Here is a 144,179-nt window from a genome sequence, read left to right on the forward strand (position 1 = left end):
TAAGGTAAGTGAGCCCCATTGCTTATCAAAAGTCTAAAGGCTTATTTGCATATACAGCAAATAAAGGGAGATGAAAGTTTTTTTTTTTTTTTTTTAATTTGACGACATTGTAAAACTGTTCTATAACAATTTGCTTTCTATCACCTACATGCAAAGCACTCTTGTACAAATTTTAATTACATCACCCATGATTGAATTGGATGAGTTTTACAAAATACACTATTGTCTCCTAATTTCATGATTACATAGACGGGCTTTAATTTTGTTACTATATTAGTTACTGAACCTCCTTATACAAAATTAAAAAATAGGTTGTTTTTATTACACTGTTACGATAGTATTTGAAAGTTAAAGAACATATTAATGTCGATTCATAGTCGGAAACAAGAAATATTAAATCAGAAATAATTATGTAATTATAACGTCAAAAGAAAAGCTATTGTCCAGGAACTGTTATATATAAAACAATTCTTCTCAGAGTATAAACACCTCATCCAATTCCTTGCCAGGTGGTAAAGTGCCAAGGACCGACGAGACGTTACCACGTTGCACATAGGGCCAAAGTATCGAGTTACGACGCCAAAAATAAAAAAGTTGATTTTATTGGATATCCTGCTCAGAAATCCTCATGAGACGACTACGCCTATATGAATATATGCGGAATATGATTAAATTTTATTGTCTTATTGCAGAGAACGATTATTAGCTGCAATTGCAATATTTGTGTTTGTACTTCGTCATACTCTGATTTCGCATTGTGAACCGTTTCCTTTTTTTTATCTTAGAGGCAATTGGTCTGCACTACTTTGTCGATGATGGAGTCATGTTCTTCCAAAATATTGTTGTGTTCTTACAATTAGATTGACACGCGTACAATGGCACAATGGTACATAAAAGTATGTTGGAATCCACGTATTAGGAATTATTCGCGAAAGTTTGTTTATGTATGCTGTGGCCAACGCTACCATCTAAGCCCCATTTTTAATAAATATCGATAATATTACAGTCCTTCGAAATGTTCTGCAGTATCACATCACTCTGTACTTGTACTAAACGCAGTGTAGTATGATTGAGCTCATTTTGCAGTGGGACCACAGCCTCGTTTTCAGCTATCGTAATATTTGCAGATAACACTTCTTTGTCTCTGCTAGCACATGATATGAGGGATAAATATCTGCTCCTCTTTCTTTTGCTCCAAGTCTTATCCTTTTATAATCTTCCTTTGTCAAGCTAAGATCCACTAGAAGGCCTAAAGCTTCGTCAGGGCTGCACGGTCATATAGTAGCAGATGATGTATCATGGATCGCTTTCATATTTTTCAATCTCTTAGGCGAAGACTGGATCGCTAATTTCACAACTTCGGCTGCAGTACTCTTGCCAGATTTCACTAAACTTGATTCTACATACAAGCACAGCTTTTCGGAATTGGTATTCTTTACAATTTCCTTCACATATCTTTTCTTACTTCGTTGCGAACCCTCTTCGAACACTTTTCTTGATCTTCCTCTTTCCATTTGCTCCGAAAGCCGTGATGTTGTTGAGGGACGCTGTGATGGTTGTAACACCGGAAGTGTTACGTCTTGATCAAGTCACTCCATATGCTTATTTCCCACTCGTACATGTAATTACATGCCCGCCATTTTGCCAAAACCTTTGACACAAATACTTTCACTACAGTTTTCAGTTTATTTCCACGTTGTTCAGCAACTTCACTGATACCACACTTGTTTAACGTATATTGTAATAATTGTTCATTACATTTTAATGAAGACCTATTGTAAAAATGCTCTTCAAATAACATTATAAACAGTTCTCTTCTCTTAGTTTTCATGTTCTTCACAGATCGTTGCCACAACTGTGTGTAAGCAATACGCTCCAATCAGGAAAGGGGGACAAGTGGGGACGTGTGTATTCCTGTTCTATGTTCGATGTAAGATATATTGTCGAATTGTCCAAGAATAGTCGCGGTACTCTTTGGAACTTTTTTTATAACTCTATGTATAGTAAATATTTCTTCCTTGTTTCGATACCGCACTAGTCCATCATATTACTTGTACTGTATTTACAATAGGCTCGCTTGTTAGGTTCACAGTCATTTCAGATGTACACTATATATATCTAACTCTTCATATTCGTATTGAAATCTTGTTACTGTCACTTTGGGAAAATTTAGCACGAGCTGTTTCTCCGTCAGCAACTCAGGCACAACTAACTGCAGTTGGCCGTTCGAAATAAACTCCAACATTGCGCACATACGCTGGCTACTGTGTTGCGTACACAAAACAAATTCTTACGGTACATCGTGGACTGGTATATAAGGACTATTTTGAAGGAATTTCTGATTAGTTTCATCACAATTTTTTTTCTATTTTTGGCGCCGTAATTTCGTTTTTCGGCCTTATGTGCGTTGGATAGAAACGGATATGCGCTGTATTAGATAAGATGTGGAGCGAACTTCTCCGGAAACACAAGAAATGCGTCTTCCTACCTCCCCAATGAATTCAAGACTTCTTGCACCCCAAGCACCACTGGTTTCAATAGCGATTGGAGTGAAAACAAACTTTTCGAGAAAGTTGTTGTATTTTCTTTGCTTTTCAGCTTCTCTGCGATTAGCAACAGCTCCAGCGTTCACTACTGACAGAGGGAGACTCCTTATTGTATGCAATATTTCATTATTCCATATATGGATTTTAAAGATGCTGAATCAAATTTATTATGAACGATTTGTTAACAAATTATCCTTTACTACCACAGCTAATTTATTTTAACTAGCGGTACCACTTGAAGCTCGTAATTCATGAACCACAATTACTACCACAATTACGCATCAGTTTTCATTATGCGTAAAATGTACGGGACAAATACACTATTTCAATTTCACATCTTTCAAGTTTGAAATAAATGTAAAATTTTATGTGCTAAATTCGAGTAAAATCAACCTAATACATGAACCAAACAACAATAGTTTTGACCTTAAATATCTATTACCACAGAGATTTAAAATTAATAAGATCAATACTTAAATAGTAACTAATAACATGTCTTTGAGGTTGTCTTTGCACAATTTCTTCTACATCATGAAGGTCTACATTTAAATAGTTCCCTTATCGGTGCACTTTCCCTATACGGATCCATAGATTGTAAAATGTACAGAAATTGTTTTGCAAGTCTTTAAATTTTCCATTTCATGTCGAGAACAGAACCCACCCAATCAATGCGGGGCTTCTATTCCGTGCCTCCTCCTCCCCCTACTACTACTACTTATACTATGGATTCGTACAGTAAAACTGCACCCCGTTATCTCTTCGCCCATTCTCATTTTATTTCAGTCAATGTCTGTTAACATTCTTATTCATATCATGGCGATGATAGTGAAGTGAATGCTTTGATAGAGGTTTGGGAGGGGTAAAATCGATATTGCATAGAAAGAATTCAAATTTACAATTGGTAAACTTGAGCTATCAGTTTCAGAATTACTTCCTCCATAGCTATATTGCTATCCTTCTCTTCAGCGTTTATAAAATTATACATTATTTCACACTATTTATACCAAGGAAAGGCATATGTCGTCTGCAGACATACCTATGACGTGGAAAAATATGTTTTTTCTTTTGCGGAAAATTCAAACGATATTTACCTCTGATATTTCCAAAGGTTGAAAAGTGTTTGAAGAAATATTTTAAGAAACATTTTATACCAATATTTTACAAATATTTTACATTACATTTTATTTAAATGTATTTGAGTTGAAATCTCCATTAGTTACGCATGAAAGTTTTATACTTCAAAGCGTGAAAGATTACGGATAGTACACTGTCCCATAGCTCCGAAAACAGAACAACTCTCTATGCACTGTGGTTATATAGTTGTTCCTATCTATTTCCATTCAATTGATGGATCTAGCTTATAGAAAAAGGTATCTTAATGGATCTTTCGTTCATAGCCTCAATTGAGGTTTTATTCTTTCAGGCACAGCCCTAGGTCCTAGTTATTGATAAATCATTTTGTATCGCAGTAATTTCAACCAAAAATTGATGAAAATGATGGCGGATATTTTAACAGATAAAATAAAACGTTGTCCCTTGATGACTTACCTTTGTCTTTTCTCCATTTCCTTCCCCGCCATTCTGATGCTCTAAGAAGGATTCTATTGGATAGTTCAAACAGAAGCCACAGTCATTTAGATAGATATGACGAACACATGTTTACAGTTCATGATAATAGTTCACTGGCCATTATGGGCACTAGCAAGAGACTTAAAGACATTACATTTTATATTAATAATATAATATTTTTGAAAACGTATAAATATAAATGGTAATGGGAATGGTATGAAACAGTAATGGATTATCAATTTCATTAAATACTCAAGCATATTATAAAAATATCTTTTTATTCGTTTATAACTTTCTTAATATAGTATGACAATTATCTTACACGTCTTTTACAGTTAACTACAATTTCTTTTATTCCATAAGCATATTCAACTCGAAGGAATGGGAATAAATCTGTATATTACAACAGCTTGTGCAGTGAGTAGTGTCACCTCGTAAAAAGGATACTTTATACTTTTTCTTCTATAAGAGTAAGTGCGCAAAATAAATAATAATGCTCACTTTTGAGCAAACATTGTATTGCAAAAATTAGCTTATTCTCTTTTTCCTATAGCACTATACATTTCATTTAAAACAGACAAACAAGATTATTCATACTATTCAGTCATACAAACTGAGAAAAACAGAACATCACACTTTACATGCATACAATATTTAATGTATTTGAACAAATACTTAAGATCACACATTTCAACCCTGTTTGTAGTGGAAGTCATCATATTCATATTCATCATCATCACCTCTTTCTTGGAATCTTGCCGACGGACTTTGTTGATAAACTACGCCAGTTCTTTGACTCGTGGGTGCTGGCCGTCGGTGCTGCAATGGAATATTCACTTCTTCTGGAGAGTGAAATACTTGGTTTGGTTGCTGTCGGAAAGAAGCTCCACTACTCACCTGCTGTGCCCTTTGGTTGGACACTAAGATGGGTCTCCCTCTTTGATGAGGAGCGGCTGTAACGACAAACTGTGGTCTCGCTGCTGGTTGATCATTCTGCGCTTGTTCAGCATTTGCTACTTGAATAGGGACAATATTTCCATAAGTTTCTGGGAAATACCGATCAGCATACTTAAGCGTTACATTTGGTCTAGTTTGAGCTTCTTCAACGTTGATTGGCCTGTACAAGAAGTCATTGACGAAATGGTATTGTTGAGATTTGGAACAAATGTTGTCGCTGCTTGGTGGCATACAGATAAGGTGAACTTGGTGGAAGGTGAAGCCATTGGGGCAGATCCAGGAATGTCTCACGTTGTCTTGGCAATAGTGGAAAACTTCACAATCGAGGGCTTGGTCAGCATAGTAACCTGTGTTCTTTCCTGAACAATCGAATTTGGATTGCTGAAGAAGAATGGAAAGACGATCAGGTTCCTCCTCTTCCTTTTCCTCCTCCTCAGCTTCTTCTGGCAGTTGTCCCTGTGAAAGACAATAATAAAATATATTAATACCTTAGTTTGATCATATAGACATCAATAATACAGTTCAAATATATGTGAACATGAACAATATTGCATGTGAGAAAAAGAAGCATATAACAAACATATTAATTTCTATAGATGAAGAATGAATAATTCTCAAGTAAAGGATCTTCTAAAGAAATACAGCAGTCAAAAAGTGTATACACACTTTGACGAAAGAAGACTCTATATTGTGTGTTGAACTTAACCAATGTTGTATTTCACAAATTGTGTACCTATTACAATAAAGCACAATATCGTTTCCTGCAACTATACAATTACTGAAGGTGATTAAACTTTCCTAAAAAAATTATAGCTCAAGAAGTAGGACTTATAGCTGTACGGGATCTTCAGCATCGTCCTTTGTGCTCATCACAAATTGCATCTGAAATTTGCCAAAAGCCATGTACCTAATTCTCGAGCGTGTAGAAACTTTAAGGTTCTCTTTCAAATTCAAAGCCTCCACTGATGTGGATCTTCAGCTACATTTCCAAACTTGAAATCCCATTATAAAAAAATGTACTTCTATACTTAATATGTCAAGTGTGACCGCACCATTTTATGTCAATTTCATATGACACGTATCTCATGTAACAGTAACAAAAACATCGATATATGTTGAGGAAACACCATACTGCATATTATAATGATAATTCACATTGAAAACAAAAACACGTAGATACCATCTATTAAATCGTGTATGTAGTTTTCTTGAGGGACTATCTATAATATTTAAACGAATTGCATTTGGTTTATAGGGTTGATCTCTGCTCATGCATAGTTTAGAACAAAATCTGTACTTAAATTAGAAATAGGTAAATAAAAACCACTTACGTGTCTTTTACACGATCAGATTTGTGGAAAAATAAAATCAAGTTTATCAGACCTACAGAGGTTGATATACTAATATTGAGCGGAAGTCAGCTCCTCCAAACTACGACAGTCCCAATCAAAACTGATTCTTAATTGTTGTCAAAGGAACTAGTCAACAAGATGGAACTGTACAAACGAAAACTCTAAAACAATTTCATTTTTAAAATCAATTTTCTAAGAAAACTTTTAAGTTTTTAAATTTTATTTTTTAAGTAACTATCTTACATATGGTTTTATTCAGTGTCAGACTATTACTGTATAAACAATAATCTTCTGATGGAAAACTTAGTACGTCAACAGACGAGTTTGGCTTTGTCCGCACCATTTTTATTTTGAAGTACAAACTTCAAATTGTGTTTTCTGCATAAAACAATTTCAAGTGACGTGGTCGAAAAAGTCTCAGTGCAGCGACTGTAGTAAGTATTTACCCATTTAACTTACAGAAGAGAGAAAAGAATAGAACAGAGTTCCTTTTATTTGTTTGTAATTATGATTTATATTTTCAGTATTTCAGCCTTACTGAATACGCAATAAAAGTTTTACTGGTGAGATAGTAAGTGTAGACAAGTTAGCTGTTTTTTTATGGTATAATAGACCACAAAATAGTTCCTAACTTAATCTAAATAATGTGAAACCTAACCTTCACGGTCAGTATGTCTAGATACTACTAGCAATATAGAAATATCCTGTAACTAATCATATTTCGTTTATATTTTTCGTTTCTACATTCCTCCAATGATGTAAACTAAAATGAATCTTAATATTATTTCACAGGAGTTGAAATATTCATGATAGTATAAAATGTAAAATTTAGATCAGGTTCGGGTATGTTATTTTGGTTATTTCTCTAATTGCATGGGCATTTATTCCGAAGTTGCTCGTTCGCCTAGTTTTTGGCTAAAAGCGTAATAATTGGTTCCTTTCTATACCAAAGTTTAATATTTAATTCACACAGTATTGCCGAGCGAGCGTTAGCGACTGAAGGTGGGTTAGAGCCCCACAAGACACGTTATTTTCTCTCTTCATTACAACTAAATGAGAACGGAGACCTGTGTTCTAGAATCTTGCCGCCATGTTCGTTATGTTACTTTACCGTTACATTGAAAAGTATAACTTTCTCCACGTTTCTTTACAATTATTTGCTAATTACATTTTCTACAATTTATTTTGGAGTATGTTTAGTACAAGGGGTCCAGAAGCACGTAAAAAACACAAAATTTACAGGAGAAATGAATGATGCAAGTACTTAAACGTAACATAACGTAACCAAATCTAACCTAACCTAAGCTAACCTGAACTAATCTAAACTTACCCAATATTATACAAATAAGCGAAATTGTATCATTTTTGGGAAAATTATGGGGGATTTCTACACTAATTTAACACAAACTAACCTAACCTAACCTAAACTAAACTAACCTAAGCTAGCCTAAACTAACCTAACCTACTCTAAACTAACCGAATGTGAACAGAAATTATCAAAATTGTAACATTTTTTAGACAAATGAGCTGGACCCCTTCTGCTAAACATAGGCCTTTATTTTTACTATTTAAGGCCATGACTTATACGTACTTTTGGGTTAAGTTCCACAATTGGGCGTCCGTTTCCAGCGAAATTTTTAAAATTTACAGGATAGATATGGATAATTAGATCGTTTGTGTGCTTGATAATATATAAGGGTCTCGAAAAATCTGTTTGTTTGTTATATATATGCGGTTATAAACATGGGACTATACCGCCAGCGGAGGGAACTATTTGGCGCAAGCTAACTAAACAGTTGCATTGTGGGAAAGTAACGAGCATTTATGTTATCAACATGGCGAATGTACAAGAGCAATGAAGTAACAGTTTGAACATTTGTGAAGCAATACGTTGATAACGAGCCAAATCTTTTAAAAGTTTGTGAAAGCACGGATTAATGAACCTAATAACAAATTGCAGAAAATGTGGAAACGAGATGACAGCGAAAAAACGTGGCGAAAGCGGACGCCCAACTTTGGAATAAATGCCGTACTTTTAATAGATTTTCCCGTTTATCACCTTATTGTTTCACAAACTGCAATAATGTTACCTCATATCCATTACTGTGTGTCTGTATACCTGCAGCAACATTTACAAAACAAATGCTCATTACATTCCCACAATTCTACCAGACCCGAAACCAGCCACAGGAATTTGGAGGGACCATGAATGAGTTAGGGGGACCAAGTTATTAAAAATTATCTTACAAATATCTAAATTGTGGTTTTTTGGTATTAATAATAGCATTTTGTGTGGAGGTCTGGAGGGGCTACGAAAAGTTTAGGGGGGCCAAGCCTCCCTAGCTCCCCTTTAATTGCAGGTTTGAATCCTACCATGCAGTAACATTGTGTCAAGTAGTTCCCTCCGCTTGCTAAATAGGCCCATGTTTAGAACCGCTTATATAAGAAAATAAACACAACTTTCGCTCTCTTTATACATTATCAAGCACACAAACAAGCAAATTATTAATTTCTTCCCGGTAAATTTTCAAAATTTTGCTAGAAATGGACGACCAACTTTGGAACTTAACCCATTGCATGAAATGACAACTTGATTAGGTTAGGTTAGATTGTTTCTGAACCTCTCCTTCGAACTTGACCCTTAAACTATTTGAATAAAATGTCCTACGCGTACGTGTAAGTGAAATTTTGAGTTTTTTTTGAGAATGTACTAAGGAAATAAGGGCACTTTACTGATTAAAATATATCATTATATTCCTAGTTATAATAGAAAATAAAACAGTAATTTATAATCATAAATTAAATTGGATTTACATTACATACTCCAGTTCGTCTTAGTCAGCATCAAGAAATAGAACTGGTTTGGAATCCAGGAACCTATAATAGTGGTCAAGCTAAAGTCCATTCTAAACAAGAAGCAAATTGACAACTCAAAAACACGTGCAAGTTTGTTTTAAGAAAGGAGTCTACGTCACACAGTTATTGCGGTCACTCAGCGAGGGTCGAATCATAAACGCCCTTTTACCAACAGTGGGTGGAGGGTTTCCTTGGCAACAGACCTTAACATTCCAATGTTGCCGCTAGTAAACACGTGTTTTCAGAAAGAAAGAAGATATTTTTAGTGTTTCGTTTCCTTGTGTGTGGGAGTGATTTCTAGATTATTCTTGTGCATTCGAGTTTTATCTTTGTGTACAATTCTGTAAATATATTTGTATATGTGAGATATTTTGTTGTATATATCGTGTGGTGTTGTGTGTTTGTGTATATATATTTATATTTGTGTATATAACGAATATATAGGCTATTTTAAATAATGTCCAGTGAAATGGAGGACATTCTCCCTGCAAAACGGCCGAGAACACATTCTTCTGAAAGAAAGAACGTTTTAGGGAAAGGTATTCCTATTAAAGGACAATCAAGGGAAATTATTTGCTCGGTTCGGGACTATTTCGAACAGGAAAGGGACAATGGAGGACCGATTATCCCTGTAAATAAGGTGCTTGACAGGACTGCCGCTGCTGTAAAAGTAAATAAATGTACCATCGTGAAAATTGGCAAGGAGAAGTTCGAAAATGAAGAAAATCAATCCGGGTCTTCAAAATTAGAAACTCCAGGCAAGAAGAGAAAAGTAAGTAAACGTGTGACGAATTTGGATACTTTCCAAAAAGATGCTATACGGCGACATATTTATTCTTATTATCAAAAGAAGGAGCACCCCACTCTCCTGAAATTACACGCGTCACTCCAAGAAGCCGAACTTTTTCAAGGAAGCAAAACATCCTTGTATAGTATTATTAAAAAGTTGGGGTTTTCGTATAAGAAAATAAATGGAAGGAGACTTTTAATGGAGAAGCCGGACGTTTCTGCGTGGCGATGTAGATTTCTTTGGGAAATATTAAAACATAATTTTGATAATATAGTGTGGCTTGATGAAACCTGGGTGAACGTGAACTACAGCGTTAGTAAAGGATGGACCGACGACACGCTTCAGGGCACAATGGGATTGCCGTTAGGTAGAGGGGGAAGGATTATACTTCTTCATGCCGGTACGTCTTCTGGGTTCCTCCCAAACTGTTCCCTTCTCTTCACATCGAAGAAAACAGGAGATTATCATGAGGAAATGAACCAAACGAAATTTCTTCAGTGCTTTCAGGAATCTCTTCTTCCCGAACTCCACACGCCATCCATTATTGTTATGGATAACGCAAAATACCATTCAGTTATTGCTGACAAAGCTCCTACTATGGCCACTAGAAAAGAGGACATTGTTCGTTGGTTAATTCAACGAAACGTGGAGGTTCGAGATGATTTGAGAAAAGCAGAATTAATGCAACTCGTGCAAAGATACAAACCCCAATTCCCCACATACGTCATTGACAAAATCGCTACTCAACATGGACATAAAGTAGTGAGACTTCCCCCTTACCATTGTCACTTCAATGCCATAGAACTTATTTGGGCACAAATTAAAGGGTACGTTGGCCGTAAAAATAAAAGTTTCACCATGTCGTCTGTTGTAAAATTAACAGAAGAAGCCATAGCCTCAATTACGCCAGAAAACTGGAGAGATGCAGTTAACCATACGTATAAAGTTATTCAAGATGCATGGAAAAATGAAGGTGTGCTTGAAGAAAGTGTAGAACAATTAATAATAAGTGTTGGTGGTTCCAGTGATTCATCTGGTGAAGAGGAGCTTAGTAGCAGTGACATCAGTAGTAATGATGATGATGACTTGAGTGGAGTCTATCCACTGGAATAAGTTACATTTCAGGTATGTCTGATTCTAAATTATGCTTGCATTTACCTTTCTAGGCCTATACTGAAATAAAATGAAAATAGTAGTTCTTTCAGAAAATGTGTTCCGGGGGGAGGACACATGTAGTATTCTGGGGGCACTGCTGGTACTATTTTATTTATTATTATATGATAAGACGTATTATTTTGATCTCGTCCCGGGGCACTCTCAGAGCTCCGGGGGGACAGTGCCACCCCAAAAACATGTCTGGAAGAAACCCTGAATGACAAAAGCAAACTTTTTTTTTTTTTTTGGACAGCACAATATATATAATATGTTCCAGTGACAAAAAATTGAAAAAGCAAAATCGTCGCGGGAAAACCAAAAATTGTTTACTGATCTCATTGCAGAAATACTTGTTTCTTACGTTTAGTCAGTATAGTACCGTAGAACGGGGTGAAACAGATCACTAGCACACACCTACATTGAAAGAGTGCTGTCACCTATCGTTTCAAATTGAGTGTAGGAAATATATCATGAAAAGAAGGGTGATTAGACACGAGATCTGTGAGCATAGAAAGTTAGAGTATGATGCATGCAGATTGTGTGTATAGTGCAAATTTGCTTAATGGTAAAAACGTAATTATTGCAGAACCCTGTTTCCGTTATATTGGTGTGACTACAGTACGCAGTTATAGCTTTTAGCATCTGCTAGAGAAACAACATAGAAAACTAAAAAACTAAAGTTCATTTATTTGTAAATATTTGTTCACAAATTTCTAACAAATGCATATTTCTACCAGCCCCAAATTTCAGATGAATCCGGACATTCAGAAGTGTTTTGTAAGTTCTTTTTATCCTCATGATTTGTTTATATTTTTCATTTATTTTTTCCTCATAAGCATTTAAAAGATGTTCTACTGTTAAAAAAACACATTTAAAAAGAATACTTTCTTTACAATCACAAGCAAGATTTCATTTCTCTCTCTCTCTCTCTCTCTCTCTCTCTCTCTCTCTCTCTCTGTCAAATAAACACACACACACACAGCCCTCCCCCTTCCCAACATGCAGAAACTGGGACGACAAACATATCTTTTCATCCATCCAAACAAATCAATATTTAGAGATTTCCTTTTTCGTTGACTCACAAGACAGTTCTAGCCCGAGAACTAACCGGGATGCGCACGAAGTGGCAACAGCGTACCACGTGCTTCTCCAAACGTCAATTTGCTTCTAGTTTAGAATGGACTATAGTATTGCATTTAATCCGCTTCAGAGCAAGGCGTAGTAGGAAACAGGCGCGTTAGCGAAGTTTAATAAGCGAATAAATGAATATATAGGCCTATATATTTTTAATTTGACATTTGCTACTATGACTGTTCGCTCTCATGGTTCAAAATAGTGCCATTGTTCGTGTTTCCGTATTTATATCAACTGGAGCGGGCAACGTGAAATACCTTAACCATTAATTATTATTAGGAAATTTTCAACTTCCTTTACGGCTTGTTTATTTACATTTTTTGTTCTACTTCTACGTATCGAGTGAAATAGTTACAGTTTTCACCTCTGGTAGAAGATATACGGGTTCAATACTTGCTTGGATCTTACGAAGCTCGGATTCTACGTTAAACTGTAGATCCACATATCACATGACATTGGCTCTGAAAATGGAAATTAATTTCTTAATCGATAAATTTTGATTCCAAAGTCACTCTCATAGTGGTGAAATCATTCCCATCACAACCCACTGAATAAGTTAACACCTTTTGCTAATTCTTTCTCTATCGATATATTTTTTTTTTCCTTGAAAAATGTTATTATCTACTAGGAAAAGTTCAATTTTACGCACTTTCCTTCGTGGTGACATACATTCTGCGCATTAAATTTTTATGTTTGAAACACCTGTTTGTCTTAGTGCAGCTTTATTCACTTCAACCAACATTCGTTCTTTGTCCTCATCTAGTAATGGATTACTTTCAGGGTCTAAAAACGGGTTATCCAACCCATCAAACACTTGAACTGGTGCTTGTACACCTCTTTGGTTACAGCAGATCATCTTTGTCAATTTGTTCTGTACTTACGTTAGTACAAATACCAACACAAAATTCCTTTGTAAGTATAAATAAAACAAAAATTAGAAAACGAATAATTGGAAGAGGGAATATGTGACTAACGTTAAGGTTCCTTCTATTTTCACATATAATTCGACTTAGTTCTAGCTCTGTTGAGGTAAATCTGTTCAAGGCAGAAAAAGGAAATCATTTTCACTCTTGCTGAATGTTCGTTTCAATTTACCTGTATTACTATATTTTCAAGAACTGGAAATAACGAAAATAGTAGCAACCTATTGTAGAATACGTGTAAATTCTCAGTAGTGTTAGTAACAGCAGTGGCAAAGCGTAATCCCACAAGTAGGGTAGGCCCGACAAAGTAATAACACAAATAACATTTAATGTATTATAAAATGTTTAAAATTACACTCATAATTCTATTTGCCTTAATGAGTTAAACAAAAAAAAAAAAAAAATACCAAATATATTTATTTTAAAGAATTTTCTTGGCTGTATTTCTAACACTGTTTAGAGTTGAATTTATGTGCATGTACACATAGTAGTTTTTTGTTGTTTAATTTAACAAGAAAGAATGTATATGCAAGCAAAAATAGACGGAAAGTAGTCTATTATTATTATTATTATTATTATTATTATTATTATTATTATTATTATTATTATTATTATTATTATTATTATTATTATTATTATTATTATTATTATTCAACAAATATTTACAAGAGGAAAACACGCAATATGTATTAATGGAATATTCCCATTTAGCTCCCTAAAAATATTTCGAAGTGCAGTTCATATTTTTTTTCTGTCTGGGATTTACAGGGTTATGAGGGGAATTTCCTTGTCATTTTTGTTTTCATTTCCTGCATATTTGAAAATGGAGAGAGAGAGAAAAAAGAAAGTATATTCTTACAATTAGCTGTTAAATTTCTTGTATAAGCGTTACTTGCATCTTTCATTTTAAAGTACGTCGTAAGTACAATACTGCATTTAAATAATGCATCACGTGATAATGACTTCACTCGAAATGTTAATACTCAGAAGGAACTTTATTTCAATCAGTGCAAGATATTTAATTTGTATTCTATGGAGTGGCATATTTAAGGGGATGGCTTCCGAGCTTAATCATTCACCGAAATTTTATCGCAAGTTTTTATTGTTTTATACATATTAAAGAATTTTCACATTTCCAGGAACAAAGTTAGCAAAGCCCCTCCCGAAACAAAATGGTAAATTCTCCACTGATTCTATGAAATGGAAAACTCAACTAAAATTACACACAAATATAATTATTTTATCCTGTACGGTAGCGTTTGTAAATTTATGCATATGTTTAATGTATCAGATTTACATTCTATATGCTATTATGGACCAGGCCCCATGTAGAAAAAAAACAGCTACTCTGAATAACTCCTGAGTAGTGCTCTCAAACGGGTCGGGTCACTGAGGTCAGCTCGGGTCGGGTTATCGGGTCAGACTACTCGGGTCGGGTTGTTGGGTCGGGTCAATCGGGTCAGCTCGGGTTGGGTTGTCGGGTCGGGTCAATCGGGTCAGCTCGGGTCGGGTCGGGTTATCGGGTCAGTTCACTTTGTTCAACTGAGTTTAGGTTGAGCTTAAATTCGGCTGGAGTCGAATGCTGCTGTTTTTCACTAGCTGCCTAATTAAAAATAGCAATTTTCAATTGATTTTATAGAAGCCATAAATCTATTTTCAACACTTGCAGCTAGTGTTTTTATGGTAAATGCTTATTTTTGTACTTGTGTGTACCTTAATTTGTAAATGTGGAAAATTGATTTTACCAATTGACTGTAATATTAATATCTACGCCAATATGGAGTCTGGATTTAGAACAAAACTAGAAGTTGTTTAAGCAAGGCCAAAAGAAAGATTGGATATGGACGACCAAGCCCAAGCAGGGCTGCGCTGGCTCAGTGGTAGAGAATTCATCTCTGGTGTATGGTGTCCATGGTTCGATACCAGCTTGTGCTAAGTAGGCTTTGTGGTGGAGAAACGACGTGTAGTGGGTTTTCTCGGGGTTCTCCTGTTTCCTCTCACTTTCTTCATTCCACCATTTCATTCATTTCTCATGGTCACCGTATCCCTTAGCCTCGGTGCAGAATCGAGGGACCTTAAACTGAATATTTCATTTTATTTCACCAAGCCCAAGGACATCGATACAAGAACAAGATAAAGATTGAATATGCAAAACGAATTGCATAGTAATCTTGCCCTTGGCCTTGTTTTGGTGATCACGAAATAGCGATGAGCATATTTTCTTGCTTTCTGTATAATATGAAAGACCATAATCAAAATCACACTTGGTCTTCATTTGTACCGATGAGGCGAGCATCTTGGCTCTTGTATAGCATGAAAGTCCACCAAGACTACGAAATGCAGGACCAAGACTTGACTGCAAGACAAAGAATAAGACGCAGTATTGATGACCAAGACCCAGGGAGTGAATTGTTTGAATTTCATTTGTTGCTGAAAGTGATGAAATAAAATTAGTACTTTATAATTAAATATCGTACTGTATTTTTAAATTTTAAATTACAAAATTAATATTATGTATCTTCTTACGTGCAACTATGTACACTGTAAAATACGTTTTAATTACCGAGAAAGAAAAATCAAAGTGGCACGGGTCCCGGAATCATAAGAACCTATTTTGGAATGAAAGTTGAAGGGTTGGAAAAAATCATAGGTGTTCTCCTGTTTCCCCAAACCCTTATCATTGTAGTTAAACGATTTCCTTTTGTCTCCGCCAAGAGACTCTTGCTACTGCCTTCCGAGAAGACCCCCTGCCGTCCAAGCAGGTGAGAACCTTGAATAAAAATTTCGTCACATAGAACTAAAGCAAGAAAAAAAATTCTCCTACGTCGGACATTGGTATCAGTTATAAAAAGAAATAACCAAACCTCAAAAGTGCCAAATATTCATTAAGATGTATATACAAATCTCCCGCTTGATCTAGCTAGTGGTTAACGTGTAAGACTTCGGTACACGTGGTCCGGGTTTAATTCCCAATGGGAGTGCATTTTGGCGTTCACCCAGTGTCGTGACCATAGACCTCTCAAACGGATCGGGTCGGGTCGGGTCAACTCGGGTCGAGTTGTCGAGTCAGGCTACTCGGGTCGGGTCAGTCGGGTCAACTCGGGTCGGGTTGTCGGGTCGGGTCAATCGGGTCATCTCGGGTCGGGTCAACCGGGTCAGCTTGGGTCGGGTTTTCGGGTCAGGTCAATCAGGTCGGATCACGGTTCGGGTCGGGTCGGGTCAGTCGATTCGGGTCACGGGTCGGCCTTCAACCCGACCCGACCCGACCCGTTGAGAGCACTACTCCTGAGAGTACATACCTAAATTAAACAAATTATCATTAACAGAAATTCATAATTCTACACAGAAACTTCTTACTCTGTGTTAAGAAAATCGTTTTATAACATATTAGCATTGAAAGATACCTTCAACGTTAAAACTAAACTCCCAGAGGCGAGCCTTCTCAACTTCCTAACAATGCGTGTAGTCCCAAGTGAAAATAGCTTCTCTTCTCGAGCAGCATAGCCCGTAAACCTATCTAACGAGCTGGTGAGGCTCAGACGGAAGGGACTCCGAGTGTTATAACTTACTATTTTGTTACCAGAAATACCAAAATGTTGAAGTATTGACTTTAATTTATAAAAAAGACCAAAGATAAAGAAAATATACGGTAGAAAACAGGGTAGGCCCGACCTCAGAGCCTCATAGTACGCTTCGCCACTGAGTAGCAGTAGTAGTAGTAATAGAGTATAGACTTGTGTTTACAACTTCCTTTTCTTGTTTTTTGCTTCAAGAAAGAGAGTACGAAAGAACATAATGATTGGTCTTCTTTCATTTTCATTCTTCAAACTTCCAGAAACTCACTTGGTTAATGGTGTTGTTATCATATTATTGGTCATCATATCATAAATGGTTATATATCGAAATCCCTTAAGATTGGAGAAATGTTAGGGATATTAAACATAGTACATAAACTCTTTATTCAAAACAAGTGGGAATATGTCACAGCGTTCCCGAAAATTCCGCTTTTAACGAGAGAAAAGGAACAATGTCTAATTTTTTCTTCATATAAAAAAAATGACTTCGAGATTGTAAGTCTCATCGCGAACCATTTGAATTTAAGTGGAACATAGTTTGCACTTAGACTGTCATGGGTTTTTATCATTTCACCTTGATTCAAATGGGTACTCTAAAGAAGACCATAAACACACACACTTGCATGAAAGATTTGTTTTATCATATAAGATTTTTTGAATTTTTGAAGTTGGAAGAATTTTTTGCTCACATACGCACCAACTTGCTGTCCAACTTTCTAGAAGAGGCATACGGAGGAAAGAGTCACGTGATTTCTTCCACTGTCGTGATTAGCGGACCTAAATGTAAAACAACCAACTTGCATTAACGAGCACATACACAATAAACATGCATGAAGAATGACAAAACCATCATGCAAGTTTACAAAGGATTTTGAAAACTTTCAATATGCATGAACGAGGCCATACACAATTAACTTGCCTACGGTTTTATCGTTTTTCATGCAAGTTGGACGGTTTCTTCATGCATGTGTGTGTGCTTGTATGGACCCCTTAAGGGGGTAAGGGGTTTAATTTTTGTCGAAGAATAATGCCATAAACATATTCTTGCATGCGAAAGACGGAAGCAAAGGCTGAAATACGATGCGAGGCCGTAGACAGAGCAAATTTGGAGTTATTAGGGCAAAATCTCCAGCTGGCCGAAGACTAGTAAACAATAAGAACTAATACAAATTCCCAGTGTCATTTACTAGATATTTATGATATTCTTGGAAGACAATGTGCATGCTTAAAATTGCAGTATAGGTGAATCTATCTGATGCACAGAATTTTGAGGCGACTGTGTTACCTTTTCTAGGTTCTTGTTCTGAGCAAATGGAAGGATTGGCTAATGGCTTGCGTTCACCATGCTGCCTGGAGTGTTACTAATATTAATATTAGTATCTCTTGCTGACTAATCACTGACGACTGAGTGATCAGTGACTAATCACTAATCACTGGTTAATTATTGACGAGTAGTAATATTAGTAGTCAATGGCTTGCGTTCACTGTGCTGCCTGGAGTATTACTAACAACACATGATGTATATGTATGTAAAGACTACCGTGGTGCTGTTCCTATTTCCACATTCTTTCGTTCATTCACCTAGTTTTGTAACACCGCCGCGGTGTTAATTTCACACCACTCAACACCGTTTGTGTGTCAAACTGGTAACATCAGGCCTGTGTTAACGGCAACACCGAAACCTTGGTTTTGAATTACCACGCTGAAGTGGTCGTCATGCTAGTTGTAGTAATGACATCATTTTTGGATCAAAAGATCCAATATATTTCAATCACAAATTTTCTTGTAGGCCTTATATAAAGGTAACCAAGAAAGTTCTGTCGCTTTTTGTGGAGGTCTGTGTTTCATTAGTCTTCACACCATGAGTTGAATGCGAATGGTGATAAGGCGAAGGTTAGTTGTTGATGTGTGTCCAACATACTATCTGGTTGTGGTAGTTCAGTTACACCGTGAACTTGCGTAACGACAGAGTAAACATGGGACCTCTACAGAACTTCATAAGGGCGTGTATGTTGTACGAGTTCAAACTGGGGTCAAAAACCTCTGCAGCGGGGCGGAAGATATCCCAGGCCTTTGGTGAAGGTGTCATGACTACGCAGACAGTGCAGCGGTAGTTTAACAAGTTTAAGGGTCGGAAGACCAACGCTTGTACAAAATTAAGATCTTCAGGCAGCAACTGAGGCGAACAGTAGCCAGACACGTGAGGAACTAGGACTACAATTCAGTGTGAGTGGAAAAAACATACAACAGTACCTCCATCAACTTGGGAAGCATCAAGTTGGGCCAATGGGTCCCACATGATTTGACTCCGGGCCAGAAGGCAACGCGAGCAGACCCATGTGTTTCTTAGCTGTCTCGTCTGAGGAAGGAGCCATTTCTGGATAGGGTGTTGACATGTGATGAAAAGTAGGTCCTGTACGAAGCTCCACGGCTTCGTCATCATTGGTTAGCATCCCATGAACCAGTTCCAAAACAGTCGAAACCAGCACTGCACCGAAAGAAGGTCTGTGTGTTTGGTGGACCACTCGCGGTATCGTGCATCGAGACTGCTACCAGCTGGTCAGAACATCAATGCAACTGTGTATTGTCAACAGTTGAGTCGTGTTCAAGAAAAACACAAAACTCTGGAGCCAGCAAATCTGAATAGCAAAGGGATCCTCCTGTTACAAGACAACGTTAAGTCCCACGTGGCTAGGATGACCCGGGACACCTTCTACGCCTTGGATAGAAAACACTATTGCATCCGCCATATTCCTCGGACGTTACACCGTCCGATTATATACTATTTCATTCGTTGGACAATCATCTTAAAGGACGCCAGTTTAAATTCCTAATAGAGGGGCAAAATGCACCTGATACCTTCTTCACTGCGCGGTCCACCAAGTTTTAACGCGATGGAATCCACGGCCTTCCAGAACGTTGGCAGAAGGTCGTCGATGCTGATGGGGACTATTTTGATCTTCCAGGTAGGTCTTAGGTGACATATCGATGTTCGAAGGTGGTGGGTGAAAAAGCGATGAAGTTTCTCGGTTACTTTTATATCTGGAGAACTAAATATAATGTAGTTGAATCCAAACTATTACATAACAGACCCGCAACCAGAATGGGGCTAGGGGGCCTGGTCCCTCCAGACTTTAACACAAAATGCTATTATTAATACATAAAACACAATTTAGCTATTTGTAAGAGAATTTTTAATTACTTGGCCCCCCAAACCTCTGTGGCTGGTTGCGGGCCTGTTACTTAACTCAATATGATGTGTTTATTCCTTAAAAAATACGAAAACTCAATTTAGGGACCGTTCAAAAGTTTTGTGGCCCCTGATCCAAAAACCAATTATTATCCAAGATCACAATCTTTTGATTCTTTTTTGTTTGTTTGTTTTCCTAAAATTCTTGTTTGCTGTGTATATTGACGCAATTATTATCGATTTCTTAAAAGTCTAAAGTTATCTTCTATAATGAAAGCTATCTTCTATAACGATGCTATTAATAGAACTTTAGCACCAAATATTAAAATTAGGTATCTCAAATCAGGTAATGAAAATGATTGGGAAATAGACATTCGAATACTCGCTAATAGAGAGGAAAGTATAAACATCTAGAAAAATATATGAATTTCAACTTACTATTCACAACATTAGTAAGTAAATTACTTTATTACGGTAAAGTTAGTTAGTTATTATTTTAAAATGTATTGCCTATAACAAGAAATATCAATTGTACGAAAGAAGTTTAAACCTAAGACTGAAATTCTATCATGAAGTAGATAAACATTTAATGATGCTACATAAATCAATTTACGAAAACAGACTATTTGCGTACGTTGCTTTGATAATTCATCATTGCCGCAAAATCTTCAAAGTCCACTTTACCGTCACCGTTTTTATCGGCTGCTACAATCATTTCTTCTGCTTCGTAAGCTGATATGCGTTCTCCAAGATTTTCTAACACTTCCTTTAATTCTTGAGCACTAATAAAGCCTGAGCCGCTTGTATTGAACACCTTAAATGCAGCCATTAAATCCTGATCTGAAGGTGCAGTAAATGTATCGTACATCATGTAACAGAACTCACCGAAATCTATTGTACCGCTTTTATCAAGATCAACTTCGTCTATCACGTCTTGAAGTTCAGCTTCTGTAAGACTATGACCTAAAGACTTCAGAGCCTCTCCTAGGTCCTCCGTTGATATCCATCCCTGTCCTTTAATATCGAAGATAGCGAATGTTTCTCTCAGTTCTTCTAGCTGCTCTTCGCTAAGTCCTGGCGGAAGTGGCGTGTCTTCGTTAGACATTTTGGTATTCTGGTACCAGTGAGGTAAATCGATAATAGACAAATTTAGTTTTAATTGAAGATATCTAGCGACCCATCTCAAACGAATAACTAACTATGCGATTTTAAAATACGTACACTAGGTGTTGCTATCGATACCATAATTAATTTGTTGCTTAGTATTAAAATGAATTGTTTAATTGTTCTTTCTTTGTTGACTTGTATTAACAAATTTGGAAATTCATCGAAAGCCAGGGACAACCAAATTCAATAAAGTATAAATAACAGAGCTAAATTAAATAGTTAAAGGATGCAGGTGAACTAGACACGGCTTCCACCTAGAGGAGAAGAAAAAGAAATATTTGTAAAAATGAAATCTTTGAGTTTTACGTCCCACGGTTATGCCGGTTAGGCTAAAGGAGATGGTGATTATGAGAAATGAATGAAATGGTGGAATGAGGAAAGTGGGAGGAAACGGGAGAACCCCGAGAAAACCCACGCACACGGTGTTTGTCCACCACAAAGTTCACTTGGCGGGAGCAAAGAAATATTTGTGTTCAATATAGTTCTTGTACGTATCTGGGTTAGTGCTAACATATTCAAACACACCCACTCTCAGAGAGAGAGAAAAAAATGATTTTTAGGCTAGAACAGTGATCACCAAACCGTCGATCGCGAGCTACTATTTAGTAACTCATGAGAACATTTTCAGTAGTTCGCGTTAGATAGATAAATATATTCTCTGGTGTCTCTAGGTGACCGCTTCGTATTTATACTTTTTTCTGCAATACCCCTAGGTGAGCAGTGTTGTACTTTGTATTTATATTTTTTCTCCAATACGCCTAGGTGAGTGGCATTATACTTCGTATTTATATTTTTCTCCGGTATCTCTAGATGACCGCTTGTAATTTTTATTTATATTTATTTCTCCGGTATTTATAGGTGACCGGCATTTTACTTCGTATTTATATATTTTTCCGGTATAGCTAGGTGAGCGGTGTTACTTCGTATTTATAGTTTTTCTCTAGTGCCCACAAGTGAGCGGTATTATGCTTCGTATTTCTAGTTTTCTAGTTTTCCTCTGGTATCTCTAGGCGAGTTGTGTTGTACTTTGAATTATATATATATGCGGAACATTTAGGTGAGCAGCGTAATACTTCGTACTTTTAATTTTGTTTTTCTAATGACAAATTTTCAAATTAGAGGCGGAAAGATTTACTGAATATTCTTAACGATAGTAATGTGAACGTAATACTTCAATTCTCGTAAATGCATTTGTTACTATAGTTAAAACTTTTGATAGTTATAATTCATTTTCTGCATTCTTTTTTTTTATTATTATTTTTTATTTAGTTGTACATTCAGATACAATGAATAGACTTTACGCATGGTGAATCTTTTGACAGAAAAATGCCCTACACAGTTACAAAGAAACAATTGAAGGAATTAACAGAGGTGTTTGCTCTGTTTGATTACAACGGCGATGGTATGATATCTGTTACAGAAATCGAGAAAGTGATGAGAGATATGGGAGAATTTCCTACACAGCGAGAAGTGCAAGAAATGTTAGATGAAGTAGATACAGATCAGAGCGGAGGCATTGACTTCGATGAGTTTATAAATGCAATGTCCATAAGACTTGCTGAGGAAAAGCGAAAGAAAGAAGCAGAAATCAACACTCTAGTGAAAGCATTCAAAATGTTTGACAAAGAAGGAAATGGCTTCATCTTAACTGAAGATCTGAAAATTGTGTTGACCAATCTTGGTGATAAGTTGAGACCAGAAGAAGTTGCAGAACTGATTAAAGCAGCTGACAAAACTGGTTGTGGGAAAATTTTCTATAAACGATTTGCTGCGCACCTAAGGTCATAGTTACTGTGTTTAGAGATAAGGATAATTTCTATCAATGAGATTGTTTCTAGCTCTTTTCACTTCCTGAAAATCACGCTCACAGTGTATGTTAATGTTTATGTAATGTTGCCTAAAATTATTATTATGAATTTTATCTTAATTATGTGTTTTAAAGTTTCTTGTATTATTGATCTCAACTACAATATTTTAAGTTGAACTTGTAATAAAGCTGGCTAGTTAATATTTATTTCTTCTGTTATACATTTGTAGTAAATCAAGATGTGGAAAATGTACAGGGTGATCCAAAGATCTCGTTATACCCCGTATGTATTTATGTGTTTTGCAATGAGGTGAACTTATGGATCAAAAAAATATACAACGGATGTGATAAGAGACGAAATAGTAATTTTATTCAGAATGTTTATGTGGACACCGTCATTTTTGTGCGCTTAGGTACGTTGGGAAATCCTCGAAACATTCCTCGACTGATCGTGGAAAATACATAATGAAAAGCTTCTTTCATTTCGTTAATTGTGTGGTATGGTATCGCGCACTAGCAATCTGCTGTTTGATGTAATTCCACACATTTAAAAGTCAAGACTTCGGGGAGGCCAGTCCAGAAGTACTGATAACTGTGGAAAACCATGTCCAATCTATCTGTTAGAAAACACTTCGTTCAGATATTCTCGCACGGCAACCAAAAAATGGATTGGTACGGCACCTTGCTGAAACCAAACCAGATCGATAAGTCCTTAGGCTTGCAGTTAAAGAATAAACTAGTCTTCCCCCTATCACTAGGCATGATAGGTTTGACTTGTAGTGCAGGATATCTCGTCTTGTATATGGGTGTAAAGGGACTTTTGGATCGCCCTGTACATATGTAACCTGAGATCTCAACACGTATTCTATTACCACGAGAAAGCAACCCGAGTTTCCCGCGCTACAAACAAGAACACAAAATCATTCAGCTATAAAAAGGCTCCAGAAAGGGCTGTAACAAATGTGGATTTGGGTATCGAAAATCGATATTAATAAAATATCGATACCAGGTTGATATATCGAAATATCAAAAATGTTGAATATTGAAACATCAAAAATGTCGAAAAATATCGAACCAAAATATAAAATATATATTGTAATGTAGAAAAAATATCAGAATATTGAATATCAAATTATCGAGAAATATCGAATTTGAGGTAGGGGAGACCGGGGCTATTTGAGTCAAGGGGCTATTTAGGTCAAACTTAAGAAAAAATGTCACTGCGCGCTAAATATGCGCTTCAGTGCGCTGAATTTGCATTCATTTGTGAGTTCGTTGGTAAAGGAAACTTTGTATTTGTCGTTGATCTGCTGCTTTCTTATCATTTGCTGTAAATATGAGATTATTCTAAGCAAAGTGGATTGCAATACTTCGTATTTTGGCCTGATATAAAATAATGTCTGTATAATATAAGGTGCTGAATCCGTGTAAACGCATATATTTGTAAAATTATTACCGTACGCGTAAAACAGAACGTCCGCATGTTATTACCGCTACTTTTGGCTCTCTCCTGTGTTTCATGTGAAAATAGTACGTTCCTACGTAAATATGTGCAAAACGGGGTTATTTGAGTCGAAAATATTGGGGCTATTTGAGTCAGTGAAAACTTACGTGAATATCTTTGATTTATGAATTTTAGTTTTGTATTTATGGTTCAGCCTTCTATGCGATGCACGTATGTAAAACAAAACACTTCGTTTTCTTTTTATATAGTACGAACATACAAATCAAAACATAAATACAGCAAGTGGAATAATGAAGACATGGAGAAGGCCATGCAAAGTGTAACAAAAAGTAATTTGACTTTACGTGGAGCTGTGCAATTTTTCTTTTGACACTTCGCGAAGGACAGGGTGAGACTAGCTTGGGTGATAACAATGGAACAATTTGATGTATAAAACCGAAAGTCATAGGACACTCCACAAATCTGACAGAAGTACAGAAGGAAGTTGGTGTTGCAAATTATGACTCTTACGGAAAAAGGAAAGCTGCACCATGGGACGATTCGTAAAGCTGTGCATCGATATGTAACAATAAATCAAATTCTGCAACTTTTTAGATACTAGCTAGTGAAGATTGTTTTTTAAGTTTGATAAAAAAAAGAGAACTGAATTTATCACTACGAAAGCCTGAGGGACTTTCAAGAGCTCGTGCTGAAGTCGTTAATAAGGAAGCAGGAGTCCGATTTTGAATTCTTAATATCCGTGCTTCAACGGTTGGTCTCAACACGAAAACAACAGCGTATATACAATGTGGATGAAGCAAAGTCATTGCCAAAAAGGTGGGAGAATGGGTGGTATTTACGTTGAGACAGGCGAAAATGTCACTGTGATAGTCGCTTGGAACGTAGTTGGACAATACATCCCACAATTTATTGTTTTAAAGATCAGTGTACGAAGGAAGAATTTTAAACAATCTACCACTGGCGTCTCAAGTTTTCTTATCAGATTGTAGTAACGTTAATAAAGAGTTGTTTTGTTCGCTGGATCAAGTTTTTTCAAACAAACTGGGCTGAGGGAAAATGTGTATTAATTTTGGACCGACATATTTCTCACTATTCGCTAGAAGCTCTCAAATTTTTATGAGAAACATGACAATTTACTTTTGTGATTGCTACCTCACACCACTCATGTATTACAATACTACACCACTGGATAGAGCAGTGTATTTTCATGACATCAGTTCATCAGAGCCCGGAAGTCCAAGTGATAATCGAATTTAAAAATCCAGTCTGGGAAATATAATTAAGGGTACATAGGATGTACAGCATATGATGAAGCAGAAATTTCATCATATGCTGTACAGTGATGTAAATTCTTCGCACTCTTACATAAAATGTTAAACGTATCTCCACGAAGAAGGATCAAAGTACAGGTCTACTTACTTCTCCCGGAAATTCCAACAGCTTCGCACGAAACGGAAATTATAAACGGAGGGATCTGGTAAAGCTTGCTCCAAGACGAAAAGCATCAAGAAGACAAAAATAAATAGCCCTGCACCTTCAAGTGTTACATATGTTACACGTTATGATGATAATTATTAGAACGAATCTGAGAACAATGTACCATGCGTATTCTGTAAGGTGAAATATTACTCTAAGGAATCAGTGAGCAAATAAGAATGTATCCGCTGCCAACATTATAAACAGTGGTACCATGAGATATGTGAACCTTATGGGGAAAAAACAGTTTGTGTGCAACAAATGCCTCTATTTTACACATTCCTTGATAACTTTCATTGTCTCGTACTTCAGAAGTCTGAGAAATTAGTGATTTATCATAAGTTTGTATAAAAAAATAATGTTCATGCACCTTGCTTTCCCCAGCACAGGTTTTGAATTTTATCTTACTATAAACTTAATTTTAATTGACAAGACTACTTGTTAAATTGATTTTGAACATAAATCTTACTTTGAGTTCATTTTTTATTTTAGAAGTTAAAATTTAACTATAGTTTTCATTATTGTGTATTCTTTTATTTACTGGCTCACGCCGTGTGGACTTTGTGGTGGACAAACACCGTGCTCGTGGGTTTTCTCGGGGTTCTCCCGTTTCCCACTTTCTCCATTCCACCATTTCACTCATCTCTCATCTTCACCGTCTCCTTTAGCCTAACCGGCATAACCGTGGGACGTAAAACTTAAAGATTTCATTTCATTTTTCTTTTATTTACTGAAAATTGATGTAGAAAATGTAAAACTATCCGAAGTTTATTTTATGTTATTCTGTCAGGAGTTCCTTTTTTTCTCATTTGCTTTTATAAGTGTATTTGAAAGAGAATAAGTCAAATCACTCTAAGATAAATGTATAAGTGTAAGGTACTATGTAACATATAAGAAAATTAATAATCTTGTATTATTACAACGCTGAAGAAGCTTTTGCTTATCCTGAACACCCTTTCCTAAAGAATTGCTTCACTTATTGTCTTTCACTATAAAGTATTTTTTTTTTTTTTTTTTACAAATTATATAGAAAAGGGTATAATTTAAGAATATACATGAACACTAATGTAATTAATCTAAACAATGTTGAAACAGTGAAATACCCAAATAGCCCCGTGAGAAACCCAAATAGCCCCATGATTTTTACTAGTCTCGAATTCTGCCATTTTTATTTTAAATTCGTTTCCTGAATTTCCATGATTTAACAGGTTCTTTATTCTTTAATATGTTATACTATAATCATGTACGTAGATTATGGCCTAATTATTTGAACTCTAAAGTGTGTAGTTTTTTGGAAATTTTGAGTTTTCCCTTACTATACTCAAATAGCCCCGGTCTCCCCTATCAAAATATCGAAAAATATCAAAAGTTTTGAAATATCTTTAAAATATATATATAAAGATATTAAAAATTCTTAATAAAGATATATATAAAGTATTGATCAGTAATATTTATATCGATATTTCAATATTTGAATATCGATCGATGTATCGAAATATCGCACAGGCTCTAGGCTATGAAATACGTCTTAATTCATAGTTTAAAAATAATGCAAATTAAATTAGAAATATTATCGAATGTTACGTTGTTTGCTTTCCTCTGTAGCCACGTGCCTTTGGTGCGTGTTGTCTCATATTTGATTCCCGATGATTTCAAAGATTTTTCGGCATTGATTAGAAACTATTTGAACTAAAGAAGATAGCGAAGTCCGTCTAAACGGCAGAATTAATGAAGTTAAGGGTCAATGTGCTGACCACGTATTAGTCACTTTACGTACAAGCACTGGGCATTTAGTTCTCAATCCCCTCTCAAAAAGCATTAGTTTTAGATCGGAATTCTTATGTCCGGTATATATGGAAACATGCAAACCATAAGTAGACTTTACTTTCCTTGGTGTTGCACAAGGATATACAGAGCAGCAATCACAAACCACAATGAAAACTCATCGCTGAATTAAAAGGACTAAAACAATGGTCTTCCACTTGCCAGGTGTATTCTCTACTATTGAGCTATCATCGACAGGTATGTAGTAAACAATTCATTCCTATTTGAGCTATGTATTCCTGTTTCGCCTATAACTCTGTCGGTAATTCAAATCATTATCTCTGTTGTCTTGAATGTAGGCAAAACAGGAACTCCTGTTTAGCCTGCATCCTTGCTGGCAATTCAAATCATTATTTCTGTTGTCTTGAATGTAGGCAAAACATGAATTCCTGTTTAGCCTATATCTAACTGTAAGATCTAAACCTAAATCTATACATCTCACATATTTCTGCGTTCTATTTCTTACCCAATCGAATTATTGCTGTTTCCAAGAAGTCTTTTAACCAGGGGGCGGATCCAGGGCGGACTTCTGGGAGGACTGTAATACTACTACTTAGAGCTATTTTTAAGAGCTCCAAATTCTGGGATGGGTTTTATTTGTATATAAAATATATAAAATAAGAACGTTTCCTCTTCTGGGAGGCGATCGACCCCCCTGGATCCGTCCTGCTTTTGACCATTGAAGAGTTTTACTTTTTGTTTACCTTCGATGCGGTAAAGGCAATCACAAGGCACCATAGTTTGTATTGTATTGTTGTTCTTTTTACAGTACTGATATGCATTTAAAATGTTGTGAGCCAGTAATGTAAGCACCAAAACAACACTGCTGATTTGGACAGTCGTGAAACACAGAATATCTGTTGAGAAATTGCATCACAAAGCATCGCAACCAAGTGTTGAAATTACTGAGCAAAATTATTTACACTTTCTCTTTGATTTCATTTATGAAGTTGTAACGGTCAGTATTCTATTATTACTTGCACTCGTTTTTTTAAAAAAGCAACTTCTGCAATTGTCTTTATCTTTTAAACAATTTTATTAAGAAATTCTTTTAAAATGAGAGGAAATGAAATGGGAAATTGCGAGAATTGCTTGTGACAAATCTCAATCTACATTTGACGGTGCGCAACGCTTGTTGTACTTTACTCCACCTAATTTAGTTGTTGTGCAATGCATTCTCAATAGCCAAAGAGTATAAACATGACATTGCTTCGCAAAAGTAGATTGTCAATTTAATATGTCTGACCCCAAATAGGTGTGGAGCATTGGTATTAGGCGAGACTGCCACACTTTTTGCAGACAATGAAGTCAGAAGTGAAATCCAATAGAAGTTTATCCAGGCTGGACCTAGATAGCAAGTAGTTGTTTTAGGCCTGACCGAACACTTACCAAATCATTTGTGCCAAATACAGACTGTAAGGTATTAACACGAGGTGTGAATCATTCAAAAAGTGCGATGAATCATTTTATTAGAAACAAAATAATAAACTTACATTGAATTTGATTTAATCTCCTCCAAAGTACTGTCCTTGGTTATAGCAATGCACTTATATCAATGTTGAATCCATGACTGGAAGCAATTCTGCAAGGCTTCTTTTGGAAGCACGTTCAACTACTCTGTCAGGAATGGTGTCAAAACGTTTTGCTTTAAGCTCGGTTTTAAGTTTTGGAAAGAGACAGAAGTCACATGGTACTAAATCTGGTGAGTAAGGCAGATGGGGACAAACAGGAACATTTTCCCGGCCAACAACTCGCGGATCAAAAGCAAGGTGTGGCACGGCACGTTTTCGTGGTGAAGAAAATCATTTGCCCATTTAATCGTCGGTTTCAACCAATACCTTGCCGCTTTTGAATTGTCCATACCACTTGTAAACAGTCTTCAATGCCACCGCTTCCTTGCCATACACTGATTTTGACATTTCGTGAGCTTCTTTGGCACTTTTGTTTTCAGCTTAGAACAAAACAGTGTTGGCGCGCGACAAACTAACAGGTCCTCACTCTTCTGCCTCTGGAAGCCACTAACCTGTCACAATTCGTTTAAACTCGGCATTGATTGTACCAAAGGTTTAGTCTACCGGGCTTACTAGTTGAAATGGATACAACGTCAATACCGGTAGATGGCACTGTGCAACTACATTCAGAGTACTTTCTGATCATATCTTGTATGTCTGTATTAAATATTGACTGAAGGTTCAAGGTATTCTCCAAATATTTCCGATTTAAAGTTTTTGTCCGAATAATTCTTTAATCATAATTAGTGTTGCTTACGGAACGATAAATAGTTTTCTCGTCTCATTTTCTATTTTTTTTGTTGAATTCTCGTCTCGTCTCAATTCTCAATGAGCTCTTTCTCGTCTTGTGTTGGTTTTTGGAAAGCTTTTCCAGATTCACCTCGAAAACTTTTTCCCGTCTTGTTTTTTAATTTAAATACAATCAGTTGAGAATGTTCCATTGCCAGAAGGAACTTACAATATATATATATAATTAACTTCTGCAGGCTTTATACCAATTGTTCTATGTACTTTATTATTATGCTCATTAAACAATTCTCGTAATATAGCTATCCATTTATAATTTCTTTGGGTACTAAATTTTTCCAGATGTTTTGCTTAAGAGTTCTGTTAAAACGTTCTACTATATGTTTGTTCTACGAAGACACATGGTCATAATGGAGAACCCAAAATTGAAAAATTCGAAAAATATAATCTCTTTATGGTTTACGGTTCCCGAGTTATAGCTCCTACTATCTCCCGAAATAGGACCTTTGTTTGAATATCTCTGAAACGGTAATGGGGTGTTTACACTTAGTCGATTTGCGTTCGATTCAGTTGAATTGACGTCACTTTCAACTTAATCGACCGTGTAAACGGGACTTCAACTTAATCACTTGTTGATCGAAGGCGACTAATCGACTGGCAACTGAATTGAAAGACGTTCTATTTTCTGTGGTTGAAATAATTGAACACATCCATCGATCTGATTCGGCCTAGTTGCTTCAATTTAGTGGCAAATGCAGCGAGTCGATTTAGTCATGCGACTAAATCGATTTAGTCGTGCGACTAAATCGACCAAGTGTAAACGCCCCATAAGAGTGATGCGAAAGATTACATCACTTTTTCAGATAGTTTTTGATGCTCTATCGAATGGAGGGCTCAAAATTGAGAAATTCGCAAATAACACACAAACACACACACACACACACAGACAGAGAGAGAGAGAGAGACATAGAGAATTCAGTAAGGAACTTTTTAAGTTCGTTGAAAGCTATAATAGTCTGATTTTTCTTCTTAAGTTGATTACCCTCCCAAAAAATTCAAAAATAAAACTTGATATCCCAAACAAGCCAAAACACCATGCCTCGTAAATCTTCTATATGAATATGCCATTATATAATTTTCTATATGAATATGCTATACTCAACCTTTTAACTCCATCCCTCAGAGTTATTCAATAACACCTACGTACAAATAACGACGGTATGCCGAGGGTGGGGGGAAAGGAGAACAAGTACATCCTCCCTGTGGCAACTCCTTACTCCGACTTCCTCCCAGACGAGTATTGTAATGTAGGTTAAATAATATGTATAAAGCTATCCTTTTTGGTATACGAAGGAATAGCTGTCCCCAAGATCTTTTCTGCCCTCCCGTTTATCCCTTCCCCTAGAAATTAAAGCTGGAGTCGTTACTACTACCCGGCTAGAAGTCCTTTTCCGTCTACTCCCTGTTTGGCCTAAGCTCTAAACTGCGATAAACAAAGCCACGTGAAACCAAATCTCGCTGATTTGCTATTGGCCTACCGACGCTTGTAGTTCTCCGCAAAATAGTTCATATGATTTGATTATTACTTTCACTATGAAACTCCATATAAAACTGATATATTATTATAAACGACACAAATATAATACGGATTATCTAATACTACTGCAATCGAGTGTGGTTAATGAAACAATAGAAATAAACACTAAGCATGCGCAGTAATTATGACGCCAATTCAACTGTGGAGGCGTGTTCTGCTTTTAAATCTGAAAGATGGCTGACATGAATCCCGGTTCCGTGAGTGTTGTGGTGAAATATCAACAAGGTAAACCTTTTACTCACTAAACAACAATCGTATACCAGCGAAATTAAAAAAATAATAATAATAATCTTTCGAGTTTTTTCTTTCTTTTCTGCTGCTGCTGTAAGTAGCCTATCTGGACAACACGAGACAGTATTGCCAAATGCACGTGTATAATTTACTCCTCCCTTTGGGGAGTGATACATTACTAGCCAACCGTATTTGTGACAAGCAGAAGGATACAAATATTTTGTTTATGGGAGTTTAGAGCTTACGCTGAACAGGGAGTAAATCTTGAGTATGTGGATAATAATTCTATATGTGTGGGTATCGAACAAACTCAAAATATATCAACATTCAAATTATTAAAACGACAATGTGTCTTAGAACAATTGTCATAAAATAGTCGTATTGGTAACAAATAGCTTAAATGATAAGATTAGTTAGCTGTAGTTTGTTTCCTACCTTGTTTGTTTAAAACTTTTAAGGGGGGTTAATACTGTACTTGGTAAATTCTAAGTGAAAAAGAATGTCCTATATACTAACAGCCAAGCAAATGAAAGAGTTAACAGAAATTTTTGCCATGTTTGATTATACGGGTGACGGTATGATATCTGTTGAAGAACTTGAGACAATGATGAAACGTGTAGGGCTGCAACCCACAAGACGAGAGTTACGTGAAATGCTTGAAGAAGTCGACCTAGATAGGAGCGGAGCCATTGATTTTGACGAGTTCATTGGTGTGATGGCCAATCGACTCGCTGAAGAAGCAGAAAAGAGGAAAGATGATGAACTAATAAAAGCGTTCCAGGTGTTTGATAGACAGAACAATGGCTACGTTTACATTGAAGATCTACGAATTGTGTTGACCAGTCTTGGAGATACGTTGACACCAGCAGAAATTGCAGAACTGATAAAAGAAGCGGATAAGTATGGCGATGGGAAGCTCTATTATAAAAGTTTTGCTGTGATGTTAAGGTCATAATTATGTGTTTCTGCGCATTCCAGATTATTATTTATACTTTTTTTTCTAATTAAAGTACATTTGTAGTACGTATTTATACCTGTGTAACTATCAATGAGCAGCATAGCATTGTGAATTGTGTAGTCTTTGACAATTGCTTCATAAAAGGTTGCATGCTTTGTACGTTTTATAATATTTAATGTGCTACTTACATTTGATTATTAAGTAAAAACGTGTTTTTTAAAATAATATTTTGATGTCTTTTTTCGTTCTTAGTTTGGTTTTTCCCTGAAAAATCAACGATAAGGACACTACCCCATCAGGATCCTGCCGCCTACAGTCGGACAATTTGTCCATGCCCGCCAGATGCCGCGGTCGGATTGCCGGCGCCGGACACCGGCGTCTTTCTGCGCGATTTTCGACCGCGACGAATAGTTGCCTTGCCGAGCAGTCGGCAAACAGCCGGAAATGATCATTAAATGCGTCGGCGCCGTCGTCGAAAAGAGGCCTGTATAAGCAGTTTTCAGAGGGTCGGAAAGAAACCTTTCCGACTGTTTTGCCGACTCTGACGGTCGGCAACAGTCGGCAAAGAGTTGGTAACGGGCATTTTATTTTACGATTTTCGATCGCTTGCCGCCTCGGCAAAAGATCGGCAACTTTGACTCTGTTCTTCATGGCATGGTACACCAATGCACTACTCAAATCGGTACATGACTGAAGTTCTTCCGTGATAATTTCCCGTAGTTCAGCCAAATTACGTATGCGATGTTGATACACTTTGTCCTTTAAGACACTCCATAAGAAAGAGACAAGTGAACAAATCGGGAGATCGAGCTGCCCACTCCATTGACTCACGTCTAACACTCCAACTTTTCGGGATTCTTGCACAGGTATGACATAGTGTGTCAGTGCTCCATCTTCTAAGCTCAGTGACCGTCATCTCCAATCTCAGGCTACACAGTGTTGCCATATCGAAACGTTGGGGCCAGAATTACCAATACTACAGTCAGTCAAATATTATATGCATGATTATGGGCCTTCCTGTATGTATACTGAACTCATCCAATAGAGATGAACCTTGTCAAGGAGGTAGACACTGACTTGCTATACATGCTTGTAAAATGTAATGACATGCAGGCCTTTAGTTAATAAGTTAGGGGCTATACTCACAAGCCATCAAACGATCATCTTTTAACGCCTGCAAAGTATTATTCAATGAAATATTTTAATAAGTGCAAGAGTAACCAACTGCAAGTTCCTCAGCCGCCAATACTTATTACGTTTTTCATAGTGTAGAGAAAAATTCCATGTTTGCGAGAAGGAAATCAATGTTCCTGTATCTGACACTTCCCATATTCAATAGACTTCGCTTCTTACGGATATCAGAAACTGGAGTAATTGTAAATGATTTTTTTTTTAAATCGAAAATTAAACTATCATATATATTAAAATAGAATCATACATAGATAGTAAAACAATCCTTGGAAACGGAGATATAGTATAGTATAGTATAGCTTGATATGCTAATAATTCTATTTTTCAGTTTTGAAAGCGAGGAAGTAAATAAATAAATAAAATTGGCAAAATAAATCAATAAATAAAAATTTAAAAGCAAAAACTTGTGATAATGGTTTATTTATAGGTTGAATATATATAAAAAAAGCATATTAATTTATTTTACCATAGCTAATACGCATATTCTCAAAGCACGTGGTTTCCAGTTTGAGTACATCCAGCATTGTAAAACAGCTGGAGGGGTACTTGAATTGGAGAGACTTCTAAATTCAGTATTGAAAGCCGCCCTCCGCAGTCTCAGAAATGACGCCCCTGTCTTGGTACTACCCTTAAAGGCACTTAAGAAATTAAAAGTCTCTGTAACTATAAAATATAAATATTATAAATGTTAAAGATTTTATTTTAGCACTAATTTTGTCCGATTGCAAGCTCTGTATGGTATGAAACAGAAGACAAAATGTTCTGTGTTTTTCACTGCACATAATGAAGTGGCTACACCAGAAACTGTGCTACATGTTTGGTCCAGGCTTGCAACTAGAGGGGGTCCAGGGGGCTTGGACCCCCCTAAACTTTGCATGACCACCTCCAGACCTCAAAACAAAATGCTATTATTAATACAAAAATCACAATTTAGATATTTGTAAGAGAATTTTTAATGATTTGGCCCCCCTATCTTATTCATGCCCCCCCCCCAAACTTCTGTGTCTAGTTGCGGGCCCAGTTTGGTCCATAGTGAAGAAGACATCGACCATCGGTGATTGGTTTTATGGTAGGTGTCACTAAAAAAATAGGAATAGGCCTACATGACGCCAATAGTTTCTTTCATCTCAATGGATGAAAAGTTGATAAACTTAATGCAGACTAAAGAGTGTCTGTATATATAATATGTTGTACAAAGATGTTTGTAATAAGTCACTAAAATATGAGATTTGGCAACAGTTCGGACAAGAATTAGGATTGCAGGTAATTAACAGTATTATTAATAAGATTTCTTAAACTATTTGTATATCAAAGCACAAAACATACATATTGTACGTATGGGATTCATAGACCACGGATATAAGAAAAAGAACTTTCAGTTTTGGGATCAATAGCTTAATGGTAAAGTTTTATTTCTTTTATTTCTTGTACATGGAGTCCTTGGTTCGATTTCAGCTACAACAAACACGGGTGCATGAGTTTTCTCGGGGTTTTCCCGTTTCCTTCTATTTCCTTCATTCTACCATTTCTTCCTTTATTATCATCACTGTTTCCCTTAGTCTCGGATCATTATCATGGGATGTTAAACCTTGTCGTCATTTCTTTCGTCCTTCGAGCAAAAGGAACGAATTCATCCTTTATCTCTCCCAGTGACCACTATCAGCACACTTCCATTTTCAACGTTAGAATACGAATTCTGTGGAACTTATTGTTGAACTTAAAAGAATAAATTAGTGTAACACATTGTAACTTCTTCTTTTTCAATTCTATTGTAATATTTGTTAAGTAAATTCGGCCTAATGACGATGGACGTTGCGCAGGTGAATTGTTAGGGTGCATGTGTTGGTTGCGTTTTGATTTAAGGTTGATTTCCTGTGGGAACAGACAAACCATCTTAAACAATATTTGGATTTAATGCAGAAAACCAGGAGATGATGTTAGTAATGTGGCGTTCATTAAGCATCGTGATGACAAGTGGGGATCTTAAATGAAAGAAGTCGAGAAAACTTCGCGATGCACTGACCATCTAAGTTTAAAATCTTTGACTGAACAGCTTAGTGCTATCAAGTTTTGTTTCTACTTTTAGTTCAACTAACACCGTGAAGAAATTAGAAAACTATTTAAATGAAAAGGTAACAATTTCTGGTCTAGAATGACAGAAATAATGCCATTGGGAACCTATGCTCTACGTTGAACTTGGTACTTCTTGGAACCTTGTACACCTACTACGTGGGTGCTCTGGGGCTCCAGCACCCACACAAATAATATTGTGGGTGCGGCGCACCAGACTTTTAATTTGATAGAAACAAAATTAAATATTTCTCACTAGCCATTGTCTAAAAATAAGCAACTAAAGCAGTGGGACGGAAGATAAAATTTCTAACCTGTAAAACATAGTTGTTTGTTTCAAATATTTTTGTACAAAAGCAACCAAGCAACACATTCCCCTTTCCCCTTTCTTGTATATCTCTGGCTTAGTCAGAGGTAGTTCCCACAATAAAAATTGGAACTCTATTGTGAATAGAATGGCATATTTTCGGCTTGCTTTGATGTTTCCTTACAAGTGACACACTACAATACGACTTATCCTTATAGTACTGGTATATTTTACTTTGTCACAATACAGGCCTTTATGACACTGTTCATGAAAGATTTTAGTCAAAAGGAAATCAATTGAAAAATATAAAAACTTCCCTGAAAACATGTAACATCTCCCGCCATTTATATGCACCCACATAAATTTTGAAAAGTCGGCGTCGTTGCTTGGAACTAATAGTCTTTCGTCAGTTCTAGGTTGTGAAATTGTATTATTATTATTATATCTTGTTTTAAACCGGTTTCGTCTTATTAATCTTGTTATGAGCCGCTTTACACTGCATTTCAGTTAATTCAATTTATTTGACATATATAGACTAGTATTTATGTTATTCTGTTTATTATATCAACAATGATATGACAAAAGGCTTTAAAAATCTAATCTCTATGGCAATGAAAGGGAGGTAGAAAAACAAAATTCACGTACAAAAAACAAAAATGGCAGGCAAACCAAAATTTAAACATAAATTTACAGAAGCTGAACTTGCAGATTTTAAGTTAGCATTCGACTTGTTTGATAATAGTCATGAAGGTCAGATTTCCACCAAAGATCTCAGGAGAGTAATGAAATCCTTGGGCGAAAACCCAAGTCCTAGCGAGCTGCGTCAGATGATTCGGGAGGTTGATTTGGATGGGAATGGCTTCATAGACTTTGATGAGTTTGTTTATATGATGACCAAATTGAAGAAAGACATTGAAGACGATACGGCCGAGTTAAAAAATGTATTCCACCAGTTTGATGCTGATGGTGATGGTTATATTACAGCAGAGGACCTGAAAGTTATTCTGCCTAAATTGAAGGAGGAAGCAACTGATGCAGAAATTGAGCAGATGATTCGAATTGCCGATAAAAAGGGTAAAGGCCGTGTGGATTTGAAAAATTTTCTTGAATTTATGGGGAAGAAGTAAGAATTTTCTGAAAGAAAGCATGTGTTCATTTGGTAATTGATTCACATTTTCAGAGATCTCACTATGTTCTTCAGAAAAAAAAAAAACGTATAAAATTTATTAATTTCTGCGATTCAAATTAAATCAGGAGCATCCTGTTTCATTATGTAACTATTCTGATAAGCATAATGTTTCTTTCTTACGTAAATAAAGGTCAATAAACGTAATCTGTTTATGGTGTGTCTATGTTACATGTTGCAGGCAGAAGTAAACATACATTAAATGAAGTTTCGATGCACTGAAATGCGTCATATTATATACTTTTTCTGTGTATCAAATAGTACATTAACGCTGTGAAATTAATCAAATAATTACTGGAATACTTGTTATTTGAACAATAACTCAAATATTCGTCACTTGAACATTGGAATAATGTATTCTTGGAATTTTAATGGTACAAATTTCATTTTAGTTTTGATTCTAGGGAAAATTTAATTTACACATAACAACAAATATAATAGTGAAATGTCTTAAAACGCAGAGGTGCACAGGAAAGAGTCAAAGGAGGAAATACCAGTCCAAACGTTCTGGCAACTTTCAAAATCCTATTGGACAATATTTTTATACATAACTGTTTTTCTTTGTAACTTGGAATGACTTATCCGGAGCTTTGCGCACACTTACATGCCTAATCTTTATGAGTACATTGTCTTAATATGGTTGAATTTGCATAACACTGTATATTGTAGAAGGAAGATTACTATCCGGTAACCCCCTTTGCGTACTCTACTGATTATGTGGCCTCTCAAATTTGGACAATTGAAATATCCATATTCAATTTTACGATATAAGACATATTGCGTGTACTAACATAATATGAGTACAGCAATAGAAAGCAGTAGCGGATCCAGAACGGTCGTTTGGAGGGGGTGCCACTGCCCTCCCTCTGGATCCGACACTAACAGGAACCAGTGACCGAAACAAATACAAGGTAAGTTTTAAATTTTATCTATAGGACTAACTAAGCTTCACTATCCACGCCATCTTGGTTTAGCTTTTCGTTTCCACTAAAGTAAACTTTGTAACATCCCAGTTGGATGTTCCAATCTGGAATATACATGGAGCATTTGGAATATTTAAAAAAAAAAAAATCCAACTGCTGAGAAAAAGAAGTGAGTACTGTCAAGCATGGCGCATGAGAATATGCTCATGTAATAGATATTGATTACGCAGTTGATTTTGTGTTTCTTCATATTAGCGTTTTTTTTATTATTATTATTTGTCATTTCAATATTTTGTGTGTAGAGGAAAGATAGTGTAGGATTTGTAATAGTTTATTATTTCATACAGTTTGTAGTAAGGAAATTCGTTTCAAGGATGGTACTTTTATTATTATTATTTTGTTTGCTTAGGATTTTCAAAATTACTAAGAGGGAAGTAGGAAATGGATTGAACTATGTAATAACCGAATTTATTTTAATCTTCAAAATTTCTTGTTCGGCCATATTTAATATTTTACGTTCTTCGAAAAACATATTTCTTTTCTAATTTAGGTATCCAATAATCAATTAGACTCTAAAGGGATAAAAGAAAGGTGTTTAGATTTAATTGGTTTTCAGTTACGTCATCATGAAAACAATTCTATGATTCGCTTTTAATTACCCATGGTTCTGTTGTATGACGCTTCTAGACGTTTGTATGGCGGGATGCTGTATCATAGGAGGGACCCGTATTGAATGGTTCCTGAAAAACTTTAAAGAAAACGATTAAATCCGTGATTCAACCCTCAAAATAACTAAAATTATGCTTTCAAGATGTTAGGGGAATGTCTACATTTGAATGTAAACTGATTTGTCAGTGAGGGTTGTGTAAAACAGTTCTGTCATCTGTTTGAACGTGGTGTTCGAGGTTCACGGCTTGGCGGATCCATGTTAATGTGGACAGTTGGAACAATCGCTATTGTTCATGATAACCTTGGAGTTTCTTTTGGAGAGGTAAAGTATGGCAGATTACATCCAGATAAAACATGGCTTTGGGACAGTTCAGTTGGACTTGTGATTTACCTTGTAGTAACGAAGTAACCAGGAGGCTGGATTACTGTTTTCTTGGAGTGATGAGGTGTCAGTATCCTAGTTATTCCAACTAGGACAACAAGTAAGTTTCATTTAGATTAATGCGTGTCTTGTGAACTACGGAAACTCGTCAGTGGAATCTACAAGAATTAGTGGATTGTTTATGTGGATTTTTTTTTTTTTTTTACGGAATCTTCAAAAGTGATAACCTTGACTAACTCTTATGTGCAAGAATCATAATGGCAATGATGGTGTAGTAATCTAAAGTTCCTTCGGATACCTTCTATAATATATTCCACATGTAGTTCGAAAGTATACCTTTTGGGGTTAGGGGGGAAATTTGTATCGTAACTTCAAAAATGTGATGAACATAGTTTGGCTACATTGATATAGGTAGTCTTGATTCAGAAATAATAACCTTCCAAATTAATATTTTAACAAATAATTGGCTCTTAAAATTACTATTGACGTTATTTTGTGGTATAGTGTTTCGATATTTCAGTATAAAATAAAGAAAGAAATCAGAATCTTGTACAACAATGCATTTGGGTAAAAAAAAAAAAAAAAAAATTAACGAGGTTCGATCGTCATTTGTCTGCTTCCGTCTTCAGTATGAGCTTTCGCTATATAGTATTCATTTGTTTATGATGACATTTTTCCTGAATTAAAAGAAAACTGTTTACACTGATGGATTATTCGGAATGTTGATCAAGGAGTTCGTAGAAGGAACTCAATACTTCATATTAGTTCCTATTGAGAGAAGGCTAAGTAAATTATTAAGTAGAATAAATATTTTCTCTCTGCCTGATATAAAGAATGTAACAGTTGCGTTGTATGTTTATGTGCTATTTGATCGTGTTGTTTGTGCTCGAGGCTCATATATATCGTCATAGGGTGTATATTTGGGAGAAGCGCTTGAGAACAGGGAATCTAGATTAAATTTTGTGCATAATATTTACATTGAAGGTCAGTGCCTGTAATATTTTCGTGTGTGAGTATTTATATATGTGTATTTTATAGGTGTACTTAGAATAGGTCCTGTAGTAGTAGGTTAGATTAGTTTTATTGAATAAAATAAATATTGTGTCCCTTGATAATGTTGAATGAAACGTAAGAATGCGGAAAGGGGGCCGAAAGTAGCACTGACATTTACCCTGATTCTCTATAAGCCAAGTAACCCGTACTGTATGGAGCTGTTTCAAGAGCGTAGTATTCGATCCGCAGGTTGTACAATGCAGAGCAGAGGTACTTAATATTTTAAATTCTTAATAAGCTTTGAATTCCTTCTACATTATTGGCAAGAAACTATGTAAACAATTTCAGAATTATTTCGAAAAGAGGACATTCAAAATTAAATCCTGTTTTATTTGAAGTACATGAAACTATTTGGATAAACCTGTTTTGGTAGTTGAATAATGTAGCTTTACTGTACATATTATTATTATTATTTGGAGTTTATAATAAATAATTCAGTGGAAGAAACTTTTCATTTCACAAGCAGAACTGTATTCGTATTGCTAGGTAGAGATTTGCTGGTGTTTTAATATATTTTCATTAGGAAGCGGAAGCTAGTGCAAGGGTTATTTCGAATGTAAACAAACCTCGTATTTGCGTTGTATGAGAATGGAAACCGTGCTTGGAAAACAGTTTGTGGAATCTTCTTCATGTTAGACAACATTTGGCTTCAAAATCAATATTTTATTGAATAGTTAATTTTATTTTCGAGCTTACTTTTTTTTTTTTTTTTTTCTGTGAGCGCTTGCTTAATCTGGAAAGTTGAAGTACTCGCGTTTTGTATCCATGCCTGGCAATTGATTGGGTTCTCAAATCAAAGTCAAAGGTCGGAGGTATGTATACGAGCCGTGAGGGTCAACAACCAAGATTGAGTCAAGGCCCGAGTTCGAATCCAGGCTTGTATTTGAGTCTTCCATTCCATATTGCACTGAAGTAGCATATACAAGAAGAGCTTGTTCTCTGAACGGGTGTAGGCCTAACCTAGTACAGAGGACTGACCCCTTCGGGTAACTGCTCGTCCATGGTAATGTGGAAAGGTGACATCATCATCCTTATTATCATCAAGTTGCACAATACAATAAACAAGTAGTAGTAGTAACAAAAGTCAGAGCATAGACAGCCCATAGAGAGTAGTTGGTAATTCACTTGTTTACAAACAAGTGTCGATCTAAAAAGCTATTAATAAAAACATACAATGTAAATCAGTTTTTTTTAAAATATATATATATTTTTTTTTTTGTAAGTAAAATGGCGACTCAGCCTTAGGATATGGTTTCCATGAGCACGTAACCGTTCTCATAGCAAGCAGCCTATTAGGAAGTTGTGATACAAATTACCAGAATCCCGGGGGTATTCGTAATTGTATGTGGAGTATATTTGAGATGGTAGTCTGGGAACTAAAAGTGTAGCAGAAGATTAAGAAAATGGTGCGCATACGTAGAGTTATCAAAGGTAATGGTGTAGTAGTAAACATTCAAAAGAATATTGCACTGCAATATATAGTGCCGGATGATGTTTTAGTTGTTAACAGTAGTGAAGGTTCAAGAGATGTAAATATAGTTACAATAACTGGAATTGTTTATGATAATAGAAGTGAGGAATGTAGGTTCTCTTGCAAAGATAATGCTGTGTGTCTTTCAGTGGACATCAATCAGAATGAGCGTGATAGATGTGTAAGCGAGTATGATAAGGATGGAAATTTCGCGAAACTTGTTGAATGTTTATTAAATACCAGAGGTGTGGTTTGTGAACCACCAGACAAGGACAAAAACCAAGAGGTATTTGAAAACATGTCTGTAATGTCTAGTGTTTCTAATGTAAATCATAGTATTGTAAATGACGATACATGCGAGTCTCAAGTTTGCGTAAAAGTCCTTCAGGATAATACGGAAGTATGTTACAAAGGAACTAATGATATGCTAGGTGTATTGAATTTCAACAATCGAATTTTTGACCAGCACACGAATTCAAACTGCGATAATTACAACCATGAAAGGTCACAGTTTGCCTTCGTGAATCAACCTGTAGATAATCTATCACAAACTGTGGTGGATCAACTCAGTGAGCGATCTAATATAGAATGCGCGAACATTGAAAGAATTTCGAGCGCGAAGGAATATTTTCGAACTCTTGCAGACGTTGGGGATATGAAAACTGGAATGGAGATCGATAAGTGGAATTGGTTTCGACTTGTTTCGATGCGGAATATCCTGGGACGATTTCTATTTCAGTTTGCATATCAATGATGATGTCAATGGGAACTGACACGAGAGATAACAGTCAGGAGTATTTTCGTTCATCAGTAAGTTCTAAAGGTCGGATTCTAAGTAGTAGATCAGTATTTAAGGTTGATTCAGGTTTGCTATCGTGTAGTCAGGTGGACAGCTTTTGTTATACAGAGTGTATGAAGAGTAATAGGCTGGAAAAGGAAACTGAAATGACAGGATCAAATGGTGAATTGCAAATGGGAAATGATGGTTCCATCTCTCCCGTACCTCTTAATTCGGCAGTTACAGTACAAATGAAACAGATTAGCAACAGATCAGATAACGATTTCCTACGAGAGAGAGGAAAGGGTGAGATACGTGTACCGCAGTTCAGGTCCCAACCTTCTGTGAAACAGACGAAAAGGGGAAACTCTGACATGTTCGAAGGGAAGCAATATTGTGGTTTCAGTGGCGTATACCACCTACCAATGAAATCCCGTGTGAAGATAAAGAAAACTTTAGGGTTGATAGAAAAGAGTGAAGTAAGGTGTTTTGATAAGACAGTGTGTTCAACAAATCATGAGACGGGACATCAAGTGATGTCAAACCACGAACACGATGTGAGTCATACAGGTATATCATATGTGGAACTTGATACTCGGCAGGAACAAGTAGGTTATGAAGGGTGTGATCCCTTAGTAAGAGGAAATCAAATGCAATTCAGCGGCGTAGCATGCCCTGGGGAGAGATTTCGATCTCACATGACAGAATTTTATGTGAAGCGGAGAAGTCAAAGGAATAGAGTGATGAGTTCACGAAAACGAAAGGAAAGGTGGAAAGTTAGAAATCAGTATGCATTCTCCAAGCTTCATGGTCAAAGTTTACGAGTGAAAAGACACAAGCATTTAATGCTGAACAGATGGTCAATACCAGGCAATTGGTATACCAGTGGACCACCGATGGTGACTGGAGTAATGTCATTGAAAATAAGACATGTAATTCCATCAAATCAAAGATTTTGTACACTTCTGCGGAAGAGAAAAAAAAAAAAAAAAAAGAAATTCTTCCAACTGGTATTTTCCAGTTTACAGAATTTCTCCTGTTCGACCAGGAGGATGTAACATCCCAGTTGGATGTTCCAATCTGGAATATACATGGAGCATTTGGAATATTTAAAAAAAAAAAAATCCAACTGCTGAGAAAAAGAAGTGAGTACTGTCAAGCATGGCGCATGAGAATATGCTCATGTAATAGATATTGATTACGCAGTTGATTTTGTGTTTCTTCATATTAGCGTTTTTTTTATTATTATTATTTGTCATTTCAATATTTTGTGTGTAGAGGAAAGATAGTGTAGGATTTGTAATAGTTTATTATTTCATACAGTTTGTAGTAAGGAAATTCGTTTCAAGGATGGTACTTTTATTATTATTATTTTGTTTGCTTAGGATTTTCAAAATTACTAAGAGGGAAGTAGGAAATGGATTGAACTATGTAATAACCGAATTTATTTTAATCTTCAAAATTTCTTGTTCGGCCATATTTAATATTTTACGTTCTTCGAAAAACATATTTCTTTTCTAATTTAGGTATCCAATAATCAATTAGACTCTAAAGGGATAAAAGAAAGGTGTTTAGATTTAATTGGTTTTCAGTTACGTCATCATGAAAACAATTCTATGATTCGCTTTTAATTACCCATGGTTCTGTTGTATGACGCTTCTAGACGTTTGTATGGCGGGATGCTGTATCATAGGAGGGACCCGTATTGAATGGTTCCTGAAAAACTTTAAAGAAAACGATTAAATCCGTGATTCAACCCTCAAAATAACTAAAATTATGCTTTCAAGATGTTAGGGGAATGTCTACATTTGAATGTAAACTGATTTGTCAGTGAGGGTTGTGTAAAACAGTTCTGTCATCTGTTTGAACGTGGTGTTCGAGGTTCACGGCTTGGCGGATCCATGTTAATGTGGACAGTTGGAACAATCGCTATTGTTCATGATAACCTTGGAGTTTCTTTTGGAGAGGTAAAGTATGGCAGATTACATCCAGATAAAACATGGCTTTGGGACAGTTCAGTTGGACTTGTGATTTACCTTGTAGTAACGAAGTAACCAGGAGGCTGGATTACTGTTTTCTTGGAGTGATGAGGTGTCAGTATCCTAGTTATTCCAACTAGGACAACAAGTAAGTTTCATTTAGATTAATGCGTGTCTTGTGAACTACGGAAACTCGTCAGTGGAATCTACAAGAATTAGTGGATTGTTTATGTGGATTTTTTTTTTTTTTTTACGGAATCTTCAAAAGTGATAACCTTGACTAACTCTTATGTGCAAGAATCATAATGGCAATGATGGTGTAGTAATCTAAAGTTCCTTCGGATACCTTCTATAATATATTCCACATGTAGTTCGAAAGTATACCTTTTGGGGTTAGGGGGGAAATTTGTATCGTAACTTCAAAAATGTGATGAACATAGTTTGGCTACATTGATATAGGTAGTCTTGATTCAGAAATAATAACCTTCCAAATTAATATTTTAACAAATAATTGGCTCTTAAAATTACTATTGACGTTATTTTGTGGTATAGTGTTTCGATATTTCAGTATAAAATAAAGAAAGAAATCAGAATCTTGTACAACAATGCATTTGGGTAAAAAAAAAAAAAAAAAAATTAACGAGGTTCGATCGTCATTTGTCTGCTTCCGTCTTCAGTATGAGCTTTCGCTATATAGTATTCATTTGTTTATGATGACATTTTTCCTGAATTAAAAGAAAACTGTTTACACTGATGGATTATTCGGAATGTTGATCAAGGAGTTCGTAGAAGGAACTCAATACTTCATATTAGTTCCTATTGAGAGAAGGCTAAGTAAATTATTAAGTAGAATAAATATTTTCTCTCTGCCTGATATAAAGAATGTAACAGTTGCGTTGTATGTTTATGTGCTATTTGATCGTGTTGTTTGTGCTCGAGGCTCATATATATCGTCATAGGGTGTATATTTGGGAGAAGCGCTTGAGAACAGGGAATCTAGATTAAATTTTGTGCATAATATTTACATTGAAGGTCAGTGCCTGTAATATTTTCGTGTGTGAGTATTTATATATGTGTATTTTATAGGTGTACTTAGAATAGGTCCTGTAGTAGTAGGTTAGATTAGTTTTATTGAATAAAATAAATATTGTGTCCCTTGATAATGTTGAATGAAACGTAAGAATGCGGAAAGGGGGCCGAAAGTAGCACTGACATTTACCCTGATTCTCTATAAGCCAAGTAACCCGTACTGTATGGAGCTGTTTCAAGAGCGTAGTATTCGATCCGCAGGTTGTACAATGCAGAGCAGAGGTACTTAATATTTTAAATTCTTAATAAGCTTTGAATTCCTTCTACATTATTGGCAAGAAACTATGTAAACAATTTCAGAATTATTTCGAAAAGAGGACATTCAAAATTAAATCCTGTTTTATTTGAAGTACATGAAACTATTTGGATAAACCTGTTTTGGTAGTTGAATAATGTAGCTTTACTGTACATATTATTATTATTATTTGGAGTTTATAATAAATAATTCAGTGGAAGAAACTTTTCATTTCACAAGCAGAACTGTATTCGTATTGCTAGGTAGAGATTTGCTGGTGTTTTAATATATTTTCATTAGGAAGCGGAAGCTAGTGCAAGGGTTATTTCGAATGTAAACAAACCTCGTATTTGCGTTGTATGAGAATGGAAACCGTGCTTGGAAAACAGTTTGTGGAATCTTCTTCATGTTAGACAACATTTGGCTTCAAAATCAATATTTTATTGAATAGTTAATTTTATTTTCGAGCTTACTTTTTTTTTTTTTTTTTCTGTGAGCGCTTGCTTAATCTGGAAAGTTGAAGTACTCGCGTTTTGTATCCATGCCTGGCAATTGATTGGGTTCTCAAATCAAAGTCAAAGGTCGGAGGTATGTATACGAGCCGTGAGGGTCAACAACCAAGATTGAGTCAAGGCCCGAGTTCGAATCCAGGCTTGTATTTGAGTCTTCCATTCCATATTGCACTGAAGTAGCATATACAAGAAGAGCTTGTTCTCTGAACGGGTGTAGGCCTAACCTAGTACAGAGGACTGACCCCTTCGGGTAACTGCTCGTCCATGGTAATGTGGAAAGGTGACATCATCATCCTTATTATCATCAAGTTGCACAATACAATAAACAAGTAGTAGTAGTAACAAAAGTCAGAGCATAGACAGCCCATAGAGAGTAGTTGGTAATTCACTTGTTTACAAACAAGTGTCGATCTAAAAAGCTATTAATAAAAACATACAATGTAAATCAGTTTTTTTTAAAATATATATATATTTTTTTTTTTGTAAGTAAAAACTTGACAATCAATCTTTTACCATATAAAAATTTAAACAGAGTGAATTTGAATGATTATTGATTCCTCTACGTATAAAATCCTGGAAGTAAGCAAATCAACATTTATTACAAGATAATGTTTCATACCAAAGCGAAGATCCTACACCTTTTGAAAAAGTGAGTCAACCCATAAGAACACAAATAGTAAGTGTGCTGCTGTTCATATCCGCTCTATAAACAACCGAGTCCAACTCTAGTAGCTAACAACCGAGTCCAATAAACATGCACATTAAAGGGCCATGTGAACAACTCGGTTATTCGGTAACCCAAGGAATACGTGTACAATAGAAAATTAAGACGATATTGAAACGTGTTCCATAACAAGATGAAGTAGGTGCCTTCAACACAATAGTACAACTTGTATTTAAGCACATCTTAGCTTGAAAAAAAAAAAAAAAAGTACATATATTTTTGTCATTGGCACAAGCATTAATTTGTACCCTTGTAATATTGCTTTCGGTCCATGACAAGCAGTAACTCCCACTGCTAAGTGATGAATGTATACAGATAAGTTGTTACTAAAAGGCATATCAAATTGAAGCTTATATTCGCCCACAATCCAAAAGGCAATGCTTGGCCTACTTTATTAGGTTTCATTCGTAGTCGGTTGTAGGCTATATGATCCACTTTCTCGCATTGCTTATGTTCTGACGGGACCAGAGACCGGGTCAGGAAATTGAACGAGAAAAAGGAAAACGCGCGCGCAGCTATAAGAAAGAGAAGAGGGGAAAGAACGGGACACGAACCGACATACTCCATTACGGTTCTTATTAAGAACAGAAAAATATTCCCTCCTTGTTGCAGCTCAAATCTATGTCTCTTTCCACAACAAATCACTTTCTCCGTTATGGCTGTTTGAGTTTCACGGTCAACCTACACGTGACAAGTTTACCGTTCTACTGGAACAGTCTCGGCCAGGTAGCTAGTACTTTTTCTTATATTTCTTGTTTTGATGTTTCTACGTAAGTCACTTTACTTTCTGTTATTCCTTCTCCTTTTATCACTGAAAGTTTTGTAGACATCTTACTTTCGTCAAAGGAAACACACGTCTTTCCGAAACTATTTTTCAGCCCTCAGCCCTCCTATCAGCCCTCAGCTGTATTCAGCCCTCCTATCTTCTCGTTATTACCGACAAATGGTTGCATTCAATTGACAACCATCACTCTACTACAGTACAGGTTTAAGGCAAGTAGCGAAGGCGCTGTGTACTTTGGAAGGGGGGAAGAGGGGAGAATGATTGACTAAACGCAAAAAGCACAAATCTTTGATCCTCCGCAACGACTGCCTCTATAGAAAATCACCCACTACTGCTATACGATACGCTTGTTATTAGTAGATTACGGTTAAGATGTATATAGCTTCTAGTATATTAAATTGCTTTCTAATACTTTACTTTGTGTAATAAACTTATATGTAGTATAACGGCGTCAAACATTTGAAATTTGACATAAAGTATTAAAAACAAAATCATGTAGTGTACAGAAAAGGTTCGTGCCCTAACACTGTTTCCAAACTATTTTAACAATATCATATTATGTCTTAAATGTTCATGCCTTTGTATGCACATACGCTAATCAAAATATTTCTGTGTTTTACAAGTTGATGAAGTAAACATGTCTGTCCTGTAAGTGAGGTTTACCAGCAACAAAACAAGGACTATGGTGAAACTTTCGTTTCTCAAGGGCAAAGCCCTGAAGATGGTCCATGATTAAATGAACAACACTTTACAGGATTCTAATCCTCCATATGCAGCTGTGGAGGAAGTGGGTGCCAGCTTTCTCAATAAATGTCGTCCTAGACACAGGAAGACCAAAAACGGTGACTGTTCAAAAAAATATTCTTCAGATTTATAATTTTACTCTCCCGAATATCAGCGAAACGTATAGCTGAAACATTTAGCATTTTTGAAAATGCATTTGTGTCGTAATTTATGATGACCTTGATGTGCTCGAATTCCAAAAATGTCCGTACACCAAAACCAAAGAGTAGTAGCAAAAGACACGGAGCAATTCCTGTTACGATTAGTATCGAGAACCTAGTTACTAGTATATCACTATGTCCAGAAACAAAATCAATAGTTGATGGATTGGCAGCATTTATATTCGCCTTGTCCCAAGAAATTCAAAGCTCAAATGTCCACTAGGAAGATTTGTGGGATAAAAATAAAATCTTACTCATAAATTACCTGTCCAGGAGCTAGAAAATCATTACACATCGTTGCTCATCCACTTGATGGTGATTTTGAAACAATAAGGAATCGACGAGTTAATTAAGCAAGTCTTCTTTTTTCCCATACAGTGTCAATGTCAATCAAGCAGGTAAATTCAGCTGAAATTGTAAAGAGGTGAGCTTTCAATGTTCTAATCATCCACCATGTTTCCCCTATCTGTTTCCGTCAAATTACAATATGTTTCCCAAACTCACATGAAGGAACATCATTTTGGATCTGGTCAAGAGATGATTAGTGTTACGGAATGTTGGTGTAAGGAGCAAAATCCACATTTTAAAAATAATCAGCTGAAATTGAACACTGATCAACGAATTGTTTCGATGGTAATAATTATGAAATTTAACTAGTCCGACTGCGTATCTCTTGGATAGTGAGAAATTTTTAACAACTTCTCGAATATCTACCTGTAACCCAGTGTTTGCTCTTGTTTAAAAACACAAAGACGAAACGTAAAAACAATGTTTCCTGTTCCTGTCAAGAGCGGAAAGAATGTCTAGATAGAAACTATTTTGTTCATGAGTATTGAATATTATTATGAGAAGTCAATTTTTTGCTATTGGCAGCGACTTTTGAAGAAACCATACCACAACAACACATGCAAGACAAAAATCAAGATCTTGCATAAAGTCGTCTGGGTCGTGAGTGTGAGGATTAATGTGAGAAATGGTTGTAAAAAGGAATATGTTCGAGAAGGTGGTCCCTACCCAGGGCCAAATTTAATGTTTTGTTGTCCCTAGGTCTAAAAGATGTTTTTCGCCCTTCACCCTAATATATAAAATTTTACCACAATAGAAAATAAAAGAGAACGTTCATGAATACCTTTGTTTCAACATTTTTGTATAAATTTTAATGAATCTTGGTATGGTGATTGGATTGTTGAAAGACACCTATGAACAGGAGCGCTGTGTGAGGAAGAATCGCTTGCCAGCACAGAAACGTTACGCTTCCGCCTCTACGCAACTGCATACTGCAAGTACAACGTTTAAACTTCAAGCACTGAACTTCAACCACCAACGCTTGAAGCCAATAGACTTGTTACAGGAATTATTACATGGAAGGCGTTTATTTTGACTTTATTCATGTTATTATTATTATTATTATTATTATTATTATTATTATTATTATTATTATTATTATTATTATTATTATTATTATTATTATTATTATTATTCAATTTTTGCATCTTTTTCCCTCTTGCTTATTAAGTTTTCGTTCAACATACGCCCAAAAGAATTTTGCAGCCCTAGATCCGGACCCTAAAGACCTAGTGGTAAATCTGCCCCTGGTGGATTCAGTAAATCATGATTGCTTAATGAACATCGATTATGAAAGTACATAAATATGATTTCTAATAATGTATTGTAATCAGAATTGTAAGTTACAACGTCTAAGATTTGACACTTTCCTAAACCAGTCTAAAAATTACAGATTAGGCTTTTATAGTCACATTAGATCCTTTAATAATTTGGTCAAAAGTTCTTAAACTAATACCAAGTATTCTTCTAATCGCATAATACCTGTTAAAAAGGCACATTCTCTCTCTGTGCCATACTACGATACATTATGAAACTATTTTCGTTTACGGGGAAAGACAAAAGAACCTTACGAACGGGTGTAACAGGCCAATAAAAACAGGAAATTAGTTAACCCTATTTATACGATGAACGATAGCGTATAATATTATTCTATACACTAAGGATGAACTATATTATTTTCTTCTGTTGACAAAGTGTGTCAAACATACATAAGATTATGAAAAGCATCTGAAGTAAATACATGTAAATAAATAAATAAAGTTCGATTCACAGGACTTCACAAAAGGTTATTTTTTTAAATCTTAAAGCATTCTTATTGTTTACGTTTATTGCATTTTATAATGCAATAATTGCAATTATGCATTATATGCAATTATTGCATATGATGCAATAATTTTAGATGATCGAAGTAAATTGAAATGTATTATGGTCTCTGTTGTCACGAAAAACTTTAAGTTCATGGCATCCCTAATTTTATCAATACCGGCGCTTAATTAACGTATAAGGAAATTTAAGTACACACCTCTATGTATACACCTCTATGTTAACATAAATTAAATTCATGCATATATAACACACACACACACACACACAGAGAGATTACAAATATATATATTTAAAAAAAAGAAATTTTTACATCATCATATTTTCACTTTCTTGCTTTCAGCCTATTTCCTAACATTTCTGGTTACAATATCAGGAAGCGAATTTCACACGTTCTGCTTCTTTTTGGAAAATCCCCATTGAAGTAGGACAGAGAATGTCTAGATGTAAAAAGATTCCAGTGCCTTGAAGTATGGCAGAAATGCGTGGTCAGTAGCCGGTAAAAAATTAAGAAAAAGAAAAACACATGCTCTCTGGAGCGAAACAAGAATGTTGATCGAAAATATCCAATGGTTAGTCTAACCATAAGAAAACGAATTTCATGGAGATTTCCAGCGGATGGGCTGTTCTTTATTAATCTTCCGGTGCTGTACTTTTCATTACTTTACCCACAAATGATATCCTTTTGTGTATGTGAAACTTGTTTGCTTTTTAACATTAGAACAATTTTCACCTGCAGATTGCATTGCAGCTTTTGCTGTGACTATAAGGAAGTTAAAAATACCGTCACGAATAAACTACTTTCTGCAACTATGTTCTCCTTCCAAAGATGTTGATCACGCTGTCAGTAGTCTTCTATACCCTTTCCTCCCGTCCATTGTAGGATTTACATAACAAGGTATCAGTTACCATTTTGCAGAGCTTTGAACTAGAAAGATAGCAGATAAAGTAGAAACCATTATGTCAACTCTATTTACGGTTTTAATTTCCCCGACTCAACCTGTTGTTGCTGGTTTTCTAGTGGCAAAATGGTTTACGTTTACGCTTTTCACTGAAAGAGATTCGAGTTCAATTCCTGATGGAAGCATATGATTCGGATCCTGCATTAAACTGTGGGTCCACTCTCACAGTATCATCAATGCTGAAAAACTGATCAATAGTAACCAACCTACTGCCCGTCAAACTTTTATAAGAATGTTAGGTTAGTAAGTACTGTAACAGGAACATTTTGAATATATATGTTTTTTAAATGTGCTTCGATCATTTAAATTACAATTTAATTAAATGTATGAAGAATTGTAAATGAGGTACTCACTATTCAAAGAAAAGCCACTGTGGAAGTTCTTGCTTCTTGATACTATAAAAAGTTAGAGCTCTTTGCATCGGATAAATATTGATGTGTACAAATGACTGACTGACTCGTGTAGTGAAGTCAATTACACATTTATTTTCATATACGTGGAACCTCTAATCCTAATTCTTGACCTCTTCGGCATATTTTTTTCATAATTTTCTAACTTTTTGTTCAAATTTGCATGCTTTTTGTCAGGTATAAATATTTTTATAGTTATGAAAAATACATTTTCTAGAAGAATTTTGAATTATCCTAACAAAAGTTTTAAAATTGATAATTGTATATAGCAGAAACAATATAGCAGAATATAGCAGAAACCCTATAGACCGACACGGAAATAAAATAATTAGGTAATAACTGGGGCCAATTTCTGAAAGCTATTAATCTTGTAATATTGTTTCTTATAAGTCGTATATTATCATGAAGCAGAAATAATAGTAAATTCATAAATACTATATAGTATAGATAAGCAATTGTAAAATATTTGATTTTTATTTCGATTATTATTAGAAGAAGAATAATTTAGAGAAATAGGCCCCAAGTATTTGTAAGGCACTACCTACGATGTCTATTTTATCTGCTATCTTTCTAGTTCAAAGCTCTGCAAAATGGTAACTGGTATCTTGTTGTGTAAATACTACAGTATGCACATTACTCAATAATGATGAAAAGCGACTGAAAGCTTTCGAAATTTGGGTGTAGAAAAGAATGGAGAGAATTAACTGGGTCGAGTGGAAAACAAATGAAAGGGTGTTAGAAATGGTGGGAGAGAAAAGAACAATTTTAGATGTTAAGAAGAGAAAGAGAAACTGGTTGGGACATTGGTAAGAAGAAACTGTATCATGAGGGACGAACTAGACGATATGGTGGCAGGAAAAATAAAGAGAGGGCGAAGGATACTACAATTAATAGACAATATCAAAACAGAGAAATCGTAGGTGAAGACGAAGAGGTTAGCGGAAGAGCATGGAAGCTTCTTAGTTGCAGCAAGTGACCTGCCAAAAATAGCAAAGCCTATGATGATGATGATGACCTAGATGACCTATGATGATACAGATTTCATTACATTTTCCAAGTGGTAGATTGCTATGAAATCAAAATATGTACTTATGTACAGTCGCAAGTTAGAACTCGTGTCTTTATTGCTAGTGATATCAGGTTCCACTTCTATTTAGGAAACCGAATATTTGATGTTCACTCAGTATTTTAGCAAGCTCCTCTTTAAATATCCAGAAATCACAATAATGGAAACCGATGTGCTGACTGCACATCACTGAAATTCAAGCCCTTTTGACCGTACCTAGGCTAATCCTTTGTAGATTGTAATACTACACAAGGATACTACAATTAATAGACAATATCAAAACAGAGAAATCGTAGGTGAAGACGAAGAGGTTAGCGGAAGAGCATGGAAGCTTCTTAGTTGCAGCAAGTGACCTGCCAAAAATAGCAAAGCCTATGATGATGATGATGACCTAGATGACCTATGATGATACAGATTTCATTACATTTTCCAAGTGGTAGATTGCTATGAAATCAAAATATGTACTTATGTACAGTCGCAAGTTAGAACTCGTGTCTTTATTGCTAGTGATATCAGGTTCCACTTCTATTTAGGAAACCGAATATTTGATGTTCACTCAGTATTTTAGCAAGCTCCTCTTTAAATATCCAGAAATCACAATAATGGAAACCGATGTGCTGACTGCACATCACTGAAATTCAAGCCCTTTTGACCGTACCTAGGCTAATCCTTTGTAGATTGTAATACTACACATGTTATGTGTAGGGCTATGATAATATGTTAAAAGCAGAATGCCAGTTGATGGTAATAGGAAGAGCATAATTTATCCATTTAATAAATGTACTGTAAAGCACTTTCTTTTACAGGATTAGTTGAGTCAGAAGCTAATGTTCCGATATAGCAGTGATTAGCATTATGAGATCCTTTTGCTAAAGCAAGAAAAAATAGCTTTAAAAACTCAATTAATTCTTTTATAGTGATAATGGTGCTAATAACTTTGACACCACAATATGTAAAGGGAAAAAATATCTCGTCATAAATCTTTTTCCATCTACTTGAATGGATCGTTATGGGATTTCATGCGCGAACAATGATCCAGTCTTTTCCTTAGGGGGCATTTTCTACCTAGGGCAATCCAATATATCTATCTGGTGTTAGTAGGTCAGATCGTATTTCTTTGGTTCCAGCTTATGTGACCTTAATTGCATTATTTTGAACACTTTTTCGCTGTTGAAATCAAAGTAAAAAAAAAAAATCTATAGATTCTTTCTTGTTCTTTTCTTTATATTTCTTCAAAGTAATATTTATTGAACATATGCGTGCGTGGATATAAGGCGGAGACATCAAAGGGTTCTTTTTTACTTATCAAACTAGCGATGGAACTACATAACACCTTACAATGATGTAATTCCGAATGCAACTCAACAAAATTTCCATCTTATTGTTTATTTCTTGCATAATAGGATGACCTTCCACAGTACGCAAGTTAACAAAGCATTTTGCAAAACGTCACCTATATAGATAGTCCTGAGATAACCCGATTGGTGAGATTCTTTGTCTCTGTAATGCATATTGCATTATCTTCCTAGATTTGTCCATCAGATCTGCATTAGGTTTGTTTACGTCTGCTACATGACAAGAGAAATCTAAAGTGTTTTAATCTGACATGGCTGTCACACTATAAAGTAACTTTTTAAAAAGGATTTATTAGTTGTGAACTAAACGTCTCAAGATAGACCCGAAACCAGCCACAGAGGTATGGGGAAACATGAATATGTTAGGGGGCCAAGTCATTAAAAATTCTCTTACAAATATCTAAATTGTGTTTTTGTATATTTTGTATTGAGGTCTGGAGGGGCCACGAATAGTTTAGGGGACCCCCTCTGGTTGCGGGCCTGCTTCAGGATAATGGAGAATTACGGTAAGTATGAGCAACATTAAAATTTTCATTCGCTTTAAATGGAAATAAAAAAAAATCTCTTCTTTTTTTAAACAGCAAATACAAATTTAAATAATATATTTAATAGTTATTGTAATTATGTTAGTTGAAAGTTAAATTACAACCTGCATTGCAACCTCCTTCCCGTGTTACTACTAAACCCCAAATTAACAAATTAAAAGAGAATTTCAAAGGTACACAACAAACTTCAGAAGTAGATATCTAACATAAATTTAAAAAAAAAAGAAAAAGAAAAGCACAGTAGCAAATTTAAAATAAAGTAAATTTTGAAATAAATTTAAAATATGTTCAGTTCATTGCTGAAAACGATATATACCCTATATATTTCCAAATAGAGGTTTTTAAATAAAGCTATTATCAACTTTTTCCAGCATCCTCAGTGTGGGCAACTATAAGAGCTAAAAGTGAGTAAAAAGTTACATATTATGTTCTGTTATTCTCGTGCAGATTTAATTTATAAGGTTGAAATTTGCTTGTCTAGTACAAATGTACATATTTTTTTTATCTTCGTATAGAAATAATAGAATAGAATGATAGAATCCTCGTATAGAAATAATTTTTCAGTAGACTTTGGGTCCAAATATATGTAAATAGATATAACTTTCCATAAAGTACAAGTAAAATAAATTGTCGTAAAACCAAGGAATTGACATGAAAACGTAGGAAATCAAATTTTTAATAAATACATATGGGCTATAAGTTTTTAGGCATGCTATACTTCAATGTTAATTCAGATTGTTAATGAAAATATTGGAAGGAACTCGTAATAATTCAGAATTCGAATGTTGATATGTACTATGTTTTATATATTTCAGAAAATTCATTCGTTCAGTATTTTTTATTTTTTTTTAATATACTGTGCATATGGAACTTGTACGTAAGAGACATGTAAGTCTGTGAAAACAATTTTGTAACTGTATAAAAGTGAAAATCATAAACCACAAAGCACTTGGGTAAATTCCTGTTAAAGAGATTTGTAATTATCATATTATTGTTCTAACAAAATTATGTTGCAAAAATTATGCGGAACCAAAGGTCTTGGGTCTTAAATTATCAGCCTCTGAAGTGTATTAAGTAAATAAAACGCAAGGAAGTTAAATTAAGATTAGCTTTATTTTTAAAATCTTGTGCTCGTGGTTATGGTTTATGCAATGAATTAAATGCTAGTGAGTATGTATTTTTTTTCTTTTTCACATACTCACGCTAAATAGCATAGACTATTTTTTTAGATGGTAATTACGTGCGATATTTCTCAACTAAGGAAGTACCTACTTATATGCATGCATATAGCACACAATGTGTGAAAGAGCAAAGACAAGGGGAGTTAATTGAGCTTCTGTCAAAACGCAGTTCCACATGGAAGTTGTTTCTGTGAAAAAGACTATATCATTAAACAAATTTATGTCAACATTTTAAGTGAAACATAAAAGCATATATAATTGCGGTCTACTTTTTAAAGTCTACGTCTATTGTCTTATGGGAGTTATAAATATTAACTGAAATATAAAGAGAAAGGACATTTATATTGTAATTTCCATTAACAAGCATTATGTAAATGTTCGAGTGTTTGTAAGGTTGGAAAGAGTTTCTCATTCAGTCTTAAAGGTTATCAAATTACAATAGACCTTACAAAACACACCAAAATAAATCTGTAACACCGACTAGTGTATCGACAGCAGTGAGAAAAAAGGAAGTTATAAGAATGTGAAAATATGGATCCTCTGAAAGCATATCTTTAATAATAATAATAATAATAATAATAATAATAATAATAATAATAATAATAATAATAATAATAATAATAATAATAATAATAATAATAATAATAATAATAAAATCTACGTAAGTCTGTCTGTCATCATTTTTCCGCATAAAATGAGGTGACCTACAGCCACCAAATTTTGTACACAAATAATCTTGGCCAGATGTAATCGCCTACTAAGCTCTTTTCCGATTTTCACTTCGGGAATTTTCCGAGAGGTGATTCATATATTTTGATGTTTCCAAAGAACGCCTAATCTGTACGCAACCAACTTACGTTTTGATGTTGCGTACTTGCATAACAGCAAAGGATAAACACCGGGTAATGGCGTGGTTATGGAATCATTCTTCTTCCTCTCGTTGATCCAGGTTCTGAATCAACCCGGCAACGACGGTGCTTACAGTTAGTATAGTAAATAATAAAAGAAAGAGGAAAGAAAAGTAAATTGTAGATTAGTAAGATGTGATGTTGCAGAAGAATGAAATGGAAAGACTGTGCTGATTTCGTGTACCATCTTGGAGTTTATTTTTTAGCTCATATAAATTTCTTGTAATGTAGGTATGGAGAAAAAAATGAGGAAAACTAAAGGAAAGGCTAAAATGAAAATAAAAAATAATAACGAATTTGGAGAATTTAGAAGACGGCACAACCACGAGTTACGCGTACATGTGCAAAAGATAACTAATGTGATGCGGAAAAGGAGATTTTTTAAATGAACACCAGGAATATATCCAGGGGGGTCTACGGAGCCGGGCCCCCCTAAATTTTCGCTGTCCCCCTAGATTTTTCATGGTAGACTTGGAAATAAACTTTAACATGGTTTGATCGGGCCCCCCTAACTTCAACCGCCCCCGGCCTGATGAACACTTGTCTTGAATGAGCTCAACAAGGCTGAGCAATCAGATCTCTTTCTGCAAAAGAAAGGCTTGGTTAAACAAAATAGTAAAAGATCTACTGCAGACTGGAATCACTTGTAAAGATATCCAAGAGTGGGAACCGCTTTAAGAGAAATTTGCAAGAACACCAATGCTTCCAACTGAAGGAGGAGCTGAAAACGAGAAAAACATAGACTAAACTGAAAGAAGGAAGAAGCAACACCGACTATGGATGAAGAAATAGTGGACAGACGCTAAAACCTTGAGGAAATAGTTGAAATAGTGTGGCCGTTAGTTGACCTAAACGAGAGAGAAATAATTTGGAAAAAAGTAATATACTGTGGAAAAATTGTAAGAATGGCGATAAAGAAAATCAAAAGCAAAAAGCACATCCACTGTTAGATATGAAGTATGATGTTGATTTTATTTCTCTTAATGAGACCACAGTTGCTCAGTGCTAAAGCACTCACCTCTGTTGCAAGTGGTCTCTGATTTGATCTTAGACTATGGAAGTTTGTGGTGGATAAAATCATATCCATGAGTCTTCTCGGCGTTTTCTTGCTTTCTCTCACATTTTAATTCTGCAAATTCCTTCATCATTCATTTCATTTTCATTAATGACTCGTCTCCCATAGTCTAAAGGTTATAGCTACTGGGCTCTAAAGATTTTACTTTAAACTTAAAGTAAATTAATACGAATTAAAAATAATACTTTTGTATTAGTTTTGTTGATGATTAAAGAAACAAAGAGAACATAATTTTATCTCTTTATACTTCAAGATACCGTGGCAAGATCAAAACCATTTGCATTACTAAATACTCGGATACACCACTTTTCAGGACTACAGTGGTTATATATTTTGAAACCTTGTCTAAGTTACTTTCAAACCAAACTTGTTCGCTGTTATTATTGCCTCCAGCTTGCTTGAAAAAGTAAGACAGTGTCTACGATCGATATTACTCTCACTTTTCTCAAGTTATTTGTAATACTCTTTGTATGTAACCTGAGGGTCACTGATCTGAATTATTCATTGTAACAAACAACTATGTACCACGCCCAACATAAGTCCTGTTTCTTTCTGCCTTACTGTCTGATTTTTAAGTCATAGTTTACGTCAATTTAAGAGGAGACCTATTCAGGTTTATTGCCTTATGAAATACCTCTTTTCCAAAAATCTTACAAAACATTTGATAATCATGTTAGTGTGCAATGCTTTTATCTACATTCAGCTGTCTAAGCAATTCTTCTCCAACGTCCTTAACCTTCACAGGTTTCCTTGGACCAGTTTTTAATAATTCTACTTTTAAGGACCAGTTTTGTTTGTTTCGCACAGACTATAAAAACATCACTTGATTAATAAGGCAAGAGAAAACAGGAAAATATATATTCTTCTTCCTTCCGTTCCTTTGTGACGAACACTTAGTTCGACATAAAATGAAAGACTAGTGATACTTATATATATATATATAAACTTTGTAAAGATTAAATGTTTTAATATAAATCATTTGATGAATATCGTGGAATCATCTTTTCCTGTTTCCTCCGAAGAACTTTCGAGTTGTTTACAGGATGAAAGAGTGACGGAAAGAAGAACCCTAAGCAAGAAATACTGGAATGATATATATACTTTCAAATCAGGCACAACGAAGTAGAAACTATGAAGTTCTACTTTGTTAGACTCTTGAAGACTAGCCGTTGAGAAGAATAAGGATAGTCTTTCCACTTCAAGGCGCGAAATCTTACACAGGATAAACAAAATTTCTCTTTTATTGACACTTTATAGGAAGATTCTAATGCAGGCATGTGCAAGTTGGAACAGAGAGTGGGCTAATCAGAAAGAACTTACTGGTGTCGAAGGTCGTACGAGACAATGTATACAATTTCACGAGAGAGGCTTGTTCATCATACAGTAACACCACATAAACAGGAAAACTGTTATAACGGTAACCAAAATATTTACTTACTAAAGAAACACAGAAAAATTACTATGGTAGTCTATTTACTTACTATTTTAGTGGGTAACTTGATCCTTCATGTTTTGAACTAGTCTCTCAACGTCCAATGGTCAATTGGATGTTCCAACGTGAAGGATATTTTTAAGGTGGACATTAATTATCCAGGAAAAATATTCAAAGAGGTTACATAAGAAATACGTTTCCAATAACGAATCAGGCGGGCCGGATGAAAGGGTTCATTGGGCAGCAACCAACCCGAGGGCAGGCTTTTGCACATGGCTATATATAATGTCACTCACACTACAAATGCTGCAACTCACAGTAGGTAACAACAGAAAGTAAGAACACTGGGATGGTCTCAAGGGATCAAGTATTAACATAATACTGTAATACTTGATCACTAGAGTAACACAGGAATAAAATCTGTACTCCCATGACATTTTAATGCCTAAAACAATTACCATTGAAACTATACTTTCATATTAGGCAATATTTGTTTGGTTTGGTACAGACCTAAATTTTTTTTATTGATTATAGTAAAGTTTTAGCGCTTTTTAAACAACATTTGCTCCTTTTTTTATAGCTCTTTTAAAATTATTTTATGCATTTTTGTGCTGTTTTGAAGTCGGCTAATATTTTTTAACTATAAAAACTTTTCCAACTTTTTCCCTTGCCAACACTTAAACTTCTCAACAAACAATTTTCTGCAGTTGAGATCAATCGCACGTTGTTTGTGCGTTGTGGATGAACAGCAAATCTCAGAAAAAAAAAAAAAGACTAAAATTGCTGGAACTGCGCAGATCAAACCGTTTCTTGACAGCAAGCTAGCTGCTGTACTTGATTCTGTCTTTGACTACAGAAACAACCTCTTACATTTGCACACATTGAAGTTGAAATCAATGCAGAATTTGGCGGTCAATCTGGGACTTTTAATCTGCCTTGATGTTTTTCTTTAATCGTAAAATTTCAGATGTGCAAAATGCATTTGGCTAGCAACTTTTTTCTTTTATTCGTTAACATATGCAATTTCAACTTTTTCAAGGAAATTATACTTTTTAGTACGCGTTACTAATGCTGAGGTAATACAAGTAAGGAATGAATTTAATTATCTTTTAATTACTCGCGATGACTATATAGTCTGGAACAAGTGGAAGAACTGATGTCTTTATTAAAATACCAAGACGTCTCAGTCTGTCAGCCACACTCTTAGTAGTTCAGTCAGACTAATATTCAGTCCAAGAGATGTTGCTAGGGTGCAGGTACTTTCTAGACAAGCCGAAGAGACCAATTAGTTAAGTTATCTTAATGTAAATCGTGCATCACATGTCTAAGTCTATGAAATGACCTTGATTTTAGACCTTCACAGCATCTAGGGCTGCCAATAATTTTACTATATTAATCAAATGTGCGTTGAAGCAGCCCTATAGGAAACCTTTATATGATTTGAATGTTTCGGTATTTTACAACTGTTAGTGTGGCAGTTTATGATGAATGGTGTCTACTTTTGTCTCTGAGTGTTTTAGTGTGTCGTTGCGAGAACGTCGGAACTTAAATGAGAGCAACGAACAAATGTGACAAACAATATATATATTATTGTTTGTACCCTCCTTATTCATCTAATATAGTGCCAGTGGCATTTTTCTCTCCCCGAAGATAAAGGAAGCATTGGAATTAAAGGATTTGATTGCATTAAAGGCACCAGGAATAATGAGGGACTCTTTCATAAACTAGGTCTTAATATTGCTTTGAAGGATGGAGTAGGCATTGATAGCGGTATAGATAGCTTCTCAAAGGAAATACCTTGAATAATATTTCCTTGATATCCAGCAATGAAGTGTGCATCACTTTACCACCACGAACTCATGAACTGTATTGTTGGACTTGGTTATTTCAAACTTGCTCATGGGACAAGGCCATTGATGTTTAGATCAGGCGACTGCGCTGGCCATTCCACAAGTATCTTCTCTCAATCTAAAATCTAACATTTTTTGTAAACTGGGGTGGGCACGATTTCAGATTTTATTACCGTCCTTCACAATGCTGTAAGTTTCAAAACTTTTTATTTAAAAAAAGAAAGAAAATATATGTAGCTATAGTTGCTAAATTGGATAGAGTTTAACAATCATCAACAATAATAATTCATATCTTGCCTAATTCGCTTCCATCCTTTACACATAGAGAAGTGAGCCAGTAGCGAAGTACATGAAGCTAGTTCAGACTAATATAATTAATTGTAAGAGACTAGTACTCACCTGTTGAATGAACTGGGGTCGTGGTTGCTGTTGAGGTCTCCTGAGAGACTGCTGTGGCTGGGGACGAGGCTGAGAGTACGGCCGAGACACTGGAACAGCTATGATGCCAGGAGAAGGTTGGAAGTCGCTGGTGTCCTGAGAAGCGGGACGGTAGTTAACAGGAGTTGTTGGGAAGGGACGTGCTCTTTGTGGTTGAGGTGTACCTTGAACAGCTCTCAGAGGTTGAGGTGTAGGTGTAGGTGCTACTCGTTGAGGAATAAACGCTGAATGGGGTGGCTGTGGTGTACTTACTAGGAAAATAGGTGTCGGTGAAGGTTTGAGTCGTGGCGCAGGGGTAGGACTAGCGTATCTGATCGGACCGACGGCATTGTCGTCGTCCTCATCTTCTTGGACTGGTGCTGGGCGGAAGGATTGAGGACGCTGATTAGGGATACCGAAGGAAGGACTGGCGAATGATGGCACTGTTCCTAATGGGCGAAATGGACCTTGTGCAGCAGCTGCTAGAAATGGATTTCCTACGCTGACACGGGGCTGGAACCCTGAGTCTTCATCTTGTTCTTGTTGCTTTGCTTGCTGCACACGAAGATTTGAGGGTCTTCCATACGTTTGTCTTTTGTCTCGGTCTCCTGTTTCTTCTGCCAATATAGCAGTTATAAATAGCGTTAATATTACTATCTTCATCCTGGAAAATAATCAAACATAATGGTAATTATTAGAAACTTATTGAAGCAAATGCGAACATACAATAATTGTTCTAATCTATTTCAGAAAACGTATACTAAATTCCATGTTTGGAAGTAAAAAATTAACAGATTTTCCGAGATGTTTCGAATTACTTTGACTAAATTTGGTTTAAATAACTTCTAAGTGATTTCTACAACCATAGACCTCTAAAGCTACTAGATATGACTAAGAAACAACGTACAAAGGGTTTTGTCCAGTCGAAGATAGAAACAAGATCTGATGGTTGAAAATACTATATAGGAACGATTGTGGATTTTACTAAAATCATTCTTCTTATAGTTTACATATAACTCTGTTAGCATTCAGACATATTGTTCTCATTTTTGTGGAAGAAGAAAGTTTGAGTCTTGTGTGTCATATTCTTGATTACATGATAGTATGGGTACCATATAGGAGTCAGAAAGCTGAAGGATTCCTGTAACTCGTGTCTAACATTGTATATAGGAGATCTCCGTTAAACGTCCTCACCTCACAAATGGAAGATAAATTGTTATTTGTTTTATATAATCACAGATACTGAACAAATCTAGAGAGAAGTTTTGCCGGGAAAATTTGTTATGAAACTACTGAATACTTCTGTCAGAAGAAGTCAGCAGTTTTGACGTTGTTTGATACCGCTCTTGACCAATGTTATAATGCTCAAATTTTTGGTAGGTATGCGCTCGATCGTTTTCAAAAAGAGTAAAGCCTCGTATAAAATAGATCTCTCGTAGTACTTGTATTTAATATACAAACCTATAAAATATTAGGTTGGTATATGCCGCACACCCCCGTATACGTTCCATTACATCCCTGCTCTTGACTGATTTTATTCTGATCTTAATGAAACCTCACGGAGGATTACTTGTAGTGGGTAAGTCAGGGTTGCTTGGTGACCAGATCAAAGGAACAAGTACCTGCCTCGGATTCACGTCCGACCCGCTTATTTCCAAACAATCATTCAGTCAATACCGAGAGCAAAGCGCGCTGAAAATCTGTTTCACTGCAATATGATCTTATCTGCAACTACATTTGCAGTGAGCTGTGAAAGAGCCTGCCTTCGTTTGTTTGTTCATTAATAATAAGACTATAGAAATATGTCCAAATGTGTTACTTAATTTGGAATTTAACCTCTCTTTTGAGTATCGAAGCTATAGGAGACGTGCTCCTACAATTTAACCTCGGCTCATACCCACATGAGTACACATCAGAAATAGAACCTGGAGAATTTGTGTAATTCGGATCCTATGTAAACTGTATATCAAGTGCTCATATAGACTCTCAGTGCTATTTTTTAAAAGCTAAAGGAGACTGATTAATGAAACTGAATTACTATGAAAGAATTGGTGGAATGAGAATGTAAGACTTTCCTATGAAAACCCACTGACAAATCCACCACCAATTTACGAGGGTTGCTATATATATTTCTGGCCTAGGCAACACTAAGTGTTGCCAGGTGCAATCTGACATTTCCATTGGAAAGTTTGACATTTTGTAGCATAAATGTACTCAGAACTTTTTGACTTACGACAATTTTTTTTTCTTTTACAGGTACTTGAAGAAATCAACTTGGCAAAAAAATGGAATTAACTCGTGAACATTTTCGTGCGATCATTTTTCACAACTTTCGACGTGGATTATCACGACAAGAGTGCATCGATGAACTTAAATCTTTGTATGGCGACGAAGCACCATCCTATAGCACTGTGAAAAACTGGTACAACGAATTCAATCGTGGCCGACGCTCGCTCAAAGACGAATTCCGTGAAGGTCGTCCAAAAACAGCCGTTGTGCCAGAAAACATCGATGCCGTACGTGAACTGATAATGCAAGACCGTCATGTGACTTACCGTGAGATAGAGGCATGCCTAGGCATTTCTTCCACCAGCATACATTCGATATTGCATGAACACCTGGCCGTAAAAAAGGTTTGTTCTCGTTGGATCCCGCACAATTTGACAATCGCTCAAAAGAAAGCTCGTGTGGATTGGTGTAAAGAAATGCTGAAAAAATACGATCGCGGTGCTTCAAAAGACGTTTATAAGATCGTCACAGGTGACGAATCATGGATCTATGCGTATGAGCCCGAAACAAAACAGCAATCGACCGTGTGGGTCTTCCAAGACGAGCCAAATCCAACGAAAGTTGTTCGTGGAAGAAGCACTTCGAAGCAAATGGTCGCCTGTTTCTTCGGCATAACTGGTCATGTGGCGACTGTTCCGCTTGAGCAACGTAGGACGGTCAATTCTGAGTGGTACACCACCATTTGTTTGCCTGAAGTCTTCGGAGAAATTCGAAAAATGAACAAGAGAAGACGAATCATTGTGCACCATGACAATGCGAGCTCTCACACATCGGCTCAAACCAGCGCATTTTTGACCGGCCAAAACGTCGAAGTGATGGGTCATCCGCCGTACAGCCCTGACTTGGCACCCAATGACTTCTTTTTATTCCCACACATCAAGAAAAAAATGCGTGGTCAACGATTTTCGTCGCCAGAAAATGCTGTTGAAGCATTCAAAAACCATGTTTTGGAGGTGTCTCAATCGGAGTGGAAAAAGTGCTTCGAAAATTGGTTTGAGCGCATGCAAAAGTGTATAAATCTTGATGGAGAATATTTTGAAAAACAATAAAACCATTTTCGTTGATAAATATTCGTATTTTCATTATTAGGCCAGAAATATATATAGCAGCCCTCGTACACAGCCTAGGATCGAACTATGGACCCCTCGCAACGGAGTTACACTCTACCATTAAAAATAATTCGAATTCCATTGGCTTTCGTGTCACGATCGTTAGCCTAACGTCTCAGAGTACTCGACTACACCACATCGACACCATCGACCCAGTGATGTTAACCGGTGGGGAAAATCCCCATTTCGTGGGATTTTTGGGCCTTAATTTTGAAGAATGGGCTAAAGATATTTTCTTTTCATGAAATTGGCCACATATATGGGATTTTCCCCTCACCCACAACACATTTCTCAAATTATGAAAACATCAATGCGATTGTTCCTTGTATTGTCCTATTTTCACAACAGTTCTTACTAGCTGTTGCAACCACATGCTGTCGCAATTCGTCGCCAGGAGAACACATCCACAGGTAATGCATTTGTTCAGGAGCAGAAAACTCAATTACAGAGATCGGGGATGAAAGGTCAAGGGAGGTAATCTTATGTTCAAGCGCGTCCGCGAAACAAGTGCTCTTTCGTCTATTTCCCATATTACTCTAAGAGACTGCTCAATGTTTGTTTAATCTGTTATTACTACAGAAGAATTGGAACTTTTTTGGAACACTTAGACTTACATTGAAAAAGGTGAGTGTTATGTTTTGAGTTCTTAAATGCAAATTTCGTAATTAGTGCAATATGGGAATTTTCGCCTCACGCGATGGGATTTTGTAACATTTCAGGTTGGCATCACTGCATCGACCTATCCAGGGGCGCACCCACGGGGGGTCCATCGGGTCTGGACCCCTCAAAAACTCAACATACATTTGTACACTTCCACAATAAAATTATAATTGTTTAACAGAGAAGCATGAAAAATTGATCTTACACTTCATCTGTAGTCTTTCTCTTATAAAAACAATCTATCATTTTTTTTTTTTTTTTTTTGAAAATGTAGGTGGAAATATTTTACAACTGTTTATTCTCTTTTCGGGTGCAGAATAATACCCGTTCAATACTATATAGATGTTGGCTTGTAGTATTGGACCTACCCCTAAAGCTTGGACCCCCAACAAAAAAAATTCTGGGTGCGCGCCTGATGTTCCTAAGTCAAATTGAAGTTTAACGTCCCTTTTCAGTTCTTCGACTACGAAAAACATGCTTGGTACCAAAGCTGTATGAGACATGGAAATTATGAACTTATAATTTAAAATATAATCCAAACTGTACTCACCGGGAACCGACTCCGGACTAAAGGTGACTACATTAACCAGTGAGTTAATTACTCAGTATGACTAACCAAAAACACTATCTAAACTCTTGATTTAAAGTATTTGGTCTAGGAATTAATTCGTGCGGTTTTTAATAAAAATTGAAGCTTTATTTCAAAAACAAAGTAAATGAATACGTTAACAAAAATATTGTCCATCGCTAGCCACTACTTTCTCCCATCTTTCAGGCAATTTACGGATTCCGTGTCGAAAGAATTCCTCATCTTTTGACGCAATCTAATCAAAGATCCATTTTTCGATATTTTCTGAAGAAGTGAACCGCTGTCCAATCAAATCGTTATTCATGCAATCGATCAAGTAGTTGTCAGACGGAGCAGTGTCTGGTGAATATCGCGGGTGGAGTAACACTTTCCATCCGACATTTTCCAAATAGGTTTTGACCGGTTTTGCGACATGTGGTCGAGCGTTATCATCTTGATAAATAAGTTTATTATGCCTGTTATTCCATTCTGGTCGTTTTCAGGCCAGAGCTTGCTTCAAACGCATTAATTGTTGTCGATAGCGGTGTCCATTAATAGTTTCACCAAGTTTCAGAAGTTCATAGTACACCACACGTTTCAAATCCCACCATATATACAGCATAACCTTTGCACAATGAATATCTCGTTTCGGTTGTGAAGCACCTGGTTCACCTTGCTTCACCCAGGCCTTTTTTCGTTTAGGATTCTCGTAATGAATCCACTTCTCATCACCAGTTACAATTCGATGCAAAAATCCCTTCCTTTTCTGTCTTTGAAGCAGCAATTCGCAAACGGTTTTTCTTCTTTCAACGTCTTTCTTTTCAATTCATGTGAAACCCAATAAGACATCTTTTGAATCATTCCTATGGCTTTGAGACGTTTGGAAACTGTTGTTTGCTCAACTCCAAATGCTTCTGCAAGTTCGTCCTGCGTTTGACACGAATCCTGATCAAGCAATGCTCTCAATTCTTCATCTTCAAATTCTTTTGGCTGTCCAAATTGCTTTTGGTCTTCCAAGCTGAAATCACCACCTTTAAACCGTGCAAACCACTTCTGACACGTTCGCTCAGCTAGAGCATGGTCACCAAACACTTCCACTAAAATATGATGACTTGCGGTAGCACTTTTCTTCATGTTAAAGCAATGAAGAATAACTCCCCGCAAAAACACTTTATCAGGCACAAAATGGGCCATTTTCAGTTGAAGAAAAAATGTTGTTGTTTCCGCTTCAAGCAACTGACATATACTAAACAAGATGCTCAATGACAGTAGTTTTCAACGCATGTTTGGATCAACGAAACTATTGGACAATAAGCTAGTTACGCCATCTTTTGTAAAACCGCACGAATTAATTCCTAGACCAAATATAAAGTGACAATTCTAGAAGGAACATACCGATAAAAATTCAAATTCAAATAGCTTTCTGAATGTAATATATGAAACTTCCTTCCTTTAGCTTGTAGAGATAAAATAATATTTAAAAAAATCCCATGTGATGTTCCGCAAGAGCCGCCACTGAAGCTCTTTAATAATTCAGTGATAAATTACCCATCACTAACACTCTATTTTAATTACACAAGTCGTTTTTCATTTTCATGTTAACGTGCAAGTAAATTTTGTTATTTTCTTTAACAAGTGCACAATGTGGAACACTGAACATTCTTATACACATAAACATCACCGCAAACACAGGCTGCACATGCCAACATGAACAAACTTTTATTTTCACGTGTCATAGATGAAGACAAATGACTTATTATGAGCCTTCGTCATCTTACGAGTTATTACAAGGAAGAATGAGGATCTACAGAAGGAAGTTGTGTGTACTTGATAATTATTATTACAAGTAATTCCAAGAACATAAGTAAACATGTCGCACGGAAAATTGTGCTGCTGTCATTTCTCATATTGTAGATGTACTAAGCATGAAAATGTGTTAATCGGGCAGCAGAGTGCTTCACATGTGAAAGTTCTTGTTTCCAAGAGGAACTGTCTCATCATTGTTATGGCAAAATGTCTACAGTTTTGTTTCCTTCGTAGCGCATCTGATATAAATATAACTCGTGCGAAGAAGCAAGTGCTCTTTACTACTGTGTACATTTTTCTGTCTTCGAAACTAATATCGAATAAACTAAAAGTAAAATTTTATAACAGTATCAAAATTATCTCTAATACTGAATGAATATGATACTAATACTAATATGAATAAAATAAAGAATTACGGTGCATCGCTTGAAGATATGGGCAGTGCCGGCCCTAGGCAATTTGCTGCCCCGTACAATGGCATCATTTGCAGCCCTCCGTTTCTCCAGAAAGAACAAATCTTAAAAGCCAAGATTTTAAATATGCTACCCCATCATAAACAACGAAGAGGAGGGAAAGTGCACTCGCACTCAGAGAGACCTAAAGGAATACAAATACAATCTCATTGTGTCTGTTTTTTTTCTTTAAATAATAATCTGTTATGTTAGTGAAAGATAAAGCAAAACGCGTGCAGAGAAAAGATAGTAATCCTTTTTATAGAATTCAATATCGAGCTTCAATCTCAATATATCAGTTTACAATTCCAGTGCAACTAGCTCTTTTATCTTTATTTCTTGATTTTCCTTCTACATCTGTTAAAAATTTTTAAAGAAACTTGTTTGTATCTTCAATGATAAGGATCTGTTTGTGACAAAGACAAGACTAGTTTTCATATCAAAACTGTGATAATTAACTAAACCGAACAGGTATTCGCTACTGTTCGAGAATTGAGTTCTTGTAATTGACAACATTCAAGCAATTCATGCTGGGATTTATAACAAGCAATTCATGCTGGGATTTATTTGAACACTTGCTTTAGCACTATCCACGTGACCTTAAACTAATGCTACCTAAACATAATTTATGAATGTAGTATTCAAATAGAAGATCGGCTTAGTAAATTTAACTACCATCACCATAAAGTCTGTTTCCAACAAGAAATATTTGTTTTAAATAACATAGTTATATCAGATTTTCCCCCCCTCGAAACTGGCAGCCCCGTACAAATGCACTGTTGCACATATGGTAGAGCCGGTAATGGATGTGGGCCTTCCAGTTCCAACGAGTTATTAATGGTGCACCTATTAGAGTAATGTTCAACGACAAAAATGTTTTAGTAAAAGAGAGTACGGTAATAGCGTTAGCAAGAATTGTTTTGAAAATGCAATACAGTAAACTACCGATTATTTGCGACCTTACTATAATTCTTTTCTTTTTCAACTAGAAATTACGGTGTGAAAAAAAAGTGTTGTCCAAAAAACTTTGTGACAAAATGTTTTAGAAAAATTTCAATCACGAATAAAGAAGAGGTTTTTAAAGATGATAAAATAAAAACAGTAGATAGGGATTTTTTCTGCAAAAAGTACAACATACTTGTTAGTGCAGAAAATTACTCTTTATTAAGCCATAATTGTTTGTGTAGGGCCCTTACTGCAAATACAAATTGCTCAATAACATTTTCGTGTTGATTTGGACCATTTTGAGGATTATTCGCGGTTGACACACTACCCAATTTTTTAGGATAATTGGCAGTTTACTGTAGTTAGATTTTGAATAAATGAATAATTATGGTTGAATGGGGACATTAGCAGAGAGACTAATAGAGCGTCATGTTTTGTTCCACGCAATTATGATTCACAATTTATACAGAAACCAAAACTTCGATTTGTAACATGTCCTAGGGACTACAAGTAAATTTCATGTGAGACTGTGACCGAAACAAATATCGAAGGCATTAAAATTGGAGGGAGGAAAAGATAAAAATCCCTATACCCAAGTTTCTTATTTCAAACATATTGACATGATACAACAGCAAAGAAAAACGAAATTCTATGAATAATTATCTTCTATTAGTGTATTAAAATACCATACATAATTAGAAAAAATTAATAAAAACAATAATATATTCGTTTTTTAAATAAAAATATTATAACAGTGTCACAAGAAAGGGGTTAAAATTCAACTTAACTTGAAAATTAACAATTACAGTTAAAAATGTCATTTTTTTACTTCTACGCAATGTGAATTATCTTGAGTTGTCTAAATTAATGTAAAATATACTAAATAAAATTAAGGAAAATTAATTGACTATTATGAAAAATATTATTTCCAAGCAAAATTGATCATTAATAAACTAAAAAGTCATAAAATTAACAAAAACATAATTGAAAATTGTATATTATTTTAAAAAATATTTTTGTTTATGTTAGTTTTACAAAAAAAATCAATTTTTAGATGATTGTATATTTCCACGAAAGAGTTCTTGCAGAATATTCATTACACGTAGTTTCCGGGAAAAAAATAAAGATTAATATTGCGAATTCTTTTAATGGTAATCGATTAAAAATTAATGTCTACAAAATTTAATTGATTAATTTAAAAATTTACAATTTTTTTAAACTGAATAATTTAATAGTTTTTTTAGCTGATTAATTACAAGCCTACTAACATCATATGCAAAATGCCTTTATAAATTTTGTAATTAAATTTATATTTGGTTCTAATAGAAGGTGTGAAACTCACAGTGAAGTTTTCTTCGCTGAAATAAATGCACGCGAAATTTTATACTGAACCAAGAATTGTTCTGTATCTGTTCCATGATTATTGTTTCTTTTCTTTTTTCTTGTCTGCCAGTTTGAATTTAGGGCAATCCGTAGCATACATACTACAGATGTATAACGCATAGGCACTGATAAGGCAGTTAAGAAACTAAAACCTTACATCTGATATGTTGGGTTACATAACTTACATTTCTGGCAACCAACGCAATGTCGCTTGGAAAACCAATCAATATATCCAGTCCTGAATTGAACATAAAACTCATAAGTGATGAACATTGTAAAAGGACTTTGTTAATTATAGAGTTCACTAAAAAAAAAAAAAAAAAGGTACTTGATTAAGAAAAACACTCTTAAAAAAAGCAAAAATTTCCGTTATTTTCAAGAAAGGAAAATAAAGCCAGCTTTAGTATGAAAAAAGCTAACTTTTTCTCGCACCTCTAACTTTATGCAAATCATTTTCAACTTTAAATATTTAATTTTGTCACAGTTCACACATCGAATTATTTACCTAAGAACTCCAGTCTATGTGAAAGGCTAAATGACAAATAATTGCCTACATACAGTATAGTAAACGACATATTCCACACTATTTAATTGCGTAGTGTGTTGTTCCGCCCGCCTGGAGCTATTTACGCAAACAGAAAGTTTTGTTAGGATTGGGAAGTGGTCAATCGTTAGGGAAGGAAGCATAACTACTAGAGGAAGATTAAATAATGTTTAAAAATAAAAATGGCGGAAGAAAAGACGAGTAGATCAGTAATTGTACAGAATAAGTAGACCAAACATCTTTTTCCGTTCTTCCTCAATAGTTGCTAAATATCTCGTTTCCTTCACAATCGATTCTCATTTGTCTTTCTTTTTTCTTTTCCTTTCACATAACAAATAGTTACGGAATGGTTACGGGAGAATACAAAAAGTGCAACGAAAGAAATTAAGAATTCCGTTCGTTCAGTGAACTCAGCGATTAGCTTCACCGATGCATAAAAGCAAACACGCAACGTTTACGTTGAGTTAAATACACAAATGTTGTACTGAATGAACCTGGTTAATACGATCTCTTCTTGTAGTCATGCATAGCAATTAGTTACGGAAGTTAGCTTTGGAGCTGAAGGATACACCGGGCGATTGACTCTGTATATAAGGGATTCTTATTCTTAATGGGGGCACAGGGGAAGCGGGGATGGAAAATGACGGCTTAATAACAATTAAAGTGTGTTACTGCTTATGAATAGTAAACCTAACAGAAACAAATTGTTCAGTCTTCTGTGATTTACCATCATACCTCAAACTTAATGGTTTAGATTATAAAATTCTTCCGATGGGCTTTAAGAGAAATCATTTTATACTTGTACTTTCAAGCACGAATAATTCATGCGGTAATTAGCAAGGTAGCGACTAATTATTCCATGAAATATCTCTAATATACAATTTGCAGCAGAAGGAAATTAAGATGAACTGGGATATACTATATATACACATTCTATTGGGACATACATGTGTATTCTATTAGAATCCTTTAATCAACAGGAAACCTACTTTTTAACAGAAAAAATAATAATATGAAATAATTTATAACGTACGTTTCCACTTGAAATGTAATTAAAGATTCAAGAAATATGGATCACTAAAAGGAAGGATTCAAATACAATATTTGAAACCCAAAGACTGAATGACATTCAGAATTGAACTTAGATATGTTTTCGGCATATGACAAATTGCTCATGTTAGTAATAGAGAGCTCATGTTTGATGCGACGAGTTGAAAATTCGATCTCCGGAAGTGTGAGCTCATAGTAAAACTAAGTTGATCGAATCTTTTCAGTTCTCTGAGACACAACGTGATCTACCACATATTTACATTTAAGAAAAATCAAACCTCATGTCTCGCTCATGTCTCTTCACGGCCAAACATAGTGTTTGTGTGCATGGTCTCGGGTTCGACTCTCGGTGGGAGGCAAATCCTCCAAAGACTTGTAAATTCCATTTCATATTGTCGTGATAAATACAAAGGACGTTTAACAACAATAAATCAATGAAATATTCCCTTTTCTTCCAATAATTATCATCATTCCATCCCTCATATAATTTTTCATTATTATTATCTTGTATTTATCATCAGTATCCTTTACCTAACAGGAAAAATTGTTCGGGCAATAAACTAAAAATCTAATTTCTTGTCTGCGGTTTGAGAAAAACTTAATATGTATAGTGGAGACAGAAAACGGAATTCAAAGAAACCGAACCAATATCCATCGAAAGTAAGATCTTTTCTTCCTTAGGCGCAAAGTTAATAACCTAGCCATTATGTTCTTCTTTTTCTTTTTCTTTTTGTTTTTTAACAGTACTTGAGAATTGTCATTATGGTGACTTAATGCAATAGAAAGTAGTCAAAGGTTTTGTAGGAGTTTAACTTTAAAAAAAATGCATTTCTGCTTCAGGGTATTTACAAGGTATTCTTTCACTTTCTTGGCTAACATAGCTATGGTTTCGATAAGCAAATAATTTGTTCTGGAGAAAATCAGGTATTGAAATCTTTTAAAGTTTTTCACATATCCCACTTTCCTTCTTACATGATGTAATTCTTTCTCCTTCTACGACTACTAAATCTACTATTAATAATACTATTTCTACAGCAGAGAAGAAAACACGTGAACTCCATTGTGGGAGAGTTTACGAAAGACTATGGCCGTCTCGACGACTTAACCGACTAACACATGGTCAACATACTATTATTTATGACTTTCCAGATTAGAGTTCGATACTTTGTAATTTAGGTAGCTCTCCAATTGCTTTACAATGTTCAAGATTACTGTTCGGAGGTAGAGTTATTTTAGCTGTATGAGGGGAAGAAGAACTTATGTAGTTTCATACAGCTGCAATTTTAGTTTTTTGGATTATATGAGACACGGACCTATAGCTTAATTTGGGACTTGAATTTCATGAGCTCCCACCGGGAATCAAACCCGGATCTTCCTCTTCGAAAGCACGTACATGAACAATGTAAGTAGCTATTTTAGATTCTATTTTCCCGGAAGTATAGCAAATCTCCATATTAACTTTCATTGAGCTGAAGCTCATTATCGTTAACAGCAAGTGAATTGTGTGGTCTTTGTCACAGAGATCTTAGGCTCTTTCAGAAAATTCATCAAGTTTGTATGATGTTAGACGTGACTGAGGTGAAGACTGACCGAAAAAGTATCCTATGATCTTTCTCATCCTATCTAATGATTAATTCACATTTTGTCACAAGAGAACATCCTAGATGCAGTTTGCTTTTGCGCCACTTTACGTGTGAATTTTGAACTTGGTGCACAAAACACTTCTCATTGATACTTAGTACCCTTCATAAAGCGAAACCAACTTGGAATAGTTATGTGTCGTTTTCTTATTCCTATTTGATGTAGGATGAACTGAATTGTATTTTTATAATCGATGTTTAATACTAGAGTTCAGAAAATGTGTATTTCCGTCGAATGCACGGTGAGCAACTCAGAAATTAGAAAATCTCGTGAAATAGATTTGTGCGTCCACAGTGCAACATTAAGTTAAGTTACATAGCTTCTTTCAACAACAGTTACTTTTGTAAGAAGAATCAATTGTGTCCTTGAAGAATGTCGACTAGTAATCCCTGCAGTGATCTTAATATAGTCTAATTGCAATTTGCGAGACTTGTGTACATTACTGAATTTCCTATTTCATATCATTACTATTTTATTTCTGTATTTATACGATACAACGTGTATTTCGAATATTTCGAAAGATATGAAAATATACTGTTTCATTCAATGACTAGCTTTTGAAGAAACCATAAGCCAAGATAGTAATTGTAAATCAATATGTAATATATTGATTAAACGAGAAAAAACAGAAGTACATGTTGAGAAAAGGTATTAATACGGAATTGATGCATTTATCACCTAAGGATAATAAAGAAAAGTCTTATAATCCTTATTCTAATTGTTCTATGATCTGTATCTAACTATAAACAAGCAAGCCATGATTATGCTGCTCTGTCGATATTTACGTGATGGGTATCTTACTTATTTGTTAGATCTACTTCTCAGTGACGGTATGTTTTAATCATTGTAAAACCAGGGTATGCCTTCATCACTGAAAAAACAGAGGCAGTATGGCATACCACCGCATACCGTCTCACTTCAACCACTGGTTAGATGCATTCAGAATTTTATTATTTTGATTTCGAAATGCACTAGAAAACTTTGAAATTTTTTGTTTTACGTTGCATGATTTTGTCCTGAAGGTTAAAGGAGAAGGACGATGAATGAAATTCAATAATTATAAAAAGAATTAGTAGAACCAAAGTGTGGGAGGAAATAGGAGACCTCAAGAAAACTCACGGAGTTGTCCACCACAAACTCATATAACCTGTGATTAAACCAGGAATCATTTGCACCAGAAGTGAGTCACTTTACTCCTCACGAAATGAAAAACTACTATGGACTACGGTGTTCTTTTAATTTTTCCTATTAGCAATAGAATTATTTTTTTATAACTCTCTATTTACGTGAATATACTTATTCTAGTATTAGTAAACAAAAACAAAATATATATATATATTTTTTAGTATTATGAATGGGGAATACAAAGTAAGTAAATTGTTAGCGCTAAAAACCCATAAAAAGGATATGACGTGCCAGACTGCTTTTAGTTAGTTGGTCAGAATCTCGGCTTTCGTCGCCCTTATTTCTAGCTTTTTGGACCCGAGTCTACTGAATCGTTTCTCAATTAGCTTTCTCGAATTGCTTCACAATATTAGTGTCTATGCCCAAAACTCTATATTTCCAACCTGGAGTCGAATCTGGGAACATTCCCGCTAATCATTTGATTAAACGGTTTCTCGAATATCAGCAGACTAATTGCCCAACTCGAGTTAAATATATTAAATAAAGTCTCTAACTGTATAATTTATATGATGAACAACTCGGAAGTTATTAGATAACAGAATGGTTTAGGAAGTTAGAAAGCAGATGTTGCTGTCCTTGCTGGAACACATCATGAAAAATAAGGAGGCACATTGTGAGCCACACAGAGAAAAATCCGTTCTCCGGACAGCGGTATATTATATAAGTATACGGTATCCTCTTGCTTACTATAGAAATCAGTACGGAGCATACGTTATCAGTATGCTACATAGGCACTGCCCTTAGATGTTACATCATGCCATTGCAGGATGTCTGACATCTAACAGTTTTACGTATATCACATGCATATACTTATGTTACCTTCGTCAACTATATGTTATATCCGTCCATTTGTATGTGAGATCCTGATCGCCTACATTGTTTCATACGGAAAGTACGTATAGATGGAACACTTATACAGAAAGTATTATAAAACATGCGTTTTTAGTTATACGTCTGCTGTACGGTGTCCAAAAACTACAGGAATTACGCATGTAACCTATCTTTTTAAGTACGCCACCTACAATTTGTTTCTTAGTGAATGAGGAGAAGATGGAAACTCGTGCAGAAATACGTGCTCAAACGAGTAGTCATTTTTTTTGGAAGGGGGATATTTTAAGTGCCGGAACTGTACGGTGAATGATCCGTGTTTTTCCCTGTGTATCTAAAACTTCCTTAATAATAATAATAATAATAATAATAATAATAATAATAATAATAATAATAATAATAATAATAATAATAATAATAATAATAATAATAATAATGTCGGTTAGGCCGTTTTCGAAATCGCCTTAACGCATACAGCATTTGTTATTGAGAATTAGGTTCCAAAGTAATAGAAGAGGGCAAAAACATGCAACTTCTCACTGAATATTATATTCCAAAGGTACGTTTCGGAAGTATTTAATGTTATCCTAAAGTACACGATTAACTTCCAGGAAAATAGAGATTCATATTATAGTTAGCAAATGTTGAACACCAAACTCAGATTTCTAAAGGTAAAAATAAATGTCACCCAGAACTAGTTTTCCTAATTCTATGTGAATCATTTATCATGGGGCATTACATTCTAAAATATCTTTCGAAATAATACGTAACTTAAACGTATTATATATTCAGGTTAAAAAAACAAATGATAGGCCTACATGCAAAATTATAACGTAATTTGCGTTTTAAGGTGGATCACCACCCGAAAGTCAGTACATGTTCCCTTAACTACTGTTCTATGAAACATCACATATTTTAAACATTGTACTATAAGATAGAGTTATGTTTTAGCTACAATACAAGACACTGATTCATTTGGTTGTGTCTTGTGATATCGAAAAAAATAACAAATAAAAGAAAATATTTGATTCGTTTTACAATGTGCACACAAGATGGCACTTGCTGTTAGATGTTACCAGAAGCGCTCAGTTTTATGAAATGTTTATTTGTACGTGTAAAGTATTTTAAAGTAACGACCTTATTACGAAATAGATATATTGTTTAACCGTTTATCCTGTTACATTTCACGTTATCTTTAAATATTAATTTACATTTAAGGAAATAGATTTTGAGAAGAAACTTGCGCAGAACGCCATAATACGTTGTTGCCAAATTTGTACGTTTACTGTGACAGTCGCAATAAGAAAATTCCTGGATTCTAGCGTTGCAGTCCGAGAAGCGGAACTTAGCTGTGAATTACGGTAACTGTCGAAAATTAATTTCTTCAGTAAGTATCCACGCAGAATTTTATGATTACATCCTTTATTATCTAGCATCAGTAAACAGTCGACACTATCTGGCAACGCCGCACTATTCATCAGCGTTCAGCATAGCACCGAGTACACTTAGTGATCCACCATAACGAAAACAAATGTTGAAATGTAAGGACCAATCGATTGAGTCACTGAACTGAACAAAATGAGATAATGACTGCAAATCCTTATGCGTAGTTTTCGAATAAAACCGTGAATTGGGACTACTACTGTGGGTCAGTATTAGAGAGCTCACCGCTCGTGAAAGTGGTCAATAGTTCGATCCCAAGCGACATGAGTTTGTGTTGGGATAACATGGAGTCTGTATGAGTTTTGTCGATATTCTCAGGCTTCCTTTTACGTTCTCATTCCACTAATTGCACATTTCATAACCTTTCAGTTCATTAATCATCATATTCAGGATCCTTTAGCCTACAGGGCGAACCATGGAGTGTAGAGCTGAAAAGATTTCAGTTTATTTTGTTTCTGAGAACTAATTTTTATCACTAAAAAAAATTGAGCTGATTTGAGTTTAGCGTTCCTTTCAACAGCGAAGCTATATGAAACGTGGACGTACTGATTAACGTAGAATCCGAACTACATCAGCTCCCGCCGGGAATCGAACCCGGATCTCCCATGCCTCGCTAAAATGTGAATGTCATTCATTACCAATAATAATGTACAGTTTTTGTTCTGCTGGAAGAGACTGTTTTTTTTTTTTTTTTTTTTTTGTTTATGAACTGTATGGATAAAAAAGAAATACTGTACAGTGTAAGTAGAAGATCGTATCTATTATTTTTCTATTCTAATATTGCCACACATCAAGCCCACAACAAGCCACAGAGGTTTGGGGGGCCATGAATATGTTGGGGGGGGGCAAGTCATTAAACATTCTCTTACCAATAGCTAATTTGTGTTTTTTTGTATTAATAATAGCATTTTGTGTTAAGGTTTGGAGGGGTCAGGAAAACTTCAGGGGGGCCAGATTGCTAAGGGGTCTGCCACACACGTTCTTAATAGTGACTCCTAACAGTGGCATATTACTAAATACCTATACAAATGTTTGATAGTAGTACGAAGAAGTAATAACAATCTTTTCCTCTTCTCTTAAAAAAATGAAGGAAATTGTGTTTGTCCATCAGAAAATCTATACGATCTGAGATCGAATCTGCGACCCTATATTCTCATAACAGAAATAAAAAAAATATATATTTTTCAATTACAATTTAAAAAATAATTAAGGCTTCATGTATCTAAAATAGTGAGTGGATGTGCCTTTGGCAATTTATCGCTGACAATTTGTTTTCTATTTATCTACTAAACAAGAATTTTAGGAATGATCCCAAAAAATGGATCAAAAGATTGCGATCTTGAGGACCAATAATTAGTTTGTGGACCAGGGGCCACAAAATTTTTGAATGGCCCCTAAATCGAGTTTTCGTATTTTATACGGAATAAGCACATCATACTGAGTTAAGTGATAGTTTGGGTTTGGCTACACTACATGTAGTTCTCCAGATATAAGGTCTACAAGAAAACTTTTGATTCGAATATATTGGATCTTTTGATCGAAAGAAAGAAAAGTAAGACAAATATAACATTCGTATCGCCCCATGAGAACCAGAGGAACGTAACTCCAAAAATACGGTTTTCGTTTTCTTTATGTTTGGACATAAATTTGAAAGCCCCACTTGGTGTATATCGAACGTAACGCCATCTGTTCTCCTTGTCGATCATCTGTTGTAATGTAGCTCAAGTACCATCTTATTAAAAACACATCTTTCTAAGAAAATAATATTTTTGTCCTCTCGCCTGTAAACCTACGAAAATGGAGTTACGTTCCTCTGGTTCTCATGCGACAGTATGCAAACCAGAGAAAGCAATAATTATTATGAACTATTTGATTCTAAAACACGAAGTCCTTCAAACAAATACTTATCGTTGAAATGAAATCTTTCAGTTCTACGTCCCATGGTTATGCCCCTTAGGCAAAAGGAGACGGATCATTAATGGAAATGAACGATTAGGAAAATAAATTGGTGGAATGAAAATATAGGAGGAAATGAAAGAACCTTGAGAAAACTGATGTTGTCCACCACAAATTGACGTGGCCTGAGATCGAAACAAGGACATGTCATACCAGAGATGGCCATTCTACAACTGAGACACCGTAATCCCACTTATCCTCGAGTTGTGGCCTCTAAAATTGTTTTATAAGAAAAAATATAAATATTATCGAGTATGTATTTCACTATTAAACATATTTATGAGTAACCAAATGGTATCTTCGCTGTGAGCGACAACGAATTCAATTCCCACATAATTATTAGTGTTGAATCAGCTTTGTTAAAGAATTGGGGAGATGCTTGAATTAAAAAAAACAACACCGAATTCCGATCTAGAAAGCCATAAATAATGGCGTTTGGAGTGTTTATTGGTTTCAAATCACCGAATTAAATTCGAGCAAATTTCGGGTTTATTTCAAGAAGGCAAAGCCTTGGCACTGGTTTCTGGAGTCATCAGTTATGATATCATATACTGGTACTTTTTATATAGACATCGCATATCTATATCAGGTTGTATTAATGAAATATTGCGCACCCCTCACAATTAATATAAAGAAAGAAAACTAATTTAATTGTTCTCAAACTTTTTAGGTGTACGGATATTAATTTCTAGTTGCGTTCTGTAGGCTAAATTAGACAGATGAAGTTGATGAAAAATGAATATGTGCGGAAACGGGAGAATCCCTGAGAAAACCCATAGACAGGATGTTGTTTATCACAAAGGTCCGAAATCGAACCAGAACACCTCCATTAAGGCACCGCGCCTTTTTTACAGAGACCTAAACTTTACATTGGGATCCAAACCACATGTGCTCATCCAAGAATCAAACACATTCCGTCCCAAAGGTAACAACACTAACCATAAGGAAATGTAGAATAAAGTTATTATTATGGAAGTCCATAGATTAAAAATACTTAAAAGTTTTTAAGAAATACACTATATTGCACTATGCCACTTAAATGGTTTACACATGTCGTGTAAGAATTTGGTAATCACTGTCAAAATAATAAATAAATGTAATAATAATAAAAAAGAAGCATCACTTCACGTCCTTCAAAAATAGATAATGTTAAACGTTTTACATTATCTTATTTCTTCAAAAAATTAACACACGACACCTTGACGAGCGAATCCATTGAACAACGCGGCCAAAAAAAAAAGTCACTGGCACATACACAACACATATCCACCAGAACACGACACAGTGATGTAGAACATACTTCGTTTCTTTTTTTTTTTCTTTTCTGTTGTATGAAAAAAAAAAAATAAAAAAATCGTGTAGCACGGTATATTGCTCACCTGCTCATTTAGGCTTCTATCTCTGTTTAAAGATCACACAGTGAATGGCAAGGCGAAACCACGGTCGTTGCTTTATATATGCCAGCAAGACTTTTCCCTTAGACGCTGCTAACCTGGATATAAAGTGAGCTCTCAAATTTTATCTTATTGCATTTTTACTGCAGTGGAGGGGGGGGAGAAAGGAGAGGAACGGCAAAGGAAGGAGAAGAAATCACATAGAGTAAGGGGAGGGGAGGGGAACGGCGAATAATCTTTTGGTCAATGAAAGTGGGAAGGGGGTAAAACAAAGCAGGGTGTTGACGTTTTTTCTTTATAATTGTTTGTTTCGCCGAAATAATCATGCAGCTTGCATGAGATAATTCAATTTGTTATGGGTGTTCGCACTTGTTCCGCGTCCCGATTTTCAAAATATTGCAGCAAATGAAAGAATTTGCAATACCATAATGTCGTAATGTAATTTTCTTGTACAGTAAACACTTTGAACATGTATGTATATCGGACAACGATATTTCCCGCAAGAATAAGCTTAAACACCACCCTTGGAAAGAATTAAACAGTTTTGTAATCGAAGCTACGGTCGAAGTCTACTGTCGGTCATTTTTATTGAAATATTTTCAGCTTTTCCTCTGTTTAGATGGATGCAGGATACCGGGTTTGATTGCCGGTGGTAGCTCATGAGGCTCAGATCATACACTAAACTGTAGGTTCACGTCTTATATATCCTCCGTACTGAAAGGGACGTTCAACTCTAATTCAACCAACAACTTTGGCCCACATAAGACTACCAAACAATCATATGATTAGCTCATGTAATTGCCGTCAATGGGTCTCGTATTAAGTTTCCGGCGAGGACACATCCGTAGATACCACCTATATTATTTGCATTACTATAACAGTTATTCTATTTGGAGCTCTCCTCGTTGGGCAGCCCGGTGTGGTGTAGTCGAGCGACCTGAGGCAGTGTTCGTAGATTTTCGTAAGAAAATTTCCCTCAAATTGCTCAAAACTTTCCCGTTTTCTTATCAAATTTTCTCGTTTGTTGAGTGTCTATTCCTACGACAGAAACTATGTGATAAGATTAATTTAGCTAGACAGCCACATTTGTTTTATTCGTTTGCTTTTTGCTTCTATTTTTTTTACTTTATTCTTCACTTTTTTCTGAAAAAAAAAACATACAACAAATACATCTAGTTAACAATGGGTACAAATTGTGATACTTTGATAGGGTGACCAAATCGTTAACTAGAAAAACGGGACACCTTTTATTTCTGGATAGATTGCTCCCCTAAATATATTTTTTTAGCCTCTCCGTTCTCTCTCTTTCCCTTTTTGTATCTCACCGAAAAGGGCAAATTTACACTTTTTCGTTTTAAAACCTATTGAAACGGTTGTGAAATTAATTAGATAACAAGTAACTATCAGCAGCTAACAAAATATGAAATATTTGAAAACATTACTAAAAATATATGAGCGCTCAAATCTATCCCCGACAGGATTTATAATTATTCTCACCATGAATCGGATTCAACCATCGGATTCCGACTCCTTTTATTTTCATTTTTTTACTTCTAAACATTATTTCATTTACAACTAGTTTTCTTTTTACTTTCACTTTTATAGTTCTATATTTCTAATCACCTTTCGTAAATGGAAGTATGTTACATCCTAGTCAAATCACAGAAATACTGCACTGTACTGATTACAGCGCTTCAATCTTCCACCGACCGAAACAGAGAGTAAAAACAGGTTACTTTTGTTCTCCATAATACTTTCAGCCCCTTGTACTGTCGTCTGCGGAGTGGGGAGGCCTAGGAGGGAAAACAGTACAGCTACCACATCCAATATTGCAAACGTCGTGATGACGTTGCTCAGTAATTAGAATATTCTAATATAATCACATAACTTAGAAAATATTTACATAAATTAGGAAATTTTAGCGATTCGAAAGGTTTTTTGTACCTAATGTACGTAAATAGGGACATTTTGGCCCTCCCGGAAGAAGTTTTCGGGACACCGGAAATGGTAGTGAAAAAACGGGACAATCCCGTTTTTACGGGACGGTTGGTCACCCTATACTTTGAACATACATACAAAATATTGCTATTGTATTGATTTAGTTCTGAAAATCAAAGAAAAATTTCAGTATTTGTGTTTGGTCAATCAGTCAGCGCGAGAATCTCCCTGGATGGTCAACGTTTTATTGAAAAATTCTATTGTTCCTTTTTTGCTAAATTTGCCTACGAAATTTCCTTGAACTGTGGAAATTTACCCTTAAACTACGAACATTGATCTGAGGCGTTCGGCTAATGATCGTAAGTCAAAAGTAAGACTACCAGAGACGCCCTGATTTAGTTGAGAGCAGTCACAGTTCTTTCTATGTGGTCTTAGTGCTGATTTTTTTTTCAACTTAAACCGGGACGCGAAATTGTCCCTAATTTTTCTTAAAGTCAGTTATTCTATTTCTTTAGTAATTGTTATTTCTTATTGCTAAATTTATAAGGGTCGTTGATAAAAAGTATAATATAATCACATATGAATATTCTATCAAAAAACATTAATATTTTGAAAGAAAAATACGATAATTACTGTGTGGTGATTGTAAAGAAAATTAAAGGAAAATAGCAAGCAAAACATTATACCTCAACAATACATCTGGAAGTTGAGTGAAAACTAAACAAGCTTCCCTCTTTATAGTACTTAAAATTACTTCAGCGTTCTTGCCTTTGGCGTGGAAATCCTGGGTTTGTTTTCCGGCGGAAGCTCATGTGGTTCGGATTCCACGTTAATCAGTAGATCCACGTCTCATATAGCCTCGCTGCTGAACGGGACTTAAAACTCAAAATCAACTCAACTCAACTCAACTCAACTCAGTCAACAGGAACTCTTACCACTTCATCTGCTGAAACGCAGGCAATGATGAGAGTCATTAAAGAGCGCAAGTTCCAAATTTGTTTTAATATCACATATTTAGAGTGGTTTGATAGAAATCTCCAAAATAATAATAAGAAGAAAAAGAATAAACTTAAAAGAAATGTGTAGTGTTATTAAGAGAAATGTCGCTCAGAGATTGAATTCCACTGCTTGCCGGAACGAAGTTACTGTGTGCCCAGTCTAAGTCTTGTTCTTGTAGCTAGTGATGTGAAATGAAAAATTTTCGGTCCAGATCAAGTAGTTACTTCGCATTAAGCTATAAAATTGATAGAATCCATGTCTAGGAATATTAAATAAGACCAATTTATAGTTTTCGAATAACAATTTTCATAACTGGAAAATTTTCAAATGTTATTTCGTACTTAATAATGAAAAAATGCATGGCGTTTTTGTATGCATAAAATGCAGGGAAAATAAATACTTTTGAATATACATTTATTTAATAAACAGAAGAATGCATAGAAGTTCCTTATAAAGATTATTATTATTGTAAGAAGAGAAGACGTTCTGTGTTGATTTTGTTATAAGTTGATTTGCTAAGTCAACTACGAAACACAGAACTTTGGAGAAGCATGTACACAGCCAAACGCTTATTTACGTTATTAATCTTTACGTAAGCCAGTTTTAATATTTCATTTGTGTACACAGTTAGTGTAGTGGTTCAATCATGTTGGTTGCAGTTATTCTATGTTATTTGAAACGTTTCATATACAATAGTAGTGACAAAGAAGTTCATTATTATAAATTCTACGCCTATAAAATATAGTCAGAGAAAGCTTTGTATGAAACAAATATAATTATTATTTATACAAATTATATAAAAGAGTAATAAAGGAGTACACAATATATATTTGTAAATTAAAATGATATTACTTATGCGGCTTGCAACTTTGTACTTTCCTTTTAAACATTTTTTTTAAATTGGAAGAACAACTACACAAGTCAATCTCTATGTAGACTACATTAATTACAATTTATTTTATTTTCTGAATGAATATTGGAATTAATGTTTATTTCCTGGAAGCTCTCAGTACTGGTACTTGTTTTAGCGAGATACTTCAGTTAAACTTTAGAATTTTGGGTAATCGAAAACTTACAGTAAATACTTTATATTAGCCCTATTTATTTACATGAGATAGAACTTTGTTAATGGAGAAGAGTTGTAAAACTATGAGAAAACATTGTATTACGGATTACTAAACTGATCACACACCGATATTATGCTCTTCGACCTGAAGATAAAGACATTAGTTTTTCTTTCATGCGTATTTTCCAGAAAAAAAGGTTAGATTTTCACTTTACTTTTTACTCGACGTCTATTACAAATAAAATTTATGTTGTAATAACGATGTAGGAACAGTGAACAGGTGAAACTAATTTCACAAATAGGAAAATTTTCCGGAAAATTTTTCATCAGTACTTGTAGCCCAACTTTCACGTTTAAGTGAATCGGTATGTGTTCTTAACTTCCTATCATTCAATTGAAAAGTTTCAGATCAAGTCTCGATTTATGGAGTTCTAGATATCGGTTCGAGATCCACTCATAAGCATGGACGTTTTTAACTGTTTTGGATATGTATATGTTCGTGTTAACTATTTTTTAAAGTGTCTAGAGTATTTGCTTTTGGTGATCTCGCGTTTGTATCCCGGTGAGAGAGTATCTAACACACTACATTTGTTAAAATCCCACTTTCAATTGTACGTCAATTCCTAATATTGTCTTGCTGTTGGCAATGAACGTCAATTTGAATTAATTAATATTATTGGCCGTTTAGTGTCGTAAGTGGCAAAATTGAGTACAGTTAATAAATAAAAAAATAAATGATAAATATAATACAATGTGTTCAAAGGGAATCGTTATGTGCATTTTTAATAATTCACTACACTTTGTCATGCTGTAAGTTTACCTAGTAACCAAATATGTGTTGTTCACACGAGTATCGCAATTTTTCAATGGTTACTGATACTTTGATGATGTTCACTTTACCTCAGTAGTTTTCAACTAACCAATATTTACCGGAAAAAGCAATCAAATTGACTACCGGTTTTCTGCAATTTTTCTAGAAACGAATTTTGCTACGCTATAGGGGGTCTATAGTGAGGTTCCATCCATGGTTGTAGCTGCTTCCAATTGAAACTTCTTCGAGAAAGAAAATCATACCACAGTTCTGACTTTGGCACGTTAACATGTTTTATATTTCAGTAATATTTTTACTTTATGATTACAAAATCAATTTCATTTGAAAATAAAATTTTATATATATACTACTTAACCATAAAAAATAAACATTGGATATAAGGTGAATATTCGTTGATTGAAATTAATGACTTTGACTACCCTAAAAATGTTGTCTCAAAGTTGTTTTGCGCACGAAAAATTAACTCAACTACAAAGCAGCGTTAGGCCGACGATTTTGGTTACTTGGATTGTTACGATGTTCTAGAACAAAAGTTGTAGGAAATTATGTTTACTATGAACTTGACAATAGTTATTATTACTTTAATACCTCTGATGAAGAGATATTTTTAAAAATCAGTGTTTCGAAATGGCTGAGGAACATCCAAGCTCGAAAACTTGATTATTCTTTTTAAAAAAAACTAAATCCTCAATAAAAAAAACATTCCAAAATTGGAAATACAATACTGAGATTTTTTTATTAATGGGTGAGGCCTTTACTTTGTCCATACTGTTACTGGACTAAGATGAGAAAATTGAATTTATATTGTATCATATTTACATGTAAAACTGTTTTTATAATCGAATCGAGACGAGACATGGTTTGCTATTGTCTTATGCACACCCCTAAACCAGTCAAACCTTATATTTTAGATCTCACGCACATTCAAGATTTTTCAGCATATGCTTTTGTTTCAACACTCCTCCCTCCACAACCAAGTGTCGCAGGTGCTACGAAGGTACTTCCAAAAGTGTCCAGCCTGACACGGTAATATCACACTGCTAAAGATAATCCGTTCATGGGATACAATGCCATCTTCAGAAGAAATAATGTAACAGTTTCAACTACCTATCTGCGTCAGATCATTGGAGGCAGTCATTTGAATTATAGTGATCGCACAGAGTCGTGAAGTTTGACCTAGCTTTGCCAATTTCAGTATCCAATAGAACCCGAGGGGTGTGTCCCGGTCGTCAACCCCATCTATGAAATGTTGCTAGTGTCGTGTTACGGAGGACATTTTCTGAGGGTACAGTGTTGTCGGATTGCAACTAAATTTCGTTTTATTATTATTGTTGTTGTTGTTTTGTATTTTTGCTATTATTATTGTTACTGTTAATTTCGAATAATTGTTACAGTTCGTGTTAAAGTTTTTTTTAACGCTTGTTCGCCATGTCATCTAAGTTTGGCAACATTGTTGGTGCACTTCGGTTGTTTCACGTTTTTTTTTTTTTCAACTGTGCGTTTGGAAAGCAGCTCCACGAATCATGCTGAATTCTTTCGACGCATCACACGTGAAGCAAAGCAGTTCTGTGATTGATGTGGAGCCCCAGGTTTCATGAGTCGTCCCGGTCACTATAGTCGCTATTTGTTGAGCTGGCAACACTATATGACGATGTTACAGTTCACACAGATGTTGCCAGGGCTACAGTGAAAGACTGTGACTTCAGGAGATTCAGCATCCATCATACATCCCAGATTTAACACTGTAGCCTTGCAACAACAACAACCGTGTGAACCGGAGCACTGTCATGCAATATATGAACTCAACACAGATTATCTTATTCAAATGACTGCCTCTGGCAAACTGATGCAGCTAAATAGTTGAAACTGAACCATTATTTCTTCCATACATAGCACTGTATGCCATGAAAGGTTTATTACCAGTGGTACGCTATTTCAGTGTCATGACGTAAACTTTTGGAAATATCCTCGCAAATCTAGAGGACCAAAAAATAATGGGTTCTCTACACGCCATCTTTCTCTCACCGTAGTGGTCATACTGATAATGTCTCATCTGAAAAGTCAATTAGGGCATAGTATATTTTAAGAAATTTTCACTAGGCGACACTACAACTTGAAAGCAGCTTCCATCATGATATGGGTATCAAATTAAAGGTACCGTTACAGAATAACATTTTATGTCACATCGTCTAGAAGGATCGTATGATCAGGGAATGCCACAATTTTATTAACACCCTTCATATAGAATTAACCTCTAACTACGGAGGTAAATACTTTAACCTTTAAACTACGGAGGTAATTTATTTGACCTTTAAACTACATTTAAAGCGTTTTCGTAAGGGTTTACAAAGAAGACCATTTCTTCACTCCTATTTATCGAAGACACATAAAACAAAAAGTGTTAGAAACGTTATTGGAGTACCATTTCGAAATCGAAATATTCGGAGTTAAGACAAGCAACAGGGTATTTTGAAAACAAAATATCCCGTAGTTAATAGGTTAATAGATATTGTATTTGTGTGACACTTTCTTTAACATAACTAATCATATTCAAATACCAACTTAAGTGATGCGATGACAAAGAAAGTTGGTATACGAAAGTGGTGGCATAGAACATTGAGGAGGTAACAATACAGAAACGAGCAAGAAATATTTGAAGTATGTTTTAGAATATGACAATGTAAATAAAGGCGGGTCGAATGTGTGAATGTCCTTTTAAAGTGGGACCTGAACCACTACTCAACCATTTATTCGTGATATTAGACTTCCAGCAAGTTTAAACCTCTGACTACGTGCAACGAATTCGGGGTTTCTACCCATAAGGCTACTGGTAGCTTTAGAAAAAGTTATTCGTATTGCAAGTTTAGTATCAGTATTGCAAATTTAGTATCGGTAGTAGTGCCGCTTAGTTATACCTTATTTTATGCACTAAATTCGGTTGTTTCTCGTTGTAACGTTATAAAGTTTATTATGTGATTAAAAAAGGCAAACGTTTAAACAGCAATTCGATTTTTTTTAAAAAGATATTGAGATAAATGCTCACAAGATTTCAAAACTCCAGTTTAAAGTGTTAGTAGAAAAATAATAACACCCAGAAATATGTGGAAACCTTGAAGCAAAGAATAAAATTAATGGAACATGTATTTCTGTCAGTAGTTGCGGATGCTGAATTGTACCTGTGTAGTATATGACCTTCAGAATCTGTCTGCTGTTTCAACTTTCACCTACATTTTTTCTCTTAAGTAGTAGTGAAATATTAACTTGTAATCGAGAAATGACTAACAATATCTTTTCTTTTTCATAAACACGTTCCTTGTATTGCACTTTGTATAATTGAATCCTAAAAATAAGGAAGAAAGATTTTTTTTTTTTTTTAAAGAAAGGAGCAAGTTCAAGTTAAACACGACTTTTAAATCATATTGATGATGGCAACTTTTCATCTGTGTTCAAAATATACCTTATTAGGTTTTCTTTTAAAACTTTATTCAATGCTGATGAAAAGGAAAATAAGCTGCAACATGGTCATTGGTTGTCTCAGAAAAAACCCAGAGGCGAAATTACATATTTCTTCTCACTCCTCAGCTCTCCCTACTGATCTGGTGGATAACCTTTGGTGAACCCCCAAGGTCCCTGGTTCGATCCCAATGAGAAAGTATTGAAATTTAAACCCATTACGGTGTTCAGATTCTACCTTATAAGCTGTTAGGTTCATATTTCATGTTGCCTTGGTGGTGATAAAGAAAACTTAAATTCAATAAACAAACTTCTAATTCTTTGACATGGTAGACATTCAGGGAACGTGATATCGATGGGGTATTGATTGACTTATCTGGTAATAATGCAATACTTATAGAATTGTATTTCTAATTCTAATTCTATTTTTTTTTTTTTACGGGTAAAATGTAAAAATAAATCAGCATTGTGATTCAGTACAGGCCTTAGGTTGACTAATTATGAAATTGACAAGTGTGAACATGTCATAACAGGCAGTGTACGGGTAGTGTAGCTGAACGGAGAAATGTGTAGTGATCAGTCGATGCAATTTCACAGATCGAGCAATGAGCAAACATCAAGTTCATGTGCAAATTGAGGAAAATCTGATTCAGAGAGTACGATAGTGTTAAAAAACAGTTTAGTACCATCGGATGTGTCGCTCTTCCCAAGACTAATAATGAGCCTTTTCCGTTTCGCCAACGCAGAAGAGATCAAAACACCAAAGCAACGCCTGAACTTCGGAAGATACGGTACTAAGAGAGGAGTTTCGTCGATGTTTAAACCAATCGCAGGAGTGGTGGAACAAGTCTGTATGTTCTGAAGGTGCCAACTTAAATAAATTAAGTAAATGTGTACCAACATTGTGGTAAAAAAAAAAAAAAAGTTACAACAGAATTCCGAGAACTTTTTGACTGCCCCTCGCACTTTTAAGCATCATAAAAAAATTAGTATTTCTCGAATTTTTCAAAAAGTACGAATGAAAATTTGCTGTCAAGAATCTCATTTAGTTCAGCTCGATGTTATTTATTGATTGATTTATGTTATTTTTGGAAATTATAGTTAAAGAAAATTTAAAGTTCAAGATTTACTATTGGGCTATATCTCATACCACACTGTTCTATTGTAATATTTGTAGTGTCATATTGTAAAGCTTGATGATTGTATTCTTAGGTACCAGTTTGATTTTAATAGATGGTTATCGTACAACATCAAATTTTAGGTTTTAACAAAATCAATTTTTCTCGATTTTCTCAAAAACTACGCATGATGATTTATACTCATTTATATCATTTTGTTCAGCTTAATCACATCTATCGAATGGTATTTGTCTCATCTTTGGGTAAAACTTTTTCTTTTCGTTATATGCAAGTAATATTGTAAAAAAAAATCATGAACGGTTCGAATAAATCTTGTTCTTAGTGGATCTGTCTTAGGACAGTGGAAAAACATACAGACCGATGAAAGAATAATAACTCGGAATAAAATTAAATGAAAGTTATAACTTTCCACTTTTATGACCTGTAGAATAACAAATATTCAAAACAAAGTAATATGAATTATTCAGTTTAACATATTAGGTTTATACCATGTAAGCGAAAGAGGGGAAAAGATAAACATTCAAGTAGAAAAGGAAAGTTAATTGCTTAGTTTTAAAGGGAGTAGTGCTCAAGTTGGGTAGAGAACAACATTGGAAAAGTGAAAAAAGAAAAGAAAAAGAAACTAGCATGAATAATACTTGTGAAGAAATTCCCTCATAAGGAACATGATAGAAAGTATGATAAAGATAAGGAAAATACAAGAAATAGAAGACTGTATTTTATGAATCCTTATTACAAAAGGCTTAGTCTGTCACTCAAGGTAGTATGGAAACCTAAAACATTTAAGAGTTACGCTACGCGTTGCGTAAATATCAAGCTACAACATACTGCATTTAGATATTCTTAATCCTTGTTATAGACGCTAAACGGCTTACTCTTTCAGTCACGCATATAATAGGTTACAGTCAGGCTAATACTTGTCGGTACCTGCACTACCTCCTACCTGACGCTAAGATATCTCGCTAGTGATCAGACAATTTGCAAACGAGCCGAAGGCTTGGGGAGAGAAAACAACTAGTGATATGGTATAAAATAAAATCAAATCTTTCAGTTTAGCGTCCCACGATTATGCGCTTTTGGCTAAGAGAGACGATAATTAAAGCAAGTAAATGATTATGTAAAAATTGGTGGAATCAGAAAGTAGGAGGAAACAAGAGTACACCGATAAAACCCATGGACACTCCAGCACAAACTTACTCATCTGGGAATCGAACCAGGCACACGACGCATTAGAGGTAAGCGTTCTACCACTAAGCCACCGTGCCTCCTAACTAGTGACGTTAAAGTTGAGTTGAGTTTAACATTTAGTTCAGCAGCGAGACTATATGAGACAAGAGCCTGCTGATTAACGCGCAATCCGAACCACATGTGCTCCCGCCGGGAATCCGTTCTACCATACATGTAACACGAAGAAGCCCCGAGAGTTTAATGTCCACAACCAAACCAGTTTTCTAAAATTTAGCAATCAGTCTTAACACAGTCGACTTATTCGATGCATTATGTTCATCAAACACTGCACGGAGTTCGCGAACAATCTCTGCAAAACATTCACCACATTCGTTTTCACTATGACAATACGCTGTTCTCTCCTGAAGCGCTCCATTCCTACCCGTATAGAAAGCACATAACGATCATGCGCTCTTCGGCGCTCCACCATGATTACTAACCATAAAGACAGATGAAAATCGTGTAACGCTGAGAGTTGCCAACTTACTAGAATAGAAATGGCGGGCATTTCAAAAGTTGCAATCTTTATGGGTCACCTCTTACTGTGTATTGTTGTCTCGCGAAATGAAAAGCTTGATGAGGGTGCATTGCAGTGTTACAGGGTTTCATCGTATAGAATTTTTTTCAAGACTTACAAAAAGATTTTTTTTTTTTTGGAAATCTACGCATACCTACATTGTTATGTTCAGCTCAATGAGATCTATCATTTGATATATGATTCATTTTTCAATATATTTTTAGCCATACGCTAATAATGTTTTATTGTATATTATTATTATTATTATTATTATTATTATTATTATTATTATTATTATTATTATTATTATTATTATTAACTAGCAGAATACCTGTTCTTCGCACGGGGAGAATAAGTTTCATTTTGGACATAAAGGACACCAAAACTGTCCACAATCAACTTAGGGACACCCAACACTATGAATTCGACACTAATATCGATCATTTTAGGGGCTAAATGTGGATTTAAAAGGCATCGGAAGTCTCACTGTTCATCTCAGCAAACCCGAAAACTATGGATTCGGCACTAATATAAGTCATTTTCGATCATTTGTATATGTATCTCCCCCTTCCCTTCACACAAGTTGTGGGGCTGAATGTAGATTCAAACGGCATCGGAGGTGTTACGTTCATCTCAACGACCCCAAAAACTATGGATTCGACACTAATGTCAGTCATTTTTATATACCTCCCCTCTGTCCCCCTCCCCTAAGTTGCACCATCAAAGTGAAGTGGTAAAAACCATCGCAGGTTCGAACCTCATCTATGTTGAAAATTTGATCTAGACCGGTAGGGTGGTTCGAGAGATTAAGAATCACAAACATAGTTTCATTTTTATATACGTAATTTATGCACATATCCTTTTGCAAGGAAATCAACAAACAAATAAATAAATAACTTCACAAGATCATTATTTACAGTAATGTGCATTAAATAAAGAAAAAATCTCATACTGTATATCAAACTCACCTCATGAAATCTCAAACAACTTGATAACAGAATTACACTTGGAACAAAATTAACACTCTTAATCGTTGTTGATGCTCACTGCAACTATTTACTATATAGGCCTACTACGTGCAATGGCTTTTATATTGACCTGTCACATATTTCTAAAAGAATGTTAAATATTTTAAATTTTAATGAGTACTTTTATTCAATTCTATCTAAAAACAGAAGCTGTAGAACAATTCATTTATTTCGATTATTAACGGATACACATAATTTGTCAATCAATGTACACAAGATTCAACATCATGATTACATTTAATTGAATTATTTTATTTTATTTTATTTCCATTTATCTTTAATCAATTAACAAACCTGTCAGGTCAAGGAATTCTTAAAAAAAAAAGGAAAGCATGAAAGAATTCACAAGAAAAATGAAAATAATGAAGTTTCCCATTATTCATTTCTATCCACAAATATATGTGCAACATTAAGTTAGCAAACAACATTTAAAAGAAAATACGTACACTTCCTTTCAATCGTGAAATGAGTAACAAACTATTTTTTTTCATGAAAAGTACAGTTAAATGTATCATTTGCGTGGAATGCTAATTTTTATTCAATTTTATTACATACCACTACTTAAATCATATAAAAGGGGAGAAAATGCTTCTCTAATATTTTGTCAAAGTACAAAGGTAATTTCAAAAGTCTTGCACACAACGCAGGCGCGACCGTTTGAGTGATGTGATCAAGTTCAATTTTATGTCAGTTATGACCAAGGATGTTATAAAATAGAGGATCTGCCCAGCATACAACAAAATCGTGAAGCCATACGTCACAGCTTCGCCACACCTACTCTGCCCACTCCACGCCACTAAGATCGCAATGTTTCGAGCCAATGATCATGACAGAAACGAGAGTAGCCAATCAGACGTGCCGGCTCAGATGATGCTCGGTTGTTTTTGGGCTTCATTGAGTTCATATGATGAACATACGTATGGGCAGATCCTCTATTTTATAACATCTTTGGTTGTGACTGTGAGTCAGAGTTTGGGCTTGACGGTTGTGTCTGTGTTTGCTGGTTCGCGTAGCTGTGTTGTGAGAAATTCAGTGATAAAATGGAAGGTGAGCAGGTCGGATTACATATAATGACTAGTGTTCCTATGTCAAAATGAAAACTCTACGTGGAAAGAATCCAACTGAAATATGCTTTGCGAGAGGTTTGTGGAAATAGTGTAGTGGATCGTAGCACTGTATCACGGTGGTCATCTCGCTTCCGTGGAGGTCGTGTAAGCACTGCGAACAATCTAAGAAGTGAAAGACCACCAACTGCAACAGACTACAGATCTGAGATTATTGTGAATGACATTTTGAGAGAGGATCGACGAAAAACATGTAAGAAAATTGCATATTAAGCCAGAATGTCTCTCACTTCAGTTTACAGAATCATTACTAAAAAATTAAAGATGAGAAAATTCGCTGCCAGATGGGTTCCGCACTATCTGAGTGAAGAACAGAAAGCATTCTGCAAAAGAATCGCAGAAGAATTGCTTCGACGTTACCGAACAGAAGGAGATCAGTGTCTACGAAAGATTGTTGCAATTGATGAAACCTGGATAGAACATTTTGAACTAGAACTAATGGAAAAGTTCGGACACTCCACGCCAGAAGAAACTCCGCTGCCAATAATCAAAAGTTAAACTCATGATGATCTTCGCGTATGGCATGAATGGAGTAATAGCTACAAACAGAGTACCACAGGGACGTCTGTAACAGACGCATGCTACAAGCTGTTTCTGCAAAATGGTTTATGTCCTAAAATTCGTCAAAGAAGTCCTGACATTCTTGCAGCTGGTGTCCTCATTTTCCACAATAATGCAAGACCGCATACTGCCCTACAAGTAGGGAAACACCCGACAAGTATGTATGGGAAATACTTCCCCACCTGCTACATAGGCCTGATTTGAGCCGACCAGACTTTGATTTGTTTCCTAAATTGAAGTAATCACTCCATGGGAAACGTTTCGATACAACTGACGAAGCTTCCAGTGAGATGACTCGAATGATCAGACAGCTCAACAATGGTGTGCCCTATCCCAAAATACAGAATTTATCAAAATGTTGGGAACCTGTCATAAAAAAGAATGGAGATTATATTGAAGGCTTGTAGAAGTATTTTTTTGTACAATAAATTATTTGCTTGCATAATATGTTTCAGTGTGCAGAACTTTTGAAATGACTGTCGTGCAATACAAAAAATCTATTGAATAATACTCATATACACAATGCTAAAGTTTCAATACTTTTCCCCTTCTTTTCAGTAGCACATATGCAAGAGTTTGTATCTCACCCAACACAAAAAATGTTCGTATTATTATCAGTAATACTATTTACCTGTCCTATTACTTTTAGCAGAGACTTCGAAAGTAAACTACTGAGCTTGGTAATATAGTCCTGTAGTCTAGTTCTCTCGGAAGCAAGTTACTGTAGTGGGGAACGGCCTGTTATGTAACGTTTGATCTTGCATGTCGATAGATAGACCTTTATGCATCCTCTATTTGCACTAGACTCAAACCCTGGTCGTGGTTTTAGTGTTCACATCAATAGTAAATTTGGTTCTTCATAAGCTCGTTTACATAAGGAGACAAAATATAAAAAATAAAACACTCTCATTTCTATTATTTATTTTTTGTATGGGATTTTGTTAAATAAGGAGTGAATCCTGAAGAAGTGTTGTTAAGTGAAGATACAAAGTGTGAACGAGAAACAAAAGTAACAGTAACCATAAGGAAAGATGATTTTAGAAAACAGCAGTTTTTTGTGCTTAGTATTGTACAGAACACGCAGAAATATGGATACTACGGACAGATATTAATGTTTAATATATGAGAGCTTGGGAAAAAAAGCGCGCAGAATTAGCTGAAATCAATCAACTACGAAGAAGTTGATTTGTTGATTTTGAGTTTAACGTCCCGTTCAGCAGCAAGGCTATATGAGACGTGGACCTACTGATTAACGTGGAATATGGACCATATTAGCTCCCGTCGGGAATTGTACCTGGATCTCCCAACTACGAAGTATTTGGAAAACTAGGAAAGGGACAAACAATATTAGAGATACTTAGAATCATCATACTTTCTTCTGTCCTTTCGATGCTCGAAAAGGAAAAGAAACTGGTTAGAAATTGTTTAAGAATAAACAGCATCGTGGTGTATCTGGGAGAAGATATTGTAGAAGGAAGAATTAGAAAGGGAAGAATGTAAGTGATGAATAATATTGGTTGATTAATGATTGCTTTAGAGTTTAGCGTCCCGTTCGGCACCGAGGCTAGACGAGATATGGACCTACAACATAACGTGCTCTTTGAATCATGAGTTTCCACCTGGAATCGAACCCAGGTCTTTCGTCCCGAAGGCGCGTTCGCTACTCATATAGCCACGAGGGAGATCATGAATTATACTAATGTGAACTTGTTTATTATTATTATTATTATTATTATTATTATTATTATTATTATTATTATTATTATTATTAAAATTGTAGCTATTAGAGATTTGTGCTTGTTAGTATTTGGAACTAATAGTATATTTTAACGCGTTTATGATGTGTAAGTGAGAGGTGTTGATGATTTGGGGATGTCTATTATTGTTTGTTTAACAGCTAAATAGAACTGTGGTAAGATGAAAAAATACGTTATTGAATTAGTAAATGCATATTTATAATAAATTGAATTTAGTGTGTATTGTGTTGTTTGTGTAGCATGTTTGAATGACATTATTTTGGATGTGTGTGTGTTAGGTTTTAAATTGTTGTAGGCAGGTTTTTGATTGAAAGGTCCATACCTTTACGCCGTCCAAATCACTGACAATGGAAATAACGTATTTGGAATAATAACTTTAGACTTTTACTACATTAAAGATTACAGTAATTGTATTAGTTTGTAAAATGAAATTATTTTGATATATTTTTGAATAGATATTTGTACCATCTCCGATCTTTTTTTTTTTTTTTTTACTACTTATTTTACTATTAATTTAGGAAGTAACCTAAGGATTATATACTACTGAAAAGTGTTGAATTGCAGTAATACAGTTTTTATAATTTGGTTGAAATTTTACACGTGTTTTCAAGACTTTTTAATGAAATCTTGATTGACCAAAAATCTCCCTCCCCACCAAAATGAAGTATTTTTTTAACATACTGTTTCATGGCTGTGTTGTTGTTTACAAACAGATTGTACAGTACAATATTTTTACAATAACGTAACAAAAGAGTTTACCACATTGACTTACAATATCAGACATATTTTTGTGACGCACAAATATATAACAACAGAAATAAGAATAATAAGATTTCAAAATATAGCTACAACTTCATTCCTAAAATTATACTTTTAGGTAATTAAAACTTGAAAACTATGGCTTCACACTAAAGTGGATGTAATCCTTAAGTTGAGACAAAGATATTGCACGAGTGTATGAAACTTCGCAATTCGGAGACGGTGATCTATTAGTAATAAGTACAAAGTACTAATATTCATTGCTTCATTGATTTTGCTCCACATCTTTGTGCAATATCAACTCTACGAAGGACGTGACCTACTATTTATATAAGCTGAGAACCACGCCTGGATTTGAATCCGGTGTAGTTGGCGGGTACATAGATTATCATGCAAGATCGCCTTGCACAGAATAAGCCATTTCCAACATCTTAAGAGATCTGGATTATAGGTCATATCATTATACAAGTCTCTTTATATATTGTTGTTAATGATGAAATAGGGTACAATAGAATGTAATTCTATTAGGATTGTTTTTAAAACTACATTAGTTTCTTGACTTTTGTAAGATATTAAAGATAGTAAGAGTACTACAACACCGTTGCTATTGCCAATACATCTTTTCTCCTCTGCTGTTTTGTCAATAGCTTAGACATGATTTGGCCAATTTGTATACTCCTTTTGTTTGATAGGGAGTATATGATTCGCTGTAATTACAGTAGAGTACCGAAAACCCGGCCTAATATGCACCGAAGGGTGACCTAATTTGTAAAAAAGTGCCGGATTTTCGAAATGGGGTTAAAAAAGAATAAGTACTAGTGTTTCCTCAAAAAATACAGTACTGTACCTGTATGTATTGGTAGCTTGAGAATATTTTTGGTCTAGGAATTAATTCGTGCGGGTGGACAAGAGATGGCGCAACGAACGGAGCGTCCCACAGTTCCGTGTATCCACACATGTGTTGCAAACCCCTGTCATCGCGTATCGTTCGTAGTATAGGGTAGTGGATTAAAGCGTCAACGACACCAGTTTGTAGTTAAGTGAACATGGCGCAATTTGTGCCTGATAAAGTGTTTTTGCGGGGTGTCCTGCTGCATTACTTTAACATGCAGAAAAGTGCGACTGAAAGTCATCGTATTTTGGTGGAAGTGTATGGTGACCATGCTCTAGCTGAGCGAACGTGTCAGAAGTGGTTTGCACGGTTTAGAAGTGGTGATTTCGGCTTGGCAGACCAAGAGCGAGCTGGACAGCCAAAAAAATTTCAAGACGAAGAATTGACAGCATTGCTCGAGCAGGATTCGTGTCAAACGCAGGAACAACTTGCAGCAGCATTAGGCGTTGATCAAACAACAGTCTCCAAACCCTTGAAAGCCATGGGAATGATTCAAAAGATGTCACATTGGGTTCCACATGAATTGAAAGACAGAGACGTTGAAAGACGAAAAACCATTTGCGAATTGCTGCTTCAACGACAGAGCAGAAAGGGGTTTCTGCATCGAATTATTACGGGTGATGAGAAGTGGATCCATTACGAGAACCCTAAACGAAAAAAGGCCTGGGTGAAACCAGGTGAACCAGGTCCATCACAACCAAAACGAGATATTCACTGTGCAAAGGTTATGCTGTGCATATGGTGGGATATGAAAGGTGTGGTGTACTATGAGCTGCTGCAACCGGGTGAAACTATAAATGGAGAACGTTATCGACGACAATTAATGCGTTTGAAGCAAGCTCTGGCCAGAACACGACCAGAATGGGAGAACAGACATGATAAACTTATTGTTCAACATGATAACGCTCGTCCACATGTCGCAAAACCGGTCAAAACCTATTTAGAAAATGTCGGATGGGAAGTTTTACCCCACCCGCCGTATTCACCAGACGTTGCTCCTTCGGACTACTACTTGTTCGATTGCATGAACAACGATTTGATTGGACAGCGGTTTACTTCTTCAGAAGATATCGAAACATGGGTCTCTGACTGGATCGCTTCCAAGGATGAGGACTTCTTTCGCCACGGAATCCGTACATTGCCTGACAGATGGGCGAAAGTGGTGGCTAGCGATGGACAATATTTTTCTTAAGGTATTTATGTATTTTGTGTTTGTACTACAGCTTCAATGTGTGCGTACCAACCGCACGAATTAATTCCTAGACCAAAATACAACAGGGAATAAACTACCCAATTACCCTTAAACAAAGGAAAAGGACGTACTTTATGAAGGCATAGAGCCTTTACGATACATGAAAATGAAAATTAATGAATACATACTGTACAGTAATTTACCTGATGAGACAGATCTCAGAAATACCTGAACGGCTCCGTGCAAGGGGCTTTTTCGCCTTACCAGGGTGAGGCCGAGTTATCCGGACTGCTGGGTTATCGAGTGCCCAGTTTTAGGGACTCTATTGTACTGAAAAATTTAACTAATCACGAGCGACAATACAAGAGATAAAATTGAATTCGAGATCGAATGGTCATTGTGAAAAAAATCGGATTCGAGATTTCAACGGATTTACGTATTCATGCCCCTTACATGTACATCTCAACGATGTTTTCGATGTTCGTTCATCTCAATGTACGTACACTAGCATAAAGGTCATCAGTACCGTGAAGTGGGAGGGGGCGGGCGGGGGACGGCCCCGGGCGCCGAAGTAAGGGGGCGAAAAATTCGGGAGGAAAAACAATATATATATATATATATATATATATATATATATATATATATATATATATATATATAATGGAAGGAAAAAGTAATAAAAAGTGCTAAAATCTAGGAAAAGCAGGGTTTATTTTTGAAACTTTTTTGCACGCTTCGCGTCAACTACGGTGGCGCTTCGCGGCTGGTCTGTCGACCTCACTCATATGTACACTCATGTGTCTTCTTGTAAGAATATACTTTTATAATGATTTTGCAGGATACTTTTAATACTGATACTATGTATATAATAGGCAAATGTATATTTGTGGTAAATTTCATAGGAAAAGAATTATAAATACGAAAAATATAGTAGTAAAATAAAATGTTGCTAAATGGACAAGAAAATTTTATTTTCGTTTGCCGAGTATCCACATACTAACATTACAATAAATACCGGGCGAATTCGTTATCAAATTATATTTCTAGAAAAACATATTTATAGATATGTGACAATAATTTTAGACATGAGTGTACAAGGGAGGGCGCCGTCGTATATTGTCGCCCCGGGCGCTGATTTTCCACGGCACGGCACTGAAGGTCATATAACTCAACACATACGGGCCAAATTTTAAACTTATTAAGGCTTTTACAAGATTCTCTAGGGAGTTTTTCAAATTTCCTTCCTGACCCCAATGATAAGGATAGGTAACTACAGAGTGAATATAGACCTATAAAAAAAAAATATTTTCTAGAAAATGGCTCTAACAATTTATTTTATTTTTCATAAATCAGTATTTCTTTATTACACTAAATAAATCTACCATAATAAACAGTATAACATAATATTATAAATCTATGTGTTTTTCTGAAAAAGAAAAAAAAAAGTCCGAGCGAAGTAGTTAGCGAGTTGAAGAGACCTCTTTACAGACTATTTTCTCAAAGAAATTCATTCAATTTTGCCCATATTTCTAGTATAAATAAAATAAAGAGTTTGTTTGTGTGTTTGTCTGTCCGTTTGTGTGCGGCCTGGGGAACAGACGAGTCGACCGAGAGTTATCAAATTTTGGTCAGGGGTACCTTGGCCCATGCCCCAGATCAAGACGAACCTCTTTTTTCAAATTTCGAACCAGGGGATCTCAGGGCTGAGTTTACCGGAACCGTCTTGGGAACCAGACAAATTGACCGAGAGTTACCAAATTTTAGTCACGAATACCTTGGTCCAGGCTCCAGACCAGAGTTAAACGCTTTTGTCAAAATTCGAACCAGGGGGTCTCAGGGGGAATTTACAGGGACATGTAAAAGTAGTAGAAAATGACCGATATTAGTGTCGAATTCATAGTTTTCGCGGTCGCTGAAATCAATGATGAAACTCCGATCGCATTAACTTCCAAATTCACGCTATTCAGCTCCGGGACAGGGTCACCGGGGGGGGGGGGAGGTACCGAGACATGTAAAAGTAATAAAAATATGATCGATATTAGTGTCAAATTCATAGTTCTCGCGGTCACTGAGATCAATGGTGACACTTCCATTAGCGATGACCTGCACATTCAGCTACCATTGCATTCGGGCCGGGTGCCAGCGGGGGGAGGGGGGATGAATACTGAAACATGTAAAAATAGCCCAAAATGGACCGATTCTAGTGTCAAATCCATACTTTTCGCGGTCGCTGAAATGAATGGTGACACTTCCACAGGCGTTGACTTCCAAATACAGCCCCCGTGCGAAGAATGGGTATATTCAGCTAGTCATAAATAAATATTTCATGAACATCCATACATTTAGTCATTCAATATTTCATAAATATGGTATAATCATTTCTCATGAAAAATCCACTCTTTGGGAATGAATTACTATGAGACAAAGTTTTCCGAAAACGCTTATTATAATTTTTTTCGTATTTCATAAACAATATTTCTTTAATGACTGCACCTAGACATGATTCAACTTAAGATATGAGAACGAAAAAGTTTAGCGCGGTAGTTTGTACCTTCTATTTCTAAAGCTATTAAAGAAATAACATGTAGAGGGTTCAGTTTAGTTGACCACGGTACATAAATTTCATTAAAATGTCATAAAGAAACTTTTAATAGTGTTATGTTAAACACAATAATTTGTAAAGTAAGAAATTTACTTTCTATTGTCTCGTAAAGTAGTAAAATATTACAGACATTGACGATAATCTTTTAGCTACAGTTTTGTTGAAGAACTGAAACTCTCATGCACTAAATAAATCTACCATTTAAGCTAAGAAGTTAATTTATTAAAGACAATCTTTTAATGCATTAATAAATATTTATAATGTTTTTTTTAATACATATATTCCAAAGTAAGAGAAAGTACACGCCATAAATCAAAGAAGATGATCAGCAAAACTTCTCTCATATTTACATATTTTCATACCATCTATTTTAATACTTGAAACTATCGAAACTTAAGATCGATATTGGTTGCTAACTCCTGTTGTTTATTGCCCGAAAGAAATTGGCTTCGCAGGTAGCTAAAGTGTACAAAAATGAACGTAATAGTATCTTAATTATTGAAGTGAATATTCTTAATATTTAGTTATTCAGTATTTATGACAGTCACACCATGAAACAGTGTGGAATAACACACTAAAAGTAGTGAATGAATCGGGAAATAAATATTATCTAAAAGATACTTATTTTAAAAAAATTGTTTTCTCTGATAAATAAATATCTCAGGGATATGTATACAATTGACTAGAGAGTACATGAAACTCTTGATTAATAATTTAAGAATCATGTCTTATTTTTTCTGAATGAGTAGTGATTTATACTGACATTTACTTGTTCAAAACGACAGAAAATTGCATGTAAAATGTTTACTAGCGGGTACTTAAATTGAGAGAAAACAATTTTTCTTGCATTATTTAGAGAGTTCTTTACATTAAATCTGTTTGTACAATAAATGAAGTGAGATATCAGAAGATTTATTATTATTATTATTTACGCTAAGTATTTCTGTTTTCTAAAACAGTAAATCTAACTCACTCGTCCAAGCCCCAGTCAGACTGCTATACTACAATTGTGAAATTTGGACACAAAACTCCTTTCTCTAAGAATTGGGTTTCGCAAGTTGTTCTTAGCACTAAGGATGCAAACTTCATTTTCCGATTTTTCTGATTTCAATAGAACTTGGCATCGATTCAAAACTATTCTTTTTCTGGCCGTAAAAAGTGATAAATCTACGAGACCTTGGTTCTTTTTTTTCTTTTTTCACATTTATCTTTTTGATGGAATATCAATACATTTTAGAAAGCCTTTAGGATGATATATACCATTTAAAGCGGCAAATAGACTATTAGTGTGTAAGTGAATTAAATAGTGTTTCAATCCGTATTTATCCTTTGTCTCCTAATTTTTCTCGTTTTGAAGGGGAAATTTCCAGTTTTCAGACTATTTCCTTGTATCACAAATCTTACATCTGTGTTCTGGTTTCCGTGCTTACCAGTTCCCTATAGGTTTTCAATGTTTGTCATAAGTGACGTAATAATATGTAATTTTGCCATTGTTCCCCCTTATTTCTTTGGAGGGGGGAATTTGTAGTTACTGGATTTTTTCTGCCACCTTGCATTTGTGCCAAATTTCAGTTTCTATGTCTGCAGGAACTACTCTATACCTTTTGATATCTGAGAATGTTATCTAAATAAAGTCTGGAGCAAAAAGCCTTGAGAAAAATGGGGCAAACGTTCTCCGCTTAAGCTGTAATTTCTTTTTCACATATCGTTGCATGTGAACCAGAGGAACGTAGCCCCAAAATGCTGTTTTCGTCTCTTTTTTTTTTCATGTTTGGACATAATTTTGAAAGTCCCACTTGGTGTAAATGGAACGTAACGCCATCTGTTCTAGTTGTCAATCATCTGTTGTAATGTAGCTCAATTACCATCTTATTAAAAACACATCTTTCTAAGAAAATAATATTTTTGTCATTTCGCTTGTAAACCTACGAAAATGGAGTTACGTTCCTCTGGTTCTTATGCGACGATATCTGCGGTACAAAACTCCATTCAATCAGTCGGTTAAATAATCCGAATACCTGCAAGGTCCTCGTATCCGGGCATAGGGAGTAGGGAATATACGAGGGTCGTTTGCTGTGAAACACAAACAAAAAATATTTAAAAAAAAAAAAAGATGCAGAAATTCTCTCTACACTTTTCAATATATTCGCCATACATATGCAAGCGCTTATCATTGCGTAATACCAGCTTTCCATGTCATCGTTGTACTCCGTGTCTCAACTATATATGGAATATAATGCTCATTTTTTTCTGTGCATAATTTCGACTTTGATTCTGGAGGAAGGATGGAGCAAAGTCTCCGATGTTCAAAGTTATTTGGGAAGTATTTAAGGTAAAACATGGGAGTTGCCTCTAACTTCGGAAGCCAACAGTACCTTGAAGCTTAGGTTTAAATAAAATATAAATGCGACCAAGCAGATTGATTCAATTCTTTTACAAATTTCACGTTAAATTATTAATTTTTAGATGGTTTTGTACAGGTATTTTTTTTTTTTTTTGTTTCTTTGCAATTTACTATCCCTTCACAACACAAAGAATGTAGAAGACTTAAGTCCTATGAAGATCCAAACTATATGTGACGTTACATTATTATTTCCTTACTGAAATCAAACTTGTCCAGGCCCTTCCCGCTCGTCTATTGGATAGTGCGTGTGTTTTAGCTGATATGGTCCCGGAACATTTCGTGGGCAAATATTAAACTTTGAATGCATTTCGGTACTTCAGATTCCACGTTAAAATGTAAAGGTACGTCTCATATAGCCTCGGCGCTGAAAATAGGCGCTAAAGTCCAACAAAGAAACAAAAAACTTGTCTTGTCATTCGTTCATTAATACTACAAGTATCACTGGAGCCGAAACACCATTTTTGTGGTATATGTTTTGTTACACATAATACAATTTTGTTCTAGAATACTACTATTCTATAATAATAATAATAATAATAATAATAATAATAATAATAATAATAATAATAATAATAATAATAATAATAATAATAATAATAATATAGTAAACTCCATGAAGGCCTAACGAATATGTGGAAAGGCCAAGAGCTCGTTACTTTCTTGACTTCGATACTCGTATTATTAGTGATGATATGAAGTGTGAACGTGAAATAAAAAGCAAAAATAGGAATGGCGAAAGAAACATTTAGGAGGAAGAAAACTCTGTTCGACGTGACCTTGATTAAAGAGTTGAGAACAAAACACATAAAATGTTTCGTGTGGAGTATTATACTGTATGGGTCAGAAACATGGACATTCTGCAAAAATTATGAAAAACAACTGGAAGCTTTCGAAATGTGGGTGTGGAGAAGAATGGAAAGAATTAGTTTGGTCGAGAAGAAAACGAATGGGAAAGTGTTAGAAATGGTGAGGGTAGAAAGAATAATTTTAGATATTATTAAGAAGAGGAAAAGAAACTTGTTGGGGCATTGGCTATGAAGGAACCGTATCATGAGGACGTGCTAGAGGGCATGGTGGCAGGAAAGGGAGGGAGAGGGCGAAGAAGGCTACGATTGATGGACGATATGAAAAAAAAAGAAAGAAAAATTGTATGTGAAGACGAAGAGGTTAGCTAAAGACTGTGGAGCATGGAAGTTTCTCAATTACGGTAAGTGACCTGCCGATAATGACAGAATATCTTTGATAATGATGATGGTTTCTTAAAAATTTATGGTAAAACTCTAAAATGTGTAGTAAATAGGCGGCAGCGAAAATCGAAAGTCTTGAAGAAATAGATAAAGTCGTTATTTCTTTTAAGCCCAATTACGCTTTCGTGCCAATTACGCTTTCCGTGCGGGTGGTAACGGGTTTAATTCCCAATTGGACTATTTAAGACTTGGAAGCATCCTGCAGTAATGTTTCGGATCCCACTTTTACCAGTAGGTCGCAGAGCTCATTTAAACTCGGTGCTGAAAATAGACATTGATATTTGCTCAGTTAAGCGATACAATAACGTTCCATCAGGCAAAACGTTTTCTTCTTTCATTTTTAAGGACAGGCTCAAGATGCACATTTGTTCTCGCCAATAAGAAATCACAAGTTCAAGGAAATTAATAAGAGAAAAGAACCTAATTCCGTTAATTAATTAACCATATAATAAAAGGAAATGAAACAAATACAATCTAACAGTAGACCGCGCTTTAAACACATTAACAGCAAGAAAAAACTATAAAAATTGAGTACGCATCGCAGCGAAATGGACAGGCAATTGATCACCTGAAATGGAAAGGCTGAAGTAGAGCATACGAAAATTTTCCATAACTTAAAAAAAAAAAAAAAAAAAAAAAAAAAAAAAAAGAATGATTCAGTGACCTTGAGCCGTGTGATGTTTATGTGGTTATACATTTGTGGTTTTACGAGCTTTTCCTCTCAATATAAAACTTCTTTCGCCAAATTAATCAAGATAAACATACATCTCCTGTAAATCATTAACACGGGAGGAATGGTTAAAAGAAGACTAGTGTAAAATAATAATAATAAAGAAATCGTGACTTGTGTTTGCCTTTGAAACTCATTTTTCCAGGAAATAGTGTCAAATTACCACACGTGGCATCTCTAGAAACATTTATTAAAAAAAAAAGTTATGCGAATCAGTAACATTGGCTTTTGACACGCTCCGACAAACAGTTTCACCACATTTTACACGATATATATATATATATATATATATATATATATATATATATATATATATATATATATATATATATATATATATATATATATATATATATATATATATATATATATATATATATATATATATATATATATATATATATATATGTATTAATCTTATTGAGATGGTTTAATAGATAACAGAAATAATACTGTTATAAGAAGCATAGTTGTCTATATTTTCATGTATAGTGAAAAAAGTGTTACATCTAAATTTCCTTGTTCAGAAGCATTAAAGACGAAACTCAATTTAGTATGTAATATGGGTTTTCCGAAATTTAATGTTTGTTCCAAACGAAATATTCGTAATTAACGAAGAAATGAAAGTCACTTTGTGCCTTAATAACTCTTGAACCACGCGACAGATTTCGATCAAATTTTCAAGATAGGTGAGGTTCGGGCCGGGGGTGGATTTTAACATTTCACTTTGACGTTGCACTTAGGGGAACGGGAGGAGGAGATGTATAAAAATGATCAAAAGTGACCGATATTAGTGTCGAATCCATAGTTTTCGGGGTCGCTGAGATGAACTTCCGATGCCTTTTAAATCAAAATTCAGTCCCGCAACTTGAGGGAGGGGAGAGATATATAAAATGATCGAAAATGACCAATATTAGTGTCGAATTCATAGTTTTAGGGGTCACTAAGATGAACAGTGACACTTCCGATGCCGAATAAATCCAAATTCAGCTCTCATTAGTACTGCTAAAGGGGAAAGGTTACATGAAAAAAATAATTGAAAATGACTAATATTAGTGTCGAATTCATAGTTTTTGGGGTCCCCAAGTTGATTAGTGACAGTTTTGGTGCTCTTTATGTCCAAAACGAAACATATTCTCCCCGTGCGAAGAACAGTCATTCTGCTAGTTATAAATATAACATCAACAGGGGGAGACAAAATTTGAAAAAAAATCTAACCGAAAATACCAATATAGAGTTGAGGAAAAGGCTGCTGAAAGGTTATGTGTGGAGTGTGGCTTTATGTGGATGTGATATATTGATTCTAGGAGAATAGTTAAAACGCAAAGGGGAACCCTCCGAAACATGATGTAATAGAAAGGTGTTGAAAATTAGTTTGGTTGATAAGGTATCAGATAAAAGGTATTGGAAATGATAGAAAAGAAAAGCAGTAAACTAAAGACTATTTCTAAACGATGAACTAGGATGATTGGACATATTATAAGATATGAAGGGATCATACTATTAATTGTGAATGACCAATGGCAGGAGGTCAAATATTCAGCGGAAGATCGTGACTGAAATTCTGTATACGGACCAAAGTAGTAGGGAAGAACTATTACAAGGAAATCAGAAGTCTCGCCCAGGACAGGAAAGAATGGACGGCTGCGCCAAATCAATCAAGAGATTTCTCACTCGAGAACCCCTTTCTTCTAACCAAAATTGAATACTTAAACTACTGTATGTTTTTAACTATTACGTTACGCATCAGATTTATTTAAGACCTGGTATGTCAAATTCTAAATTACAAAGGATATGTTTATCTTCTAAGATTATCAAAATATATATTTAAAAAAATGACTTATGAAAAGTTTCAAGAATATACCGTAATAAAATTAAATTTATAACTGTGTTATATCATAACTTATTTATAAATGATAGTGAGCTACTTCTAACTAACTCTATGGCCTATGGGACCCGGATGTTCAATGCCGCATTCACAAAAGCTCTCCACTGACTTCTATCCTTAGCCAACTGGATCCAGCTTCTTCCTTCCTATTTTTCCGAGATCTGTCTTAATATTGTCCTTCCACCTGTGCCCAGGTTTTTCTAATGGTCGTTTTCCGATTGGACTTCCAGCTAAAACTTTGAAAGCATTCCTACTTCCTTCCATTCTGGCTACATGATCTGCCCACCTGAGCCTCCTAGATTTGATGGCCCTAACTATGTTTTGTGAACGGTATTAATTATGTAGTTCCTCGTTGTGAAGTTTCCGTCATTCCCCATTCCCCTTCCTCTTGGTTACGAATATTCGTCTCAGAATCATGTTCTCAAATACTTCGTGTATTGAGTATTGCTCACAGTACAGTAGACATTTATTTTTTTAAAAAATTCCTTCAGTTAAGTGAGACATTATTAAATCTATGTTAAAATGTATACAATATTGTTATTCTTCAACTTCCTTCTACTGTATTTTTTAAAACGTACAGTGCAATACATAATAAGTATTTATAAAGTACTGGTCTATAATAAGAGATCAGAAAATATCAATAAGAGCGGGATTTGATATATAAAAAAAGTGTTTTTAATGGTACAGGTGCGGCAAGAATTGGCTAAGTAAGAGGCCTCATCATGGCGAAATTAAAGTACCACTAATTTTACAGTAATAATGTTATATCTTCAAATAGATAAAATATAATCGAAAAGTGAAACAAGAGCTCGCTAGACAATATTATTTTACATGAGATACTGGTTATCACGACTCACTTATCTGCTTTCGATTTCCAGCCATTTTGAAGATCGGCATTTATTTTGGCATTTATAAATGGCTGCAAACAGAAAGCTACTAGGTGACTCGTGATAACGGTACCATATGTAAAATAATATTGTATAGTGCGCTCTTGTTTCACATTTCGATTATCTTTTATCTATTTGAAGATATCGCATAATTGCTGAAAAGTTAGCGGTATTTTAATTTCGCAGTGATTAGGCCTCTTAAAGAACTTCGGCTTAATCAGCTTTTTGTTATCCAGCCCGCCTTTCCGTCACATTAGGCCGGGCCACCGCACCCCTATAAAATATTAGTGTCTGTCTGTCTATCTGTCGATGAGTATCAGAGTGACAAACATTAAAGACAGTCATGAGTCTAGTCTATACAGTACGAGACGAGACGAGAGAATTTTTCGAGATTGGACGATAATTTTTTCGAGACGAGACAATAAGTTTTGTAAAAGAGACGAGAAGTTTGCCGAAAATCAAGACGAGACGAGGAAAACCCTCGAGATGAGACGAGACCTACAAAATTTCACGAGACCAGACGATAAAACTATTAGCTATTGACGAAAAACACCCTTACACAATGTATATTAACTGTATAAATAACTATCTTTCATAGTCTGTATCATTTACCAAATTTATAGCATTAGTTAATCATTTCTTGGAACTTAATTACAAGACTATCTTCTTCTTCTTCTTCTTTTAATCTTGTAACGTAGAATAATTCCAAAAGAATAATTTGTTTCTTTGAATTTCTATGAATGTTCTACTTAAACTTCAATTAGTTTGTTCTCAACTTTGTTTTTTTCTTTTTGTTTCTTTTAGCTATGGTTCCCACGCAGGAGAGACCTCCATGACAACAACAACAACAACAATAAAAAATAATAGTAAATTCTTTGCGAACAGCATCAATTTATTGTAGAATAGTATAAAACATGAAAACAATTGTAAATCCCACGATTGTTCCTTACATATGTGAGTTTGGTTTGAAACGCAAGTACAGTGAATTGGATCTTTTGTTACTAGAAAGAAGAAGAAGAAGAAAAAAGCAAGGTATGACAACTATTGTTTCGTGAGTAGTGAAGAAGTATCACACAAGATGACGTGCGTAACCTTTGATTTATCTGTCATCATATTACTATTCTATATGTAGGCTTCTGTATTAATGGGAATGGGGCTATGAAGACATTTTTGTAAAGGATGTAACTTTGTTGAAAAGTATATTTTTTTCTTAATCACAAATACAGTAACTTTGTAATGTAATATAGTTTTCACAATGTAATGTAAAAGTCCTCACAGCTGGTCTAGTAGGTATCGCGCTCGCCTTTATTGTACAGGGTACCGGGAACGATTTACAGTGGAAGAACATTGAAATTTGAACCCATTGTGGTGGTTCGAATTCCACCTTAAGCTATAAGTTCGCGTCTCATATAGCCTTACTTCTGAAAGAAACTCTAATGTCCAACCGAACTATGTAATGGAGAAGTTGCTGATTTGATTTTCTTTTAATCCACTGTTAAATATGTTTAACCCATTCGAAATCGTAGGAAGTCTTTTTCCTTAAATTTAAAGGATTTTCATACTGCAAATTATCCTATGCATAAATGAGAAAACTTACTAAATATTTGCAAAAATAAAATGAAATCGTCCCACGGTTATGCCAGTTAGGCTAAAGGAGACGGTGATGATGAGAGATGAATGAAATGGTGGAATGAAGAAAGTAGGAGGAAACGGGAAAACCCACGAGCACGGTGTTTGTCCACCACAAAGTCCACACGGCGCGAGCTGGGATAGAACCAGGGACCCCAAGCGCCGGAGGTGAACGCTCTACCACTGAGCCACCGCACCCCTATAAAATATTAGTGTCTGTCTGTCTATCTGTCGACGAGTATCCGAGTGAAAAACGATAAAGACAATGATTTTTCTAGTATTGATTTAGCATCCTAAGAACATTGCCCGTCTTCATCTACATCGCTCTATTTAAATCGTAAGTGATCGATCAACCACCTCCATTTCAGTATTGGAATTCCATTATCTCCAGAACTACAGAGACTAATAAGTTACAAATTTCACAGTTTAAGAAGTGTGTTTACCTACTCACTGTACTACGTACATAATCATCCATTCTTGTTAAAGTACAAAACAATGCCCTTATTGGTATCCACTAATTTACTATGACAGTAGCAACTACATGCGGAGCAACAAAAAAGCTGTTGCTTCCCCGGAAGTCGATGCCGCCATTCTCATAACTTCACCGATCAGTATATAGTTTGTTTGTTTGTTTTATTTTACTTTATTTTTGTTTGTTTTTTTGTTGAAGACTAGCGTCCGTTTTCACCACTGGAACTATGTGAGACGTGAATCTATAATATAAGATGGAATTTAAACCATCATAATGTAAACCCGACGATTATCAGGGCTATATGGATAATTGACAATAGGAACTCAACACCTAAAAAATATATATCAAGAAACTATGTTGATTGTTCCTGCATATTGTTTCATTTTTATGGCAGAGGTTTAATATAGATGAGTGAGGCTCACTCACAGTCCTGATTTTATGAAATATTAAGGAAATTAGGGGTTAACTCACCCAAGCGTGAAAGCGGCTAAAATTAATCTCTAGATTATTGAAGAGTATGGAGAAAACATTGTGAGCGATGGAATGCTACGAAAATGGGTCAGAGCTTTTAAAGATGGCCACACGAATGTCCATGATGAAGAACGATGTGGGCGACCTTGTTATCACTGAAAACTTGGTGCAGAAAGTTAACGAAAACATGAAATAGAACCACCCTTTACGATTTCGTCCTTATCTGATAAGTTTCCTCAAGTTTCAAGCGGTGTTCTCTATGAAACTGTGACTGGGCAATCAGCATTTGGGTGGTTAGCGCCGCGACGACGATGATGAAGTTAAAACGGTCGTATTGAATTGGTTGTCAGATCAGCCGGCACAGTTCCATGAGGGTGGAATTCAAAACTTTGTTGTACGTTATAATAAGTGCCTTAATATTGGTGTAAACTATGTAGAAAAGTAGATTAAGGTATAGATTTTCATGTGACAATAAAATTGTTACGAAAAGTATACTTGTTTTTATTATTATTTTAAAACGGTACTTACTTTAAAAAACACGCCTTGCATATTTTCACAACCCGTTCCTGAGGTCTATCATAATTTCTCATGGAAAACAAAACAAAATTACGAATATCTCCTGGATGTTATACTGTACATGCCGACTCAAGAGCATTTTTGTTGCATAACAGAATAGGATAAGTAGCTAGTAGAGAATTGTGTTTGAAAAATTTGATAACCTTTATTGCGATCCTATATACTCCTTATGCACTTTCCTAAACATAATTTAAATCGTAACAATAACACTTTAAGGAAAGAAAGTTATTGACTAAAGATGAATTTAGAAGGAAAAATCGTGCAGTTGAAAAATGTGATTTTGAACCCTAATTTACAACTTCAATCACCTTCATCTAATAATTTAGTTTTTTTTGGGGGGGGGGTTTCAACTTTTTTGGCCACGCTTCTCAGTTAATAAATTCATTAATGTACAGTAAAATGATAAAGTACAACGAAAATTAAGTAAAAATGTTATATTGTCATAGGGTTTTTGTTAATATATATATTTGTAGCTCCATATATATTTGTAGCTTTATATATGTGGGGTAGTTAGTTAACGAGTATAGCTAATTGAAGGCGCTTCCTAGGAATAATTAAATTAATTTAGCTCTAAATATCCTAAATATAAAATCAACAAATAGTTGGTTGTCGTGGATGGAGACTGACACTTGAAACCTAAATAATTTCCTTCTAACGTTATCATAATATTTTATAAAATGACTAACGTATTTTCAAACCAAACCAGTACTCTTGCAAAGGGTTACTTTTTTATTTGGGGTATTTACTTATGGCTTGTATGCAATATTTCAACACTGGAAACGAAAGGATAAGGAATGTTTAGGTTTTCACAGTTTCATAGTGCTGTTGGTTAATAATCTAGTATAGAAATTCCCTCGTTACCATTTTAGGCTAGATGGGAATTCCTACCGTCTAAAGTGGCAGAAATTTTTACCGTGGAAAAATCGGTGTCTGATAATCCGTTAGGTGAGATAGGATTAGGAGGAATGGAGGACATCCAACAAGTTTACGCATCTGAACAAAAATTCAGATCACTACTTAGAGTGGAAGTTTGGGAAATTAAAGTTGAAAATTTTCAAAAAACAGTAAGGAAATAGTAACCTAATAAAAAACATTGAAAGAAGTATAGAAAGCAAGGAATGCCAATCGCAAACACAGTATAAATCGAAAATGAAATCATTAATGTTTACGTCCGACGGTTATACCGGATAGGCTAAAGGAGATGATAATGAGTTAAGTTGACTTTGAGTGTAACGTCCCGTTCAGCAGCTAGTCTATATGAGACGTGGACCTACTGATTAACGTGGAATCCGAACCATATGAGCTCCCACCGGGAATCGAACCCGTGTCTTCCACTCCAAAGGCGGCCGGTGATAATGAGAAATGAATGAAATACTGGAATGAAGAAAATGAGAAGAATGGTAGAAAACACACACGGTGTTTGTCTACCACAAAGCTCACTTGACGCGAGCTGGGATCGAACCAAGGACCTTATGCACCAGAGATGAACGCTCTACCACAGAGCCCCCGCGGCCTCACGGTATAAATCGAAGATCGGATTATGTTATAATCATTAAACATTTATTTCTTTATTTATTATTTTTAGCAAAAGAGTATAAGAGAAGTTAAATGAAAGAATGTAAAAATTAGCTTGCAAAATATTTATATTTTAAGCAACAATGCAAATTTAGAAATTAACTGCCTAGAAAAAAAAAAAAACAACAGAAAAAGAACTTACCTGCATTCTTTCACTTAAATGCATTTAATTTTATTACAATCTCATGAGTTTATTCCTTGAAGGTCTCAAGAATACGAATACTATAAAACCATTAGAAAAAAAAAACTCTCAGTTATGAATAAGGGAGTTTATATGCCTGTATTTACTCAGACATTTTCTTATATTAAAAAAATTCAAGAACATTAATATTGTCTGAATAATCTTATCCGCTAACATTGTGAAACTTATTTCCATAGGAAAAAAATGTAGGTTTAGTTTTGGAATTAACTTTATGGAAGAGAGGAAAAAGCCACATTTTATTCAAAAACTACTTTTTTCTTTCTTTTAATCTAGAATTTATATGGCTACATTTATTAACATATTACTTGTAATGCACTTTCACTGCGGTCTTTAAAGAATATTCACCATTTCAACCTTGAAACAATTTCTGGGTTATTTTATTTCACATTATTATTTATAAGAAGCAGGGTAAATGTACTTTATTATTGAACCATATATAAAATGGTTATGGAGTTACAAAAGTTTAAAAACTCCAATTATTCTTTCCTAATTTAAATATATATGAAAATATTAAAAATGTTTTCATTGTTTTTGAAACAATACTAACATATTTGCTCTCATTACTCAAATATTTACCAGAGTAAGTATAACTGTGTATTTCCACATGAGTAGCGTGTAATACTTTTTAGTTTAGTGGTGACTTCAGACATTTTCATTTTTGGTAATTTAAGCCCTTCAGTGAGAGAAAGGTGTCCGCCGTAAAGTGTTATTGCTTTCAGATTATCCAACTGAAATAAACAAATAAATACAAAGAGCCGCGGATGCAGGATATGTTCAAGGGAGGATCTAAACCATAGTTTACTTTATCCAGTGTAAACAAAGTAGATTAAAGCCCATTTTATCCACTGTATACCTGAGCGTCAAGGGGGGGGGCTATAGCCCCTATTGGTATTTAGAACAAAAATACAAGAAATAAAATTGTTGAATGTTAATCTGAGGTGTAAGGAAGTAAGTAATACGAGTTTTGGTTAGCTATGTTGACAAATCCAATGCATACTTAAAAATAAATAAATAAATAAATAAATAAATAAATAAAATGCTAAACGAAATGAGTGAAGGATATTTTTTCCATAATACTGAAACTTACTTGAATTTAAGCACGACTATTTGCAATCTTCCATCCTCCTTCTAGGTAAGGTTTCATATACATAGATTCATAATTTCTGTTGTAGCCTATAGTTACGAAACATGGTCATTTATTCTGAGCGTACACCGCAGACTGAAAGTATTTAAGAATAAAATCCTAAGACGAATATTCGAACCCAAGAGGAACGGAAATGGGGAATGGCAGAAACTTCATAACGAGGAACTGCATAATTTATACCGTTTACCAAACATTGTTAGGGTCATCAAGTCTAGAAGACTCAGATAGGCAATCATGTAGCCAGAATGGAAGAAAGTAGGAACGCTTTCAAATTTTTAACTCAAAAATCTAATCGGAAAACGTCCATTAGGAAGATCTAAGTGCAGATGGGACAATAATATTAAGATGAATTTCGCAGAAATAGGAGTACAAAATAGAAACTAAATCCAGTTGGCCAAGGATAGAGATCAGTGGAATGCTTTGTGAACAAGGCATCGAACCTCTGGGTTTCATAGACCCTATAGTTAGTTAGTTAGTTAGATGCATGATTTTGTATATTATTGCATTTGTGTGTGTGTGTGATGATAATTCAACAAAATATCTCAAATTGAACTGGTTAAGTGTTTCTAAAATATTTACTTAAACACACAATAATATTCTCACGATTAAGAACTTCATTAATTTATAATTTACGATTAGTATGTACAGACAGTCTTTACTTCGTATAAAATTCAGGTAGTGTAGATGTTCGCACAAAGACTATAATATTGGACAATAGAGGAAGTAATAAATGCACAGCAAAACATAAGGACGATTTGTAAGGTTGTTATAACGTGTCACTCAGTTCAGTACTAAAATTGTAGATACACGGAGTAGACTGATTATCATTTCTTTAAACTGTTCATAATATATCATACTTGGAGGCAGGTATTGAGAAAGGAACGTTTCCTTTTTTTAATACTTGTATTTGACTTCTAATACATGAGCCATAATATTTTTTTATTTCATTTGGCATTGAATTTGAAACAAAAAGTGGAACGTGTGAATACGAGCTCTAGGTCAAATACTTACTACTCTGTGACTACTTAACTGAAATTCTCTTCTTTCTTCAATTCAATTATCTAAACGTAATTTTGTAATGATCAACAGAAATGTTCCTCTTACCATGCATCTTGCTCCCAAACGAATCTAATTTACATTATTATTATTTTCATATCCGTTCAGTAAGTAGTAAAAGTTCGATTCTAGTAAGGAATTCTGCATTATTTTGATTACGAGCTGCTAACATTACAAATTTCTTTCACATGGATTGTAAATCTGGTATCCCGCGTAGACTTGGCAAATGCGTTTCCGCTTCTCTACAGGTGTTTCCGGGCTCGCAGAACAAGCCCTAATTCGAAGTCCACTTTCATAGTAGATCTTGATAACCTCATCGTCATAGAAAAACGGTAAGCTCAACTCGCTTCAGACTTCAACATTGTTAATGGTGCAATATTATTCACATGGGGCAGCAGTAGTTCAGTGGTAGAGTGCTTACCTTTGGTTCGATCCCAGTTGTGTGTCTTCTTTGTGGTTCTCTAATTTCCTCCTACTTTCCTCATTCCATCATAATTACCATCTCATCATCTTCATCTCCCTTAGCCTCGGATTTTAAATCTGGGACGCTAAACTCAATCAATAAATAGATAAAAGAAATTATACTTAGGCAACAAATGTCTATAATATGTTTATTATTGTGTATAGATATTTAAGTATTTCTGATGTTGGATTAAGTACAATACTGGTAGTAGTATAGAATACAGTAGATCTAGAAACTGTAATGCTAGTGACATTTTTATTAATCATTTTATATAGAAAGAAAATTATATATATATATATATATATATGGCGGATCCAAGTGGGCTATAGGGACTATAGCCTCCCCCTTGACGCTCAGGTATACACTAGATAAAATGGTCTTGAATCCTGCTTTACAATAGATAAAGAGGCAAACTATAGTTTAGCCCCTCCCTTGATCATATCCTAGATCCGCCACTGTATATATATATATCCTATTTCTTCTGTTATCATACTATGTCATACAGACTTATTGAATATGAATGCCAATAACGTGACATTTCATACAAAGTGTTTTTCGTGGTCTGGTTACGAAACCTCGTTGCCCGAAATTTCGTAGCCACGATCTCACCTGGCAAAAGCTCAGGGATTAAATAACCTCGTGGGGACGAAAGCTCAGCATGTCACACCCGCTGGCCATGTCATCATGATGCATTCCCTGACACGTCCACTCATCTAGAACTACTGTGTACGCAAGGAAAGGTGGCTTCTGACAGTTGGATAGAGCACGTGGAGTACTGGAGACGCTGTTGCCAGAGGCTCCGCAACAGAGACAGCAGCTCTGGCGACAAACTGAAGACATTTAACAAGTCGTCTCAACTACCTGCAACAGCGCGGTCGGTGACCTTCGTTGCCTACCAACAGCGTGAAAGAATACTGCTATGATTGGCGAACAATCCTCCCTCTCGTTTTGTTTACATGTGCAGCTATCTGTCAGAGGCCACCTTTCAGTAACTCGATAATAGGCCTCTTGCCAGGCACGTAGCCAAGGGGGATCCGGAGCCCCCTTCGAAACCAGAAATGAAAAAAATAGAAAAGCTGAAAAAAAAGAAACAAGAAAAGAAGAACCATCGTTAAAAATAAAAAGCTACAGCAAGCGTTTGGGTACTCTTTCTTATGAGTTCTCATAATTTCTCATCATCGTTTCCTCTGCAGTATCAAAGATGTTATTATTAAAAACAACTTTCTACTGCTCCTTTAACTTGTCATTTGGAACAGACAGTAGTTGACGGAATAATGAAAACAAACTGTTACATGGAAAGGAAGTTCTGTTAACATTTGATTCAACACATAAAGGAACGCAGATACTGTAAATATTTTACAAGACATTATTGGATACGTACTTTTTATAATAGTTGAGGTCGTAATGAAAGGAAAATTGTTATATTTCAATGAACAGAGGAAGAAACGTAGATATTGTAAAATCTTTTTAATTACTTTTTTTATATTCTTTTACTCGATATTTCTTCATAGTTTGTTGTTAAAATACTTACTAACATATCCTGATTTTACACACACACACACACACACACACACACACACACACACACACACACACACACACACACAAACAATATATGTTGCCAGTAAAATAATTTAGAATAATCGAACCCCTGGTGTGATAACCACATTGTCACGCCACCCCCCCCCCCATTACGAAATCCTGGCTACGTGCCTGCTCTGGCCATAACGATTTCTTCAGTATAGAATTATCAGTATATCATTGAATTCATATACAGGTATTTACTATATATTAAAAATAACACACGTTCAGTGGCGGCTTTTGAGGGAAATCACATTTAATCGTTGCAAGCTAAAGCAAGGAATCGTACGTAAATGTATTAAATCTTAAGTATGAGAATTAGAACATAAGGTAAGTTTCCTTCGCTTAGCTTGTAGCTATTACATTTTTAATTTAACTATTTGATTTCTCTCAAGAGCCGCCATTGGCCCTGTTAAAAGTAGTACGAGGTGCGGTCAAAAAGTTCCCGGAATTCTGCTATAGCTCTTTATTACAACAATACAAGTACATATTTACTTAATCATCTAAGTTGGCACCTTCGGCACACACACACACTTGTTCCATCATTGCTGGAAACATCTGCGATTGGTGGAAACACCGACGAAAGTCCTCTTTTGGTATCTTCTGAAGTTCAAGCGTCCCGTCGGTTTTGATTTATTCTACGTTGACGAAATAGAAAAGGCCCATATTACACAGAGAAAAGTCCGTTATCCGGACAGCGATGTATTGTACAAATATACGGTATGCTCTTGCTTACTACAGAAATCAGTACGGACCATACGTTATCCGTATGCTACATAGGTACTGCCCTTAGATGTTACATCATGCTGTTGCAGGATGTCTGACATCTAACAGCTTTCCGTATATCACATGCATATACTTATGTTACCTTCGTCAGCTATATGTTATATACGTCCATTTGTATATGAGATCCTGACCGCCTACATTGTTTCATACGGAAAGTACGTATAGATGGAACACTTATATAGAAAGTATTATAAAACATGCGTTTTCAGTTATACGTCTGCTGTACGTTGTCCAAAAACTGCAGGAATTACGCATGTAACCTATCTTTTTAAGTACGCCACCTACATTTTTTTCTCAGTGTATCTTCTGGAAAAAGCCACATATCTGATGGTGCTAAACTGTTTCTAAAGCTTTCAAAGTCTCAAGCAGGTTTTCCCCAATTTACACATGAATTTGATATCTGATCGCTGCTCTATCTGTTAATTGCACTAACTGATGGCCACATATCCTTCGTTCAACTACACCTGTTAATACTTGTCAGATTCATAATTAAGGAACCTAAAGACTGTACTGTACAAGTTTCATTGTAATTGCATCACCAATGACAAAACTAGAACAACATTCCGGAAATTTTTTGGACTGCTCCTCCTACGCATGTCATATGATTTCAATAAGAAAAGATGAAATGAAATCTTTAAGGTTTACGTCTCACAGTTATGCCGATTAGATTAAAGGAGACGGTGATGATTAGAGCAACCCAAAAGCATAAAACGCATAATAGCGATTTACACATATGGTTGGTACCTTAAACATGGTTGTGGTTGTCTAAGGGCCCAGAAGAAACTAATAAAAAAAAGCATAATTTAAAAGCATAATTTAGAAAATAAAGCATAATTTAAAATATATAGCACAGTTCTTGAAAAATTCTGTTTAACTGTAAGTTTAACATACTGTATTAATATTTTTTTAAAACCAATATTTACAACGCAAAATAATTGAGAATATAACAATGCAACAAGGAAAAGCTTATTTTTATTCCTGTACACTGTAAAAAATCGTTGTGTTATTTCAACGACATGCCTATGTGTTAAAATATAACACAAACAAGTGGTTAGAACAACTCACTCTCCATTTGGAGTTGCGTGTCAAATGCAGGTAGTTGAAATGACTCACAACCTGTGTGTTAAATTAATACAAGTGTAGAATCTTCGGTATGTCGGCGTGGTGTATAAAGGTTTATAAATTGAAGCTACAGACAAACACAGTAGAAAGAAATACTTAAACAAATCCAGATATACACAAAATTTCATCTTCCACATTTGATGCATTTATTGCTTCTTTTTCTAAGCGATTGTGTACTAGAAGCAACAAACGCATAAACTTTATTAGATTGCAACTGTCGCCGATCATTTGAAAATGAATATGGAAGAACTATAAAATAAAGTAAATGACAATCGTCATTTTGTTATAAAATTACATGGCGAGCAGATTTTATCTTATCCCAAATAGTTATCGTCGAATATACGCGGCTTAAAGGAGCACTCTGATTAGCCAAATTCAAAAGACCTCAACAATTTATCCCTGTACAAGCGACGTTTTCTTCATCGCCTCCGTGGCCAAGTCGGAAGAGCACGCAGCTAGTAGTCGAAATGTTGGTGGTTCGGGCCTTCCACCCGCCATAATGTAAACACATTACGCATATAGGCGATTTAACATATTTTGAGGAAGTAATTTTGTGGTTCATTAACGCTTACAGCACGGCTCAACACTTGTTGTGTCTTAAGACATAACACATCCCCTGTGCTAAACGCTAACACCGTGGGGTATGTATTGATCTAACATCGCATAGTGGTAGTCACGCTGGAACACTGCCTTGTGTTAAAATTGAGTTGGATTAACACAACCATTTTTTACTGTGTAAACTTCTTTTCGGTGTAATCCTTTGATGTGGAGAAAAAAAGTAAAAGAAGAAGAAAACTTTCCGCCAACAATGAATAGTATACAAGAACTATCCACTCAACTTTCCGCCAACAGTGAATAGTATACAAGAACTCCCCACTGTACTGTTATGTGTACCTCTTGAACTTGAGCACTTTCTGTACTTTTTGGTGTTATCTTTTACTTTCCTTTTCTGTATATACACACCTCTAAAGTGCACACAAATGATAAGGAAAACTGACTCGAGCAGATATCTCTTTACAGTGCATTAAGTAGAAAGTTCATTAAATATGAAAGAAATTGGTTGCATAAAATATTAATAAATAGATCAAGATATTTAGAATATTTAATATATAGTAAATATTATACATTATACACGATTAATGTAAAACAATGATTGAAATTAACAATAAAGCATAATAAAGCATAATTTGAAAAAAAAAATAAAGCATAACGTGGGTTGCTCTAGTGATGGTGAAAACTGAAGGAAATGATGAAATGAAGAAAGTGGGAAGAAACGGAAGAATTCTGAGAAAACCTGTGCACACGGTGTTTGTCCACCATAATGTTCACTTGCAGCGAGCTGAGATCGAATCAAGGATCTCATGCAAAAGAGGTGAACGCTCTACCACTGAGCCACCGCAGCCCAATTTCGATAAGAAGTACAGTAAATTGCGGAAAGACATAATTGTATGAGGCAACGATGGGAAAGCGATACCTCAGTGTACTCTAATTTTTAAAAACATTTACGAAAAAAAGAGAGAGAAAGATAAAAAAAGAAACAACACTGAAGTTAATGTAGTACCGAGATTGAGATAAACTAACGGTAACAGATGTTACGTGCCTGTTTTCAAAAACTACATGCTCCTTTCATTTTTTTTATGTGGTAAAAGTGAGAACTATAAAAGGTGATCTTCTTTCACTTTCACTGTAATAGTCTCTTTTTTATTTTAGATCTTATTTTCACTCAGAAGATGCCACTGCATAGTCGTAACTGTATGCATGAAATTACCATATGCTTACAAGAGAAGTATTTACATTATGCTCTACTTGCATTTCTTCTCTTGGTGTCGATTTGGATAGTTTCACATTGCATTATTTTTATAACCATATACTGTTTACGACATAATTAATTTTCCTCATAATTTTTTTCAACGAATGAACAGGCTTGTTATATTAAATTATTAAGTCATTTAACAAAATTAAATGAATATTACTTTCTTATGATGATTATTCATTGTCTTTTAAAGGTGAATGAATTCTTTTTTAAAAAAAATAAATAAAGTTTTTCTTTTAAAGAAAAATGATTAATTGTAATATGCAGCGTTTTCAAGTTATTTGGTTAACTTTGGAAACTTTTTAACTTTTCAGCGTTCGAATGCAGTACCTAGGTTATGAAGAATCAGTAACGTGGGTTCCAAACCATTTGATTGCAGTTGGCAGATGCAACTCACAGATGATCATCTCTCACAGATGTCCGTTTCCCACTACACTACTTTATGTTACAAGTACTTTTGATTTTTTGGTACTACCTTATGTTAAAAGTAGTAAGTGCAGGTGCACTATTAGTACTATGTGAATCACTATAGGACTACGTGGGTCACTGTTAGTACTATGTGAGTCACTATTGGGACTATGTGACTCACCGTTATGAGTATGTCAGTCACCATTATGAGTACGTGATCTACTGTTAGGACTATGTGAGGCAGAGTTGGGACTATGTGAGTTACCTTTATGAGTATGTCAGTCACCGTTAGGAGTATGTAAGCCACTGTTAGGACTATGCGAGGCACAGTTACGACTAGGTGAGTTACTGTTATGAGTATGTCAGTCACCGTTAGGAGTATGTAAGCTACTATTAGGACTATGTGAGTTGCCATTATGAGTATTTGAACCACTGTTAGGACTATGTGAGTCACTGTTAGGGCTATTGAGTCACCGATAGGAGTGTGGAGTCACTGTTAGGAGTATATGAGTCACTGTTAGGACTATGTAAGTTACCATTATTAGTATGTAAGCCACTGTTAGGACTATGTGAGTTTTCATTATGAATATTTGAACCATTGTTAGGACTATGTGAGTCACTGTTAGACTATGTGAGTCACCGTTAAGAGTATGTGAGTCATTGTTAGGAGTGTGGGTGTCTCAATTAAGAGAAGAGAAACAGCAATAGATATAATATGATAGTTAATAATGAATTTCTTACATATAAAGTACAGAAATAAATAAACTCAGTCTATTCCAGCAGAACGAAAACTTTGGCGTCTCAAAAATTCATCTCCCCAAAAGTACGTATGAAAATTTAGCCTATCCTAAAATATGTTATTTTGATCAGTTTGATATAATCTATCGAGTAATATATGTTTCATTATCGAACAATATCATAGTTAATACAAAAATTTAAGTTTAGAAGTTAATCATAATTTTGGGCTATACAGTACTTAATTAACTGTCGTCTTGTTAGTATCATAATGACGACCTTGATTAGTGCATACTTCACAATATCAGTCTTAATATAGGCGCCGTGGTTATCGTATAGCATAAATTTTTAGATTTTCAAAGTATTCAATTTTCTCGAAAACTACTCATGAGGATTAACATTCATCCGTATCATTTTTGAGCTCAATCAGGTCTGTCGCTTGCGTACTTGTATATGTCTTCTTTAAACACTTGTTTTTTCTTCGTTCTACTATAATAATGTTGTAAAATTTGTATGATTATTTTATTACTTAAATGTTTATACATATGACATTATCTCAGATCTCCCCCTCCCCCCCAAAAAACGAACAAATAGAGCCAAGTTCTCGTACACTTATCACTTCGTTTGAAGCGATGCTAAGTTCTATTGAAATCCGAAGATGAAATTTGCAATTTTAGTGCTGAGAAGAGCTTGCAGTATCGCCTCATGAGGTGATATTTTACAGAACTTGTTTTCAGCACTAAGATTGCAAATTTCATTTTTAATTTTCGAATTTCAATAGAATTATGCATGTTTGAAATAAGCTCTGAGTTTTGCTCCATGTAAATAGACACACGGCGTGCGCCGGGTCAGAGTGAGTGAGAACTTAGGTTGACTCACTGTTGTGCACCTACAGTGACTCGAAAAAGTATTCGTACAGTTACTGTTAAAAAAAAAAAAAAAAAAAAAGAAGAATGAACGCCTGTTTACGGTTGTTCAACGTGTAAATTAAGTTAAAATGATATATGTCATACATATGAACCGTATGCATTTACGTCCACACTATCTTGCACTATTAATTACCAGTTGCGTTACCTATTCAATGTAGTTTGTTGGTTACACGTCTTACTCCCGTCGAAAAAGTATTCGTATGCCGTGGTTTTGTTCGTAATAAAGATACCTATCAAACACTGTTAGTGTGATTATTCTTGCATTGATGCTTAAGAAGATTGCTGACAGAAGTATCAATTCATTTCTCGGCTTCCGTTTACTACAAGCATTTAGAAAAAAAAAAACGTTAAGATGGTGAACAAAGGAAAAGAAACAATGCAGGATGAAAGAAGAATTACTATCAGGATTCACAACTAGACTAAATCGGTTTCTGAAATATCTAAAATCATGGAATGACTTCCTTCAATGGTGCAGTTGATATTATATAGATTCAGCGTTACAAAGTCAATTAAAAACGAACATAGGAGTGGTCGCCCAAGAACCATCAAATAGAAACAAGAACATAATAGTGCATATTATCAAAATTAATTCAAGGACAAGTACCCCTCAAATTGAAAATGAGCTGTAGAGACAACGAGTAAAGGTATCATTGGCTACAGTTAAGAATGCGTTGAAAACAGCATGCTATAATTACCGTATCTCAAGAAACAAAAATTGGGAATTCACAGTAATCGCAAGAGGAGCCTACCTATGATTTGCTCTGAAGGGCGTAAATAAGTGCTTCGAAATTTGAAACAAAGTTATTTTCATCGACAAGAGTTAAGTACAACTTGTGTGGGTCAAATGGGAGAAAAAGTGTGCGAAGAATGAAGAGAACAGAGATCGATCGCAAAAATCATACTCCCATAGTGAAACATTCTAGAGGATCTATGCTATTTAGTGGTCAATGAATGCCGGTGTCGAGAGTTTGCGTTTTAAAGACGGAACGATGAAGCAAAGGAACTATATCAATATTTGAAATAGCAATCTTCGGCAAAGAACTGCAAAAATGAGTCCCAATAATGACTTCGTATTTTTGCACGATAAAGATCCAAAACATACCACACATAATACTAGGATGTGGGTAATAATAATGTGCCCAAACAACTTCACACGTACTGACAACACATCAATCCCATAGAGCATTTATGAGAAGTTTTTTTTTAAACAAAAAATAAGATAGAGAGTTGTTTCTAACAAAACAATTCCCTAAGATGCTTTATGGAAAGAATATGACAATATTTCACATTAAAATACAGCGAATTTAGTCGTTCCCATTTACAGAAGACTTCATTTACAGGCAATTATAGCTGCTAAAAGGAATCCTGCAAAGTATTAATCAATTGACAAGTGATGTATTATTACTATTATTTTCTTGAATATGTCAGCTGTACGAATGCTTTTTGTACGTACAATTTTAGAGATTTTTGTTACAGAGAGAATATAGCTTTAATTTGAAAGTCACTTCGTTAATATATTGATACTTTACATCTTTGATATGAATAGTACCATTGAAATTATACGAAAACAGGGACTATACGAATACTTTTTCGATTCACTGTAGATAGGCGTACGGTATAGCTACAGAAGAGTAGAGAACAATTTAGTTGATGAAAGACTTTTCCTGTTAAAGTAACAATAGGAAATTTTCTGCTAATATTCATATCCAAAGAAGCATAATGAAGAAAGACACTTGAAAACAATACTCCGAGACCTAAAACAAAATTTAGACGTGCTAAGCAATCATGGATACATTTGCTTTGTTTTCATAATTTAAGTACTGCATAAAGTTTACATTATTTACGCATTAACATGCTGTATATACTTTCTCCAAAAGTACTCTACTGCAATGTGCCAGGTTCTTATTACCACACACATAAGCACAACACTTTTTGAAGAAACTCTATATGACTGCAGCTATCAGCCTACCTTTTAGCATTTCCTTATTTATTCTGTACTCGTCCAAGATCTCTTCTTCATTTTACTTTTTTTTTTTTTTTTTTTCAAATTTCCCATCCCAACTGTGAAGCACTTTCTTGGTTCTTAGAAGAAACTCAATAAGCGTTTACTTAGCATGTAAACGATGTAATTTTGTTCTTGTCGTTTAGCTTAACGAAAAGCATTTATTAACTTTAATTTTTTGAAACAAGCAAGCTTCATTTTTCTTACTTATTACCATTTCACTTCTAACCTTAAATTAACCTTATACAAGAGCTTCCGTGTTTTAGTATTCAACAAAAAATGATTTCTTTTACAGAATACAAGTATTGAATTTTGTTTTTGTTGAAGAAACTGTTCGTTGTTAAATCATAATGTAACAACAAAAAGGCGTGATGGTTCTGTGATTAGTCTGTATGTGTCTATGTTAGAATATTATTTGGAAAGGGAACTTTCTAATTAGTATGCTGGCAAAACTACTAATTAATTCTGAATTTTCTTCGTTAACTAAATGAATTATATAGTTGCAATCTTGCCTTAAATTTTGCCTGGCATCTTTTTCTCCCGTCAATGCCTATAGACAAAGAAAGTTTCAGAAGGGCGTAATATGAAAGCAAATTCGACGGTTTAAATGGATCTTACGTTTTTATGGCCTCTATTTAAAACTTCTTTCGAAAAAAAACTGTGTTTCTTTGCTGTCTCGTCTGAGGAAGGAGCCATTTTTAGACAGGGTGTTGATATGTGATGAGAAATAGGTCCTGTACGAAGCTCAACGGTGTCGTCATCATTGGTTAGCATCCTATGAACCGGTTCCAAAACAGCCGAAACCAGCACTGCACCAGAAGGTCCTCCTGTGTGTTTGGTGGACTGCTCGCAGCATTGTGCATCGGGAACTGCTACCAGCTGGTTAAAGCATCAATACAACTGTGTGCTGTCAGCAATTGAGCCGTGTTCAAGAAAAACTCAAAACTCTGTAGTCAGAACTTCTGAATCGCAAAGTGGTCCCCCTGTTACAGGGCAACGGTAAGTCCCATATGGCTAGGATAATCCGGGACACCATTCTACGCCTTGAATGAGAGGGAAGCACAATTGTGTCCGCAATACTCCCCGGGCATTGCACCGTCCGATTATCTCCTGTTCCATTCCTTGAAAAATCACTTTAGAGGACACCAGTTCAAATCCCTAGTAGAGGTGCAAAATGCACTTGATACCTTCTTCGCTTCACGACCCACCAAGTTCTACCGCTATGGAATCCATGGCCTTCCAGAACGTTGGCAGAAGATCATCGATAGTGATGGGGACAATTTTGATGTTCCAGGTACGTTTCAGGTGACATATCGATGTTCGAAGTTAGTGGGTGAAAAAGTGACAGAACTTTCTTGGTTACCTTATGTTAGAAGAGGTCTGCCTCGTCTAGTATGTCGTCATCAAGGCTGTGTCTCGCCCTCTCTCGTGGGGAACCCCAATGAATGTATATACAATAGATATAAAGGAGGGTTTGAAAAATAAAACTAGTGCAAAGGTAGGGCTGAAATTAGGGATGGTAGCGAGATCGAGAAATTTTGAAGACGAGATCGAGATCGAGACTGATGTTTATAAATCGAGATGAGACTGATAGTCAACATATAGAGACTATCCGAGACGAGACAAACACAATTTGCGGACCAAACCCAGTATCGAAAGTCTCGATCTCGTTTTGAATATTAACAGAAATTACTGACATTTTTTAAAACTCAAAACTCGTTGTATGTTATGTTGCATATTGGAACGATTGACCTTGGATGGTAGCAGTCATACGAGGCGAATAGGAGGGAGAAAGGGTGGGAAAAACGCCACCATTGATTACTTGGTACTTACATAGGTATATCGAAAATGTTTTAAGCAGGATGTAATTTTGAATTTGGATTCAATAAATTTTATTCTCTTTCCAGTCATTTAAATCACTCAAAGATCAAAATTTCAAAAAATTCCGATACTTAATTTTATAAATCAAACTTACAAGGTTTCAACTTCTCTTTATTATTTTTGTACACAGTTTAAGCATTCTCCTTGGAAAGATGTTTAAAAACGTCATATTTTACTATGATTGCTTGTGTCAATAATAGTACACACGGACGAACTGGCAAACTGTGGCCCACACGGCATCAAAATGTTGGTCGACGAGTACGGATTTTCGAAGCTTTACTGTAATACTCGGGGATAAAATTATATTTAATGACCAAAAAAGTAAATAATAATAAAATCGCTGGGTGTAAATATGTACGTCTTGGTTGCGGGTAAGGATCAGTTTTCATACACATAATTTACATGTAGATAGTAAATACGCCACTGACAATATATATACTATTATTTTATTATATATTCACCCATCTTAGTATGTATGTATTAAAAGCTGTGACCCTGCATCTAGATCGATAAAATGCATTTTAATGTTGTTCAGAGATGTATTGTCGTCTGCCTACATACTACGGTGATTTTGTGTGTGTATGTGGGGGGGGGGGGGGGGTGCGTGTGGTAATCACGAACTCTTCAGGGAAGCTAATACAGAATTGTATCCATTAATGGAAATACAGTGAAACTAATAATATCAAAATTTCATTACCCAAATTAATTAAGACATAGCCGTGAGGACCATTGAAACAACAACAACAAAAAGGTGGGCCCTACTAATGATATGATTTTACATGACAAGTTCAACTTTGAAGAAACTAAGTTCATATATTTATCTCTTAGTCAGTAAGGTATTAAATAAGAAATTTATGATATGCAGACAAAATAACCATATATGAACAGGAAATAACCATGACTATATTTCCTGAGGAAGCATTGTGTTGCGTCAGGAAATGTTCACTAGACACGTTTAATGAAATACACACCATTTTCTTATTGATTATATATATTTTATGGAAGTGTCAAAAAGAGAAACTTTGCCCTAAAAAAGACTCACTGGAGGCAATTTGCCCATGGACTGATTCTTCCGAGTCAAGAAGAATGGCTAAAGGCAAGCACATACCTTTCATTAGGTTCTTTGGTGCTGAAAGGCTTGTTTCATCACGAAGCTGCTACGCACAAATATTACATCTTAATACGCACGAATAATAACAATGTTTAAGAATTGACGCAAACGATTGCGTTTTATTCGGGATTGAATTAGAGATGCTGGGAGCAGGAAGATTCGGTGTAGGGAATCTCTATGTAGGAAAATTCGGTGTAGGAAAACTTGGGGAAGAAAATTAGGTGCACAAAATTTGGTGTACTGAAAAGTGTAAAGAGAGATTTGTTGTAGTAGACCGTAGGATCCATAAGAAACTTAACTTTGAGGGTAAAGAGGCGTGTTGGTTTTAAGTTCAAACTATGTAGAACGTACTTTTACTGTCTACTATAAAAAATTATTTTAAAAACGTGATCGGGAAATAATTTGAATTCGAGATTTCAATTGATTTTAACATTTTATAACTCTTACATGATGAAAAATTAGTTTTTCTTAGTTCGTCCGTGTGATTTAGCGAAGCGACTGTCACTACCAATCGACATTTAATTTGAAACTTAAATTTTTATGCTGTTGTAGAGGGTGTCTTCTATAATTTTCTAACTAACTAACTCTATGGCCTATGGAACCCGGAGGTTCAGTGCCGCGTTCACAAAAGCTCTCCACTGACTTCTATCCTTAGCCAATTGGATCCAGTTTCTACTTTGTATCCCTATCTCTGCAAGATCCATCTTAATATTGTCTTCCCATCTGCGCCTAGGTCTTCCTAATGGTCGTTTTCCGATTGGTTTTCCAGTCAAGACTTTCAAAGCGTTTCTACTTTCTTCCATTCTAGCTACATGACACGCTCACCTAAGCCTCCTAGACTTGACGACTCTAACAATGTTTGGTAAACCATATAAATTATGTAGTTCCTCGTTATGAAGTTTCCGCCATTCCCCATTCCCGTTCCTCTTGGGTCCGAATATTCGTCTCAGGATCTTGTTTTCAAATACTTTCAGTCTATGGTTTTCTACTTCCAAAAATAAATTTAAGTTACTGGATGAGAACAATTGAAAATTGCAGATTTTTCGAAAACAGTTCTAACGATTTTATTACTATTTTATTAATAAATATTTAAATCTAAATTCTTCAAAAACGACATAGTTTCTTTATTTATCATAAGTTACTCAAAAGTGTAAAAATAAACGCTTCAACTAAAGTGTTTACGTCTGATTGGAGGTCTCTGTCTACGATCAGAGGTCTTCCAAAAACAAACAATGCTATTGAGGCTTGGTATCAGGGTCTTGACGCTCATATTAGTGGCAACCGTCCATCTATATGGAGATTGCTGGATGTCCTGCAAAGGGAGCAGGCGTTAGCGACCTTTCAAATTGAACTGTTACATGCAGGTCCCTCCCATAACAATAAGAAGAAATGCAAATGCACCACTTCCAGATTGTAGTCGCTTGCAACCACTTTTGAAAATGGGAACAATGTTCAATACTTGAGAGGAGTAGCCTACAATTTATCATTATGACAAATAAATCTGAATTCTCATTTGTTATGTACATGTATTGCGTTTTTAGGACGTAGTAACTAGTTTACTGAACTTGTTATTTTTATTTATTTTTTAGCCTTTGTTCCTATTATTATCTCAATACTATTTTTTACAACCATTATCTAATAAAACCATCCCACTTTATACTGCCCACTTTATACTAAGACTTTTTTGCCCAACATATTTTTGCATTTTACATATGTATATATGCTCTATGGTGTACTATATGGAAGTTGTTTTTAGTCGTTTCTATAAATTATGTTTAATTATTCTCTGAACTTATGGTTTTGATTGTTTTATTTCTGATAAAATGTGTCAGATTGATTGTGTGATGAAAAGAAATTATAGTAATCCCCACAAAAGTCATGTAAGAGCTATTGAACCCAACGCAAAAAAATAAATGTCATTTTCTTGAAATACATAATAACATTTTATTCGGTGCATTTTATGGTGTTTTCGTTTCCACAATATGAAGTTTTATAAGTTATCGTAAGCGGTAATATGCAATATGTATTAGACCGAATCCACCTTAGATCTAACTTTCCCAAACCGAGTTTTCCGTACACCGAATATTCCTACACCTAGTTTTCTTACACTGAATCTTCTTACACCTTAATTTCTTACTCTAAATCTTCCTAGACCCAGAGATGCTTCCAATTTCAAACTTGAAAACACGTAATAACGAATCAGCATCAACATAATCATGAGAAGTAATCAGGTATATGGTAAGTCACTTGCTGTTCTTTATTGTCGTCTATTAGTTATAATCTTATTCTTTCCTTCTCATTCACTTTCTATCATATACAAAGTAAGATGTTTTCTTCTGAAATAATACCCTAACGAGTTCTTTACTTTTTTTCTTAACGATTTCTAGTATTGTTCTTCTTTCTCCAATTTTGAACACTTCCTCATTGCATTTAACTAATTATCTTTATTCTCCGCCAAATTCACATTTGGAACTAATATATGACACTTGTGACCTGCGACAGTTGCAATTGTATGAAAACCAGAGACAATTGATATCACTTTCTTTTCAGGTCATTTGAAAAATATGAGTTGTGAAATTGCTACTCCGTCCTTAAACGTCTTACAAGTTTGTATGAATTTTAGGATTACTATTTTATATTGAAGCTAAAAGCTAACTGAAGACCATCGAGTGAGATGATAGAACAATATTTGTTGTGTGTTATGCCCACAAAATCGAATGACTGCATCTTGAAGAAGTCGTCAATCGGTAGACAATAGGATCATCAAACGGGTTACAAGGTATTTAGAAGTTGCAGTAAGCAATTCATACAAGTTTATAATATTCATCTGACTTCGAGAGCACCAGGATTGAAATAAATATATTGCCAGGATGAAAGCTGGTTATTCACCTATGGTGAAGCTCTTGCTAATGAGAAATTAAAAGAATTCTTGAATAATTTTGAACAACAGTAGCGTGAAAACGAAGATATTCCTGTGAATAAATGGACTTGCTACAAGCAGAGACACATAGTTAATAATGCGGTAGAAGGGTGAAATAATAAGATATGTGATCTCGGTAGATCCCATCCAAAGCTTCAAGACTTGATTTCCTGTCCCAAGTGTGACGTGTAGTCACATTAAAAAGTGGAAGTTTAAAAAAAAAAAAAAAAAGTTTGTGAATCTTATTGCAAGTGGTAATGTTTTGCTTATTCAATAAGAGATGGCAGCAGTAGTAGTCTCACTGCTTGGTGTGCTTGACCACGCCTTCTCTTCCCCGCGGCTTTCGAGTGCCGTACCTGTTGTTTGTTCATAAGGGAAAGTAACATCGAATAAGAGCAGATGGTCTTCTGTTACGTGTTTTTCGTTACACGAAGTGTGTTTTTGGCTTCCGTCATGCTGTGTGAGTGAGTGCTAAGTTAAAATGGAAAGAAGAAAAATGGAGTGCATAAAATTATAACACGTAACTAAAAATCTAAATTAGCTTGAAACTAAATACGTTGAAATTACTTCTTTTTAACAAAAATTCTTTAAATGGCTTCTTCAATTAGGTTAAACAAAGGGATTAATTTGACAAGACCGATTTAAAAGGATGATTTTTGTCCTAGAATGAAACTTGCTTAGTGAAATTAATGCAATTTAAATATTCGAGAGTAAAAAATCAGGTGCTTAAATTTGTCATTATAAAATATTAGGTAAAACTGCTATGAATAATAGAAAGATAAAGACGTAGGTAATGTTATTCGACTCACGTTGAAGAACGGGTATTTTCTTGTTAAACTTAGTTGTTTTCATTCTCTTTTTGCAATTTTGTGCGTAAAAATTTTTCAAAGTGGTTAAGATTTTTAAAAAGGGAATTATTATTCCTTAAAACTAATACGTTTTTTGATTAAAACCAGATTAAATATAGCACTAAAAACTTCAAAAAACGGTAAAAGTAGTAAATAGGGGAGTAATTGAAGGTAGTTAAAAACGGTTAGAAAAATACCAGAAATTCTTTCTTCAGATAAAGGGGAAATTAAACTTAGATTTTGTTGTTTGGGTAAGAAATTAAACTTGTTGAGAAACATAAAATTACTTGAAATACAGTTATTAAAACCCGGTTCACTTGACTTAATTAACATTAGTCATGCACAATTAATCCTTAAAAATTATTAATTGCGTTGAAACTTCTGAATTAAAAGATATACTTAAATAATTGTGTGAAAGAGTTGAATGTTTGTTGGGTCAAAATAGGCAATCCATTTCTTCTATTACACGGAAGTAAGTACGTAACTGCTGAGTTTTGGTAAGTATTGATTTTTATAATATTTTTGTAGATATTAGTTGGATGTACACTGCACTGAATGTTGAATGAGAGAGATTATAAATTAAACGATAAAGTATCTTAAAAAATTAAAAACTGAGTGAATGAATTCCGAACTAAAGATTGTTAAAGTTGATAATTTTTGGAATTTCAAGCACGATAACAGTGGAACTTTACCATTTGCAATTTGATATATTACTACATTAAATTTTTGTTTCTGAAAGATAATTAACCTTACTAGAAGTCTTCTCTCCTCCTGAAAAATAATAACTTTGTTAAATTATAATAAATTGTTTGAAGTTTAAAATGTTCTTTTGATTATTTCAAGAAATTACTCTTTTTATTAGATAAGGTTAAATTGTGCAGTGCACATAAGTGAATGTGATGTGTGGAAGCTATTGGATATTTTCTTGTGTTTTTCTTTTCCAGGATGAATTGCACTTTTTGCGATTAGGTCTTGAAATATGCCTTGCATATAAGACAGTTGGCAATAAAACCTTTTTGCTCTTTAGTTGCGAGGAAAAATAAGTTCAGTTATTTTACAAACCGCGTTTGCGCATTATATTTAACAGAACCGGTGAATTCCTCATGTATGCGACAATTAATAGGTGTTACTTTCCCTTATGAACCGCCAACAGAATTTGAATGAATAATATACAGGGTGTCATAGCAGTAGATATCTATTTTGCAAGTTTGAGTAATTGAAAGTAAAGTAAATGTTAGTTTTGATTAGAACTACGGTTTTCAAGTGTATAGTACTCAGTTGAAATACATTTATAGGAAATTGATCAGCAATTAAGAATTATTGAATAGGTCGGAGTACTGTTTGGATATTTATTAGTTGGAATAATTATTAAATTGATTGTATCGTTTGGTAATTGCGATTAGCATTAAGTTCTAAGGTTCTATTAAATTTTGCGGCTTTGAATGTTGTTTAGATTAACCGTCTATGCAGTTTATGCTATTGCCTTGTTCAGAGAATACAGAAAATAAAACAAATATATGTATGTAGGTTAATGGAGTGTTGGGACAGAACTTTGTTTATATTCCATTGAAGTACGAGAAATTTTGGTCTGTAACTTTATTCCTGCCCTTAGATTTAGTAACTGGGTTTCCGTAAAAAAAAAAAAAAAAAAAACGAAATCGCGAGTAAGGCTGGTGAAATGATCTCTCATGCGTGACGTCTACATGTTGGAGTCTGGTGTGGAGCAGCAGCAATATTATATTTTGTGTTAATAATAAAATAATAAAATTGATTATAATTTGTTTGGTAATCTTGATTGTTAGACATTATTTATAGTAAAATTTGGTAATTATGAACTTGTGTGTGATTGTATGTGTGAGAGAGTAGTTAGAAGTAGATTAGTACAATTGTATTCTGGTTGCATATTTATAAATTTTTGCATTGTAATCCCTTCCCTGATTTCCTTTTAAAAAAAAAGTTTTTTTTAAAAATGGCTGAGTATTCGTCTTTTTCGCGCAGCAATATGAGTTTAGAACCTGAAACCTTCTACACTGTTGATAGGACGGGGGAAGTCGAACCTTTAATTACTTCAGATAGTGCGTCTAGTTCTTCTGGAATGCCTTTTAGCTCAGCTAGATTAAATGAGACGGCTTATTTATATAATAGTATTCCTAGTTCTGATTCTGATTCTGATTCGAATGAGTTACAGCAAAGTTGCTTAACTGTTAGAAATAATTCAGATGTAGGTAATGCTGTTTCGAGATGTAGTGGCGGTCTCGGGGTGTCAAGTCATGTGCCTTACTCTGATCCTAATAGAGTTAGTTTAATGAGTGCTTATAGGCATAAAGGATCAAGTCAACTGAATACAAATAGGAATTTAACTAGTAATCATGAATTACGGAGGGTGAAATCCGAAACTTTAATGTCTCCAATGAAAGGTAATCCTTTTGTGAAGTATGATCAAGGAGATGCCTGTAATTTAAAAATTCCTTTTAGATCGCCCGGTATAGGTACTAACTTGTCCCTTTCTAGTGCTCTCAAGGATCATGAAACAGTAGTTAAAGAAGTTGATTTTAAAATCCCAACTATAGGAAGGTTTCAAAATGGTGGACAAATATTAGCAACTAATAGTAGCAAGGTTCAAACAACATTAAATCAAGATTTGTCGAAAGTAGGTTGTGATTCTAATTATGGCCAGGCTGAAACTAAAGTCAATCTGCCTTTTAAGTCAAACGTAGGTTATGCTTCAAATATTCAGAACCCTGTTCAGAATTTCGAGGTAACTGGTGGATTTGGTGTACCGAATAAATTAATAGATAAATTTATTTTTGACAAAATTACCCAGAATTTAAACGAAAGGATTGGTCATTTAAAAAACATTGATGGTTCAGATAGTGTCCTTGTGTTTGAGCTTTTGGTAACTTTAAACGAGTTAATAGAAACTTATGAATTTCCCTTGAAATTAATTTTATTTGCAATTACAACTAAAACTAGAGGTCTTCTGTTGGAAGAAATTAGGTCATGTATTCGCCTTCAGTTGGGATGGAATGATGTTAGAAATAAGATCTTTTACAGATTTGTGTCTATGAATGCTAGGTCAAAGCTTATTTCGGAAAGAGTATACAGATGTATGAGATTAAATGAAGATGTTATGGTATTTATTAATAGTATCTCTCATTCAGCTAAAGTTTTGGGAGTTGGTTCAACTGAGTTTGATATCGTTTCTATAATCTTACATGGTATACATCCTAGTTACCGATTTAAATGTTTTGGTAATAATTGGCCTAGGACATTAAATGAATTGGAACAACGAGTTGAAACATATAATCTGTATAAGCGTTCTAAATTAGAATTTTTGAAATTTAACTCTAAATCAAGAAATGAGAAACAGATTTTTTCTGGAAATAAAGGTAGTAATATGTTGACTATGTCAACTCAAGGTGGTACCGGGTTCGAGTTTCGACCTGATGTTAGGAAGTCAAGCTCAAATCAGGGAAATTATTTTAGAAATTCTTCGATGAATGGAAACTATGGTGGAAACAAAGGGAATAAGATTAATGGCGATAGAAAATTTCAAAAATTTGGTAACTTTTGTCCTTCGAAACAACAGTTTAGGAATGATGATAAAAAATTAAATTTCGATAATGGAAAATCAAAACAAGGTTATAATTATAATAGTTATAAAACCTCTGACTCAGATTTCAATAAACGGTCAAATAGAAGAGTGGTGCCGGCCAATATTCAAGGAAAATCCGCATCATTTGTTTTTGGCAAAGTAAATGGTCTTCGTGTAGCCCTTTGTGTAGATTCAGGATCATCATTAAATTTGTCCAGTAAAGAGTTTTTGGACAAGAATCTTAGTAATAGGGGAATTGTGAGTCAGCAATGTGATCCAGTTAAAGTGGACTTGGCAAATGGGAAACAACTTATTAGTAACCTCGTGATTACTCTTCAAGTCGAAATAGCAGGGATGAGAAATACTGTGTCATTCATTGTGGTGGATAGTTTACCATGTGACATTCTATTAGGGGTGCCATATTTAACTGTGGTTAATGCCATAATTGATTTGTGCGATGAAAAATTAATTTACAAAGATACTGGGAGATCCGCTAGTTTGTGTTGGATAGATGATCCAGAGGTTCGAGAGACTGTTACATCGAAAGATAAGGTGGTGCATCCGTCAAACTTGGTGTGCGTATATCTGCGTGGAAGATCTTGTCCTTCTGGGTTAAATACTCAAATTAAGAGTATTTTACCGGAGAAGCTTTGTGGGACTACCTCTCCTGTATTTGAAAATTTGAATAGACCTGAGAATTTATTTAAATTGGGAGTTGGTGATAGTAGTGAGGAGGTGCATTATCATAGTGCAACATCATCTGGATCAAAGGGTTTGGTTGATAGAACTGAAAATAAGCGTAGTGTGTCTTCGCAAACTGCGAATGATTCATCGATGGAATATGTTACGTCGAGTGGTGGACATAATCATCAGAGTGAGTGGACAGATAGTTTTGAGGAAGAGTTTGAACTTCGTTTTAATAGACTTACTGGACAGTTACGTGGAGAATTACCAACATCGTCGGAAACTCATATTGAATTAAAGCAAGAGTCCTTAAAGAAAGAAGACGAGTATTCGGATGAGACCGATTGGATTGAAACTGATGTTAGAGATTTTATAAATGAAATAAAATCTGAATATGCTGATATTATTAGTAAAAGAATTGGGTGTCTTAAAGGCTATAAATGTAAATTATATTTGAGGGAAAACAAATTTATAAAAGAGAATCCTTTTCCAGTACCTCGTGATAAGCGTGAAAATTTTGTTAAGGTTATTAAAGAGTTAGTTGAACAGGGTGTTCTAAAAGAAGTAGACCATTCAAATTATGGCAGTACTTGCTTTATTGTTAAGAATAGAGATGGATCTTTTCGTCTAGTTGCTAACTACATAAAACTTAATAATATCTTGGCAGATTACTTATATCCTATTCCTAACATGGAGGAATGTTTAGGAAATGTTACAGGGTGTAAATTTTTCAGTAAAATTGATTTATCTAAGGCATATTTTCAAATTGAGGTAGATGAGGACAGCAGAGACCTCACTACAATAGTTACTCCTTTTGGATCTTATCAATATTGTAAATTACCGGCTGGAATAAAAATTGGTTCGAGTGTTTTGGCCAAATGTATGAGAGATGTTTTGGGGGATTTAGAGGACAAGGGCGTTTATTCTTACTTTGATGACGTCTTGCTTGCCCACGAAACAAAAGAAGAACATATGAAAATGATAAGGTTAGTTCTTGAGCGTTTGCGAAAAGTTGGTCTTACTATCTCTCCAACTAAATCCTTTTTCTTTAAAAAGAAATTAATGTATTTAGGGTTCATTGTTGATGGAAATGAAATTCAAATGGATCAGAGTAGGATTGATACAATAATAAAATTACCACCTCCTAAAACTAGAAAAGGAGTTCAAAAAATATGTGGGTTGATGCAATTTTATGCTCGATTTATATCTGGTTTTCAAGATATTATTGCTCCTATCTCAGAACTTAGATCTGTAAAGAAACCTTTTGTTTGGGGAAAGTTACAGCAAGATGCTTTTGACGAAATAAAAAGATTGTTTTCAGAAAATGTTGTCCTAAAAAGTCCAGATTTAAATAAAAGGTTTGTGATTCATATAGATTCTTCAACTCGTGGAATTGGAGGGGTAATTTCACAATATACTGAAAATAATGAATTAAAACCTGTTGGGTTTTTCTCTAAAAGGCTTTCGGAAGCTGACCGACATAGGTCGATTTATGAACTAGAATTTATAAGTTTAGTTAAAACTATTCTACGTTTCAAACATTATCTTTTTCGAGAATTTGATATTTATACGGATAATAGGGCGTTATCTTGGATAACTAATAATCCTAAGAGACTCCTAAAATATGGCTCAATGGTTGAACAATTGTCTCAATTCTCCTTTAAGATTCATCATATTGGAACCAAGGAGAACCTTGTAGCTGACGTTCTTTCAAGGGTGTATGACCCTTATAATTTTGAAATGCAAAAGGAGATAGTTGGACTGCATCTTCTGAATAAATATATCTCTTGTATAAATATTTGGAATTTACCATACCTTAAGGAACCACTTCAAAACTATCAACGTAAGGATCCGCAATTACAGCATATAATAGAAAGTTTTGAAGAAGGTAATCCTGTTGAAGGTTATGATTTCCATAATGGTTTTTTGTTAAAAAGAACACGAGCTGTAAGAGTACCTATGAAGATTGTTGTTCCTTCTGCCTTAAAGTCATATATTTTAGAATATTTTCACCAAGAAAAATTAACGGGGGGACATTCTGGGATGCAGAGAACGTTAAGGAAAATCCTGAAAAGGTTTACTTGGGACCAGGTAGTTGATGATGTAAAGAACTATGTTAGATCTTGTGAGACTTGTCAAAAATCTAAACCATCTAATGTAGCAAAAATGGGACGCTTGGGTTCAGTAGTAGAAACAAGGGTAAATGCTAATTGGATGATAGATCTTATAGGGCCCCTACCTAAGTCTAATGGGTTTTCATTTATATTAATTGTAGTTGATAATTGTTCGCGTTTTGTTATGCTTGAAAAGTTAAGAAAATTAAATTCAAAATTAATTTGTGATCGACTTTATTCGTTGTTCATTAAGTATGGATTTATTGAAACTATTTCAACGGATAACGCTTCCGTCTTCACATCGGAAATATTTGAAAGATTCTGCTTCAGTTTGGGGATGAAACACATAAAATTGAGTCCGTATCACCCGGAGGCGAATATTGCTGAACGTTATGTGAAAACTTTGAAAGTGAGTATGAAATCATATTTCGCTGAATGTCAAGACAGATGGAGTTATTTTTTGGAAGAATTACAGTTCAGTATGAATTTGTGTGAACATGAAGGTATGAAGGCTGTTCCTTCAGAAATATTTTTAGGTCGTCCTCTGCTTAGTCCATTAGAAGCTAGATGGAAAATATCAGATTCAAACATTGATGGGGGAAATCAGAAAGAGGTTTGGATGAAAGCTATGGAGAACATGAGAAAAAGTTGGGAGAAACGTAGAATATTATTTGAGAAAAATAGAAAAGAAATAAATCTTGAAATTGGAGATCAAGTTTTGATTAAAAATCATGCAAAATCTTCCTTAAAATATAAATTTGCCAAGAGTCTTTCTTATGTATGGGTGGGCCCATTTAAGATAATTCGTTTTCTTACAACTAACACTTTGTTAGTTGAAGATGTTTCTGATGTAAACATAAAAAGAAGGGTCCATGTATCTGACGTGAAAAAATTCTTTCCTAGAAGAAATCAGAATTGAGTTGTGCTCAGATTTGTAAAATAACTATTAAAATATGGGTTTGTTGTGATAGGTTAGCAACCAGTTACGTTGTAATTATTGTCTGATACAAATTATGTAAAGGGTAAGGAATAAAGAATAAAAGGTTAAGAAGATTCCTTCAGTATTGCTAGTAGTAAAATGCTTATAATTATCATCTCCGACCTATCCAGTAAATTTAAGTTTATGTATATAATAATGTATATATGTTTTGTAAATATTTTTATTATATTGTTTCTTAATATTTTCACAGAGGCTGGTCCTTGATGAGGTGTGAGTGTCCTAGTCATGTATTCATTTCCTGTTTGTTTTTTTATGTGCCTGTCAATTTGGAGCTGATGCAGAATTGCATTCGCCTCATTGTATTGGTTGTCCTGTGGAATGTTTTGTTAAACTTGGTACCAAGGATGAAGATTCAAGGATTTGAGAATGAAGTCGACTTCAAAATTTATCAAAATTAATTTGAAAATTGAATCTTTAAAAAATTTAAACGAGAAAAAAAAATAAGACAGAGACTTTCAGATATTAAAGTTATCTATAGATATATATATATTTTTGAAATGTTCATCTTGAAGTTGTTATTGTTATAAAAATTTTTCTTGTTACATATATAAAAATTTTTATTGGGCAGGAGAGAGGTTGTGACGTGTAGTCACATTAAAAAGTGGAAGTTTAAAAAAAAAAAAAAGTTTGTGAATCTTATTGCAAGTGGTAATGTTTTGCTTATTCAATAAGAGATGGCAGCAGTAGTAGTCTCACTGCTTGGTGTGCTTGACCACGCCTTCTCTTCCCCGCGGCTTTCGAGTGCCGTACCTGTTGTTTGTTCATAAGGGAAAGTAACATCGAATAAGAGCAGATGGTCTTCTGTTACGTGTTTTTCGTTACACGAAGTGTGTTTTTGGCTTCCGTCATGCTGTGTGTGTGAGTGCTAAGTTAAAATGGAAAGAAGAAAAATGGAGTGCATAAAATTATAACACGTAACTAAAAATCTAAATTAGCTTGAAACTAAATACGTTGAAATTACTTCTTTTTAACAAAAATTCTTTAAATGGCTTCTTCAATTAGGTTAAACAAAGGGATTAATTTGACAAGACCGATTTAAAAGGATGATTTTTGTCCTAGAATGAAACTTGCTTAGTGAAATTAATGCAATTTAAATATTCGAGAGTAAAAAATCAGGTGCTTAAATTTGTCATTATAAAATATTAGGTAAAACTGCTATGAATAATAGAAAGATAAAGACGTAGGTAATGTTATTCGACTCACGTTGAAGAACGGGTATTTTCTTGTTAAACTTAGTTGTTTTCATTCTCTTTTTGCAATTTTGTGCGTAAAAATTTTTCAAAGTGGTTAAGATTTTTAAAAAGGGAATTATTATTCCTTAAAACTAATACGTTTTTTGATTAAAACCAGATTAAATATAGCACTAAAAACTTCAAAAAACGGTAAAAGTAGTAAATAGGGGAGTAATTGAAGGTAGTTAAAAACGGTTAGAAAAATACCAGAAATTCTTTCTTCAGATAAAGGGGAAATTAAACTTAGATTTTGTTGTTTGGGTAAGAAATTAAACTTGTTGAGAAACATAAAATTACTTGAAATACAGTTATTAAAACCCGGTTCACTTGACTTAATTAACATTAGTCATGCACAATTAATCCTTAAAAATTATTAATTGCGTTGAAACTTCTGAATTAAAAGATATACTTAAATAATTGTGTGAAAGAGTTGAATGTTTGTTGGGTCAAAATAGGCAATCCATTTCTTCTATTACACGGAAGTAAGTACGTAACTGCTGAGTTTTGGTAAGTATTGATTTTTATAATATTTTTGTAGATATTAGTTGGATGTACACTGCACTGAATGTTGAATGAGAGAGATTATAAATTAAACGATAAAGTATCTTAAAAAATTAAAAACTGAGTGAATGAATTCCGAACTAAAGATTGTTAAAGTTGATAATTTTTGGAATTTCAAGCACGATAACAGTGGAACTTTACCATTTGCAATTTGATATATTACTACATTAAATTTTTGTTTCTGAAAGATAATTAACCTTACTAGAAGTCTTCTCTCCTCCTGAAAAATAATAACTTTGTTAAATTATAATAAATTGTTTGAAGTTTAAAATGTTCTTTTGATTATTTCAAGAAATTACTCTTTTTATTAGATAAGGTTAAATTGTGCAGTGCACATAAGTGAATGTGATGTGTGGAAGCTATTGGATATTTTCTTGTGTTTTTCTTTTCCAGGATGAATTGCACTTTTTGCGATTAGGTCTTGAAATATGCCTTGCATATAAGACAGTTGGCAATAAAACCTTTTTGCTCTTTAGTTGCGAGGAAAAATAAGTTCAGTTATTTTACAAACCGCGTTTGCGCATTATATTTAACAGAACCGGTGAATTCCTCATGTATGCGACACAAGTCAGGAGCAGAAAGTACGAACGTGATGCTTATGAGAGTGGAACTTAACCTAAAAGGGATAAAAAGAAACTATACATCCGTCTATATATATGGGACACGGATAGCGAACTGATTCATTCAGAAGTACGAAGAAACTAGTGATTTCAGAAAATGCCTGAGAGCATTCTAAGCACGTGCTCAGAATTTGAGTTTATGTAACATCTTCTGTCAAACTGATGATACATAATGATGCTGATACCTCATTGCTTATATACAGTGATGTAATACTAGAATTTTTGGTAGGTATATGCTCCACCGTTTCCAAAAATATAGCATATACGGTTGATCTTAAGTTTAAGGTTAGTATACATCGTATGCCCCTATATACGCTCCATTACCTCCATTACACTCCATTAGGATAAAGGAGACGGATGAAAGTGAATGACTGTAAAATTAAGCATTTTGTGCTATCTTACAGAGAATACGCTCAATGAAGGTACATGCGCTAGTTACTAGACCAGCTAGAAGGGCAATGATATTGTTATCAGAGCTTTCTAGCTTGGATGTCGTGTAGCAGGCGTGTCATAAAATTATTTATTATAAATTCAGAATATTAAACGAATAAAATAATAGTAAGTTTCCTTATTTTTCATTAAGCACATTAACTGCGTTATCGAGATGTTAATTTCTACGATTCTGTATGAATAACACTCAATGATAGCAGTAGATTC

At 35.0% G+C, this 144,179-nt stretch overlaps 3 protein-coding genes and 2 pseudogenes across 7 annotated transcripts; 3 read left to right on the forward strand and 2 right to left on the reverse strand.

Annotated features, from left to right (window-relative positions):
- Positions 1 to 4,375: 4,375 nt before the first annotated feature.
- On the reverse strand, positions 4,376 to 93,961 carry LOC145673157 (uncharacterized). Of its 2 annotated transcripts, none has more exons than XM_081742589.1 (3): positions 93,890 to 93,961; positions 62,480 to 63,161; positions 4,376 to 5,528 (listed from the first exon to the last, which is right to left on the reverse strand). In XM_081742589.1, the coding sequence occupies exons 1-3, from the start codon at positions 93,892 to 93,894 to the stop codon at positions 4,806 to 4,808; spliced, it is 1,410 nt and encodes a 469-aa protein (XP_081598715.1). In that variant the 5' UTR covers positions 93,895 to 93,961; the 3' UTR covers positions 4,376 to 4,805. The 2 variants fall into 2 exon arrangements, with proteins under 2 accessions (XP_081598715.1, XP_081598714.1); XM_081742588.1 differs by lacking the exon at positions 93,890 to 93,961 and adding an exon at positions 81,736 to 81,852.
- Positions 5,577 to 23,207, forward strand: LOC145672767 (neo-calmodulin pseudogene; annotated as a pseudogene). 3 transcript variants are annotated; one of them, XR_014128643.1, is made up of 2 exons: positions 5,577 to 6,858; positions 22,484 to 23,207. The product of XR_014128643.1 is annotated as a neo-calmodulin pseudogene, transcript variant X1 (transcript). The 3 variants fall into 3 exon arrangements; XR_014128644.1 differs by lacking the exon at positions 5,577 to 6,858 and adding an exon at positions 6,886 to 6,995; XR_014128645.1 differs by lacking the exon at positions 5,577 to 6,858 and adding an exon at positions 6,905 to 6,987.
- On the reverse strand, positions 20,553 to 21,301 carry LOC145672766 (uncharacterized). The gene has a single exon (XM_081741928.1). It carries the CDS (start codon positions 21,150 to 21,152, stop codon positions 20,670 to 20,672), a length of 483 nt encoding a protein of 160 aa, XP_081598054.1. The 5' UTR covers positions 21,153 to 21,301; the 3' UTR covers positions 20,553 to 20,669.
- Positions 32,243 to 32,900, forward strand: LOC145672768 (neo-calmodulin pseudogene; annotated as a pseudogene).
- Positions 36,993 to 37,731, forward strand: LOC145672769 (calmodulin-alpha-like). Its single transcript, XM_081741930.1, has one exon. It carries the CDS (start codon positions 37,055 to 37,057, stop codon positions 37,523 to 37,525), a length of 471 nt encoding a protein of 156 aa, XP_081598056.1. The 5' UTR covers positions 36,993 to 37,054; the 3' UTR covers positions 37,526 to 37,731.
- Positions 93,962 to 144,179: the final 50,218 nt, after the last annotated feature.

This window comes from Thermobia domestica, chromosome 16 (assembly GCF_964235325.1).
Source record: "Thermobia domestica chromosome 16, izTheDome1.hap1.1, whole genome shotgun sequence".
NCBI lineage: Eukaryota > Metazoa > Arthropoda > Insecta > Zygentoma > Lepismatidae > Thermobia > Thermobia domestica.

Coding starts and splice junctions, on each gene's coding strand:
- LOC145672769 (XM_081741930.1), top strand. CDS start 37,055: ATGGCAGGCAAACCAAAATTTAAACATAAATTTACAGAAGCTGAACTT.
- LOC145673157 (XM_081742588.1), bottom strand. Junction 5,529..62,479: donor GACCCCAGTTCATTCAACAG/GTGAGTACTAGT, acceptor TGTCTTTCACAG/GGACAACTGCCAGAAGAAGC.
- LOC145672766 (XM_081741928.1), bottom strand. CDS start 21,152: ATGTCTAACGAAGACACGCCACTTCCGCCAGGACTTAGCGAAGAGCAG.